Genomic DNA, 138,450 nt, shown 5'->3' with positions numbered 1-138,450 from the left:
CACAGTTCAAAACCACTAATTCTTCAGTGCTCAGCCTTCTTTATGGTCCATGTCTCACATCCATACATGACTACTGGAAAAACCATACAGACCTATGTTGGCAAAGTAATGTCTCTGCTTCTTAATATGCTGTCTGGGTTTGTCGTAGCTTTTCTTCCCAGGAGCATCTTTTAATTTCATGGCTGCAGTCACCATCTGCAGTGATTTTGGAGCCCAAGAAAATAAACTCTGTCACTGATTCCATTGTTTCCCCATCTATTTGCCATGAAGTGGTAGGACCAGACACCATGATCTTAGGTTTTTGAATGTTGAGTTTTAAGCCAGCTTTTTCACTCCTCTTTCACTTTCATCAAAGAAGGCTCTTTAGTTCCTCTTCACTTTCTTCCTTAAGGGTGGTGTCATCTGCCTACCTGAGGTTATTGGTAAAACCCTTAAGGCTCCCAATAGCTTATGCAGTGAAACCAAACACCTTGTCTGAGGTACAGGGGTCCTTCTTACTCTGGCCTTATTTCTGCATGCCCCCATCCTCTTCCCTCATGACAGTAGGCAACTATTTCACCTTCGCATCTTTGATTATACAGTTGAACTGGTTTGGAATATCTTCCATTTAGATTCATGGATCCAAAAGTACTGTTTGTCTTTAACAGTTCGGTTCATGTGTCATGTATAGAATACTCTCATGAACTCTCCTCTAATCCTCACAGGAACTGGCTACTCTATCCTTTTGGGATTCCCAAGTGACCTCAACTATTTATGGATCTGTCTTCTCCACGCAATTATAAAAGCCCTCTGAGGGAGGGAATTGCATCCTAGGCAGCGTGTCCCCATGATTAAGCAGTTCGGCCTTGAACATCCTCAACAGGCCATGTCTTTAGAGCATGTTCTTAACCTCTGTGCTGTTAAGGGCAGGCCTGCCAGGGAGGCCGGCTTGTTTAGCACCCTTGAAGTTGTATCACGAATAAGCTCCCAGGCGAAGTGAGCGGAGGGAGTCCAGGAGGACCCGAGTAGAGGCCGAGACAGAGCAGAGGAGGAGCGAGGTGTCCTTTCCAGGGACCCAACTTCTCACCTGCCTTTCACTCCTGCCGTGTTTCCTCACTTGCTCTAAACCAAAACTAGAACATAAGACATATGAGCTGTCCTACCTTATTTTACATTTGGCTTTGTAGGGTCCTACTTAGTTGGATTTGAGGGTTCAAGAGGTCTTGAATGCAAGTTAACCAGACACTTGAGAAGGCAGACCCTTAGGGCCCTGGAACCTGGGAATCACAAGGAGCCGCAGGGCGGGGAAAGCGCACGTGGACTCCAGGTAAGCTCCCAGCTGTGTGGGAAGGAAGAGACCCTCCGGACAGCCTGTGTGCTGCCCTGGCTCCAAACCTACTCTAAAACCAGCAACAACAAAACAACATGGACACAAATGGTAACATTTTATTATAGAAAAAGCATCCCAAATGTAAGGACTTGGTAAACACTGGTAGGTGAACAAGTGGAACTTTAAAGGTAAATACAAAGTAAAGAGGCAAAACCTACAAGCCTTTTGCCTTAAAGAGGAAATGTCATGTTCTCCTGCAGATGGTATCCCGCCAGAGCACGAACGGCTCCATCTCCCACAAAGGCCTCAGGTCTGCTTTCTGAACTATGCCCAGTTTAACAGTTTCAAAAATGATGGCAAGAAGTGGCACTGAGTGAATCACCAAGACTGACTCTTAACCTTCTATTGACTATTACTCAGTTAAGGCTCCCAGCACACTCTGGCTGTGTTTCCTCCGAGGAGGACCAGCTGGAACACTATCCATCCTTCCTGGGCTTATTCCACAGTGTTTCCACAGACCTGCATATGTTAGGTTACCACACGGAATTTAGTTCACAACAGCATTGGCTATTGCATATTGTGCAATAAATTAAGCTACTTTCTAGCGTCCTTACCCTTTTTTCTATCATTCTTTTAATTCCTTTTCTCCACTTTGGAGAAACCATTAAGTCATCTCAGACACATTTTAACACTGTCTCCATGCCTGCATCCAGTTCCTTAATGGCAACTGTTTCCTCATCAGCTATCTATGACCTGATGCATACACAGACTCAGATCCTAAACCTCAATTCAGGTTTATCTGCTTGCCGACACAGATACCTCTGAATAAGACAGTCTGGGCAAAACCATTTTCTTATGAAAATGTTTCTGTACAAACAGCCTGGCTTTCTTATTTAGGCACTTAGGAAAAAAACACCAAACCTGAGTGCTACTTTTTTCATGAGAAACACCTCTTGCCCAGCTGGCCAGTAGCTGACTCCTGATGGGAGTGACTGTAACCCAGCTCTTGGCCCTGCGAGAACTGTGGAATGTCCTGGCCCTGGGGACAGCAGCTGTGGCTGAGAGGAGCCACCAAATTAGAGCGATGCTTCACTCCAGGCCAGAGGGGAGGGGCCGCCAGACACGCCTCTCCACCAGAGGGAGCCTGCAGGCCCTGCTCGCCCCCCAGCCCCCAGCGCCCGGTGACACCTCCACGCATTTCCAGCACGCTCAAACCCGAGCGCTGGGTCCAAAAGCACGTCAGCCCAATTCTGGGGGGAAAAAAGACCTAGTTTGTGAAAGCCTGAGGAAGTTAAATTATTTACACAGAACAGAGTACAAGCCATACTTTCATACCTAGCTTTGTACCTAAGCAAGGACTAATTGTGTTAGCTAAGACACATTTACCCCTAAATGTTAATATATAAGCTATAAAACAGAAATTATACATACTTACTACAGACTACACAAAAGTTTGACTCCAGTTTCCTTTGTGATGGCATGGAAGTCAACTGAAAAGTGTAAAGGAAGCACCGTTAAACAATCTGGGCTGGTCAACTACTCACGGGTGTAAATGTAGTAGCAGTAAGGTCAAAGCCAAACCTGACCTCAAATATGAGCCCGTTCTTTTCACAGAATTAAAACTACCCTCTGGGCTACAAAATAACACTAACCCTCAACGGCAACCCTGGCCATCAGCCATACAAATGGATGCCAGTGTTCATCAGAGTAACTCTGTAGCTGGGGGTTGGCTCAGTTTAACCCCTTGCTACTAATTTTTCTGAATAAGAACAGAGCATTGACATGCCTTGGGACACTGGTCCTGGTCACATGTGCAGAACACACGCCTTAAGAACACTCTTGTTCATCAAGCCTGGAAAGTAGCTGTCAGCACGCTCCTGACTTTCCCTCTGGAGGCCTGTGACTAGGGCAGTCATAAAACGGCACGGAGTAGCTTCCCTATAGTATCTTATGGAAATATGGGACACGGTATCATATGGAATTTAAGAAAACCAGGCCTCTTCTTAAAGAACTTGAAGGAAACTGTGTCCCTTCTTAAATGCTCAGGCTCGGTGACTGGAAGGCCAACCTCTACCACAAAATGGGAGAAAGTCTCAAGACGCATCTAGCTATAAGCTCTGAAGTGAGCTCCGCTGTTCACAGCCACAGGGACATCAGTATAGACAGGAGTGACCCCACGGCGATGCAATCACTAAGCTGGATCCCTTCTGCCCTTTCTTCTTTTGGGGTTGATCTTAGTACAGTTTTCTTACCTAGTGTGTGAGCAACTGATAGGTTATTTAAAAATCAAAATACCCTGATACCTAAAGTATTCCATAGTATGAAATGAACCTACAACGAAAAATCCTACACTGGGACAAAGCCTAACCACTGACGCTTCCCCACTCAGATCCACCCCCCGTCCTTCTTCCCGAGCTCTTACTGGTCTTTCTACTGAGAAACTGAGCACTTTTGGAAACTTACTGCTCACATCTTAAAAGCCTGTTACACCACATCTGAGGTCTCCCAGACACACCCAGACAACATGCTAGCCTAGGGTGAAGACTACAGCTTCACGCCAGATTCCGAGCCAGGAGAATCAGTGGCCTGATCTGGAGAGCTTCTTCAACTTGGGTGTGAATTTCATTCCAAAGGAATAATAATCTGTTTAGGCTCAAAAACCTTGCAGCTAAAAAGGTTTCATAAACACTGTTAGGCATTATCCTTCCTGTCAAAGAATCCGTGAGGTTTTAGATTGTTCACTGCAATAATGAAAAACAAAACTGAACTGAAGCTCTTAAAATTTCCTTTTGGACATTTTGAATAAGAGCCTATTTCTTCCCAGAGGCAGCCTGGGCACAGATGCCACCAGGATGGTACCTTCACTAACCTCTAATGAGCATCCCACCACTGTTTGCTTGTAGAAGGTATAGATTGTCTCCTTTTAAGTTTGGTCCCTTTGCTGCTAAGTAATGTGCCTGGTGTAAAACAAAATCAACAACAACCAAGAACAGAGTGCGAAGGATGAGAACTGCTTTGCCGAATATGAGGCAACAGGAGTCCTGACTTCCTTCTCTGCTTCCACAGTTACGCAGACCTGGTGAACAGCACCAGACCCCAAATTTTCAAGTTTCCAGGGCTGCTGCAAAGCTGGTAGTTTAATTACCAGCGAGTGCTTTTTCATCCCCTGCTGGAAGCACAGGCTTCCTGAAAAGGATACAGATTAATTATGGGAGAAGAGGAAAGGACGGGGGAGAAGCATGTCTCCTGCTCAGTGAGACAAACCAGGGGAGGACTGGCTGGGCATCCCACACAGAGACAAGGCCTGCAGAGGGACAGACCCACAGCCGGCCCTAATCCTGAAAGTCATTAGAAGCCATCTGAGAAAGTGGGGCATTCAGCCGGTCAAGTTCATCCACCTGGGGTGGATGGTGCATTAATACTTCTTGGTCCTCCAAGACATCTTCTCCAGCAGCGACTAGGTTTGTGAGGGACTTGCTTCTGACACACTGGAAATCCACATGGCGACTCTTCCCTTCTTCTTTTTCCCAGGACATCTGGATAAAGGGGCGCTGCACGTAATTATAGATTACTTCTGACCGGCCGCCAGGTCTCCTCTTAATTTTTTCTTTACAGGTAGGGTAACCTGAAACGGGTTAAAAAGGCCATCATAACCCCAGAAAATCGATCACTCGGGTTCCCATACTTCCTTCTTTATAACCGCATCAGTTTCCTCCCAAATCGCCAAGACTGTGTGAAACCACAGGGAGGAGACCATGTTCTCCAGCCCCCGCTGCCCACGGCCTGCTGCCCTCCTGCCCAGGTTAGTAGGTCATGTCCCTGAAAGGGAAATAACAAAAAAGTGTATTCCTTCTAATGGAAGGGGGAGAAGCCTCTTACTAATTTCACAGGTCTGTCTTTTACTGGCTTCAGCACTACAGGACACAAATCCTACTGTGGCCCTCTAATTCTGTTGCCTACAGGGCATCCTGTATGAATAGGTAAGGAAATGTGAAATGTTTAAGCCTAAAGGAAAAACTGGGATGCTGCCTACAGTATCTAAAAGGCTGTCACACGGAAATGGGAGAAATCTTATTCACCTTCGCAGACTAGAACTGGAACGAAGACGGAAGAGGGAGGAGGTCATCTACCAACTGCGGAAGAATGTTCTCATGGTAGGACAGTCTGATGGGCTACTCTGTGAAATGGAGTGACCCCTCTCCCTCTGTCCCTATGGTTATCAAAGAGATAAAGGAGGACATAATAGAGGTTTAATAGATGATCTCAAAAATCTCTTCCAAGTTTAAGTTCCAACCTAAGTCAGACACAGTAACAGGTTCTGTGGGCAACACCGAGACAGCTACAGCAGCAAAACGCAGGTGTCAAAAGGCCTGCGGAGGGGAGACCAGGATGGCTTCCGCACTCTCCCGACAGTCAGTCTCCAGTACGCTTCCATGGAGATCACAGGTTGGGAGCCCCTGCTCAAATCATTTAAAGCAGTTCTGTCAATACACCCAGACATTCCTCAGAGATATGCAGGGAATAAAACGAGTCTCCAAGGTAGTTGTCAGAAGGACCCTTCCAGATCCCAGAAAGGTCCTCACCAGGACAGCTGACTAAACAGATGGCCCTCCCACGTGGCGAGCCCACGAGCCCTGCATTTCCCTCCAGTGTCCTTCGCCCTGACTGCTCTGTATCCTGAGGCAGTTAACTGGAACTTATTCCTACAGCTGCTTTAAAGCATTTTCAACTGGAAATGAAAAGAAAACATACGGGCAAAACAAAAACTGGAATTTCAAACTTGGGTAGGAATGTAGCTTCCATGTGGGTCTCTATTCTCTAGGCCCTCAGCTACCAGGTTTTAAGGACATAAGATATGGCCACAGCTCCAACTATACCCACAGGCCATGCGAGCTGGATACTGACGGGTTGTTCTTTACCTTCAATCCCAATGCGAATGTTTTTCAGGCCCCGTTCCTTTAACACTGTTTTAGCAACATCCCGATTCTCAATGTATTTGAAAAATCTGTAGAGCTTAGAGCTATAAAGAACTGGAAAAGAAAAAATAAGTCTGGGGTTAGTCATGGAGTGAATACCTTTGTAAGAGAAAGGAGATGAGCTAACAGATTCAGACTAATGAATGACCTGAGCCCTGATGCCAAAAAATTGATATGGATCACAGAGTAAATGTTAAATAATAAATCAACCATAAGAAACCATGTTAAGAAATTTTCATAGTCTCAGAGTAGGGAAGGCTTTCTGGATATGACATAAAACCTAGACGTCATAAAGGAAAAACTAAAACATCTCTGCTTACCCAAAACCAAACAAAGCTAAGAAGACAAGGAACTGAGAAAAATACCTGCCACTCTTATTACAAAGGGCTAATTTCCTTGATATCTATGGAGAGTAGTCACAAAGAGAGCTTTTGCAAACCACTAAGTAAAAGACTAACGATCCAACTTTGTAATGGGCAAAGGCATGACTACAGTTAACAGAAAAGGAAATTAAAACGGCTTTTAAAAAGATGTTCAGTCTCATTCATGGAATAAGAAATGCAAATTAAAACTCCAGCAAGATGCCGTTTTTCACCTACCAGAGTGGCAAATATAAAATTTCAGTAAAACTGTGTCTGGGTGAAAAATGGGAAATAAACTCATCATATACTGTTTTGTGAGTTATAAACTGGCTCAACCTTTAGAGAAGATAATTTGGCAAATTTTATTAGAATCATAAAAGCACAAAGGTTTTGACACAGAAATTCCATTTCTAGGGATATTATTCTACAGAGATATACGTGTGTGAAAAGACTTTCTTTAAAAAGATAATTCACTGGAGCATCAGCCATAATTCATAGCTTAAATGGTAACCAAAAGGGCTGGTTAAATCAATTATGGCAGTCATGCAATGGAATACTATACAGGTATTAAAAAGATGAAGGAAGCTTTTAATGTTAAGACATGATATAGAACAGCCTCTACAATATGGTATCATTTGGGGAAAAAAACATGTACATAATTGCTTATGTATGTGCACTGAATAAATCTGGAAGAATATAAAAGAAACTGAAGAGGAAAACTAGGTAGATGAGGCAGGTGTGGGAAGAAAACTTTTCGATGTATATCCTTTTGTATTTTCTGAATTTTGAATTACTACCAATTCAAAAGGGTTTAAAAATGAAACAGATGGAGAAAGGAATGAAAGCACCTCTTAACGTGTGGCCGGTGCTGACCTAGCAGGGATGCCAGGGGCAGGCGTGGGAAGCAGGCACGCTCACGGTAGGCCCCAGCATGAAAGACCTGCATCACCAGACTGATCATCCAGGTGAGTGTGCTGCTCACCAGCTCACCAGCGACAGCCCACTGGTTCTAAGGTCTAGCTACGACTGGGCAGCACGTTTCTTGCTGAAAACATCTACATCATGCCGGGGCTCCTACTTTGAGAATACTCCTCTCCCATGGGTGGGGGGTGGTCTTCGTCCCAGTCCACAGAATCCTCATCCGTCAGCACGACAATGTGGCACTCTCTCTCCCCTTTCTTGGCACAGCCCACCATGATGGGCAGGATCAGCTCTTCGAGGTAGTGATCAAACTGCTTGTGAGCGCCGTCGTTGGACAGTTCATGCAGTAAAGCACCTGGGAGACAAATGCAAGAGAACACCCTCTGCTCAAACGCAGGCGCTACCGGAGTGAAAGGATGAGGTAAACGGCTGTCATCATTGGTAAGGTCCAGAAACGTGGCTCACTTCAGGGCAGAGAATGTTTCCTGCTCTGAGGTGATAATTAAGCTGAATTTGTTACATGCTTTACACATTCTACCAATCTCCTGTTTAATAAACCCCGAGCATTCTGATCAGTTGAGGTTTTTTCAACATGCAATATCAGAACACAAACATTAATTTATGTTAATGGTTAACCATTATTTGGGGATGACTCTTTATAGCACCTCTTCTGAAGATGCTCTGGACTGCAATTTAGAGTACCACAGGAGAGGAATAATCTGAGGTTTGGAGACACCAAGGGACTTTCTCTAAGTGGGTACTAGACTCAGTGGAGAAACCACACATCCAGAGAACGTCATGGAACATGAAAGAAAATGTATCATGAACTTTAAAGAATTTTAAAATCATTTCACAAAGCTTAGGTAATAAGAGCATGGAGTCTGTATTCAGAAATCAGTTATCCCAGCTTTAAAGTTTAGAGCTTTGAACAAGCCAATTTCTCCATCTTTTCATTTGTTAAGTGAGATTATCACCCATCTTTCAAGGGTTAATTGTGAAAATTAATGCAAGTTTCTATAAGGGCTTCCCTGGTGGCTCAGAGGTTAAAGCGTCTGCCTGGAATGAGGGAGACCTGGGTTCGAACCTTGGGTCGGGAAGATCCCCTGGAGAAGGCAATGTACTCTTGCCTGGAGAATCCCATGGAGGGAAGAGCCTGGTGGGCTACAGTCCATGGGGTCGCAAAGAGTCGGACACGACTGAGCGACTTCACTTTCACATCTATAAAGCACTTAACAAACACTAAGTTAATGATAAACTGTAAGAAGTACCCAGCCAATTTATGTCCTGTCACTATTACTGAACCTTACGTCGTATCTGAGGATCAGTATCCTTATCTGTTAAAGAGTTGAGATCCCGAGAGAGGAAGCAGTTAGCCTGGTGACTCATGGGGTCAAGCCAGCCTTAGAGCCCGCTCACGTTCCTGTGTTTACTCTACTTCCTCACAGAGTTTTGAAGCAAAAGAGGGAATGGTTAGTACCATGTCTCTTCTCTGCAGATGATCTTCAACCCACACTGAAAATGCTTTCTGTTTAGTAATAAAAATGTTAATTCTAAGCAAATTCAAAGTTTAGCTGCTCAAATGCAATTTGGCAGCTTCTCCTGTACTCACTCAGATCTTGACATCGGATAGTGTTGAAGTCAAAGTTAATGCAGAGATAATCACATGTATCTCTAAGGTCTGGTATAGAGATGCCATCAGGACAATTGATGATACCAGTTTTGTAATAATCCTATAAAGAGATTGAAAAGAGGAAATGTAGTCAAAGAACAAGATGAAAACATCCCTCTTCAACCTTGACTCATTCATTCCTGGTTCAGGTAAAGTGCTGGGTTACTAGAACTATCACCAAGTTGGTGATTCATTAGACAGCAAAGTGACTCCTGGCCATCTTGACATGTTTAATCACAACCTGATACCTGACTGAGCTCACACAAGCAAGAAGGACTTAAGAATTACAGGAAGAGAAAATAAAGCAGGAAAGGCAATAACTAGAAATGACAAACCCTGAAGTCAGAGCAGTCTGAGGAACTCTGAAGGCTTCTGACTATGCATGCCCCCAGGAAGAGGATGGAACATGAGGGCACTACGCACCAGCACCGTTCGGAACACAGTTGCACTGATCCCTTCTGCAATCTCATACTCGCCCTTCTCGTTGGGACGCGTGAAGTTGTACTCTCTTCCTGGTCCAAACATCCTGAAAGATACCCAGGCAACAGTGTTACCCTCTCCAGCAGGATTCTCCACAGATGAAACTTCTCTCCCTTCTTTACCTTATCCTGGAAGACTCCATTCCCCTCTTACAATATAATTTTAAACAGAGCACCAGGACTCAACCCCTATAAGACACACTTAAGTCTTAGGAAACTCCCTTCAGACAGAAAAAGGCGGCAGCCAATTGCTTCCAGTGTTTGAGTGCAACAAGGAACAAAGCAGCCTCCCCAGGTCACCGGCAGTGAGCTTCTGTGGCGCACAGCGGCACTTGCAAAGTCTCTGGAGCACTGGCATCCTGGGTGACAGTGTCTCCCCCTGAGCCTTCCTGTTCCTCCCCCTCACCCATCAGCATGTACCCATCCAGCACGCCATCCTCGATGTTTCTGAGTTTTGCTTTTCAACATCTGATAGACAAATCTGAACTAGTTCGTGCAGATGTTAGTGCTTTCCCTTTCCTGGTACATTTTACAGCCGAGCTCTGGAAAAAATGCCCTTCTTCAATTCAGGGAGTAACTAATGATGGGAATTTCAGGTCAAGCCAAAAAAGAGAGGAAGAACTAGATCATCAACAGTTTGACATATTTCAGAGAGGCAGGCCTGCTCTGGGCTGACTTCAGAGGTCATGAAAGCACAGGGAGGAAACCTTGTTTTTATACTCATCCATTCCCATCCCTCCTCCCTCTCTCAGATCCCTTCCAGAAAAACTGGCCCCATGACTCCTACTACCCCTGCTGCATGTCTGTGCAGGAGCTGTGGAAGGAGAAGCCAGCACGAAGGATAGGGCAGGCGGTATCGTCAGTCAGCCCGACGGGGACTCACTGCCTTTTCCTTTCTTAACCTGTTGGGAAGCCCTGCTGTCCAGCTGTTCAAAACTGTTATGCTCCACCCTGAACTGGCTGCTTTCCAAGGTCTGAAAAAAAGTCACATGCTCTCCAAATCTGCACTGTACATAAAAAATCCATCTGATAAAAGTAGTCTTCAAAGAATGCTGACTTTTTTCTGGAATGTTTTGGGTGAAGTGTAGCTTACTAGCAATGAATCAAAATAGTGAACAACAGGCCATAAACATAACCCCACCTCAGAGCCATTCATCCAGGAGTGGCGTGGATCTGCACTAATCATTCTGTTTCTCAGCTTGTCCTCTGTGACTAGTGGCCCACATCTGTATGCTCAGTGGCCAGGGATATGAATACTTTATGTAGCCACAGGACAGAACAAACCCAAGAAACTCTCAGAATTCATGACCTCGGCTGACTCACTGATGAACCACCTAGATAAAGGGATCTATTACCCAGAAAACGCTTGCCTTTCTTTTCTTGAGCACTACTTTCAGAGACAGCTTACTTCAGACAGATAGCCTATCCTAAGAAGCACCTTCTTTGGGGGACCTGGGGAAAAGTGGTGGTGAAGATACCAAGACTGAAGACATGAAGTCAAGTCTAAAACAGGACCAATTTAGAAAATGTTTTAATGTTCTAGCTTAATCTTAAGTCATATGTTTAAGAAATATATAGGTTTGGCTTCAGTTAAAACTGGCTGGTTCATCAGCCAGTTCATCATTTGTATATATGTAAGTAGACACATATTTGAATAGCTTAGATTTCACTTAGCCTAAAATTCAGCAAATGGTGTGGTCCATTCTGTTTTCTAATTCAGTTAAAATCAGTTCAAAGTCTGGAGAGAGGTTAAATCTTTAGATAAGATCCACTCTTAAGTACTAGATGAAAAGCCAAATGTTTGTGTGTGTATACACTCAAATTATTTTACTCTTATCCCAGTCTGCTCTACACATTAAGGTGTGTACAGCTGGCTAGAAGGAGAGCTCCTCACTCCCAGCCCAGGCTCTAAGAATACTTCTGGGACGGTAATCCTCCTCAACAGATGCTTTCCTTTTCCTAAACTTGAGTCATAAAAAGCTGGAGGCAGGAGATGCTGAGGGGAGAATAAGACTATATTCTGAATGAAGCAGCACAGAGAATGGAACATGAAGAACAGAGAGAGCCATCATCATACAAAACAGCCAGCTACAAAGATCTAGTTTCAGAAAGCTTGATTAGTGATGGAGGTCTTAGAAATTGATGCCACCTGGACCTTTTGCACTCCCCTTTGTGGGGGCTCAAAAGTACCTACCCCCCAAAATCACCAACACATGTAAGGTTTTTATGCTGCTTCACAAAAGTATCAAGGTAGAAAAGTAAGCAATTCAATGTTTTCATTCTCACATCTAATGCAAGGCAAACAGCAGGTATTTCTATTCATAGAGAAGAGAGTTAATTTGGAAGGAAATTATCATCAATTACCTGCCCAACATGGTATCCGGATGAGCAGTGAAAATCTGTGGGTTGACAACAAAACGTGTACCGTCCACAAGAAGTGTCACTTTCTCTGGCGCCTGAGAGTGAACATTACAGCCAAAGCCCACAGCGCTGTTTCCAAATCGCTCTGGAGCAATGAAAGGTTCATGACTCCGTTTATTCCCACTCGGGAAGCAAGAGCCTTTGACATCTTCAGGAAGTGACATCATGTGAGGGAACGGAAGATTTGCTGGCTGAGAGGCAGAGTCAAGTGGAAGGTCTAAAAGATCATACGATACAAACAAACCAAAATAACTTGACGGCAAAAAGCCTCGGGAGAAAAATAAACCTTGTCCTTTTAAAAAAACAAGAACAAAAAACATTAAACAAGAAAATGCCCAAGCTTTAGGTATCCAAAGGCAAAAACTCTTGTCCAGAGCACATAAAGAAAAAACAAACTAGAGACCCATACTGGATGCCCAGGAGCTTTTCCTTCTGCGTTGTGTATGTTTTTGTGTGCTGGGAGAGGGCAATGAAGGCAGTAATGCCCGCATTCTAAAAATATAACTATCAGGGAATTTCCTGGAGGTCCAGTGGTTAGGAATCACTGCTTCCACTGCTGGGGGCCCAAGTTTGATCCCCATTCAGGGAAGGAAGTCTCACAAGCCATGGGGCATGGCCAAAAAATAAAATGATTGAACACTGGAGAAGAATTTCTATGGAAAACAAGCAACTCTCTGCCATATTTTCAAACCTCCCCTAGTCTTGTTTCACAGGCACTTTATTTTCATTTTCACTTCTATCTCTAAATACTGACCAAATTTCCTGCATTTTATTTAAGAAACTTGATAAATTCATTAGTCAACACTATTCGTTTTCCACATTCTTAAAAAACATTTCTAAATTTTATTTTCCAAAAAGGATAGTGATAGTCTCTTAATTGCCCCACTTTTCCTAGAAATTCATTGAAAAATGCATTTTCATTACGCACAGGGGAATCCTAACATTACCAACACCATTTTCTGAACAGACAGGTCTTGCTCTCAACGGAAAAGTTCCAATGCAAATGGTCTTGGATTAGAATTCATTCATGGAATCAAAATTTTTGTTTTAGTATCACCAAAGAGCCATTTCCTTAAAGAATCTGACTTTTCTAAACCTGATTCATTATCTGTAAAGTGAAAATAACGTTCACTCCACCTACCTCACAGGATTGGTTTAACTATCAACTGAAATAACAGTTAAAACAGCACTTAAAAATGTATAATACCACCTCATGTAAATAGGCTGAAAACCAGATATCTGAAATCTGGCTGTATACAGAAGATGATACGGAAAAAATATTTTCAAAAGGATTACCAGAAGATTGTTTTTAAAATTTTTTTGGCCACACCATGCAGCATTGGGATCTTAGTTTCCTGACCAGGTATCAAACCCGCATCCCCTGCAGTGGGGGTGTGGATGGCTTGGGAAGTCCCAGAAGATTCTTTTAATTAGGGACCTCTCCTAGTATATTTTATGTTAATGCAAAAGAATGTGTTTTTTTTAATGAAAAATTTCAAATATATCAAAGCCTAGAGTTAATACAGTATGTGTACATCACCTGGATTTGGTTAACATTTTCCTAAATTTTCTTCACACTTTTTTAGAAAGAAATGAAATAGGTACAATTTAATGTCTCACTCCCACCCTTCATGTCTCTCCCACTCTTCACGTCTTTTAAATTCGTTTACAATAATTCATGAACAGGATTACTGTCCATGACCTCTGAGAAATTAGTTTTATTTCAGGCACTTAAGATAATCAAATAAACTGTTAGCTAGAGTATACTTGATTTTTCCCCATTTGCTTCTGCTGCTGCTGCTGCTGCTAAGTCACTTCAGTCATGTCCGACTCTGTGCGACCCCAAAGACGGCAGCCCACTAGGCTCCACCATCCCTGGGATTCTCCAGGCAAGAACACTGGAGTGGGTTGCCATTTCCTTCTCCAATGCATGCATGCATGCTAAGTCGCTTCAGTCGTGTCTGACTCTGTGTGACCCTATGGACACCAGGCTCCTCTGTCCACGGGATTCTCTAGGTAAGAATACTGGAATGGGTTGCCATTTCCTTCTCTACATTTGCTTCTAGAGGAAAGGAAACCAAAATTTAGACCAAAAACCTGTTTAGGGTTCACATCCTATAGCCTCTGGTAAATTTTCAATGTGGCTCTCTGTTTGGATACCAAGAGCTAAGTTTCTACAAATCCTTGGGCAAGCTTGTAGCAAGAAAAACTTTAATCACCAAGCCAGGCTTTCAACACTGTAAGTGCTATTTTTAAAAATGAAACTAGGTACCTAATTTATTACCTCAGTTCTGCAGATACTTGAATTTTCCCCCAGCAAAGAGGCAATTAAATTGGGCTGATTCCTGAAGGACGCCTCAGGTTCTATCCTACTTAAATGGGTGAGCAGGACGAGATTTGCTGCATAAATTCTCTGTAATGGGCACTCTAGGGTGGCAGGTACACTCTGCTTTTCTGTCAGCAAAGGCTGGCCAGAAAGACACAGGTTTAAATCCCAGTCCCCCACCTCTTAGCAGTGTGAACCTGAGCAAGTTACTAATAACCTTTGAAGCCTCAGCTTCCCCATCTGTAAAAAGATTAATCTAAGCAGGGATCAGCAAACTTTCTGTGAAGAGCTAAAAAGTAATTATGTTTGGCTTTGTGGGTCATAGTCTCTGTCACAGTGCAGGAAAGTAGCCATAGACAGTATGTAAATCAATGGGCATGATGGCTGTGTTTCAAGTTTTTATTTATAAAAACAGGTAGTGGTTCAGAGTTGATCAGTCTGCCACCCTTGATTTAAAAAAAATAAACTTTTAGCACAGTGAGTGCTCAATAAATGGTAACTGCTATTATTTTTGTTGCTACTGTTTTTATTAAAAGTTAAAAAGAACCTAACAATTTATCAAGAGCCTTGACATCCATTAACTCAGTATCTTCCAGCCTTGTGAGGTAAGGAGAATATTAACATCCTTGCTGTCTAGATTAAGCAAGCAGGGCTCAGAAAGAGTAAGGCGCTCATTCATGGTTACAGCTAGAATGTGAATCTCCAAACCCAAGACTATTTTTCTTATACTATTATCACCAAGTTAGATGTACCAAACTGATTAAGTAAATGGAGATTTTAAAGCAACTGTACTGTGAGAATTGGACTGTAAAGAAGGCTGAGTGCCGAAGAATTGATGCTTTTGAACTGTGGTGTTGGAGAAGACTCTTGAGAGTCCCTTGGACTGCAAGGAGATCCAACCAGTCCATTCTGAAGGAGATCAGCCCTGGGATTTCTTTGGAAGGAGTGATGCTAAAGCCGAAACTCCAGTACTTTGGCCACCTGATGCAAAGAGTTGACTCATTGGAAAAGACTCTGATGCTGGGAGGGATTGGGGGCAGGAGGAGAAGGGGACGACAGAGGATGAGATGTCTGGATGGCATCACTGACTCGATGGACATGAGTCTGAGTGAACTCCGGGAGTTGGTGATGGACAGGGAGGCCTGGCGTGCTGCGATTCATGGGGTCGCAAAGAGTCGGACACGACTGAGCGACTGATCTGATCTGATACTCTAATTTAAAAAAGGACTTCTCTAACTGTCCAGGGGTTACGACTCCATGCTTCCAATCCAGGGGTCACAGGTTCCATCCCTGGTTAGGAAACTAAGATTCCATGTGCCACATGGGGCACAGCCAAAAAAATAATTTTTTTTTAAAGTGGAGATTTTTTGGTAATAGCTTTATATAATTGTGATATGTAAGCTAAGCCAATTAACTGGATATATTATTTAGAGTAAGAACATTTATGCCTTCTGGGAGAATAGGTGCTCAGGTGTCAGAAAGCCCTCCAGACTAAAGCAAGAGCTAATCATCATACCATCATTCCTGGGACCTAGAGGATAAGTAAGATTTTGAAGACCAGAAGAAGCTGGACTGTTTGCTTCTTTTTCTTGAGCTGCAGCTGAAGCTTCATCCATCAGGCAGCTGGCCTCCTGCTGCAGTAGCCTGTCGCTCTCAGTGCCGCGGCGAACACTCATCCTTGGACTGTGTGTCCTGAACTGTCTGCTTGATCACAGGGAAATCCTGGAAGACAGCAATATGCACGATTTAGAACTAACTAGAGAACTCTCAGAGAGTTCTTATTCTTGTTTTGAGAAGAAATGACATCGTAAACATTTCTGTGATTTTATACTGAGAGGAATTGGGCTGACTTGAGTTGTATTTACCAAATCACAAAGAACACTGATAAACTTGTTACTAGGGAATAATTTCAAACTTTATTTATAAACAGACATCAAATCCACTGACTTCGCCCATATTCACATTCAATTCTGCATATTAACTGGTGGTAAAATAACTTGGTGGTGTTTATACCACAGATTCACATAAGGGACAGAGAGTTCAAATTGTCAATTAAAGAAAACCAGCCCATATGTCTCAAAAACTTGAGAGATACATTCCCGCAACAGTTGAGCACTAGGAAATGAGAATCACAACTACAGTGCGAGCGTGACAGTTGAAACCGGAAGTCATGGGCACTAAAAATAATTTTTTTTAAATAATAAATTTACGTATGGTGCTCAAGTTCTCCTTTATAAGTTCTCTCTTTCACTTTCTGTACCTTTTGCTTGACCCCTATCTCAAAATTACAGCAAGATGTCACTGGTTATAAGCCTAACTCTCTCCAGCAGCGCACAGCCGTGGTGAACACCACCTCCCAAGGGATGCCGTGTGCCGCGCAGCCGCTGCTTGGGCAGAATGGCCGCCTCGCACCTCTCTTCTGGGTGACCACCCTGCCCCGCAGCCTTTCCACCCTCTGGGGCTGCCCAGCTGCCGCAAACATCTCTGAAAGTCATCCTACTCAGCACGTTCCCAGTTATACTCTACTAGGTTCCACTAGGTGTTCTGATAGAAGAGGCATATTACTAGCAATGTTTATGCCTAAGGATTGCATGAAAACAATACAGGAGGAAGAAGTTATGCTTTAGGAAGAAGTTTCATCACTAAGATCAGGAACATGTTTTAATAATAACTCTGAATTTCCTGACATGCAAGCACGTAGAGGTGCCAATAAACACTTAAACTGCATTCGATTTTGAATAACTTCATAATCTATATTAGTACATTTTTGAGCATAACGATTGATCATTTAGTCCTGTTTTAACTTGCACGAAATATCAATATAATAATGAGCCCTTTTTAAGAAAGGAGCCAGTACAGATGCCTGAAAGCAAATAATTTTAAAGAGACACTTTCACAGTTGATGAAATCTTAAATTCTCAGATAATAGCTCTTACAACGTAAGGCACACTGAGGAGATAAAGTGAACGTTCTGTTGGAAAACCTGACATATGGCTACAGCTTTTTCCAGATTACCCTTTCTTAAAGAAAAACGTATTTATGTATTTACACAAAACATGTGGCCCCTTAAAATTGATCCCTAGCAACTGGTAAAGTCAAATAGAATCACCACTGCCTTCAAGTTTGACTCAGAAGATGTCAAAATGAAAATCAAGACTAGAGAATAAGATAAAGAAGATCCATGAAACTGGACAAAGCATTACTAACACGGAAGGACCAAAAGGCGGTCTGCTTCTGTCAGCTTAACTGGGTTTGAACCACGTTCCACTCTGTGTACTTGCGCTGCTTAACTCTTCACTAGCTGCGCTCCAGAACCAAGTTCAAACTTCTTTTTGTTGCTCTCCAAAATATCTCTTGGAACAAAACAACTTTGAATAAACAGATTTCTTGAGAATCCGCACAGACGAGACCATTATATAAGTTACTTCATTTATTCCCTACAATGTGTGAAAAAGTTTCATTATAATAGACTATAATGAAAACATTTTCTTCCTAGTCTATGAATAATACCAGGGCTCAAAATTCAGTTTAACTTACAACAATGAATTAATAAACAGAAAGACATGCTTGAAAATTAGCAGGGGCAGGTATCTCCAATGAAGAAAAAGAAAGTAATCTGCTGAGCACTTGACAAGCATTTTATTTGTATTTAGTTAATTTTTATTATAAATAAAACATGAAAATTCTCCCTCTCAGGAGCCTGGTAGGCTGCAGTCCATGGTATCGCAAAGAGTCAGACATGACTAAGCAACTTCACTTTCACTTTTCACTTTCATGCACTGGAGAAGGAAATGGCAACCCACTCCAGTGTTCTTGCCTGGAGAATCCCAGGGACGGTGGAGCCTGGTGGGCTGCCATCTATGGGGTCACACAGAGTCGGACACGACTGAAGCGACTTAGCAGCAGCAGCAAAAGAATTCAAGCGTTATACAGGTATACTATAAAAGCATATCATTTGTAAAAAAACATACAAACTATACATTCTCACTCGGTAATATGCTTTTTTTGAAATTAACATTCTAAAACCACCCATGTTAGAAGACACATCTATCTAGTTCACTCATTTTTAACTGCTGTGTAATATTCTATGATTCTGCTTTCCTATCTATGAATTAAGTTGTTTCTAACTATTACAATGTTTCAATAAATAGGATCAAAGTGTACCATGAAATTCCAAGACAGGACCCAATTTGCAGTTTCTCCAAAAGAATTTGGCCTCAAAACATTTTTTTTCCCTAAGAAACCATCTCAGGATTAATGCTTAGTGGCACACACTTTAAGAAACCACCATCATTTCTCAAAGTCCCCTATAAACTAATTCTTCTATAATCCTAGAATGATAGAAGAAAACCCTCTTGATCTATGAAACCTAAGAAGCAAACTGACAGACACTGAATTCTTCAACAAATAACAAAGCAATGAGTTTCAACATTATGGTAAGGGTCTGCTCCCCTTCCAGGATGGATGTTTCATTCAACTTTGAATGTATATTTTTATTGCCTACCATGGCTCATTTCTGTAACCATCCCCCAAATGCATCTTGGTCCTCAGAATAGATCTAAGAAAAAAAGAAAAGAAAGAAAGAAATAAGCAAAGCACTTGAATATAGTTCTCCATTGCTACAAAACTGTCTGTGGCCAACACAGACCTAAGTCATAGCAGTATACAACGACAAGCACCAAAGGATCATGTACACCCCTGGTACACCTAACAGTAACTGAAGAGACTGCTTCAGAAAAGAACTAGGAATTACAGACACATAAATAATGGAACTCTGACTGTAGAGCTGTGAAACAAAACAAACATCCAGCAAGCCAGCTCAAGCATCACTTCCACACAGAATGTGAAACCATGTTTTAAACACTCTAAAGAGCTACACAAATACATATATCTATTATCTATTATTTATCTATTCTATATTATTTATCTATTTCATAGGCCTCCTGTGAAGGCCCCTATTTTGTTAAAGAGTTGCTCTAGCTGACCCGGAACGGCAAAACCTTTACTATAATCTCCCCACCTTGGAAAATTTGTGTATAATCTTTGATAGTGGAATTTGCTCCATATAGTCTTTGCACCTAAAAAAAATGACATGTTGGTTTCTCCCTAGAACATAGTCCCTCTCAAGTATTAATCCATAATGAGTCTATGTATTTTCTTCTTTTTACTTACAATTCCCTCTAATCATTTATGAAGAAAACAAGATTATGGAAACGTGATTTGTGTAACTGAGTTCAGATCTTGCAACTGAACTATTCAGATTTTGAAAATGTAGTTGGGGGACTTCCCCTGCTGGTCCAGTGGTTAACACTTCACCTTCCAATGCAGAGGGTGCAGGTTCGATCCCTGGTCTGGGAGCTAAGATCCCATATGCCCTATGGCCAAGAAACCAGGACATAAACAACATAAGCAATATTGTAACAAATTCAATAAAGAATTAAAAAAAAAAAAGAAAATGTAGTTGGAATGCCTATGGGGCCAAACTTCACATGGACAGATCTCAAACGCATAATGCTTTCAGACTGCTAATGATACGAGGAGTTATAGTCATAATCCAAGAATCCTGTGATAGAATAATTGTATTTTTCCATATATAAAATAGCATCAGTGTTTTACTGCTTATAAAAGCAATCTATGCTCAATAAAAAAAGTCAATATAGAAAGATATAAATACTTCAAAAATCAAAGCTGTGGTAAAATACATGCACATGTATCTTTGGGCACATATTCCATTATATCCTTGGAATAAACGCCTAGAGATACAATCACTATAGAAAAACGTAAATAAGTTTTGATGTATACTGCCAGACTGTCCTTTATAAACATAGCAATTTATACTCCTTCTGGCAGCACAGAACATCCATTCTCCAGAACTCTGGCTAACAGCATATCAACCTTCCTCATCTTTGCTAGTGAGATAGTGTGAAATATGACAGCTCATAGTGTGGTCATTGAAAAGTCATTCACTCTTTTTAAAATTTTTAATTGGAAGATAATTGCTTTACAATATTGTGCTGGCTTCTGCCATACGTCAACATAAATCAGCCAGAGGTACACATATATCCCCTCCCTCTTGGACTTTCTTCCCTCCCACCTCCCACCCCATCCCACCCCTCTAGGTTGTCACAAAGCAAAAAGTCATTCATTTTCATCAACACTTGGAAAATTTCACCTTTAAGAGCCTTAAAAGATTTCAGTAGGCAGGGAAAAAAAATCCCATGCTGGGTAAACATTGGGTAATAGCAGTGATATTCACGTCAAGTTTGTCGGGCTTGACGAGAATCACTGGATGTTTCCATGGCTTGCTCTCATCTCCCTAGAAGTATAAATGACAAGGTATGATGACAAGACCCCCCACTGCTGCTGCTAAGTCGATTCAGTCGTGTCTGACTCCGTGCGACCCCAGAGACGGCAGCCCACCAGGCTCTGCTGTCCCTGGGATTCTCCAGGCAAGAATACTGGAGTGGGTTGCCATTTCCTTCTCCAATGCATGAAAGTGAAAGTGAAGTCGCTCAGTCGTGTCCGACTCTTCGCGACCCCATGGACTGCAGCCTAGCAGGCTCCTCCGTCCATGGGATTTTCCAGGCAAGAGTACTGGAGTGGGGGCCATTGCCTTCTCCGAAGACCAGCCACTAGACTGAGGCAAAGCAGTTTCTGGCTTTGGCGTTGTTACTATTGATAATTAAGCCTCACCACCAAGAAAACGTTCTTTAAGCATCAGTGTTTTCATCCATAAAAATAGGATGATATCAGCCACTACAAAGCTAGATAGTCCTTTCTCAATTAAGATGTATGGGAAAAAAAGCATGAAGTGCTATACAAAAGCAAGAGACACATCTGTTATATGAATCTCCCTTATACAACTGCTTAGTTACCATTTATTGGGCTCTTGAAGCGCGTCATCCTCCACTTTTGAATATACTTTCTATGTTCTATTGTATGGTTCTACTGATTTCAGCTACATTTCTTTCTGATTTCAGCAAAATGACACATGGTACTGCCTTTAGGGCTTCCCCAGGGGCTCTGGAGAAAGAATTCACCTGCAACACAGGAGATGTGGGCTTGATCCCCAGGTTGGGAAGATCCCCAAGGGAAGAAAATAGCAACCCATTCTAGTATTCTTGCCTGGGAAATCCCATGGACAGAGGAGGAGCCTGGCAGTCTATAGCCCATGGAGTCGCAAGAGTTGGACAGGACAGAGGTTAAACAACTACTACTTTTAGAATTCTCTGAATTATTTTTTGCCTCAGTTGCCTAACTTGCCCTTTGAACCTGACCTTTTATGTCTTTCCACTTTTCCCTCAGGAATTTGTTATTGTTTAGTTGCTAAGTCCTGTCCAACTCTTTGTGACCCCATGGACTGTAGCCCACCAGGCTCCTCTGTCCATGGGATTTCCCAAGCAAGAATACTGGAGTGGGTTGCCATTTCCTTCTCCAGGGGATCTCCTCGACCCAGGGATCGAACTGTTGTCTCCCACCACTGGCAGGCTGAGCCAGCAGGGAAGCCCAGTTAGCACAGATCTAACAAAATCCAAATGGCTAACCAACTAACTGCCTTAATATATTCTCAAGAGTCTGTTTTTTCCCCACACTGATTTGAGATGGCACTTTAATCAAACACTAACATAATTTATGCTTGGTCTGGTTTTTAAACTCTGTTCCACTGATTAATCTTATTTGTCAATACAATTGTCCAATTTAACAATCTTGACATCATTTTTCTGTCATTTATCTAGAACTTCTAGAATGGTTTTTAAGTTGTCAACAGGGAAATTTTTTCTTTTAATCTTTAAAATTATATCTTAACCACTCACTTTTTTTCTGCAGTGATTGCTAGTTTAGAATTATTAAGTTTCATAAAGCATTAAATTTAATGGAGATGGCAGCTGCACGCATACCAGTTTATTACTCAGAATGTAGCTTTGTTTGCTCTCTTACTATATGGAAGTAAAAATTTGCTTTACCCAAAAATATTACTGCCATAATTCATTCCAATGAAATATTTTTTAAATGTGTGGATAATTAGATGTATTAATACTAGAGCATTTTTACTATTTATAAGAGTATTTAGTCAAGTTTTAAATTCAAAGTAAAAATGTTTATTTCAGCTATTTTAATACACATAAATACATTATTTACAAGTTAGGTTACTATTGCAGCTATACTAGAATACTTTTCTGTGCAAGATTTTGCTTTTCTTGAATACTGGTCAAGGTTCATACACCTGCCTTTTTTATATACTCTTCCTGTGGGTCTAAGCAACTATATAATTAATCCCTGGTAAAGATCAATTCCCTTCCCCTAACTCTTTTTTTTTTTTCTTTTCAAAGAACTAATGCTATGAAATGTTCTCCCATTTCCCATACCATTTCCTCATTAAGTCTCAAATTAAGGGAATTGACAAAGCAATCTATGGCATGTGTAAACACTAAAAAAAAAAAAAAAAGTTAGCTATTATTACTTTTTATATACTCAAAACCAGCTTCAAGCCTATAAAAATCTTCAAAGACCTTATTTTTTAAATCTAATTGTTTCTTCTTTCCTGCATTAACACCTAACCTCAACTTTCATTCATTATCTCAATTTCAATACCAAAACCTCTCAATTATCCGATTAAAAAAAATCATCTTAGCATTAAAAAAAAAAGGTACACATTTCAAGTTATAAGATAAATAAGTGCTGGAGATGTACAACATGATACAGATAATTAACACTGCTTTCTTTACCTCACCTATGAAGGTTGCTAAGGGAGTAAATCCTAAGAGTTCTTATCACAAGGGAAAAAGGAATCTTTTTTTCTATTTGTCATGTTTCTATATGAGATTTACGTTCCCTAAACCTACTGTCATATCATTATGTAAGTAAGTCAAATTATGTTGTACATCTTAGACATATACAGTGCCACGTGTCAATCACATCAATAAGTGTAGAAGGGAGAAAACTGTATCTCTGGGTATCTGTGTTTTCATAGAGATCAAGTACTAGAGTCCTTATATATCCATTTGCAGAGGCAATAAAACTCAACTATGATAACACTGTTAACTCTTAATTCCAAACATTTGCTGGTAACAAACATGTTATTTCTATAAACCAAACCTGTAGTTTTAGAACTAAAAACTACACATCTTTCTAATGGACCTTTTGTACTGACTAAGTGCTTTTATCAGCTAGGTTTCTTTTTTTTTTAATCTCTCAAAACCATGGAGAAGTTTCTGGTAGTCTCTTCAGATTATCAACAAATTAGTCCCAACATATATATTATAGCCAGCACTTATTTACCAAACCCCTACTGTGTGGAAGGCACACTGTGTGCCAGCACGGAGCAACACAAAGGACTGAGCAATGCTCTCAAAGGTTGGCCCCAAGCTCCCACTGAGGAGGTGGGGCTATATGAAAAAGACAAGCAACTTTAGGTAATAGAACAGGTGGTTCAAACCAGCGGTTCCAGATTCTCGGGCCTATTCTTACAATGAGTCTGGAATTTGTGATTAAAAATTAAACAGTCAGCTTCTTAGGCAGCTCTTATGTGGCACTCAGGTTCGGGGATTATAAAATAAACACCGAAGTTGGAGCGAAAATCACCTCTAGACAGTGTGGTTGGGAAAGGAAGTCTTCATATGAGATAAGATCTGAGCTGGGCTCGGAAGCAAAGATTTTCTCCTCAACATTATTTTTTTGAAACTTTTCAAATCTACAGAAAATTGAAAAAGTTATTATAACCAGTAAAATCTTATATATCCTTCAGATTTACCAATGATCATCTGCTCCCCCACCACACAAGTTTTTCTGAATCACTTAAAAGTTAACATTACAACACTTCACCCAAGTTGCTTCAGCAAGCACATTCTAAGCATGAGAGCATTCTCTTAAAAACACGCAGCAGCACTGCTCTCATGTCTAAGAAAAGGAACATCTGCATAATCTAACATATAACCAATAAGCAAATTTACTCAACTGGCCTAGTATTTTCTTGCATCATCTTTTTTGGGATCCATAAGTCAATCAAGGCTCATCCCTTACATTTGGCTGTTCTGAATCTTTCATATTCTGCATCCTCTGTCCCTACCACCGCAATTTGGGGGACAGCTGTTTTACATGAAATTGACTTTTTAAAAAAAGTCTAGGTCAGAGAAGGAACCCTCCTACACTGTTGGTGGGAATATAAATTAGCGCAGCCAACTACAAAAAACAGTATGGAGTTTCCTTAAACTAAAAATAGAGGCATCATATGATCTAGCAATCCCACTCCTGAGCACATATCCAGAAAAGACAAAAACACTAGTTCAAAAACATACACGTACCCCAGTGTTCACAGCAGCACTATGTACAACAGCAAAGACATGAAAACAACCCAAGGGACCATCAACAGATGACTGGCTTAAGAAAATGTGATATATAGATACAGATGCGTGTGCGCGTGTATGCATGCGCATACACACACACACACACACACAGGAATACTCCTCAGCCATAAAAAAGAATGAAATATTGCCATCTGCAGCAACATGGAGGATGGACCTAAAGAATTTCATACTAAGTCAGAGAAAGACAATTATGATACCACTTACATGTGAAATCTGAAAAATAATACAAATGAATCTATATACAAAACAGACAGACTGCCAGACATGGAAAACAAACTTTGGTTATCGAAGCAGAAAGAGGAGGGGTGACAAATTAGGAGAACAGGATTAACAAATACAAACTACTACATATAAAATAGATACACAACAAGGATTCACCATCTAACACATAACTACATTCAGTAGCTGATAATAATTACAGTGGAAAATAATCTGAAAAAATATATAACTGAATCACTTTGCTGTGCTAATAAAATATTATAAATCTATTATACTTCAATAAAAATTATTTTAAATTAAAAAGTGTAGGTCAGTTCTAACATCCATCTCATTGTTTCCATGTGATGTGATACAAATTAAATTTTTTTTAAACAAGAATACAGTTGTACCCTTCAAACTGCCATCACATCAGAGTCACGTAATGCCAGGCTGCCCCACTACAGGGAATGTCTGATTATGTGGATGAAGTGGTGGCAACAGCTCTTTCTGTTGTAAAGAGATCTGATATACTATCTCCCAGTAACTTTTCACCCAGGGGTTTCAGCATCTATTGATGATTCTTGCCCAAACCAATTATTAATACATTTACGTTTGGGACTACAAAATGATGACTTTCTAATTTTATCATTCTTCCTACATTTACTGTCTAGCATTCTTCTGTGAAGTAGAACTACTACTTCACTCTCCCTGTATCTTCCTTTTAAAATTTAATTATGAACTCAAAGATCTGTTTTAATATAATGCATTAAAATGATCCATTACCATCTTTTTTTTAAACTTCTCCAGTTATTGGTTCAAATTGTCCCAGGTATGGCTAGTGGGATTCCCTTCAAGCCTTCATCTGTCATTTAAACACAATTCTATTGGTTTTTGGAGAAGGCGATGGCACCCCACTCCAGTACTCTTGCCTGGAAAATCCCATGGACGGAGGAGCCTGGTAGGCTGCAGTCCATGGGGTCGCTAAGCGTCAGACAAGACTGAGCAACTTCACTCTCACTTTTCGCTTTCATGCATTGGAGAAGGCAATGGCAACCCACTCCAGTGTTCTTGCCTGGAGAATCCCAGGGACGGGGGAGCCTGGTGGGCTGCTGTCTATGGGGTCGCAGAGAGTCGGACACGACTGAAGCGACTTAGCAGCAGCAGCAGCTATTGGTTTTTTGAGGCTACTTCCTATATAAGTTTTCTAAGCTCACCTTTCACCATCTCTGACCCTGACTTACAGTCAGCCAATTCTCCAGAAGACTTTCTTCTTTTTAATGGACAAAAGCATTTATAAATCAAGATGTGAACACCAGGTGTCTTATCTATTGGGGTGTCACAGTCTACTGAAATGGTTTAGAAGCAAACCTGGAGATTTTTTAAAACACAAACAGAGTTTATACTGATATTTTCACCTCAAATTTGACATTATGGTTTTTCTTTACTTATTTTATATTAGTACTATATCTTTTCTCTCACAATGAAAATCTTGGTTCATAATTCAGTTTTAAAACTATAACATTAATGTTACTAACATTTAAACCCACTAAGTTTAATTGTCTTTTGGGGGCTAATTCTTTTTGTCCTTGAATTACATTTCACTAGGGATGTATCGTCAGCATGCTATGTTTATTTTATTTTTAGTTATATTATTTTATTCTGTATGTCCTGTAATTTAGGTTCATTTTTGTTTTTTAATCACTCAATTATAGCTTATTTTTCATTATTTTTTGATTATGTAAAACATTTATACGGTTCAAAAGTTAGTGTTACAAAAAAGGAATGCTCAGAGATATCTCTCCCATCCCCTCCAGTATTTTCCTATCTATTCCCTGCACATAACTAGTTTTATTAATTTGTTTATCCTTCATGTTTCTCTTTATAGATAATATGTGTATATACATATAAATTCTTAATTCTTCTGTTTCTCATGCAAAAGATGGAATACCATATCCAGTTCTGTACTTTGCTATTTTTCTTAACACCGTATCTCAAAATTCACCCCGCAGGAGTGACTGGAAATCTTCCTCATTCTTTTAATGGCTGTTTAATACTCCACTCTTAGATGTGGAGAACTTTGGTTCTTAGATGTATAACTTTGGTTCTACCTATTAAAGAAAAGAAAGGGCATAAAACAGGGTTAATGATGTATAACAGGTAGAAAAGTAAGAGTGAAAAGGTGCTTTATTATTATAAGAAAGGAGTGGAGGGGTAGACCAGCCAGGTCAGAGTGAAGGATTAATACAAAAGGGTGGCAGAAAACAGAGTAACCATCATACCATACAACTTCAGGGAACCCCACGCACACCACCATTTAAGGAGCTACACAACACACGACTTAGATGGCTGTACAGAACAGCCCTAGGAGAACACAGGTTGAAAAATAAGTTGCAGCTAGTTTACAGAGGCCTTGAATTATAAAGTAAAATAGAGTTAAGGACTTTGTCTTGTAGGTGAAGTTTTTATATAGAGAAGTTTCATATTCAACATGTTGCTTTAAAATAAATATAACCACAGATGGACAAGGAGAGTAAGAGGTTACTGGAACTGTCTAGACGAGACAGGATCTCAGTGGGGTGACAGAAAGAAGGGTAGCAGCTGGGAGATGCAGGGGAGAAAGGCAGCGTGCCCGCCGGCCTTCATTTCCGCGTATGAGCTGCTGGCAGAGGCCAGGCTAGCAGATAAAAGCACAAGGACGGCAGTGGTGAGATTGTAACTGCTTGGATACACTTCCCTGTCTCCTTTACTTGACGCTCCTAACTTACTGCTCTGATAGCCTTTCTGCCAATAAACTTAGGTCCAAAAACAGCTTTTGTGCCAGAAGACTGTATTACAGTTACCTGAATTTAAGACTTAAAGACCTTACATTCAATTAGTAATTGTCTAAAGGCCTTTAAACAATTTCCTTTACAACTTTATCAAATCACCTAATTAAAAGAACTATTAAACAAAAGGATTTAGAGAATAACTTTTTTACTCACTAATAAGACAAAAAAGAGACAAATACAGTTGAATCCCCAGTATCCTAAGTTTGATATTTCATTTTTAATGATACTTATAATCTTTTAGGGAGAAGGCAATGGCACCCCACTCCAGTACTGTTTCCCGGAAAATCCCATGGATGGAGGAGCCTGGTGGGCTGCAGTCCATGGGGTCGCTAAGAGTCACACACGACTGAGCGACTTCACTTTCACTTTCCACTTTCATGCATTGGAGAAGGAAATGGCAACCCACTCCAGTGTTATTGCCTGGAGAATCCCAGGGATGGGGGAGCCTGTTGGGCTGCCGTTTATGGGGTCGCACAGAATCGGACACGACTGAAGCGACTTAGCAGCATAATCTTTTAACATGCTCTTTTTGCGTTTTAGTACTTCAACTGCCTATCAAGCCAGTCTTAAAGTACTCAAAAAACCTTCAGTAAATCCTTAAACTTAGATTCATTAATTTATCTGAAGAAGTTTTTAAATACTGCAACCCCTTTCAAGATGCAAAGTTTTCTTACATCCTTAAATGACCAAATCTAAACCCAATTACTCAAGAACACATTCTACATTAGAATCACTAATTAATCAGTTGAGATTCAATATGCCAAATTACCACAAACAGTCCATCTTAAGTCTAGATGGACTAACCTTTGTTGATTTTAACATATATCATTTGCTACATGTTATTCTAAGTACTTTATAAATGTTATTTAACTTAATACTAACAAAAACAACAAAAAACCTTTATGAAGTAGCTGCTATTATTATCCTCATTTACAGATGAGGAAACTGAGTAATAAAGAAGTTAAGAAAAGTTCTCACAGTCGCACAGCTAATAAATAGTACAGCCAGGCTTCAAACATAGGCTTCTGGCTTCAGAGTCAAACGCATGGTACCCTTAAGTTGTGCTATCTCTGCCTATTGGAGATTTACTTCTGATTTACTTCATGAAGTCTATGTTAAGTTTCCCAAGTTTGGAGATATGATCTCAAGCCAAAGATCTGGAGCCAAGACATATGACCTTTCCGTGCCAGTAATGAACACCCCTAGCACCTTTTCTGTTTAAATAGTTGCTTTGAAACAACCTCTAAATCAATTAACTCCAGATAGCAGATGATTTTACAATCTTGAGTTCCGAGTTCAATTTAAGACCTTACTTAATTCTGCTATAACTCTCAACTTTATTACCTAAAAACAGAGTAGATCAAATTCTGTAATTTCCACACAGGGTGCTTCTATCTTTTAATGGATTCAACTAGTTATGCTCATTCTAATGACAACTTTAAGCTAGGAACAATCCAAGGTATATAACAGGAAGAGACACTGAAGTTAAGATTACTTAATGGCAAATTTCCAGGAAATTTCCAAGATCTATACTATTAGCAATAATGTCTTAAATAGTACAAGGGTGTACAATTTTTTAAATTTTAAATGTATTATTCAATATAGTAGGCCATTTGATAAGAAAGGCTGAGTTCTTGTATGGCAAGATCTGAAGGTCTTAGGGGACAGATCTATGAAGCAGTACTGTAGCAATAGAACAAATGTTGAAAATTCTGGAGACAATCTACAGTCACTGTGTCAGAAGATGATTCAAGGACCAGTATTAATCAGTGTCAGAAGTTTTCACTGACATAGCAAAAATGAGGGCAACGGAGATAATGTAATGCATGCATACAAACATAATTATTATCCCAATTCTAAGACAACTGACATTGACTAAGACATCAATCTAAGAACAGTGTTTCAAGAAAGTGCTATCATATTACATACATGATTTTAAGACACAGCCTGATTTAAAAAATATTAAAATGTGAACTAAAGAATTGTGGCAGATGTTAGTTTAATGCTTTCTTGGTACCTAAACTAAGTTTTACTTCATTTTTTTATATTAAATGTCTTTTCTTTTATAAAATAATGGTGACAGAAAATGATAGGTGTTTTTTTTTTTTTTAAATGCTGGTCACCTGATGATGATGGGCTCCCAATTTTACCCCCACAATCATAAATCTCAAAAAGATCTGGGGTCCAAATCACCTTCCATCTAGGACTACAAAAACACCATTAGTTCAGCCCGGTCTAACTAAAAATATTCCAAAATAAAGAATCTCTTGCTTATTATTAGCTCATCCTATTGTTGGCCACTAACGCTTGGGGGGGGGATTTTTTTTTCCTTTGTGCCAAGTTGAAGTCTGCCTTCCTCCCTGCTCCCACCATGACTTCCATGCATTGGTAAGTCCTATCCCCTAGAATAATGCATCCATCAGAATGGGATGGGTGAAACCAAAAAAGAAAACAAAAACAAAAAAAACCCACATCTGTTTGAAGGCATCAGACAACTAGCAAGAGAGCCAAGACTGTGGAGGAGCTGTGATGGTCAGTTTTAGATGTCAGCCCAGGAGCTACAGTCCCAGTTATTCAATCAAATGCTAATCTAGGTGTTACTATAAAGTTTTTTGGTAGATGTGATTAAAGTATTTAATCATTTTAGGTTAAATAAGGAAGATTATCCTAGATAATGTGCGTGAGCCTGATCCAACCAATTCCAAGGCTTTAAGAGCAGAACTGAGGTTCTCTGAGGAAGAAAAAATTTGTCCTAGTCCAATCTCCACATGGTATACACTAACACCCTTCAACAAATAACTTAATATATATGTGCCTGTATTTATATACAAATAGATGATATATATTATTTTGATGGTATATAAATAGTACATAGAACCATAATCCACAATTAAAACCATCCTTTAGAGAAAATTCCAGGACCAAGTGGCTTGACTAGCAAATTCTTCCACATCTTTAAAGGAAGAAATTGTATCAATCTTATCAATATAAACTCTTCCAGAGAACAGGAAAACAGGGCATACATCCCAATTCATTTTCTGAGGCCTGCATATAACACTGACTCAAAACTTCACTAGGACATTACCAAAAAGCATTATGGATGACTTTTTCTCATAAGCACAAAAATCCTATACCAATTATTAAAAAAAAAAAAACCCAGATACATAAAAAAGGATAATACAAAGGTTGGCTTAACATTCTAAAAATTAATATAATTCATCACATGAAAAGACTAAAAATGTTTTATAATAACTAAAATAGCATGAAATAGTACTGATACACTAGATTTTAAAAAGGCAAGTTGAAACAATCTAGTCATAGAAAAAGATTAAAAATATTAATATTCTACCTTAACTACAGGCTTATCATATGTGATTTTTAAAAAACTGTTTTATTGACTATGCCAAAGTCTCTAAAATGAATGTGTTAACTACTTTTAAAATGAGAAAAATAAAAGGAAAATGTACCTCTAAAAACAGGGAACTCTTTGAGAAAATGATGGAAGTTTTTAAAAAATCTTAGACTACTTTAAATTTTTTAAAGTTTAAGAGGAAAATGACATATCACTACTTAAGAGATCTTGACATTTTTTCCATCTAGATTCAAGAAGAAATATTAGGAATACCAGACAAATTAGGAATTTAGGTTAAATACATGAAATAGTTTCTCAAGCAGATTACTCAATAGGATGACAGAATAATCTTGATAGCTTTAAATCCAACACAAGGACTTAAGGTGGAGGTGTGATGCGCTTCTTAGGGGACTCAACAGCAAGCTCTAAGGAACAGGTGGAAGGCAGGACATGTGGGCAGGCACAGGATAAAGCATGATCCTCAAGTCCCAAGGTGGAGAACGTTCAGACTGTATTAGTTGCTCAGCCGTATCCAACTCTTTGTGACCCCATAGACTGCAGCCCACCAGCTTCCTCTGGAATTCGCCACGGAATTCTCCAGGCAAGAATACTGGAGTGCGTTGCCATTCGCTTCTCCAGGGGATCTCCCCCACCCAGGGATCAAACCCAGGTCTCCTGCACTGCAGGCAGATTCTTTACTGACTGAGCCACCAGGGACAGATTACCTGGCATTTAATTCCCTAAACAGACTGCTATGAGCTAAATTAAATTGTGTTTCCTTCAAAATTCATATGTTGAAGTCTGTTACCCTAAATCCTCAGAATGTGGCCTTTAAAGAGGTGGTGGCTCTTTAAAAGAGTGGACATGACTGAGTGACTTAACACTCACTTTTCAAGATTAAATGAAGTCATTAGTGGGCCCTAATCCAATACAACTGGTGTCCTTTTAAGCAGAGATGAGGACAAGAGAGGCACAGAGGGAAGACCGACCATGTGAAGACACGGAGAAAGCAGCCACCCACAGGCAAAGGAGCAAGTCCTAAGAAGAAACCAACCCCAGCAACACTTTGAACTTGGGCTTCCAGCCTCCGGAAACTCTACTGTTTAAACCACACAGTTTGTGGTACTTTGTTATGGCAGTCCCAGCAAACAAATACATAGATATAACTGCAAAAATTAAAATTTTATCCTTTCCCACCAAAAGAGTTTTAAGGCCAATACACTGAAGGAATCTAACATGGTTTTAAGGTATATACTGTGGCCCTCCTATAGAAGTATAGAGCATTAGTTGTTTTATTCTAAGAAAGGTGAACTTTCTCTAGTAACCTTAACCAAATCATGTCACAGATCTTTGTACTACACCCCAGTGCTTTCCAAAATTTTAGTAAGCCCTGCCTCCCCCATGTTACAGTAAGAAAGAAAGTTTAATTTATATCTACACTATAAAAGCCTTAACATTTCAACACTTGAAAGGACAATCTAAATCTAAAGAAAATATCAACAGTATCGTATATTATTTTTAAAAAACCAATTAACAATCAGCATCTCCTGAGAACTCACAATAGTCAGGTGTAGATCAAAGCATTTTACATGAATTAACTCAATCCCAATAACCCTCTGATGTAGCTACTATTACAACCTCTATTTCAGAGAAAGAAACTGATGAATGTCCAAGCTAGTAAATGAAAGAGCTAGGATTTAAACCCAGGAAAAACTGGCTCCAAAGCCCACATTCTTAACCACTGCCCAGTGAAGAATAAGGAGTGCACTATTGAGCATAAGTATTAATTGATGGAGTCGGTCTAAGCTTGAACGCTGGCTCAGCCACTGACAGGTGTATGACTTTGGGCAAACTTAAGCTCTTTATGTCTTAGATTCGTTGGCTATAAAATGGAGGAAATTAAATGAGAAATGTAGACACATTGAGTGAAGAGTCTGGTACAAAACAATGTCTACTAATCAGTCTGGTACATAATAATGTCTACTAATTAATAAGTCCTTATTATTTCTTTTTTCGGCCACACCCTGGTGCAAGCTGAACCTTAAGTTTCCCCACCACGGATGAAACCCTCACTCCCTGCTGGGGAAGTGAAGAGTCTTAACCACTGGACCGCCAGGAAAGTTCCAAATCCTTACTATTTCTAATTCTACCTTCCTGAATATACAAGAACAATCCAAAAACATCTACTGTGGGGACTCTAAGAAAAATAGCATGGGGTTCTCTTCTTTCATCTGTACTTCTTTCTTTCCTACTATTCCAGAAATGCATATACTATTCCAAAAATCTCATTTCTCATAAGAGGTATATGGAATCAGATTAGCAGTTAGATCAGTCTTACTTTCTGTCTCCAACAGAGATACCTAATAATTTGGGTAAGAACAACAGTATAGTTACATGGCAAGTTCAAAAAATTCTGGACTTTGCTCAAACATCCAACATTTAATAAAAATTCAATGTACTTAACCTTTACTGAATTAAAAAAAATACCAACTTCATAACATTTCTTGGGATTACAAGAGAACTATTTGCTCATTATTTCAAGGTTCAGAATTCCTTATTTTAGTATTCCTACTCTTCCTGGTTTATGTGGTTAGAACACACTCTCCTTCCATCTCCATTTTTCCAAATATCGCTTTTGTATTCATGTGAAAGTCTCAGTTTTCTTCATCTACTTATAACTGAATTTCTCTAAACCGTTTCCATTTTTGAAGCATTTTTCTTGAGATGATTTAGTGGGAAGAACACTGGGCTAGGAGCCAGGGGTCCTCACTCTGCCATCTCATCTCTTAGATTCCTCATCTTAAAAGGCAAGAGGCGGGGGGGAAAAAAGCAAGAGGACTGCACCGTATAAATTTGTAATAGGTTCCCTTATATCTCTAAGCCTCACAGTTCCATGACTCTGGGTCTTCCAACTAGAAATCATTCAGCATTCCAACAATTTCCCTACACTTTTTACTCCAGTTAGCCAAGGAGGAGTAGGCATGTACAGATTCAGGGGCAGCTGCTGCTGCTGCTAAGTCGCTTCAGTCGTGTCCGACTCTGTGCGACCCATAGATGGCAGCCCAACAGCCTCCCCCATCCCTGAGGAAGACGCCATAATCAAGAAGCCCAGGTTATAGAAGGAAAGACAACAGTATTTTGTGAATCAACAGAAATAGGTTAGGAACAAAAGTGAGACACTAAGAAGAAACCAAAGACAAAAAAAAAAAAAAAAAAAAAGTCAGAAAACACATAGCCTAACTCTAAGCTCATCCCTACACATCTATTAATATTTGAAGGACTAAGAAACAGAAAAAGCTTTCGGCAGCAGAGGTTATCCAGCCTTCATATTTGCCTCAAGGGAGCAATGCAACCCTGTGACATCTTTGTAATGTTGTTGCTAAAATGGCCTACTACAAAATAGGCATTACTGGGGTATCTGATGACTGAATTAATGTTCAGATAAACTGAAAGCCCTTGTAAATGCTACTGGTACTGCTACATAACAGGAAATCTGAGTTCAAGGCCAGATGAGAATTACACAGCATTAGCTGTCCTGGTTCTAAAGGGAAGAAAACTGAAATTAGTTGGGAGGGGGGAGATTTAGCCTAATGGCATTTCTAATGAGCTGATGATACTGGAAGCAGGCCCCTGAAAGATAAAAGGACAGATTAACAGGCACAGACTATCTCCAAGGCAGGCTTCCAATGTGGGGCTAGTGGTAAAGAACCTACCTGCCAATGCAAGACACGTCACAGAGGCAGGTTCGATCCCTGGGTTGGGAAGATACCCTGGAGGGCAAAGCAACCCATTCCAGTATTCTTGCCTGGAGAATCCCATGAACAAGAGGAGCCTGGCGGGTTACAGCCCGTCGGGTCACAAAGAGTTGGACATGACTGAAGCAACTTAGTACACAGTAATCTCTAAGGCATTAGAATATGTATTTCCTACCCCAATATCCTGGTAGCTCAAACGGTAAAAAAAAAACTGCCTGAAATTCGGGAGAACTGGGTGTGATCCCTGGGTTGGAAAGATCCCCTGGAGAAGGGAACAGCTTCCCACTCCAGTATTCTGGCCTGGAGAATTTCATGGACTGTATAGTCCATGGGGTCTCAAAGAGTCAGACGACTGAGTGACTTTCACTCACTCACCCTGATGGCAGAGTCCAAGAAAGCACTCTTTAGTTTCCTTCTAAAGATTCAGACCTTCTTGGCTTATGATTGGCTAGGGGACAAAGGAGAATAAAAATCAACAAAAGGATAAGGAAGTTGGCCAGTTCTAAAAATTCTCAGGCCAGTCTATTTTGCTGTTTCTCTAAGTGTGGTCCCTGGATCACCAATAACAGACCCAGAAAGGGGGTGCTTGCTTAACATGCAGACTCAGGACCCATCACTGATTTCCAGAATCAAATTTCTGAGAGTAGTACAAATAAAAACCACATGAGTTATCACCGCACACTTCTCAGAACGGCTGGCATCAAAAAGAACACAAATGTTGGCAAGGATGTGGAGAAAAGAGAATCATCTTACACTATTGGTCAGAATGTAAATTTGTGCACTCACTATGGAAAACAGTACGGAAGTTTTTCAAAAACTAAAATGAGATCTATGTGACCCAGCAATTCCACTCCTGGTGATACATCTGAAAAACAACAAAAGCACTAATTGGAAAAGATACACGTACCCTAATGTTCATAGCAGCATTATTTACAATTGCTAAGATACGGAAGGAACCTAAATGTCAATCAACAGATGTATGGATAAAGAGGTAATAAATATATGCCATGGACTAATACTCAACTAAAAATGAAAAACAAAATTTGCCCATCTGCAACAACATGGATGGACTCGGACGGCAGTATGCTAAGTGAAAAGTCTGACAGAGAAAGATAAATGCTGTATGGTATCACTGATACGTGGAATGTAAAAAAAAATACAACCAATATGTAACAAAAAAGAAGCCAATTCACAGATATAGAGGAAAAACTAGTGATCACAGGGTGGCAGCGGGGTAACAAAGGGGTGGGGAGTGGGAAGCGAGAACTACCAGGTATAAGACGGGTTCAAGGATGTTATTGTACAACACAGGGAATATAGCCAATATTTTGTAATAACTGCAAGTGGAAAGTAATCTTTAAAATTATATAAACAATTTTAATATATACAAAAAATTGGGAGACGGGTATTTACATTTTGGGGGGGGGTATTTACATTTTCAAGGCGCAAATTCATGTTTAAGAACTGTCCCAGATGTGCAGGGAGGGTGAGAATAAGTTGAGAATGAAGTTCTTTTGACTGGATTAATCAAATTCAGCTATGATAACAGCACTGTTTGGGGACCATTAAAAACTCTTAATTTCTCAGGTAACAGCTGCTCCTAGTTGTTTAACAGCTAAGAGGGGGACAATTAAAGGGCCTGAAAAATGCATTTTCATAACCGGGTTTAACAGTTCCTTGCCGCCTGTTATCTTGCTAGTTTATTCACTGGTTTCTCCTTTAAAAATAAATCGGATCAATCCCGGAATTTTCAGAAAGAATCACAAACTCCAAAAGAGAAGAGATTTTTTGAATAGTGCAGAACTGAAGACACTCAACGCTATAAAAAGTAAGGTTTTATTTAAAAGAAAATTACCAGTTCAGTCTCCCCCAGCTCTTCAGCACCGATGAAAGCTGGTAATTTGTGGGTGGCAGAGAAGGAAGATTTTGAAGAAGGGGTGCAAAGAGCGAGAAGTCCGACCCAACTACCTAATTTTTAGTGAATTCAATGAATTGCCAGAAAACAAAAACAAAAACACGCAGGCAAGTGTTTTATCTATAAACACTCCCGAGCTCTCACTATTTCTCCTCCTTTAGGATAAAAACACCAAAGGCCTGCAGGAAAGTCAAGTTATACTTCAGCTGTCCCCCGAATGTGTAGACCTATGTCCACGCAAAGCGATCCCCTCTTCTTCCCCGGATTACCAGGCTTTACCCTCAGCACGAAAACCGGCGCCTGGAACCCGTTTGCCAACGTTTTTCCTCGAGATGATAGCACCGCCGCGGCCTTTCGATGGGGGTACGACCCGGAGGGCTGCCGCCCGAGCGCCGTCCTGAGGAGCGGGTCCCCTTACCCCCCGACACAAAGGCATTTCCCGGGGCCAGGCCCGCCGCCGCACTCACCCTGCCGGCTCTTCGCGTCGGACCACTTACCTGACGCTCCCGCCGCGCTCCGGAGCCCGGGGCCCGAATCCGCCTGGGAGGCGCGCGCGCTCACGGCGCCGCCAGCAGCCGCCGCGGGGACCGGCCGTGCCGCAGCGGCGCGCGCCCCGAACCTCCCTGCCCCAGCTCGCGCGGCCACGCGGCTGAGTCACCCGGCGCTTCACGTTAAGAGTCCCCCTCGCCGCGCGGGGCACGCCGGGAAGGCCGGGATCAGGCCCGCCCCCTGGGCCGCAGGCCACGGAGTGTCCCCTTTCCTTCCCGACACGCCCCACGGCGCCGGGGAGGGCGCTCCCCATCTTGCACAGCCGCGAGAGGTCAATTTCTGAGCTGCGGATGCCCTGTTTCAATTATTGAAAGTCTGAAACGGAAAAGTTAGTAGTTATATCTGAATGGCGAAATAAGCGCGCGCAGCCCCGGGACAGCCAATGTGTGAGTGACTGTGAAAGTCGCGCGGTCGTGTCCGACTCTTTGTGACCCCTCGGACTATACTGTCCCTGGGATTCTCCGGACCTGAATACTGGAGTGGGCAGCCGGTTCCTTCCCCAGGGGACCTTCCCAACCCGGGGATCGAACCCAGGACAGCCAACACTTTTAGAAAATTGTGAAGCCCGGATCTTTACATAATATCTGGAAGGAGAAGTTTATAAGAATAATAGAGTTCTTTAAACACGTTTTGCTTGGAAATCCCTATACTGGATATGCATTCTGACCGAAAGGAGGGTGAAAAGCTCCACGTTTTTCTCAAATCTTGAGTTTAATGATGGCAAACAAAGCTGAATTTTCAACAAATTTTTATTCACCCTAAAGCAAATTATTGGAAAATTGTGTTATGAGTAAAATACTTCAACACTCAAAAAAATCTATGTATACTCCATGACCTATAAAGCATATAAAAGGACAGAAATAGCCAGTCCTTTCTGTCGTGCCTTCTACTGAGTGCATGCTGTGTGCTGAGTCGCTTAAGTCATGTCCGACTCTGTGACGCCATGGACTGTAGCCCGCCAGGCTCCTCTGACCATGGGATTCTGCAGGCAAGAATACTGTAGTGGGTTCCCATGCTCTACACTTTTAAAAGTTAATAAAAGTTATACTGATTATGCAAAGTATTATTTTAAAATTGTCAGAAACCAATTAAGTTAATAATAGTACAATTTCTTAAATTTTGAGTGCACTTTTTTGTTACTTAAGAGTCTAAGAACTAGTTTTAGGGCTGCTGGTTAGGATTAGAGTTGCAATGGAAGGAATAAGAGAAAATATCTTATTCTAGTAGCTTGCAGTGGTAGCTGGATACTTATATAGCAAAACTGCCTCATTAAGGGCAACAACTTAAAAAAATTGAAGCTATAGTTTGTTCATTATAATTTTATCTTAGAGTGTAGAGAGGATCATTACTGAATTCTGTTCTTTCACTTCACTTATAATGACGGTAAAGCATCCAGCGTTGTGTTTGACATTCAAAAAACTAAGATCATGGCATCCAGTTCCATCACTTCATGGCAAATAGAAGGGGGAAACGTAGAAGCAGTGACAGATTTTATTTTCTTGGGCTTCAAAATCACTGCGGAGGGTGAGTGTAGCCGTGAAATTAAAAGATGTTTGCTCCTTAGAAGGAAAGCTAGACAAACCTAGAGACTATACTTTGCTGACAAAGGTCCATCTAGTCAAAGCTATGGTTTTTCCAGTAGTCATATACAGATGTGAGAGTTGGACCATAAAGAAGGCTGAGCACCATAGAACTGATGCTTTTGAATTGTGGTGTTGCTTGAGAATCGCTTGGACAACAAGGAGACCAAACCAGTCAATCCTAAAGGAAATCAACCCTGAAAATTCACTGGAAGGACTGATGCTGAAGCTGAAGCTCCAATACTTTGGCCACCTGATGCGAAGAGCCAACTCATTGGAAAAGACCTTGATGCTGGGAGTGATTGAAGGCAAAAGGAGAAGAGGGTGGCAGAGAATGAGGTGGTTAGATAGTATCACCAACTCGGTGGACATGAATTTGAGCAAACTCCGGGAGATAGTGAAGGACAGAGGAGCCTGGCATGCTGCAGTCCCCTGGCATGGGGTCGCAAAGAGTTGGGCACGACTTAGCAACTGAACAACACCTGTGTTTGAATCAGGATGGGCTAGGTTATATATAGTACTGCACTAGTCACCTGTAGGTCAGGTGACTCTCCAGGGCAGCTCACCTCCACGTGGTGACTCAGCATTTCCAGCTGCTTCCGTCTCTGGCTCTGCCGACCCAATGTGAGGTTCCACATCAGAGACGGCAGAAGAGCTACACTGGAGGATTCTGCAAAGGCTTTTCTTTGCCTCCTCCGGTTATGGACCTTTCATTTCTGCTGACCTTTCATTGGCCTGAGCTAGTCACATGGCCAAACCTGACTGACTCCCAGAAGGCTGGGAGGTACAACTTCCTGTGTGCTGGGGAAAAGGAACAAGAAAAAAAGATTTGGTAAACACAGCATTGTCTCTCTCACAGTGTTCAATAGTAAAGATAAATATAAACCAATCTGAAAGTGTTACAGGATCCAAGCTTTACAACCAGAGTTAACATAGAGAACTGTTCAAACTAAAGCCTTTATTTCCATTTCTATATAGTACAGTGTTATGTCTGTTGACTTAAAAAAAAAAATTCACAACCTAAAAGTTGAGAGTTATGTTTTATTTGGTGGGAAGTTTTAGGACTTCAAACCCAGGAGACAGCAAGCATCTCAAGTAACCCTGAGATGTTAGGGTTACTGCTGAGCGAGGAGGTGAGGGAGAGGAGCCAGGTTATACCATTTTGCAACAAAGGGCAGGCAGTCTGAACATCAAATGATTATTGTTAAAGAAAACCAAATATTCCAAGTTAAGGAATTTAGCGCTTTTCTCTGTATGGAAAGATGCAAGAGTCTGGGCTCACTGAAATCATTCCTTTCATACGCACCTCAGCATCTGGAGCCAGTATCCAAGGTCTACACGTCTTGAGCTTCCTTTCCTCAGGGCTCATTGTGGGAAGTGGCCATTGTCTGATGGCGGCTAGATAGCACGTATTCTTCTCCTTCCTGAGGGTCCTCAAAGCTCACTGGCTTACACTGGAGGGCTGCAATTGCTGATAACTGTGACATCCTTATTTACTGATATGGCAGGAAATATTTCACTTCTCTTGTCCTTTGAGTGAAAATAAAGAAAAAACTTTTCTGATGTTCACGTAAGGCAGTTCCTGAAACAAATTCTCACTTTATGGAAAGGTTTCTTTCAGCAAATTTGTAATATATTACAAAACTCTGGACCCAACATTGGAGAATTAGGCTAACTATTGTGTCTTTTAATTAGGAGTTAAGAGTAAATTATTCTATTTTTGCTTCTAATTTCATAAACTGTTAATGAGCGTCCATGGGGTCACGAAGAGTCGGACACGACTGAGCGAGTAAACAACAAAAACAAATTTCATATAATGAATAGCGTATCAGATCTGATATTTTGGGGGTAGACATTAAGGAGATGGATTATGAAAACTGTATGGTCATAGAAAGCTGATTTTTATCAATTTATTTCTAATTTAATGAATCTCCGAAACCTGAATCTCTCAGATGTGTTTGTATCTGGAGTTGAAACGTTTTTAATGTCAAATTGGCAGACCAGAAATTTTCGATTGTCACAATGGCCAGTTCAAAAGGCAATATAGTTCATTTGATTGTGTTATTTAAGTTCCTTAAATATAACATCTGCTGCTGCTGCTGCTAAGTCCCTTCAGTCAGTGGCTGACTCTGTGCAACCCCATAGACAGCAGCCCACCAGGCTTATCCGTCCCTGGGATTCTCCAGGCAAGAACACTGGAGTGGGTTGCCATTTCCTTCTCCAATGCAGGAAAGTGAAAAGTGAAAGTGAAGTTGCTCAGTCGTGTCCGACTCTTCACGACCCCATGGACTGCAGCCTACCAGGCTCCTCCGTCCATGGGATTTTCCAGGCAAGGTTACTGGAGTGAGTTGCCTTTGCCTTCTCCAAAATATAACATGTACTACCAGTAAATATTACAAAGCACTTTCCACAGTATTTCTCATGACAACTTCTCAAAAGCCTTGTGTGAAAGAAAAAATGAAGCTGGTATTGCTAAGACAGCTCTCTAAAATGGAGCCAGGAGGCCACTGAGGAAATGTGACTTATGCATGCTCAGTCTGGATGGAATCTGACCTTTTGATCTGATGAAGTAATCCAGAACATTTGCCAGAGACTGCTGACAGTCTATCTACCTATTGGACTCTCACCCTAAAAAACTCATGATTCCTTAAAGACAAGTATTTTTCTGACTTGCATTGGAGTTAATCACCATTTTTTGCCAGACAACTTTTAACAACCTCATGGCTTTTTGTGTTTATAAGCCTCTGACGCTGGGAGGGATTGGGGGCAGGAGGAGAAGGGGACGACAGAGGGTGAGATGGCTGGATGGCATCGCTGACTCGATGGATGTGAATCTCAGTGAACTCCGGGAGTTGGTGATGGACAGGGAGGCCTGGTGTGCTGCGATTCATGGGGTCGAAAAGAGTCGGACATGACTGAGCGACTGATCTGATCTGATGTGATCTGATTCTTTTTCTTACCAGGAACCCTCCTTCAGGGTTACCCAAATCTATGTGTCCCCAGTTAGAGTTCTAAGTAAACTTTTCTTATTTGTAGCCTCCTGCGTAATTTTTTGGTTGACACCTGGGAGATAGATTTTACTACTCAAATTCACAAACAAGAAAAACAAGACATAAACAAGTAAAGTATCTAAGGTCATTTAACTACTCAGTGGTTCTGGTGGGCTGAAAACTCAGACCAGCTGACCCCAAAGTTCTTGCTTGACATTCCTTGAGTGAATGGCAGCTCGACCTGCTTCCAGGTGAACTCCTGAGCACTTCTAGACAGCACCCTAAATGCCTTCAACTGTTAAAACCAAGTAAATTATGGTTGACTCAATCTTAGAATGAAAATATTTTAAAGTAATAGCTATTATCAATCATATAAGAAACTAATTATCCTTTCTACATACTACATTGTATGTAGTAAATATAAAAACAAACCCCCAAATGCCAAGATTTTTTAACTCACTCAAAAGAATTACATTTGCAAAAACAATTTCTTTAAATGCTTTAGGTTGTATAATCTCTAGACCTGCAGACATATCAAATGAAACTTTATCAAAGAATAATCACTTATGTTTGGGAGTCCAAAATTGGGCTCAAATATAGATGCAAATGACTATTTCTGACTTTTTAGCAGGGGCCAGAACTCTGCATATTGACCCAAAGTAGATTCACAAGAATCTTTTGTACTTCACTTTCATCTGTTCACCTTCAGTAGCAATCTCTTCATGAAAGTCACAAAGGCTTATGACCAGCAGGAAACAGACTGGACCTTAAGTACATAATCAACCAGAGAAGCAAGAATTTTAAGTTCCTAGTGACTAGAATTTGCTACTAAATCGTTATTAATGTACATATGCTTTACATACAACTTCAGTATGCCATTTAGTCTCATTTATAGGACTGTTTCATCTGCAAAATCAATAAACATACAACCATAGTCCAAAGGTGTAGGACCCCAAGAGAATTACAAAGATGATAACCACAGGGTCTTTCCTCTAAGGGAACTTTAAAAAGTTAAGTTTGGTTATTTTGGTAACCAAATAGGAGATAAAGGGAAGTGAATCCACATCAGAATATTCCACTATGAAGTAAAAAAAGAAATGATAGAATATCCTAATTTTGCTGTCCCCTGTGAATTAATAGATACAGGTATTATGCATCAATAGGTCCTAAGATTATAAAAAGAGAGAATTCGATATTACATGCCTCCCGAGGGAAGACCACCGCACCACCTAAAATGCTGCTAGACGGATGGAACCTAAAGTGGGTCTAGACTTGAGATATAGTTGCCAATTTAAAGGAAACAGAGAACAGAGGGACATGTTGAACTGCACCGTGAATCACACAATCTGTGAAGTCCTGACCACAGAGGACTACAGGTCAAAAGGCCTCATTTCTTCAAGAGAAAACTTGTAAAGTTAAAAAAAAAAAGACAAGTTCAATTTTTTCAAACGTGCATGTATGTGTGTAGGGGGAAACCTATACTGTCTAGGGGAGAACACTTGTGTGGTCAAACCATTTTTAAAAAGGAAGTGAAAGTGGTTACTATAATGGTTACTTGTTTGTTGTTGGTGAAACGGTTGTGATTGGGAAGCAATAGACAGAAGGGACTCCTAATAGGTATTGAAGTTCTGTTTCTTAACTCAATGGTGATTACAAAAGTATTTGCCTTCCAGTTCCAGTTCAGTCGCTCAGTCGTGTCTGACTCTTTGCGACCCCAAGAACCACAGCATACCAGGCCTCCCTGTCCATCACCAACTCCCGGAGTTCACCCAAACCTATGTCCATTAAGTCAGTGATGCCATCCAACCATCTCATCCTCTGTTGTCCTCTTCTCCTCCTGCCCTCCATCTTTCCCAGCCTCAGGGTCTTTTCAAATGAGTCAGCTCTTCGCATCAGGTGGCCAAAGTATTGCAGTTTCAGCTTCAGCATCAGTCCTTCCAATGAATATTCAGGACTAATTTGCTTTAGGATGGACTGGTTGGATCTCCTTGCAGTCCAAGGGACTCTCAAGAGTCTTCTCCAACACCACAGTTCAAAAGCATCAATTCTTCAGTGCTCAGCTTTCTTTATAGTCCAACTCTCACATCCATACATGACCACTGGAAAAACCATAGCCTTGATGAGATGGACCTTTGTTGACAAAGTAATGTCTCTGCTTTTCAATACGCTGTCTAGGTTGGTCATAACTTTCCTTCCAAGAAGTAAGCGTCTTTTGATTTCATGGCTGCAATCACCATCTGCAGTGGTTTTGGAGCCCAGAAAAATAAAGTCAGCCACTGTTTCCACTGTTTCCCCATCTATTTCCCATGAAGTGATGGAACCAGATGCCATGATCTTTGTTTTCTGAATGTTGAGCTTTAAGCCAACTTTTTCACTCTCCTCTTTCACTTTTGTCAAGAGGCTCTTTATTTCTTCTTCACTTTCTGCCATAACGGTGGTGTCATCTGCATATCTGAGGTTATTGATATTTCTCCCCACAATCTTGATTCCAGCCTGTGCTTCCTCCAGCCCAGAGTTTCTCATGATGTACTCTGCATATAAATTAAATAAGCAGAGTGACAATATACAGCCTTGATGTACTCCTTTTCCTATTTGGAACCAGTCTTGTTCCATGTCCAGTTCTAACTGTTGCTTCCTGACCTGCATACAGGTTTCTCAAGAGGCAGGTCAAGTGATCTGGTATTCCCATCTCTTTCAGAATTTTCCACAGTTTATTGTGATCCACACAGTCAAAGGCTTTGGCATAGTCAATAAAGCAGAAATAGATGTTTTTCTGGAACTCTCTTGCTTTTTCCATGATCCAGCAGATGTTGGCAATTTGATCTCTGGTTCCTCTGCCTTTTCTAAAACCAGCTTGAACATCAGGAAGTTCACGGTTCACATATTGCTGAAGCCTGGCTTGGAGAATTTTAAGTATTACTTTACTAGCGTGTGAGATGAGTGCAATTGTGTGGTAGTTTGAGCATTCTTTGGCACTGCCTTTCTTTGGGAATGGAATGAAAACTGACCTTTTCCAGTCCTGTGGCCACTTCTGAGTTTTCCAAATTTGCTGGCATATTGAGTACAGCACTTTCACAGCATCATCTTTCAGGATTTGAAATAGTGTTTGCCTTAGAATTACTGATTAAGGTGAACATTTTCTTTGTCTTGTCTTTGGTTTCTGTGTTTTATTTTATAATAAAAAAATTTTTTAAAAGAAAAGCTTTGGAACTAGAGGCTAGTCCTACCCAAGAGCAGAAATAATATTTTCTTCACAATGAGCCATTTGCAAATGTATCCACTTGGTTTCCTGGGAAAATATTAAGGTTCAGTTCAGTTCAGTTCAGTTCAGTCACTCAGTCGTGTCCGACTCTTTGCGACCCCATGAATCGCAGCAGGCCAGGCCTCCCTGTCCATCACCAACCCCGGGAGTTCACTCAGACTCAAGAGGCAGGTCAAGTGGTCTGGTATTCCCATCTCTTTCAGAATTTTCCACAGTTTATTGTGATCCACACAGTCAAAGGCTTTGGCATAGTCAATAAAGCAGAAATAGATGTTTTTCTGGAACTCTCTTGCTTTTTCCATGATCCAGCGGATGTTGGCAATTTGATCTCTGGTTCCTCTGCCTTTTCTAAAACCAGCTTGAACATCAGGAAGTTCACGGTTCACATATTGCTGAAGCCTGGCTTGGAGGATTTTGAGCATTACTTTACTAACGTGTGAGATGAGTGCAATTGTGGGGTAGTTTGAGCATTCTTTGGCATTGTCTTTCTTTGGGATTGGAATGAAAACTGACCTTTAAGGTTAAATTACTTTAAAAAGAAAAATAAATGCTTTTTAGAAAACTTTTGAAAGATATTCCATGTTGAATTACAATTTGGGAATTTTATTTAGATACTGTCCATTTTTAAAGATAATGGACAAGTAGGTAGGAGTGTATTTTGAGGGTTAAAGGGGTAAAATGAGAAAACATAAGGAGACTAGAACAATTTCTTGATGCTTAATGGTTAAATTCCAATAAAGGTCAGGGGAGTAATCTATTAACACTTCCCACTGAGATTTTGTTGAGGGCAAGAATTCCCTCCCTTTCCTATCCTACATGGGAAGATAATTTCATCTCAGAATTCTATGACTTTTTAAAAGTACAGAGAATAGAATGCTCAGCTTGAGAGTCAAGAATCAAACAATCCTCTTAAACAGAAGTTCTGTGGGGAGTCAGACTGGAGAGTCAAAAAATGTAGATACACGTTAGCCCAGGCTTCAGCAGAGGCTGTGTGTAAACCACTGATATGTTTATCTCTCATTACCCTTTTTACCAGTTTACAGACTCAGACCTTCCAATCCCACCCACCAGCTCTGACCACTGCCCCTGTTTACCAACAAACAAGTCTCATTCTTGAGCTCAATACTGAAGATGCTGGGAAGTTTTTTTTTTTAACCTTATATGGGTTTTAAATAAACTGCATTTTGAAAAGAAAACAAAAAGGCAAGTCCCCAAATACACATTCTTCAGCTAGGATTTGAACCAGTGACATTTAGGCTCACAGAATAGATTCCAGCCACCCACTGAGCCACCACATAAAACCTTGAGGTTCTTTTACTTTGCTCAGATCACATTTTCTCCTTTTCCCCAAACATTCAGTAAATGAAAAAAGGACAAAATTTGTTTACCAAAGCATGCGTCCTGGTCCCTTTGCTCTCTGAGAAACTTTACAATGAAAAACAAACAGATAACTATTTAGTATGTTTAGCTAAGAGGGAGAAATCCCAAGGGAATAGAAGGGGAGCAGAAAGAAGGAAAGGTGGAGGCAATATCAAACTAAAAAGGAAAAAGAGAAAGAAGAAAGAAGAGGAGAGAAATATAGGAAGAAAAAGAGTTGGGGAGAAGGAAAAGAGAGAATGACAAAGAGGTAGGGAAGGAGAAGGAGGAATCAGAGAGGCAGAGAGGCTGGGAGTGGAGAGGAAGGAAGCTCGTCTCAGAAGGGAAGGAAAGACTAAGAACAAAGAATTGCAGCAGAAGCCAGGAGAGCTGAGTTGAGTTCCTTTTTTCATTCTACAAATATTTATTGCCCATTCACTGTGTGCAAGGCACTCTGATATAGTCATTTCTTGGGAGAAACAAATATGAATTACTCTATTGCACAGAGTTCATTATTTCATTTCTTTAGTACTCCCCCCCCCACCCCGCCCCCACCGAGAATGAATGTAATTTATGCTTCTTCAGAAGATTTGGATGATAAAGCTCTAATTTTTTTCCTCTGGGAGAAAGGCAGGGTAAAAAGAGAGTCTAATTCTAGCCTGTTGACATTTTGCTGCCTTTTGTGTTGCATTCTTTCTGATGTTTAGTCTGAAGGGCAGCAGTTCCCCAGGGAAAACTCTTCCGTGGGGATGGCAAAGGTGCAAAAGGACAAGCAGAAACACACCAGGCCTCTTCAGGCCTAGGAACTAACCCACTGTCAGTCCTGCCTCTGTCTCATGAAGTCATGGCAGAGATGTAGGATGCAGGGTAAAGAAACAAGACCAATAATTACATACATTTAATTTTATATCATATAAAAGGTATAACTCTCTAAGTACAGCAAATTTAAATTTATACAAGTTATACAGTCAGCTCTCCTCCACAAGCGTTTTTGTTTTTGTTGTTGCTGTTGTTTGGCTGCACCATGCAGCTTGCAGGATCTTAGTTCTCTGACCAGGGATCGAACTTGTGCCCTCTACAGTGGAAGTGCAGAGTCCTAACCACTGGACCACCAGGGAATTCTCTAGAACACTTTTTTTTTTTTCATATTCAGATAATACTTTATTATTCTGGCTTTGAAATAATTATGACACTACTCAGCAAAGTCCCAGGAAGTTCAAGTTACAAGGCTACCTTCCCAAAGTCCCTAAATAAATCACTCACATAGAACATCCATGCTTTTTCCAGTACAAAATAAAAGCCTGTGTAATTGTTAGGCTCTGAAAAATGCTTTAAAAAGCCTCTAATTCATAATTCATTTCAATCCAATAACCATTCATTGAGCCCCTAAACACCATATGCTAAATGACGATTGTGACAGTGTCTCTATTCTGGAGGAAGCTGCACACACAAAAATGTGCTGCTAAACATGAACATCTCAGGAGATGTTAAAGATGATTCTATCCTAGAGTCAGATAAGTTAGTGTAATGTAGTATAATTTCCATTTTCAGACCCCAAATTTTATTTGGCATATTAAAGGCCAAAGTAAGTCCCATAACAAAGAAGCCTGGCTTTTCACACCCTTAACTAGCAATTAATAAGCAAAACTACCTTCCAATGAACACCTAAGCCCCTTCCTCATCTCTTGCTTCTCTAATTACTTTGACCTCCACAAAGAATGCATTTGACTGTATCAGAATAGTTTTTATAGCAGGGTTTTTTTTTTTTCCTTTTTAAAACCAGGATCCAAAGTTCACACACAGCATCTAGTTGTTTTCCTTCTTTAGCATCTTCTAATCTAGGGCGATGCTCCCCATCTGCCCACCATTTTATCTCCCATAATACCACTTTTTAAAAAGAGATCAGCCAGTTAGCTTGCAGAATGTTCTCATGACTCTTTCAGACTTGTAACAATTTCCAAGGCCATTCTACTTTGAGGATTTCTTTGTCTCTTTCAGTACATAATTTTTTACTGAATTTTAATTATTTAAGGTATTTGTAATTTCCAGCTGCTGTTAGATTATTTCTTCTTCTAGCATCCTGTTCTTGTTTCATGGATGTAATGCTTTTCTTATGATATACTATGATTTTTTTTTGGAAGTATTTTTATGCTCCTCGATTTGTCTCTGTTTCTTGCAATTCTTTTCTCCCCTGATTCTTACGTATTGGAGATTTTAAATTATCTTATGTTGAAGTTAACCTTCAATATAAATCCAGTATTTACAGACTTCCCTGTAGCTCAAAAGGTAAAGAATCTGTGGATACAGGAGACTAGGGTTCGATCCCTGGGTTGGGAAGTTCCTCTGGAGAAGGAATGGCAACCCACTCGAGTATTCTTGCCATGGAGAATTCCATGGACAGAGAAGCCTGGCGGGCTACAGTTGTCCCTGCTGGAGGGATTGTTGTCCACTTATATTTTAAGAGAAAAGGCCCCAAAGCTGATCAGGGGCCACAAGTGTGTGTTTGAGTCTTGTCAGTTGAAGGGATTCACTGTAGGCTGTTCCTATGGGTCCCTTAAATGTCAGTATCTGTGGTTCTTTTTTCTGGCATGGTTATTTTTTCCTGAGACGCACCCTTTATTTTCTGCTAGAGATAAGAACGTGGCTGTGATGTTCTTTATGAGAATAAGAAGAGATCTGGTATCTCATATTCAAATTCAGACTCAGCTCCTCTCTTTTCATTAAGATGTCTCACTCCCACTCTAATCTATGCCTGGTGTTGCCATATTAGAACTCCTTTGGTTTACTTGTTCCAGAGGTGACATTTCTTGTTTCACATGATGGTAAAAGCAGTAGTCTGATTATATCAGGTGGAGTCAGGACCTGGGGATCTGATCACTTTTTAAACATATTTTCAAACAAATCTCTCTTTCCAGTGCTACAGTCTTTTCATCTCCACTCCTCTAACTTCCTTCTGTGTTTTACCTGCTTCCAATTCTGGAGTCTTTTCAGGGTTCCTCCTGGTGACATGCCTTGTTTCTCCGTGGTTTCTCCTTCTTCACCACTGAGATTTGACCTTCCTTGGGTCTTCTAAGTCCTTTGCCACCCTCCATCAGTTTTCCATTTTCATGTGCCGTAGGTTAGGGTGATTATCAAGTCTAAATAAAGATGAAATTTGTGGGTTTTTTTTTTTCTCTCTCCTTTTTATTTTTGAGAGAAGTGGTATGGGGAAGGTCTCACTACCTTGAATTGAAAACTCTTCACTTATTTTTAGTTCTTCAAATGGCTTGAATTCTTTACCGCTGCTGGGCTTTTACATTTGGTATTCCAGCTCTCTGAGATATTCTTTTTCTCTCCCTCATCTTCTCTCCTGGCCAATTCCAAGTCATCTTTTAGGTCCCAGGTAAACATCATTCATAGATGAATCCTGCCCAGCCATCCAGACTAGGTTAAGTACACTCCCTATAGTAGATTTACATAACACCTGCCATGACTCTAATTAATGTACATGCCTAACTCCTCTGCTAACCTCCACAAGGGAAGGGAACATTTCTATCTTGTTGACTGCTAATGTCTAGTGTAATGCTTAGCATTCAGTAGGGGATCAGTATGTTTTTCTTACCGTTGATAACATATATTGCTCATTATAAAGATTTGTAGCTTAATTTACAGTTGCTGCTACCAATAAGTAGTTATTTTTAATTCAACAATCCTCATTATTATAATTGTCTAGCTATTAATATGAAAACACCATAATATGGACTCTTGGGTTTATTGTACAATGAACACTTTTTAAATTATCATGTGGGCTTCCCTGGTGGGTCAGATGGTAAAGAATCTGCCTGCAGTGTGGGATACCTGGGTTCGATCCTTGGGCTGGGAAGAGTCTCTGGAGAAGGGAATGGTGACCCACTCCAGTATTTTTGCCTGAAGAATTCCACAGACAGAGGAGCCTGGAGAGGGCGAGGCCAAGGCCAGGCTCCTCTGTCCATGGAATTCTTCAGGTAAAAATACATGTTTTGCCTGAAGAATACATTCCATGGGATTGAAAAGAGTCAGACACAACTGAGTGACTAACACAGACAAATCGTGTACTGGCAGTAATGAAATATGCCCGCAAGTCAGCACACTGTATAGGTTTTCTATTCCTACTGTTTCAAATGATCACAGATTGGATGGCCTAAAACAACACAAATTTATTATTTCATGGTTTTGGAGGTAGAAAATCTAAAATGGGTTGGCAAGGCTGCATTCCTTCTGGAGGCTCTAGGAGGGAATCAGTTTCCCCACCTTTTTCAGCTTCTAGAGGCTGCCTGCATTCCTTCGCATATCACTCTGACCTCTGCGTCCACTGTTACATCTCCTTCTCTGACTCTCTTGCCTCCTTACAAAAGACCCATATGATTAGTTCAGGTTCACATAACCCAGAATAATTTCTGCTTTTCAATAGCTTTAACCACATCTATAAAGTCCATTTTGCTGTAGAAAGGAAAATGTTCACTGGTTCTGGGAATTAAGATGTGGACATCTTCGAGGCCTACCACACAGAGACAACAAAATATGAACCCACAGATGAATTAGTTGCTGCAGGAAATGATAAAAACCTGACTCACATACATTTAAAACATTAAATTAGAACAACCTCCAAAATAGATAAATAATTTAAATGAAAAAATATCATTACTATGCCTCGAAATAAGATACCTAATATAAACCAATGATTATTAAATAGACAACATATATCAGCTCAACAATTACTTAGACTTCCATATACCTCCCATGACTATGCTTTTGAGAATCCTTGGATTTCCTCAAGGTTTCAGGTAGTCACAGCATTTTGTAAAGACAATTATACTAACAACCATGTTAGTATAGTTGTTACTAACAAGAGTTTAGTGTTTTTCTTAAATATATTTAAAAATAAATTTTAGATGAAAAATATAGCTGGTGCTCTGTAGTCACCAGTTCTGCATCCTTGGAGCTCAGTTGTAAAGAATCTGCTGTAATGCAGGAGACCTGGGTTCAGTTCTTGGGTCAGGAAGATTTCCTGGAGAAGGAAATGGCAACCCACTCCAGTATGCTTGCCTGGAGAATCCCATGGACAGAGGAGCCTGGCAGACTACAGTCCATGGGGTCACAAGAGTCGGACACAACTTAGCAACTAAACCACCACCACCACCAGATAGAAAATATTCAGAAAAGAAAATTCCAGAAAGTTTCAAAAAGAAAAAAACTTGGAATTTGTTGTGGGCCAGCAATTATTTACATAGTATTTACATTACATTTACAATTATTTACATGGCATTTACATTGTGTTAGGTATTATAAGTAGTCTAGAGATGGGGGCATAGCAACCCACTCCTGTATTCTTGCCTGAAGAATTCCAGGGACAGAGGAGCCTGGCGGGCTACACTCCATGGTGTTGCAAAGAGTCAGACACGACTGAGCAACTAACACTTCATTTCAGAGATAATTTAAAGTATATGGGAGGATGTGCATAGGTTATATGCAAATACTATGCCATGTTATATAAGGTACTTGAATATCTGTGGATGTAATATCCAAAGGGGATCCTAGAATCAATCCTCCATGGATACCAAAAGATGGCTGTATAATTAGCACTGATCATGTTTCAATAAATATCTCATAACATCCTGCAGAATTACTTGGGAATAATTATAATAAAAACCTATTTGGGGAAAATGAAGTCTAATATGCTCAATTATTTACTTTAACAGGCCATAATTAGATACTTTATTCTCAATTATCTAGCAATGTCATGTGAACAACCAGTACAAAATGACAGTTTCACAATGAGCTGGTGGGTAATGCTGTCAGCTGGCTCTTTCAGACAAGACTCTCACCCCAAAACTGTATCTTGATTGTCAATTTTGCTCATTTAGTAATTTAATAATTGTACCCAGGTCTGATCTAGCTCTGAGGCATTAGCTGGAGAGGATGTCCTTTTCCCAATGGAAAGTTAACTTGAGAAATCAAATAAAGGTTAGAAGATTGCCTGATGAGAACAGTTAAAATGTCAGGCATCCTAAGGCATCAAAAATGACCAGGCACACACTACACTTCATCCCACAGCTCCCACACCCCAAATCTGGCCCAAATTACAATAATCAAAATTTATAATAGCATCCTACACTGGAAAATGTCATACATTTGAATAATGATGAAATTAGAATTTTACCTAATGGCATTGTTGTATGGCAGAAACCAACACAACATTGTAAAGCAATTATCCTCTAATTTAAAAAAATGAGAATTTTACCTGATGATATCCCCCAACTTAGTTTTTCTAGCTGAGATTGCTGCTTACTGTCGTTCTCTCAAAGCCATTTCTTTTCAGTTCTTGCTTCTTCCTCTAAAGCTGCAATACAGCTTTATCATATTTATTGTCCAATACAGTAGCCACTGGCCAAATGTAGCTACTGAGCACCCAAAGTGGCTACATTTGAACTACATTTGTGGCTAATTTGGACTGAGATGCGCTGTAAAATATATACCAGGTTTTGAAGACTTACACTAATGAGAATATAAAATATTTCATTAATAAGTTTTATATTGACTACCTGTGGAAACGATAACACTGAAATTTATTTAGGGATACATTTGGTTAAATAAAACATATCATTAAAATTCATTTTACCTATTCCCTTTCACTTTTTAATGTATCTACTAGAAAACTTAATGTTACATATGTGTCTCACATATTTTTATTGGACAGTACTGATGCAATGCTTCAGAAGGCCTCCTCTGCTACCTTTCAGTTGTTTTTTATGGTTTGACCTCTCAGTCATTCTTTGATTTTTTATTAACTGCTTAGATTTAGAAGGTAAAATAGCAAGTCAAATTCTGTGGCCAACCTTTAAAATAAGATAAGTAAGTATACTGATAGACAATGAAAATCATCAATTCTTCAACTTACTCGATTGGTGCTTTACTGCTGCTGCTGCTGCTAAGTCGCTTCAGTCGTGTCCGACTCTGTGCAGCCCCATAGATGGCAGCCCACCAGGCTCCCCCGTCCCTAGGATTCTCCAGGCAAGAGTACTGGAGTGGGGTGCCATTGCCTTCTCCGATTGGTGCTTTAATATTGGAAGAAAAGGGAGCAGTGTGCACAGAATAGCCTTCATTGGCATCTGCAGAGATGGACTGTGTGTATATGGAGTATTAAAGAGGGAATACAGGAGCCATTCTGGGGAGGAAATACACACACCCACATCCACACACACACACCCTGCAGTAGGTTGAAGAATATATTCCATCTCCAGTCTTCCCCACCTGTCTAGGTTTTTTAAATCTATTTTTCTTTTGGCTATACTATTAATAATTTGTCTCTCTTCTATGTGTACTAATTTAACACTGTTCCCTGGATGGAATGTAACTATTATGATGAGAAACTGCTGGGAGATGAGGATACAGGGTGATGTATCAGATCTAAAGAGTAAACAACATAGATGTTTACTTCAGTTAAAAAAAGAACTTACAGATCACCCTGTTCCATCTTCCACCCAAATGCAAAATCTTTTAATATATGGTATAAAGGCTGTTTGTGTTAAAATATCAGTATTCATTTATCATACCAAATATATACTGAGAAATGGGAGAAATCCTCTGAAAATATTTTTAACAGGAAAAAAACATGAAGAAGAAAAAACACGATGCCATTGTTTATGAACCTAAAGAACTTCTGAATCCCTCTCCCAATGTAACAAATTGTTGCAAATCACTGTGGGTGAAATACAGTTTTCAGAGTGCTTACATGACCCAACTTGTCAGCTCCCAGCCAGTTTCAGCCATGTCAAGGAAACCAGGTAAGATATTATTTGTATTAAGCTAAGTTAAATATTCTATTTAGCTTGTATTTTTCCTGGTACTGAAGATATAAAATTGGGCACTGGAGTATTTAAACATTAAGAAGTAGTGTAAAAAAAAAGAAGTAGTGTAAACCTATTCATCGAAGTTCTTACATAGTAAAAATCTAAAACTGACTTTGCTTCATGGTATAAATCTCCTAGTTTCTATGAGCTCTGAATCACTGATGTGACAACTAATTAAGATGATCCCAAATTCACTAAAATAAATCAAATTCATCTTTTAATAAAAATATACCTTTAAACTTGACCTGAAAATATCTGCATTGTTAAGGTAGAGAAAATTCAGTGTAGGTTCCTTCTTGATATTGTCAATATAGGAAAGAACATGAGGGAAAGATAAACTTGAAATTTTGTTTTTAAAAAATGTATGATTCCTAAATGTCCCAAAATGTTGGAAAATTAAAGTGCTATGTTTGGAAAAGCATTAAAGAATGTTAGAGTTAAATGCATGCGGTTTTAGACTTTTAGATTAAAAACATGCTAGACACCTGAAAGGATTTAAATTAATCTCAAACTATTTTCCACTTTAAAAGAATTACGTGCCACTAAGAAAGCAGAAATTTCAAGCATCCTAATGAGACTCTTGGAGAAGGCAATGGCACCCCACTCCAGTACTCTTGCCTGGAAAATCCCATGGACGGAGGAGCCTGGTAGGCTGCAGTCCATGGGGTCGCTAGGAGTCCGACCCGACTGAGCGACTTCACTTTCACGCATTGGAGAGGGAAATGGTAACCCACTCCAGTGTTCTTGCCTGGAGAATCCCAGGGACGGGGGAGCCTGGTGGGCTGTCATCTCTGGGGTCGCACAGAGTCGGACATGACTGAAGCGACTTAGCAGCAGCAATGAGACTCTGGCCGCCACATCAAATATGGTATTCATTTTCTAAAAAGAACTCAGTTGACCAAAATTTTGAATTTTCATCTGGACAGGTGTCAACAATGGTATCTCCAAACCTGAGACTGTGTCACCTATTATTACCTTATAGAACATACATTTCATTTTTCTAAGTTGAGATGTAACTCGTACCATAAAGTTCACACTTCTAAAGCACAAAATTCAGAAGCTTTTAGTATATTTACAAAGCTGTGCACTATTCTAGAACTTGTATTTTACTGCAAACCTTTTCCAGTGTTTTCACACTCACTATGGGGTCGCAAAGAGTCGGACACGACTGAGCGACTGAACTGAACTGATATTACTTAATCCTCACCGATCCTTATGAAACTGAGGTGCACTGTGGGTGGTTGCCACATTTACCCCAAAAGCTTTCCTAATTAGTTTCACCTCAAAAAAAGCAGAAGGGTGAAGAATTACTAATGCTACTAACAGTGACAGCCAACAGCCTAATCTGCATTTTTTTTTTTTTTTTTGCATATAGTTCTCATTTTACTGCATGTGTAAAAATCTTTGTGTCTGGCAATTTTTGTCTGGTGCGCCAATAGTGCATGCCACGGCCGCGGGTTACCGCTCTGTCAGAGGCGGTAGCGGCCAGAAGCCGCGCCCCACCCCCACTCCCATTTCCTTCCCTCACAGGCTCAGCAAGAAGCATCGTGTTTCTCCCCTTTTATCGCTGAAGGAATGGGGATGCGCAGACTGAAGGGGGCAGTGTGAGGGACACTGAGTTATTTATGACGTCGAGAACGCTAAAGCCAGGGTCACTGGAGGGGCCTGGTGGTGTACCCCGGATACCTGTTCTCCCTCCCTCGCAATCGGATTTGAAGCAGGTAGCGAACAAGTTCGCCTGGAAAATCCCACGGACGGAGGAGCCTGGTAGGCTGCAGTCCATGGGGTCGCTAAGAGTCGGACACGACTGAGCGACTTCACTTTCACGCATTGGAGAAGGAAATGGCAACCCACTCCAGCGTTCTTGCCTGGAGAATCCCAGGGACGAGGGAGCCTGATGGGCTGCCGTCTATGGGGTCGCACAGAGTCGGACACGACTGACGTGACTTAGTAGTAGTAGCGAACAACGAGCGCCACCCCCTGCGCCAGAGACCGCCTCTGGGCACAGCGCGCCATGTGCACTTCCCATTGGTCACAGCCGCTCACGTGACCTCTACTGCCAGCCCCGCCCCAAGGGTTTTTCCGGCCTCCGACGGGGTCTGGGCAGCGCGTCTGAGGAGAACCCTGAACGCGCAGTCATCCAGGTCTGGTTGGTCGCGTGGAGGGAAGCTCTTCTGCTGGGAACTTGATTGGATGGATGGACGGATGACAGAGATAGATTAGATAGGTTAGATAAATTAGATACAGCGAACTGTTAATGAAGAAGCTGATTGAGAAGATCCCTTTCTCCTATTAGTGCTTTTGTCCCAGGTTGCAACACAGACTGAAAATGAAAATCACAAGCCATTGTTGGCTGGAAAATGACTGGTTGAAGCCCAAACTTATCTCTGTTACTTTGGGGCTATTCTCTTGATGAAAGTGGAAGAGGAGAGTGAAAAAGCTGGCTTAAAACTCAACATTCAGAAAACTAAGATCATCGCATCTGGTCCCATTACTTCCTGGCAAATAGATGGGGAAACAATGGAAACAGTGAGAAACTTTATTTGGGGGGGCTCCAAAATCACTGCAGATGGTGACTGCAGCTATGAAAGTAAAAGACGCTTGCTCCTTGGAAGAAAAGCTATGACCAACCTAGACAGCATATCAAAAAGCGGAGACATTATTTTTCTGACAAAGGTCTGTCTAGTCAAAGCTACGGTATGGATGTGAGAGTTGGACTATAAAGAAAGCTGAGCACCGAAGATTTGATGTTTTTGAACTGTGGTGTTGGGGAAGACTCTTGAGAGTCCCTTGGATTGCAAGGAGATCAAACCAGTCAATCCTAAAGGAAATCAGTCCTGAATAGTCATTGGAAGGACTGATGCTGCAACTCCAATACTTTGGCCACCTGATGCAAAGAACTGACTCCTTGGAAAAGACCCTGATGCTGGGAAAGATTGCAGGCAGGAGGAGAAGGGGACGAGAGAGGATGCGATGGTTGGATGGCAACATCAACTAGATGGACATGAGTTTGGGCAAGCTCCAGGAGTTGGTGATGGACAGGGAAGCCTGGCCATGCTGCAGTCCATGGGGTCGCAAAGAGCTAGACACGACTGAGCAGCTGAACTGAACACTAGCCATATGAACATATCTGTTTGGTGCTGGGGTCGGGGGGAACCCATAGTATTTGTATGGAGAATGTGTGTGTGTGTGTGCACACACACACCTGTGCTCAGTTGTGTCCAACTCTTTGCGACCCCGACTATAGCCCACCATGCTCCTCTGTCCATGGGGTTTTTCCAGGCAATAATACTGGAATAGGTAGGTTGCCATTTCCTCCTCTAGGGGATCTTCCCAGCCCAGGGATTGAACCTGAATCTCTTGGTTCTCCTGCATTGTCAGGATTCTTTATCACTAGCACCACCTAGGAAGCCCATGTAGAACTAAAAGACACTTAGAAAAGTTGAGGAGGTGGGTAGGATTTGGAGAAGTCCAGAGCAACCGTCCTGATACGTCGTTTAAGATAAATTAGACACTCTTGGGAAAACAAAAATGATTAAAAGTGGAAAGAAGCCCTGTCCACCTCTAAAAATGTAAAAAGTATTGCTAGGAAAAGTGTGTGTGCTCAGTCATGTCCAACTCTTTGTGACCTGTGGACTACAGCTGGCCGGGCTCCCCTGTCCATGGGATTTTCCAGGCAAGAATACTGGAGTGGGTTGCCATTTCCTTCTCTATTGATAGGAAAGGGCAGACATATATATACACACACACAGAAAAATTTCCTGGCATCTGGACTCTGCACTTCTGTACAGGACTCTGCACTTCCCAATGCAAGAAGCCTGGGTTCAATCCCTGGTCGGAGAACTGAGATCTCACAAGGTGTGGGGTGTAGCCGAAAAAGAATCTGTCAGCAATGAAAGAGACCCAGGTTCAACCCCTGGGTCAGGAAGATTCTCCAGAGAAGGGAATGGCAACCCACTTCAGTATTCTTGCCTGGAGAATACCATGGACAGAAGAACCTGGCGATCTAAAGTCCATGGGGTTACAAAGAGTCGGACACAACTGAGCAACTAACACAGAGACACTCATAGATACATAGGTAGGTGTAAATGGGATATATTAATTGTAGAAGTCAGAAGAGGGTCCAGTTTTCAGCTTCTTTCTGCTTCTAAGATTGCTTGTATTACAGAAAGGGGGGCCCTCCAGGGTCCCCCTTCCTGCACCACTTGGGTGTTCATTATATATATATATATTTTTTTTACTCTCTAGTTGTGGTGCATGGGTTTCCGGTTGCAGTGCCTGCTTCTTGTTGCCAAGCATGGGCTCCAGGGCACAAGGGCTCAGTAGTTGTGGTGCATGGGTTTAGTTGCTCCATGGCATGTCAGATCTTCGTTCCCAGAGTAGGGATCAACCCTCGACCCCTGCACTGGCAGACATATTCTTAACCACTGGACCACCAGGAAAGTCCCTTGGATGCTCATTTTTGCTTTTTTTTTTTTTTTGGTGCTCCTAAGGCTCACCATCTGTCTCTTTCCTCCTCTAGATGGACACATTGACTTTTTTTATTCATTAAAAAAAAATACTATTTTAGGCACTGTATTACATACTCAGCTGACAATGGTGAACAAAAACAGCAACAGCCCCTTCCTTCCTGGCACTGATGGTCAGGTAAAGAAGGCAGACAGCAGTCAATCACATGTACCAATGTTAAATGTAATGTGATAGGGTGCTAAGAGGTCCAGATGCTATAATGGGGCTTCGACCTAGGAGGGAGGTTAGAGAAGGCTTCCCTGGAGATGTAACCCTGGACTGAGACCTGAGCGGGTTAAGGAGGGTGCAAGTTGCAGGCAGAGGGAATGGCTTGGGCAAGGGAGAGCTAGTAGCCTCTCCCCTTCTGATGACTGCTCATCTCACCCATTTCCACTAAACATACACTGATCTTGCCTCTAAGTTCTCAGAAAATACTCTTTTCTTTTAATTCTAAGTTCTTAGGGAGTAACGGTAACCCATAATTACTGATATAGACAATGTGTATCCAATAGGTAAGTATGCTGATACACACATCTAATACGCAGTATCATCTCTGTTATTTCAGGCTTCCCAGATGGCACTAGTGGTAAAGAACACACCTGCCAATGCAGGAGACTCAAGAGACGTGGGTTTGATCCCTGGGTCAGGAAGATCCCCTGGAGGAGGAAATGGCAACCCACTCCAGTATCCACACCTGGAAAATCCAATGGACAGAGGAGCCTAGCAGGTTACAGTCCATGGGGTCAAAAAGAGTTGGACATGACTGAGCACACACGCATTTGCCATGCTGCAAGTGTTTCACCAGTAATTGTTCAGACATGCACGAAATACAAATAGTTGTTATGTTGAGTTCCAGAATACAAAACACACTTCTTGCTTTGAGCACAATCTTCTGTTGTGTACTATCTCTAGGTCCTTCCTTCTCTGCCCCTTTGTCTACCCAGCTGAAATACCCAAGGCTTATTAGCATTCTTTTCTTTTTCTTTTTTTTTAAGTTGCTCAGTCGTGTCCAACTCTGCGACCCCATGGACCGTAGCCTATCAGGGTCCTCCGTCCATGGGATTTTTCAGGCAAGAGTGCTGGAGTGGATTGCCATTTCCTTCTCCATTTATTAGCATTCTTATAGCTCCATGTCTCCCAATGTCCATTACTGGAACTTACCCAACTTGTATTCCATCTTCATACTGCAGATACTGGATTTTGTACTTCCCAGGTGACAGTCAGTTAAAATGATAGTTGCAAATCATCATGCTTTTGATTGGCACAGGTAGGGCTGGCCCTAAACCCATTTTTAAGTTGATGATACTCATTTTGAAGGTCTCCCCACTCAGTTGCCCTTTCTCCTCTCCACATGTTATGTTACAAAGGTAAAAGGTTATGCAAATACCCTTCACATTCTCTTAAGGCTCTGGGATTCAGGAGTGGTCACTACCACCAATCAAGTTCGTAGGTACTGAAGTGATTTTCCCTGAGAATAAACATCTCCAAGTAATGAAATAGTGGATTAAAGCTGTGATTGCTTAAATCAGGCTGAGTGCCATCAAAAAAAGTTGATCAGTTGGTCTAAGAAAGAAATGGAAATTTTATTTTGAGCCAAATTGAAGATTATAACCCCGGAATAGCCTCTCAGAAAACTCTGAGAACTGTTCTGTCCATTAAAGGTCAAAGCACAGTTACATATGTTTTTGAGACATTATGCTGTACATTAAATGATGGATTGTTGACAGTTTACATAATCCAGATCTGCAAGTAGTGGGTCATGAAAGTGAAAGTTGCTCAGTCGAATCCAACTCTTTTCGACCCTATTCCTTTCCAGCGGATCTTCCTGACCCAGGAATCTAACTGGGGTCTCCTGCATTGCGATGGCACCCCACTCCAGTACTCTGGCCTGGCAAATCCCATGGATGGAGGAGCCTAGTAGGCTGCAGTCCATGGGGTCGCTGAGAGTCGGACATGACTGAGCGACTTCCCTTTCACTTTTCACTTTCATGCATTGGAGAAGGAAATGGCAACCCACTCCAGTGTTCTTGCCTGGAGAATCCCAGAGACAGGGGAGTCTGGTGCGCTGCCATCTATGGGGTCACACAGAATCGGACACGACTGAAGTGACTTAGCAGCAGCAGCAGCATTGCAGGCAGATTCTTTACCAACTGAGCTATCAGGAAAGCTTAAAGCCTTAAAGGAAAGCTTTAAACTTAAGCCACATCTTAATTGGCTTCTTATTTATACCATAAACTTTCTGTATTACCTTTGTTTTCTGGACTTTCTCACTGCCTCTCCTCCACTGCTCACACAATTTGTAATTATGATATCTTCAAGTTTCCCAAATTTTCAATCATGCTATGTTTTCAATCAAATCTCCCTTTCCTTGGGGACTTCCCTTCTAGAGTTGTTCTCTTGTTCCAATCTCATCACTATCTGGGCCTGTCATCCTGGGACTTCCCTTCCCAGCGTTGGATCCACCTTTTGCTGATTTTTTTTCCCCCTTGATTTAGTCATACTTTGTTTCACTGGAAAACCTCCTCAAGAGGCTTCCTAAGAAATTGTTTATGGGAGAACAACTTCCTGAGTCCTTGCATGTCTGCAAATGTCTTTATTCACCTCTCACAAATTATCGAGAATTAGGTAGGCAGAAACTTCTAGGTTGAAAAGAATTTTTAATAAAATCCTCGAGGGTGGGAATTCCCTGGTGGTTGTGGTTAGGACTTGATGCTTTCACTGCCAAGGGCCAGGGTTCAACCTCTCTGGTCGGGGAACTAAGATCTTGCAAAGCATGTGGCATGACCAAAAAAAAAAATTCTTGAGGGTATTAATTCTACTATATTCTAGAATCCATTACTGATGGGAAGTCAGTCATCAAACTAACCCATGTTTCTCTTTGGAGATCTTTAGCATCTTTAGCCAAAATGACATCTTTTGAAATGTCAGTATGGTCCAGAGGTGAGGATTTTATTTCCCCTTTTGTTGTCCTGAGAATTTGGTGGGGCTTTTTTCTTGGTGAGATGTTCTAATCTGAAGTTTGTACTGGGAAGCTGTCATATGCTGTTTAACAATTTTCCTCCTCTGTTTCTGTGACTCTTACTAATCCGGTGCTGGTCTTTCCAGATTGGTTCTGTATATCACCTATCTTATCTCGCCTATTTAAAAATTCTGATTTTTTTTTCTGAGTGATTTTCTTTTCTCAGACGGTCAATTGTATTTTTAATTTTAGCAATCATATTTTTAAAAACTGAAAGATTTTGTTGTAGGTTTAATCTTTTTTCACAGCATTTTCTTTTGTTTCCTAAATGTAATATTTTCTTTCTTTTTTTTAATAAAGATTTTTGTTGATGTGGACCATTTTTTTTAAAGTCTTTATTGAATTTGTTACAATATTGCTTCTGTTTTTATGTTTTGTTTTTTTGGCCACAGGCCTGTGGGATCCTAGTTCCCTGACCAGGGATCAAACCCACAACCCCTGGGGAAGGTGAATCCTAATCACTGGATCGCCAGGGAAGTCGCTAAATGTAATATTTTCTTAAATCACTCTAAAGATATACATTAGAACTTGCAAACATTCTCTTCTGTTTCCTGAATTACACCTGTTTTCTTCAGGATCACTATTTTGTTTGTTTATCTGGTATTTCTCTTTCAATTATTGTTCTTCTCAGTTGCCTGGTGATCTTCTGTTATTAAAAAAAAATACTGACCGGTTAACTCGTGTGGGTTTTTTCTGCTGTTATGTGAGGACTGTTTTCCCAGTTGGTGGCAGTAGCTAACACTTACATAGTATTTGGGCTTCTCTGATAGCTCAGCTGGTAAAGAATCTGCCTGCAATGCCAGAGACCCCTGTTCTATTCCTTGGTTGGGAAGATCCGCTGGAGAAGGGATAAGCTACCTACTCCAGTATTCTTGGGCTTCCCTGGTGGCTCAGCTGGTAAAGAATCCGCCTGTAATGCGGGAGACCTGGGTTCAATCTCTGGGTTGGGAAGATCCCCCCTGGAGAAGGGAAAGGCTACCCACTCCAGTATTCTGGCCTGGAGAATTCCATGGACAGAGGAGCCTGTCGGGCTACAGTTCATGGGGTCTGTATTGGACATGACTGAGCAACTTTCACTCACTCATATAGCATTTATCCATGTTCCAGGTGTGGTCCTGCACAGGTTAAATGTATTAATTCACTTAATCATTTCAACAACCCCTCTACAAGGTAGTTACTATAGTATCTTATTAAGTTTGTGCTGTGTGCTCAGTCGTATCTGACTCTGCAACCCTATGGACCGTATCCCACCAGGCTCCTCTGTCCATGGAATTCTCCAGGCAGGAATGCTGGAGTGGGTTGCCATTTCCTTCTCCGCTCATTAAGTTTAATATTCCATCAATTGTAAAATGTACTACAATTTTGTTTCCTACTAAGAAAATAAACAATCTGTTGGAATATGACATGCCATAGACTATAAAACACATTCTCTTTTGGAGGCATTATAAAATCTTAGAATTGATAAAATAATATATCACCATTCCCATTTTACAATTGAAGAAACGAAGGCATAGAGAGATTAAATAACTTTCCCAGGTTACACAGTTTTTTCTATAAATTTTACATTTGAACCCAAATGATTTGGCTTCGGAATCTTAGCACGATGCCTCACTGCTTCCCAGGGCTCCTCACTGAATGGGGACTCAAATAGGGGGTCTGAACTGGGAGAGTTTTAGGGCGGTGAGTTAGGGGAGCTGACGTTTTGGCCCCAGATCCCTCAAATGCCAGAACAAGGAGACCTTTGACCTGAGGCACCAATATTCATAAAGAAGTTTTAGCTCTCTCCACAAGATTTGTTCTCGTGTTAGGGAAGACTGGTCTGGATTTTTCACCTGAAATCTGATGGGTCCAGTGGGCTGGGGTTGCCAAGGGTACCAAGTGGGACAGTAGATCCTCCTCAGAATTCTAGTCAACGGCATGTTCCCCTTTCCCAGCTTCCGGGTCCTGGTGAGTGAAGGGGCTTCCTATCATGGGTTCTTGGCACTTTCTGGCTCACTTGTCTATATCTTGTCTTCTCTTTCTGCCTTCTAGAAACATGTATAGATCTCTCATCTGCTGTTGACTCTGCTTCCCATTCTTTTCACTGTGGCAGTTTTACTCTTTTTTATACTTTCATTTTGGTGAGGTCTTGGGAGGGACTAGGAGAAACGGAAAGGTCAATGCTTGTGCTCAGTCTTAAATCAGAAGGCCTTAGATATCTCTTTTTTATCAAATAAAATCAAGATTATAAAAAGATGATCACCGTCTGAGACAATAAAATATTCACATTATAGCTGGCAGTGGAAAAGCACTTACAAAACCTTAAAGTCCTATTCGTTTAAAAGTTTTCCTAAGTGCAATGGAAAGAACCTTTTGTATGTTGATACATTTTTTTAAAGTCCCAATACATTGAGGCTTGTTATTTGCTTTATGAAGGAGTTATTCTTTTGAAAAGATTAACAATGAGATTTTTCCAAATTCCCCACTAGGTCATTTAGATGACAGTTTTATTTTTAGAATTCTATGTGGATATGTATATATCCACACAATTTTCAGCATAAAGTGAGATAATTTTTCCTTTTCGATATTAAAAATTCAGTATTGGAATATAATAGAGCACTTGAAATGTGGCCAGTGCAATCAAGGAACTGAATTTTAAGTTTTATTTAATTTTAATTAAGTTTTAAAAACTGATACTTGACTTAGTTGTTGGAAAAGTTTTAGGTATGTGTGGAACAACTTGGATATATATAAATTTACTTTTTAATTGTAAACTTCATGAAATCTAAATACAAATCAACACTTCATGAAATAAAATACAAGGTTTTCCAATGAAATTAGTTAATATCTGGATTGAGATGTGTTGTAAGTATAAAATAAACACTGGAGTTTGAAAGCTTAAATAAAAAAGTGCAAAACATACCACTAATAATTTTATATTGATTATATGTTATGATACTTTGGATGTGAGAGTTGGACTATAAAGAAAGCTGAGCACTGAAGAATTGATGCTTTTGAACTGTGGTGTTGGAGAAAACTCTTGAGAGTCCCTTGGACTGCAAGGAGATCCAACCAGTCCATCCTAAAGGAGATCAGTCCTGGGTGTTCATTGGAAGGACTGATGTTGAAGCTGCAACTCCAATACTTTGGCCACCTGATGCGAAGAGCTGACTCATTTGAAGAGACCCTGATGCTGGGAAAGATTGAGGGCAGGAGGAGAAGGGGACGACAGAGGATGAGATGGTTGGATGGCATCACCGACTCAATGGACATGGGTTTGGGTGGACTCCAGGAGTTGGTGATGGAGGGGGAGGCCTGGTGTGTTGCAGTTCATGGGATTGCAAAGAGTCAGACATGACTGAGCGACTGACCTGAACTGAACTTTGGATATACTGTCTTAAGTAAAATACATTACTAAAATTATTTTTTACTTGATTTTACCACTAGAAAAATTAAAATTTATATATAGCTTGAATTATATTTCTACTGGACAGAGCTATTTATTCCAGTGCAAGGCTTTGCTTTCAATAATCACTATGATGATGGGATTTCATTCCTCTCGTTGTCTAAGCCAGTTTTAAGTGACTAGTGGTGAGTGATAGTTAATGCAATTATCTCTTTGAACTCTTTTCTATCAATGTAGATTACAATCCACCTTCTCAGCCCAAGGAGGATAGTATTGGCCAGAACCATCACCAGGAGGAAATACGTCACAAGTTGGCCGTGCGCCTGAGAAACATTGGGGACAGCACTGAGCAGAGAATGGTGCAAGAGGTGAGACTTAAATTTCCCCAGCAAAGGCCTACCTGGAAAGAGCAAACAGAACAATGGCTGCCAAGTAGCTGGAATGCCCAGGAATTAGCAGAACACATGGGTTAATAATGTCCAGATTACCAAGCATTAGATCTGAAAATTGAGAACCTGAGCCAATGCCAGTATTTGATCTCACATTTGCCTCACGAAAAACTGGTCCACGGACCAGCGGCATCCGCATTATTTGGCAGCTGACCAGATGTGCAAAATCTCGAACCCCAGCCCACAGCTCTGGCATCAGAATTTACCATTTTGCACACACCCTTGGGGATCTGAGTTATAAATGTGAGAAACTTTGCTTCACACTCTCAAACTAGGATGCATGTGAGGATCACCTGTCGAGTTTTAAGAACTATAGATGCTGGGCCCTACCTTGAGAGATGAGTCCAAGTGAATGTAATGCTCCATCGTGGAGGAGAACCTTTGACTTAGATTGTGGTTATCCTCCTTGAACCAACCCAGGTTCTGCTCTAAGCCCAGCTCTCCCTGATTTCTTTGTTTCTCCTGATTATTATAAGAAGTAATAAGGGAAAACATAAAGATTACTCTTTTAAATTCTGTGAAAGTGTTAGTCGCTCAGTCATGTCCGACTCTTTGTGATCCCATGGACTGTAGTCAGCCAGGTTCCTCTGTCCATGGAATTCTCCAGGTAAGAATACTGGAGTGGGTAGCTGTTCCCTTCTCGAGGGGATCTCCCTGACCCAGGGATCAAACCCCAGTCTCCTGCACTGCAGGAAGATTCTTTACCAGCTGGGTCACCAGGGAAGCCCAAATCTTAGGCACGATGAAATCCACAGCCAACTTAGTTTTCCTCCAGAACAACCTGTAACTGGCAGCAGCAGGAGAATAACCATGTGGGGCTCTGTGCTAGGACAGGTGGCTGACCCTTAGAGCCCAACTTCTTGCCCTTAAATTCATCACAGGACAAGTACCTGCAGCGATTTCTTGTTTATCCCTGCTGCTGCCATCATGCTGACCTCAGGGAGTGCCAGGCCCCTTTCTATGCTCTGGTTCAAATGTGGCAGTACTCAGCCATCCCCCTCAAATAAGACATTCCTGGAGACAAAACAAGAACAGAAGGTCCCAACAATAACGTTACTAAAAGTGAGAAGGAAACAATCACATAAAATACTGATAGACCGATTATGCAAATATTTATTGAGTACCTACTATGTGCCAGTCCCAGGTATTGACAGACCAAGTTCACTCAAACAAGTATTTATTGAGTGCTTCCCATATGCCAGACTCAGTTCCAGGCAGAGAGCAGGGCGGAAGATGAGCCTACTCTCATAGGGCTCATAGGAGCGGGACAAACTGAAGTCATGACTAGACTGCTGGGGGTACTGAGTGATGGAGATGACCCTGCATGGGCCGTCAGGAAAGGCTTCTCTGAGGAGGTGATGTTTGAGCAGAGACTGGAAGTGAGCCAGGGGAATACCTGGGGAGAGAGTGTTCCAGACAGAGGGAACCGGGAGTGCCAAGCCCTTGGCATAGAAGCAGGCGTAAGGAACAGCAGGGAGGCCAGAATGGCTGAGCGCGTGGGTGTGAGGTCCAGGGGCTGGCCTCTGTCTTAGGAGTGGTGGTAAAAGGTTTTTGGGTTTCACCCTAAGTGTTTATAAGAGAAACTTCTTCAGAGGGAGAGTAGAAGAGTGCCATGTTCTGATTTATATTTAGAATGAAGCCAGTAGACTGTTCTGAACACTGAGTGAGATAATTTGATGGAAAATGATCAGTACATGTTATCAAAGCCAACAACTTACTTTGTTTTTGGCCTTATTTGGGTTGAACACTTCTTGGCCGCGTATCATGTATTACAGAGTGCTCTTCCTCCGATGCTTCAGTTCCCTCTGCAGTTTTCACTGATGACTGTGCTTTATGAATTACAGGCAAGTCCTTAGTTCAACTTTCCTGCTTCTTTATCAGCTAGCACTCTGAATACTCCTGCTTCCTTCTAATGTTTTCTCTGGAGAGAGCAGAGTAGGAAAAATCACAACCACCTATTTTCTACATTTATCTCAACCCAATCAGGGAGTCACTTCTCTATGTCACCTCCACTTCCATTTTCCTTTTCTTCCTTTCCCTTACCTTTTTTTTTTTTTTGGTAATGATTTTTTCCCCTTACCTTTTAAGCTGTAATTTACTTATGTCTTAAATTTACCTCTGCAACTTAATAAATTAACCTTTTTTTCTTTAAAAAAAACTTTATTGAGAAAATTCACATCATACAATTCATCCATTTAAACAGTATAAGTGGCTTTATGTTTATTCACAGAGTTGTACAGCCATCATCACAATCAATTTTAGAACAGTTTCATCACCCCAGTAAGACACTCCAAACCCAATAGTAGTCCCTTCTTATCTCCTCCCATTTTCCTTCCAGCCCCACCAATCTACGTTCTGTTTCTCTGGATTTGCCTATTCTGAAATTTCATATAAGGGGACTAATATAGTATGTGGTCTTTATGTCTGACTTCTTTCACGTCAGTTCAGTTCAGTCACTCATTCATGTCCGACTCTTTGCGACCATGGACTGCAGCAGGCCAGGCCACAACTCCCGGAGCTTGCTCAAACTCACATCCATTGAGGCAGTGATGCCATCCAATCATCTCATCCTCTGTCGTCCCCTTCTCACTTAACACAATGTTTTTTTCAAGGTTCATCCATGTTGTAGCATGAATCAATGCTTCATTTTATTGATGAATAATATTCCATTGTATGTATATATATCACTTTGTTTATTCATCAGCTGATGAACGTTGGGGTTGTTTCCACTTTTTGACTGTTATAAATAATGATGCTACGGACATCTGTGTGGGGGTCTTTGTGTAGATGAGTGTTTTCAGTTTTTTTGAGAACATGCATAGGAGTGGAATTGCTGAGTCATATGACAACTTTAACTTTTTGAGAAACTTCCAGACTGTTTTCCAAAGTGGCTGTACTATTTTACATTGTGGCCCACCAGCAAGGTATCAGGGATCCTGTTTTTCCACATTCTTGTCAAAAATGAGTTAACTATCTCTTTGATTATAGCCAGCCCAGCGGGTGTGAAGAAGAGTCATATTGTGAGTTTGATTTGCACTTCCCTGAAACTTAATGTCATCCGCATATCTGAGGTTACTGATATTTCTCCCTGCAATCTTGATTCCAGTTTGTGTTTCTTCTAGTCCAGCGTTTCTCATGATGTACTCTGCATAGAAGTTAAATAAACATGGTGACAATATACAGCCTTGATGAACTCCTTTTCCTATTTGGAACCAGTCTGTTGTTCCATGTCCAGTACTAACTGTTGCTTCCTGACCTGCGTACAAATTTCTCAAGAGGCAGATCAGGTGGTCTGGTATTCCCATGGCAGAAAGTGAAGAGGAACTCAAAAGCCTCTTGATGAAAGTGAAAGTGGAGAGTGAAAAAGTTGGCTTAAAGCTCAACATTCAGAAAACGAAGATCATGGCATCCCGTCCCACCACTTCATGGGAAGTAGATGGGGAAACAGTGGAAACAGTGTCAGACTTTATTTTTCTGGGCTCCAAAATCACTATAGATGGTGATTGCAGCCATGAAATTAAAAGACGCTTACTCCTTGGAAGGAAAGTTATGACCAACCTAGATAGCATATTCAAAAGCAGAGACATTACTTTGCCAACAAAGGTCCATCTAGTCAAGGCTATGGTTTTTCCTGTGGTCATGTATGGATGTGAGAGTTGGACTGTGAAGAAGGCTAAGCGCTGAAGAATTGCTGCTTTTGAACTGTGGTGTTGGAGAAGACTCTTGAGAGTCCCTTGGACTGCAAGGAGATCCAACCAGTCCATTGTGAAGGAGATCAGCCCTGGGATTTCTTTGGAAGGAATGATGCTGAAGCTGAAACTTTGGCCATCTCACGTGAAGAGTTGACTCATTGGAAAAGACTCTGATGGTGGGAGGGATTGGGGGCAGGAGGAGAAGGGGACAACAGAGGATGAGATGGCTGGATGGCATCATTGACTCGATGGACGTGAGTCTCAGTGAACTCCGGGAGTTGGTGATGGACAGGGAGGCCTGGCGTGCTGCGATTCATGGGGTCGAAAAGAGTCGGACACGACTGAGTGATCTGATCTGATCTGATAGTTAATGTTGTGCATCTTTTCAGGTGCTTATTGGTTATTTGTATAAATCTCTGGAGAAATGTCTATTCAGGTTCTTCATTTTAAAATTCGGTTGTCTTTTAATTACTGAGTTGCAGGAGCTCTTTATATGGGCCTACCAAGTGGCACTAATGGTAAAGAACCCACTTGCCAACGCAGGAGACGTCAGAGATGTGGGTTTGATCTCTGGGTCAGGAAGATGCCCTGGAGGAGGTCATGGCAACCCACTCCAGTGTTCTTGCTGAGAATCCCATGGACAGAGGGGCCTGGAGTCCTATGGCCCATAGGGTCACAGAGGCTTCAGTCGTGACTGAAGCGACTTAGCACAGCGCAGCAGCACAGTTCTCTATATATGCTGAATATAAGTCCCTTATCAGATATGTTATTTGCAAATATTTTCTCCCATTCTGAAGGTTGTCTTTCATCTTGACAGTGTTCTTTGAAGTGCAAAAGTTTTAAATTTGATGAATTTCAGCTTACCTATTTTTCTTTTGTTGCTAGTGCTTTTGGGTCATATCTAAGAAATCATCATGAAGATTTATGCCTATGTTTTCTTTCAAGAGCTTTAGACTTTTAGCTCTTAAATTTAGGTCTTTGACTCATTTGGAGCTAATTTTTATATATGGTATGAGTTATAAGTTCATCTTCATTCTTTTGCATATGGGTATTAAGTTGTCATAGCACATCTGTTGAACAGAGTACTCTTTTCCTACTGAATTGCCTTGGCACCCTTGTCCAAAATCAACTGACTATAAATTTGGGGTTTATTTCTGAACTCTCAATTCTATTCCATTGATCTATGTCTATACTTATACCTGCCCTAGCTTTTCTTGCAGTGTTTTACAAAGCTGGCTTTGACCTACACTTTTAAAGTAGTCTTTCTTGTATTGCAAAATTGTCTTTTAGAGCACTTCAAATAGACCATAGACTATTTTTTAAATTTTTAAAATTCCTCTTCAGTTTGACTCTAAAATGCTAAAAGGCTTTACTCTGCTGCTTCCAGGCTTAACTCAAGTAACTTCAACAAAATTTTGAATCTGGCATGGTATATTTCTTTCATATGCAATCATTTATTCACATTTTGTACTTTGTTTAATCAAGTGGTCTCATTGATTCTCCAGATGCCTTCCTGCTTTTGATGTATTTAAAGAAACTTTGATTCTTGCTCTTGGAACTCCCTGGCAAGGAGCTCACCAAGGTGCATTTTTATCTGCTGAATTGATTGTCCTCAAGCTATCACATAGCTTGACTTCTTATTATTTTCACTTAAGCAAGTGTTTGGTGTTTTCAAATAGGCCTTGATTCTCAACCTATTTTGCCATCTAGTTTTGAGGGGTTTTGTTTCAAGGACCTGTTTTTTTCTAATCTGGGGCATGTAATTTTCCTAGCTATAAAGTATGTATTAAAACAGTCTTTCTATGCTTTTAGGATCTTAAAGTGCCTTTGAAATTTTTCTCCATAGACTCTATCCTGGGTCCTAGAAGCTGCCCCCTCCCTGTCCCTACAGGCTGAGGAGTGGCAATGCCTCTGCTGTTACACCACCCTTATGCCTCCTCCCCCTACTTTTGTAAAGTGTCTTCATCCGACCCTGTATTATCCTAATTTGAGTGTTATCTGTTTTCTCTGGGACCCTGACAGTAATGTATAAGAAATTTCTTAAGATTGTTAGAAGGACAGGTGGGAAATGAACATTTACTAAACATTTTCTTTCAGGCACTCTGAGATACTCTTATTTGTTTCATTTAATTTTCCAAATAACTCTATGAATTAGTGGAATCGGTATTTCAGGAGAAGCATTTGGGGTTCAGCAAGATTAGATAACCTATCCAAGGTTACTCAGCAATTAAGTGGCAAAACTGGAATTTAAATATATGCGCATCTGACTCAGTGCTCTATACATTTTCTTGTCTGCTTTGCTGGAAAGAAATTCAATTTTTCTTTTTTTAATTAAAATTTTTAAAATTTTTTGGCCATGCCACGTGGCATGTGGGATCTTAGTTCCCTGAGTAGGGATTGAACCTGCCCCCCCTGCAGTGGAAGCACAGAGTCTTAATCACTGAACCACTGGACCACTGTCAAAGTCGCTCAAATTTTTAAATTGATATCAATTATAAAAGGGAAAAACAAGTTCTTTCATGGTTTCCAGTTACAGTGGTATTTACTTATGGGCTTCCCTGGTGGCTCAGCAGTAAAGAATCTGCCTGCAACGTAGGAAATGCAGGAGATGCAGGTTTGATCCCTAGGTCAGGAAGATCCCCTGGAGGAGGGGATATGGCAACCCACTCCAGTATTCTTGTCAGGAAAATCCCACAGACAGAGGAGCCAGTGGGCTACAGTCCACGGGGCTGCAAGAGTCAGACACAACTGAAGTGACTGAGCACGCACCAGAAACCTGCTGAGGTCTTTGCTTCCAACCGTGCTCACACGCACCCCCTCTTCACCATCTAAAGTCCATTCTTCAACCCCAAAGCAGACTCCCTTGGTTCTTTGGGAGAACTAAGAAAGTGCTCTGGGAAGCCAGCTAAGCTAAGCTAAGTCACTTTAGTCGTGTCCGACTCTTAGCGACCCCATGGACTGCAGCCTACCAGGCTCCTCCATCCATGGGATTTTCCAGGCAAGAGTACTGGAGTGGGGTGCCATTGCCTTCTCCGTGGGAAGCCAGAGGAACAGGTTAATCAACCTGGAAAAGAGTGCCCAATTTGCTGATGGTGAAGATGGAAAAAATGTCCAGAGGAAAACTTCCCCAGGTTGTGTGGATGGCACGGACATCACGAACAGACCAAGATATTCTCCCACTCAGACACTTCACGGAGCAGCCCGAGAAGCGAGTCTGTAGCACTGACTGAATTAATACTAATACTGAATTTCTAACTTTGGATTATTTTATCGCCTTTTTAGAAAACTCACCCTCCCTTTCTTGCTCTCTTTTTAAACAGAACTTTCAGCAAGAAGGCAGAGCTATCCTGGCTCACTACGTCTTCGTTTTCTTTGGAGGAGTTCACATGCTGCTGCGCTTTCTCTGGAACAACCATTTGATGTAGAAGGAACGTAAGCGGCAGGCTCTGCTTTCCTTCTACCCTCTGAGAAAACATGAATCCCACCGGGGCAGATGCAAAGAAGACCCTTCTACTCCTCCTCTCCTTGTTACCCATCGCGGTTGCTTTTGTCTGGTTTGTTGAAGAACTGCGGACCCACTGGCCATTTGTCTGTTTATTGGTCAGCCAGCGATGAGACGTCTGTGACGGCCTCATGGTGGAGCCCAAGGAACTTAGAAGCCCAGGAGGCCTCACTGCTTAGGAAACACCAGCACTGTGGATAGCCCCAGTGCTCCTTATAAGGAAGCCTTGGAAGGGAACCTCCCATGAGTGCCACTGAACCTCATTCCCAAACCAGAGGTCACAGAAATGGGTGCTTCCTCACTCTTGTTGCCCGTGTCCAGATCTGCAGCGACCCCTGCTTCCTTTTACCGCTCTGTCTACCTCATATTCCCTCCCTCCGCCCTCTGAGAAGCATGGCGAGTGTTAAGCAAGTTTGTTGTTATAAACTGCAAGTTCTGTTTGAGTTCTTTGTAGGAAAAGTGTTATTTTAGAAAGTTAGTAATTAAAAATGAAATAAATATGGTTATTTTATTGAGCATGAAACACCTGTGCATATTTCTTTTGTGAAAGAGGGATTCCCCTTGTTCCTGCTCATACGAGTTCATAATTTTGTAGTTTGATCATACACAGTGTCGTCTTTGTCCTTCCAAAGGGAAATGTTCCCATCTTTTTAAGTGTTTCAGGCAATGCCTATCATCACCTATGTTTTGGCTTCCCTAAAATATCTTCTTTATTTTTTAACTCTTTTGAGTATGTATTTATTCACTTATATGTTTAAAAAATCAAAACCATATAAGAACATTTACAATGAAAACACTTGCTCTTATTTACTTTCCTGAATTCTAGTTATAAGTTTGTTACATACCCTTCCAGAGTTTCTTTGTACAAATACCTGCCTGGAAGAAAAGCTATAACAAACCTAGGTCCGTACAGTCAAAGCTTTGGTTTTTTCCAGTAGTCATGTACAGATGTGAGAGTTGGACCATAAAGTAGGCTGAGCACTGAAGAACTGATGCTTTTCGAACTGTGGTGTTGGAAAAGACTCTTTAGAGTCCCTTGGACAGCAAGGAGATCAAATCAGTCAATCCTAGAGGAAATCAACCCTGAATATTCATTGGAAAGTCTGATGCTGAAGCTCTAATACTTTAGCCACCTGATGAGAAGAGATGACTCATTGGAAAAGACCCTAATTTGGGAAAGATTGAGGGCATGAGAAGGGGATGACAGAGGATGAGGTGGTTGGATGGCATCATTGACTCAATGGACATGAGTTTGACCAAACTCCGGGAGATAGTGGACAGGAAAGGCTGGTGTGCTGCAGTCCGTGGGGTCTCAAAGAGTTGGACACGACTGAACGACTGAACAACAACAATATATATTCACACACAAAAGGTAGCATGTAATTCTCTGGTGGCTTAGATGGTAAAGAGTCTGCCTGAAATGTGGGAGACCTGGGTTTCATCCCTGGGTCAAGAAGATTCCCTGGAGAAGGACATGGCAACCCACTCCAGTATTCTTGCCTGGGAAATCCCATGGATGGAGGAGCCTGGCAGACTACAGTCCGTGGGGTTGCAAAGAGTTGGACATGACTGAGCGACTTCACATAATTAACAGACACTATTCTGTACCTTGATAGCATGGTGGTCAGGTACTCCTGGTCTTACAAATGTTAACTTATTTACTGTTCATAATAACATTAGAGGATAGGTATTATTATTATTAGCTCTATGGTAAGTCCCCTACATCCAAAATGAGTTCCATTTGGAGAGTGTGTTCCTAGGTCCAATTTGTTCGTAGTCCAGCAAAGTTAGCCTAGGTACTCAACTAACATGACTGGCCATCAGTTCAGTTCAGTCACTCAGTTGTGTGGGATTCTTTGTGACCCCATGGACTGCAGCACTCCAGGCTTCCCTGTCCATCACCAATTCCCCAAGCTTGCTCAAACCCATGTCCATCGAGTCGGTGAGGCCATCCAACCATCTCATCCTCTGCCGTCCCCTTCTCCTGCTGCTTTCAATCGTTGCCCGAGTCAGGGTCTTTTCCAGTGAGTCAGCTCTTCGTATCAGGTGGCCAAAGCATTGGAGCTTCCGCTTCAGCATCAGTTCTAATGAATATTCAGGGCTGCTTCCCTTGTGGTTCAGCTCGTAAAGAATTCACCTGCAATGCAGGAGACCTGGGGTTGATCCCTGGGTTGGGAAAATCCCCTGGAGAAGGGAAAGGCTACCCATTCCAGTATTCTGGCCTGGAGAATTCCTTGGACTGTATAGTCCATGGGGTCGCAAAGAGTTGGACACAACTGAGCGACTTTCACTTTTCCTTTAGAACTACCAGTTGGATCTCCTTGCAGTCCAAGGGACTCTCAAGAGTCTTCTCCAACACCACAGTTCAAAAGCATCAATTCTTTGGCACTTAGCTTTCTTTATAGTCCAACTCTCATATCCATACATGACTACTGGAAAAATTATAGCTTTGACTAGAGGGACCTTCGTCAGCAAAGTAATGTCTCTGCTTTTTAATACACTGTCTAGGTTCGTCATAGCTTTTCTTCCAAGGAGCAAGCATCTTTTAATTTCATGGCTGCAGTCACCATCTCCAGTGATTTTGAAGCCCCCCCAAATAAAGTCTCTAACTGTTTCCACTGTTTCCCCATCTATTTGCCATGAAGTGATGGGACTGGATGCCATGATCTTAGTTTTTTGAATGTTGAGTTTTAAGCCAACTCGTTCACTTTCATCAAGAGGCTCTTAAGTGCTTTTTTGCTTTCGGCCATATGATTGGTTATATAGTACTGTAATAGGTTTATAACATTTTTCACACAAATAATGCATGAAAACAAATACAAAAATAAAACATTTAAAATCTTACAAAACAGTACTTTGAAAAGTATGGGGACTTCCCTGATGGAGGAACAGCTAGATCCCATATGCCGCCAATTAAAAAGATCTCATATACTTCAATTAAAGATCCTGTGTGCTTCAACTAAGACCCAACACAGCCAAATAAATAAATATATTTTTTAAAAAGTCCAGTAGTACAGTACAACAGCTAGCATACAGGGCCTGTCATCGAGGGACTAGGCAACAAGAGTTACTGACTGGAGGAAGGAGGGAACATGGTAGATGGTAGAGCTGAAGGATGGTCAGCCATAAGAGATGGACAGCAAACTGCACTTTCACTCACACCTGACGCTGATGGCACAAGTTCTAGTTCCTTGCTGGAATAAGATGCACATTCGCATCTTTGAAAGTTCATATGTAAGGGACACACTATATTTTTACTATTAAGGAAACAAAGGCAGTATTTTGCAGAGAGAGGCAGTACAGAAGGTAACTAAATTGCTCAAGGGCACATAGCCAGTAAGTGACATAGTTGGGTTTCCAAGCCAGCGGTTATCCTCAGAGTCCAGGGACTTACCCACTCTGCTGTACTGACTCTAGGAGAGCTGGCCACGGTCCACTGAGAGCCTGTCGGATGACGCACAGGATTCTGTTAAATGGATGCAGCATCATTTATTTCATCAGCCCTCTCTTTATGGATGCCTGAGTTGTTTCTAATCACTCGGTACTGTAAGCCGTGCTGAAATAAATAACCATGTACCTTTTGTATACAGAGAAGGCAATGGCACCCCACTCCAGTACTCTTGCCTGGAAAATCCCATGGACGGAGGAGCCTAGAAGGCTGCAGTCCACGGGGTCGCTGAAGGTCGGACACAACTGAGCGACTTAGCTTTCACTTTTCAGTTTCATGCATTGGAGAAGGAAATGGCAACCCACTCCAGTGTGCTTGCCTGGGAAATCCCATGGACAGAGGAGCCTGGCAGGCTACAGTCCGTGGGGTGGCAAAAGAGTCCGACACGACTAAGTATCTATTGAATACACTTCCAGCTGGGATTGCTAGGTGAAGGCTATACATTTGCAGCTTTGCTGATCCTGCCATCCTGCCTTCCGCGGGGCTGCACCACCTTACATGTCCTCAGTTCTCTGTTCCCCTCAGCCTCTCCAGCAGATTGTTATGAAACTTTTAAGTTTTTTTCCAAATTAGCAGGTTAAAAATGATTATCTCAGAATAATGTTAATTTGTACATCTTTTACAATGGGAGAATCTGGGCATCTTCTATGTTCAGAAGCTATTTGGCATTTTGTTTAAATGTGGATGGTCTACACATGTCCTTTGCTCATTCTTCTATTGGGTCTCTGGTCTTGTTCTTACTGGTTTCTAGGTGCTTATGATTTATCAACGCTAAGCCAATAGCATCTACACCTTGGCTTTTTTTTTTTTAAAGGATTTTCTTTTTTAAAAAATTTATGTATTTGGCTTCAAGGCATGTGGGATCTTAGTTCCTCAAACAAGGATCAAACCTGCACCCCTTGCATTGGAAGTGCGGAATCTTAACCGCTGGACTGCCACGGAAGTCCCACCTTTGGCTTTTGGGCAGGTTATTAAGGCTTCTTGCCTCCTTTTCTTCCACGTGCATTGGTTTGCTCTAGTGGTTACAATCTCCCTCGGCTTCCCCTCAAGGGAGAGGGAGCTGAAGCAGGTACACATGGGTGATGGGCAGGTGGGCACCACACCTGGAGCAGCCAGGGGCTGTGAAAAGGTGGCAGCTGGGATCCACTAAGTACCTGAGTCTAGGTCAGAAGAGCATCACAGCCTCTCTAATGGTGGCATTAGGGCCAAAGGGGAGGCCGTGGTGGGGTCGGAGGTGTAAAGGCCACTCACCCTTAAGGGGAGAAGCGCCTGGTCTGGATGGACAGCACGGGAGGGCCCCCCACCAGCACCCCCCGCCCCGCATCTGCAGAGATGAACATGAAGTTGGTGTGTTGCTGCTGCGAGACCAGGACCAGGGATTCCCTTGGCTCTGCAGGTCTCGCAGAATACAACCTCTGCCCCCACAAGGAGTGCTGCCCATCTGCGAAAGAGGTGCGAGCAAGACCTGTGCCTCCCAGCCAGTGAGCTCTCGGGCACTCTGGGACTCTGCTCCCACAAGGGCCAGCCCCCTGCCTCCCCGAAGCCGACATTGTGGGGAGTGGAAGCCGGATCCGCTCTTTCATTTCCCAGGAGGATACCAATTACCAGAGTGCCCCGTGCACCTGCTCAGCTGGAACCCCAGCACACACCACCTGGCTCTATTTGAGATTCCATCCCATCAGGCTTTCCAGTTTGGAGGTCAAGTTTGGGGTTTGGGGAAGGAGGGCCTAGGAGTGCTGGCTAGGGCCCAGCAGCCGCAGCCCCTGGAGCTTCATGAGGGACAACCAGCAGCTCCCTCACCGCGTGCAGTGCAGGTGAGAGCCTGATGGCTGAACCACGCGGCAGCACACAGGGCCGCCCGCCCTCCGCCCCTTCCCCACCTCAGGGCTTGATGCAGATTCTGCTGGCTGACCTCGTGCTTAGAACCTGGGCCATTCCTGGGGCACAAGTCCTGTAGGAAAAACCTTTTCACCTAATATTCTTCGAACACGTGAGGAACAGAAAAGTCCCTTTAAAATTCTTTTTGTTCTTGATTTACAATGTCGTGTTTAATGTCTGCTGTATACAAAGTGACTCAGTTATACATATATATATTCTTTGATATTCTTTTCCATTATAGCTTATCGCAGGATATTGAATACAGTTATCAGTGCTGTAGAGCAGGACTTTGTTGTTTATCCATCTATATATAATAGTTTGCATCTATTGCTAATCTCAACCTCCTAATCCTTCCCTCCTCAAAATCCCCTCCCTCTCGGCAAGCACAAGTCTGTTCTCTGTGTCTCTGTTTCTGTTTTGTAGGTAGGCTCATTCGTGTCATATTTTACATTCCACACATACGTGATATCATATGGTATTTGTCTTTCTCACTGCACTTAGTATGATAATCTCTAGGTTCATCCATGTTGCTGCAAATGGTATTATTTCATACTTTTTAACGGCTGAGGAACATTTAACATTCAGTTTATATATATACATACCTGTTGCTTCCGTGTCTTGGCTGTTGTAAATAATGCTCCTGTGAACATAGCGGTGCACACATCTTTTTGAATTAGAGTTTTGTCTGGGTATGTGCCCAAGAGTGGGATTGCTGGATCATATGGCAATTCTATTTTTAGTTTTTTGAGGAACCTCCATACTGTTTTCCACAGTGGCTTTGCCAGTTACATTCTCACCAACAGTGTAGGATGGTTCCCTTTTCTCCACGCCCTCTCCAGCACTTATTATTTGTAGACTGAAAAAAGTCCCTTTTACTTATCACTGGACTGGAGGTGCTGACTGCAAGAGAATGAAAAGTGAGGGTAGGAGTCAGCATGTGGAAATGAAATAAAAAACAAATTACATTCCAGGAAGATGACAGGCTTCAAAGTTTCAGGTGCTACTGGGGGTTGTGTGTGACCTTAGGTCCTTCAGAGACCGCAAGGGAAATTCCTGCCCGTCTCTCTGGACCTGGGAGGACCCCATCTGTGGTTGATAATGTCTGAAAAATTCAGGGGTTTCCCTCTCAGCATAGTTTTCGTGTTTTCATGGAGGCAGAACAGCCAGAAAGGAGTGGAATTCTTTCCCACCCTCCAGCCAAACACAGGAAAACAGACCCCTCTGACTCAGGTATCATAGTTTTGAATTTGTGGGCTGTAGGTCTCAAATATCACAGAATAGAGAAGCACATTCAAAATGCAATTGGCAGTTGGTCCCTAGAGTTCCTGGAAGTCCTGGCTGCCTGTGCAGGCCTGCCCCAACACCTGCATGACACCGGCACACAGCCTCTGAGCTGTACACCATACAGCTTTTAAAAAATTAATTATTTTATTTTTTGGCTGTGGTGGGTCTTCATTGCCACACACAGGCTTTCTCTGGTTGTGGTGAGCGGGGGCTGCTCTTGGTTGCAGTGCACACACTTCCTGTTGCAATGGCTTCTCTTGTGGCAAAGCATGCACTCCAGGGCTCATGGGCTCAGTAGTTGCTGCTCTTGGGCTCAAGAGCATTGGCTTAGTAGTTGTGGAGCATGGGCTTAGTGGCTCCATGGCATGTGGGGTCTTCCCAGACCAGGGATCAAACCTGTGTCCCTTGCACTGCAAGGCAGATTCTTAACCACTGGACCATCAGGGAAGCCCCAGCAGGTAACTTTTTGTGTCTCCCTTCTGCATTATCAGAGATCTCCCTTGGAGACTCTAAAGTCCTACTGCTATTCTCCACACAGCCTTTTCCTTGCATTCATGCTAGGTATAGGTGTTATCATTAAAATGACATCTCACTCTGCTCTCTGCCTGTCCCTGGCTACTGAGGCATCCTGCCACATGTTTTTTAGTGGATCTGCTCTACTGCAGAGCTTCTCAACTGAGTAGTTTTTCTCTCCCTCCCCAGGGACATGTGGCAATGTCTGCAGACATTTTTGGTTATCACAACTCGTGAGTTGGGGAGGGGTGAGGCTGGCATCTAGTGGGTAGGCACTGGGGATGCTGCTATGTATCTTATAAAGCGCCCACAGCAAGGGGCTGTCAGACCCGAAGTGTCTACAGTGCCGAGGCTGATAAACCCGGCTGCGCTGAGGACTGCTGGGAAGGTTCTTCGTCTTAAAAAAAAATCAATTTAGAGATGCTCTTGACCTGTCACAGGCATTTTATTTTTAAAAATAATTTATTTGTCCGTGCTGGGCCTTCTCTCTAGTTGCGGCACATGGGCTTCTCATTGCAGTGGCTTCTCTTGCTGCAGAGTCCGGGCTCTAGGGAGCACAGGTTCCAGTGGTCGTGGCACGTGCGCTCAGTAGCTGCGGGCCCCCCGCTCCAGAGCACAAGCTCAGTAGCTGTGGCACATGGGCCTAGTTGCCCCGCGGCATGCGGGATCTTCCCAGGAATCGGGGATCAAACCCGTGTCTCCCTGGGTTGGCAGGCAGACTCTTTACCACTGAGCCACCCAGGGAAGCCTGCAGGCATTTCATCTGCCATCTGCATTGCAACAGGGAATTTTGGAATTCCCCCAAATCCATCCTCTTTTCATTTTGTTTATGGTATCTTTTGACACATAAAAATTAATGCAGCCAAATATGTGCTTCACTTTTTATTACAGTCTCTGAGTTTCCTGTCCCGGCTGAGTCTCTGCTACCCTTGTTCAGTGCATATGGTTTTCTATTTCCACTTCTGTTAGGGTTGCTATTTATTGTTCAGTTCATTAGGCCTTAATCCATCTGGAACTGATTTTTGTGATGGGTGGGAGGTGAGGGTCCAAATACAGATTTTTCCAGACAGAGAGCCAGTTGTGGTTTTATCTTACCTCAAATTGGCTAACCTTTCCCACTAAATTAATGTCACACACACACATAGGGCTCCCTCTTCTTTTCCAGGGATACTTGTCAATCTTTGGTTAGTACCATCAGATCCTGATTATGTGGTTTTGTCCACAAAGGCCAACTCTCACTTCTATTCCTTTTTTTTCCCCTTAAAAAATTTTTGGGTCAATTCAGACATTTCTTCTTCTTTCTTAGGTCTCCAAATAAAGAACGGATGCCTCTTCTTCCTCCCATGCTGGGTTTTGTCGCTCCGCCTTCTGTTTGTAGCACAGCGCACTTTTCGTCTGTGTTGCTGGTCGGGACTGTCACGAGACAGTCATTGGTTCCTGGGGTCCCTCCTGCCAGCTTCACTCTGTGCCCTGTCCCAAGCAGCAGCATGGTGCCTGGCACGTGGCTGGAGCTGGAATAAATGAAGGAATGCATGATGCATATCTCTTTTTTCCCAAACACGAAAACTAGTTCTCTCTTTTGTGTTGTTTTGGGACCTGGTGGTCAGAGGCTGGCTTAGTCCTTGTCATTGTCAAGGGGTGGCCTCAGACAGTCGTTTCTCTCCTCTGCTTCGGTTTTCTTACCCGTCAGGCTGGACCTGATGAGCCCTGAGCACCTTCCACTCTCACGCAGCTGGGGGCAGGAAGTGATGAAGAGCTCTGGAGAGAAGCATCGCAGGCACAGTGCGAGGGCCTCCATACTCTTAGGGGCCCATGAAAATCGCACAATTTCTTTTAAAAATCGGAAGAAACGAAGTCATACCTTTTAAGTCATATGATCTGGCTTTAAATCAGTCATACACCCTTAAGTCACATGACCTGGCTTTAGGTCAGATCAACCTAGAAAGGGGCGGGGGGAGGGAAGAGGGAAGAGGAAGAGGCTCAGATGGGAAGGGAAGAAGAAAGTCTGGGGAGAACTCTTGAGAGAAAGGGCACAGCGCCCACCAGACGCCCACCAGAATACTACCGCTTTTGCCTGCTCCATGTTCACGACCACAGCCGCGTTTTCCAGATGTCAACACGCATGCAGGCCTATAGCTTAGAAACTGCAAGCCCAGGAGTCAAGCCCAGCATTTCTGGGCCGAGCCCCGCCTCTGGGGAAACAAAGGGCAGTCACACCGCAGACTTCCTCTCAGGCTGTCCAACCACTGCGCCAGCCGACCAAGCTGGAAGTGTCCGCGTCGGGTGCTCACGGTAGACCTCTGGGCCCTCTGTGAGGCGAGGCAGTTTGGGCCGGGGTAGAAGCTCCGGGTACCCAACCCCTCCTCTCTGGGCACGTCCCTGGGATTCCACCAGCCCGGGCTCCAGCTCCTTTCCCAGCCTGGAGGGCCAGCCCGAGAGCTGCGGGTTGGCTCTGCCGGTGCTCTGGCGCCCTCCAGTGGCCATCTGCTCTAAGGCCCGCTCTCAGCCCTTCCCCCTCCCTCCCTCCTCAGCCCTGGGCGAACTGCTGCCTGATTGCTTCCTCCTCTCCCTCCAAGCACAAAGAAGTGACCTGCAGTGGGGGGTATTTCTCTCTCAAAGCCTCCCAGGTCACTTGCCCCTCCCTAGCCCACCCCACTACTTTAAGTCAGTGAGTCAGCTTTAAATCAATCAGCATCCCCTGAAATCACATAAGCTGGCTTTAAATCAGTCAGTCACTATGGAGAAGAGAATGGAGATGCCCCAAAAACTAAAAATAGAGTTGCCATGGGATCCGGCAGTGATACTCCTGGGCATATATCCAGGGAAAACTGTCATTCGAAAAGATACGTGTACCCCAGTGTTCATACCAGCACTAGTTACAATGGCCAGGACATGAAAGTAACCTAAATATCCGTCGACAGATGAATGGATAAAGAAGATATGGTATATAACTAATATGGAATATTACTCAGCCATGAAAAAAGAACAAAATAACGCCATTTGCACCAATGGGTGGACCTAGAGTTTATCATACTAAGTGAAGTAAATCAGAGAAAGACAAACGCCATATGGTATGACTTACATATAGAATCTAAAATATGACACAACAAACTTATTTAAATAAAAAGAAATAAACTCATAGACATAGAGAACAAACTTAAGGTGAGCCAAGGGGAAAGGAGGGAGGGATAAATTAGGAGTTTGGGATTAGGAGATACGAATTATTATACATAATAAATAAACATAAGGTACTACTGTAGGAAAAAACAGGAGGAAGCCCCCTCCCCCCAGTGTGTGTGCACACACTCTCATATTCATATCCTCTCTCTGACACACACATACACACACACTCACACCAGCCCAGGCACTGACTCTGAGGTCACAATGAGAACAGGATGCAGAAAGCAATTACACTGCCAGGTATTTTGATAATACAATTTTTGAAACCGCTAGCTGAAAACAGTTAATGGAGTAACTAAGATAACTTGACCTAAAAGCTTTGATTTAAAATTAACCTGGCATGTGTATACTGTCTAATTATTCTCTCCTATGATCTACCCTCTCATTAAAGTCAAATTTCTTTGCGAGAAATTCTGCATTTTGCCCCGTGATTGGGAAGAAGCCACACTCTCACCTGCTGATGGCAGTGGAGGGCTATCAGAGGAGCTGAAGGGGACCGGCGTGTCCTGCCTTCTCAGGTGCAGGGAGATCCATCTCTGCAACAAACCACACCCTCCTTCCCACCTTTCCCTTAGGGAAGGACCGACAGAAATCTAACCAGCATCAGCTGAGGACCCCAAACGACTAGGTGCCTAAGTGGGAGGGAGGTGCCCATGGGGCTGGAAGAGGCACCTCAAACTCAGAGAAAACTCAATAAGCTGGCATCCAATTCACTTCTGCACCGGTGAGAAAGCCCAGGCCAACGAGGGAGGGGCCTGCTGGAGACCAAACACCAAGCCGGTGGCAGAGGTGGGAACAGAAACTGTTTTCACTGCAAAGCTTCTCTTGCTGCGCCCGCCATCACCTCTCCTTCTAACTCACGGTTTGCTGGCACATTCCCACCTAGCAGAGCTCCAGGCGTGGTGTATGGCTCCTGGCATGGAGATGCTGTTGGCTGGACCAGGCTTCTGAGGCCACGCTCCAGGGTGGCCCCTGGCTGTTGGGCGGTTTTCTCTTGTCTGCATCTCTAGCCAGCTGCCTGCTAGGCCCTTGACCAATCTAGGATTCTGCGACGGGGTTGGGCACCTGATGAGGCTCACCTGTGGGAGGAGGGTCGTGGCCAAGCCTTCTGTTGGCAAGCTCTCGGCCAGTGTCTGAACAAACGGCATCCTTTCTGTGTATGGAAACCCTCGGAGGTACCGCGATACTGTTTTTTAAACATAAGCCCCACTTGGCATATTTAGGAGATAAAGAAATTCCCCCATTAAAGTTCTGGAATGACATGCATTTAGAATGAGCAGGAAGACACAGTATGCTCGCAGATGATCTATTATTGGGGGACTTTAAAATTCTCACCAGAAATCATTCACCCTCTTCACCCTCTTGGGCATCAGCACAGGCAAGGCTTGGCTGCACTCTGCCTTTATCCCTGTGATTTCTCTTGAGTCTTTCCTTCCAGGAGAAATCTCTGGCCTCTGCAGGGACTGTGAGTGGTGACAGGTAACTCTGAGGCTGAAATGCTGGAAGAAGACAGACAAGGTCTGCAAACATTTGGATAGCTGGAGCAAAGGAGATTTCTCCATGGAGACATGTAAACACAAGTACAAAGGCCCGGGCTAGGGCTGGCATGAAAGGTGGCCTGACTGAGGATCAGAGGCCAACTCAGGAGATGCCCTGAGGGGCCTTCTGCCGAGGGGGAGGGCAGTGGCTGCAGTTCCCGCTGGGGGGGTGGGGAACACATGGGGTCAGGCCTTTTCTGACTGATCCTGGGAAGCGGGTCAGCTCTGGGCTGATAAGCCCAAGGCGGGTCTGGGACTGTGTGGCCTAGTCAGGAAAGGGTGGATCCTGGCAGTCCAATGGTTGGACTCACTTTCACTTGGGTTCAGTCCCTGGGCGGGGAACTAAGACCCCACATTCTGTGTGGGGTGAGGGTGGGGTGTGCAAAAAGCAAAAAAGGAAGGGGATATCCTGAGTTCCAGCAGAATCGTTGTGGGGAAGGTTCTTCACAGGAAGCCATTTCTCAGACACAGAGGGTGGGGAGATTTCTAGATCTTCAGGTCACCTTCAACATTGCTGAGAGGCAACGGGCTGTGGAGGGGACAGGAAGGGCAGACGCCCAGACCCTGGGCTGTGACAGGTTGGAAGGAAACACAAATGCATCTCAAGGGTCAGAGAGGCAGGGCTGCTGCTGGCTGATCGGGAAACGCAGGCTGCGACCTCCCAGTTAAGTGGAGTCCGTGCTCCCAGTTGGCAAGCCTGCAGAAGCCATTACATTTGGAAAATCAAGCTGAAATGGAGCCAAATAACCCATGACTTCTCCAAAAAATAGCTATAGAATAATTAATTGGAAACCACATGCAATCAAAAGACTGTAGACACAAACTTTACAATTTACACCAAAACTCACTAGAAATTGTTCACAAACACATTTAAAAAGCAAAAGGATAAAAACTGTTAGATGAAAACACAGAAGGAAATCTACATAAACTTGGGCTTGGTGAATTTTAACACAAAACCTCAACAGCCTATTCACAAAAGAAATAAAGTTTTGAATACAGACTTTAAAAATTTAAAACTTTATGAAATATTCATAAACCGAAAGACAAGTCATAAATTGGGAGAAAAAAATATTTGCAAAATGCATATCTGATAAAGAATTGGTACAACTATAAAGCAAACACCTTCATTACAAATGAGTAAAGATTTGAACAGACACCTGGCCAAAGAAGATATACAGACAATAAATAAGTGGACAAAATATGATCAGCATTGTATATACCGTTAGAGAATGACAAATTAAAACAAGAAGACAGGGGCTTCCCTGGTGGCTCAGTGGTAAAGAATCTGCCTGCCAATGCTGGGGATATGGGTTCAAGCCCTGGTCTGGGACGATCGCACAGGCTGTAGAGCAACTAAGTCTGTGCCCCACAACTACTGAGCCTGTGCTCCACGAGAGGAGCCGCTGCGATGAGAAGCCCACACACCACAGCTAGAGAGTAGCCCCTGCTGCTGCTGCTAAGCCGCTTCAGTCGTGTCTGACTCTGTGCGACCCCATAGATACCCCTGCTTGCTGCAAATAGAGAAAAGCCCACGTAGCCACGAAGACCCAGCACAGCAAAAAAAGACACAACAAAAATCTTAAAAACAACAAAACAGCCCACCCCTCCTAGGGCTGCTAACCTCCTCCCAAAATGGCAACACCGCTAACCGGAGAAGGAGGAACAGCAGCAGCCCTCCTTCACTGCGGATGGGACTCGCATCCGGCCTCCTGAGACACGGGCGGCAGTATCTTCCAAAGACAAACAGGTCTCACACCTTGAGAGCCACCCTTCGTGCGTCCAGTAATCGTACAACTGCTTGGAAAAGCTGTATCCAAACAAAAACAAGGATGCTATTACGCACAGAACCTCTTCTCATGTCTGAACCTTACAGCAATCAGGATGTCTTCAGGAGATAGTGCATAAGCAAATTGGGGTTCCTCCATGTGAAGGAGAGCAGAATACGACACCTGAAATACGGGATTTCAAGAGAACCTAAAGAGAGCTAAACCATTTTTTAAAAAGAAAATCCATGTTGGAGGTTCACACTTACCAACATCTGATGTTAGCACACAGAAATACTGAACAAGACACTGTGATACTGGCATGAAGATACACATATAGATGAACGGAATGGGATAGAGGTCCCAGCGATAAACCCATTTGTCTTCGATGAATGGATGTCAGACTACAGTCAACAGCAATAAAGATGGGGGGAAGTGGGGGACTTCCCTGGCTGTCCAGTGGTGAAAACTCTGCACTTCCACTGTAGGGGCATGAGTCTGACCCCTGGTCAGGGAACTAAGATCCTGCATGCCACACAGCCAAAAAAAAAGAAAAAGAAAAAAAATGGGGGAAATGGTGTTTTCCACAAATGGTCCCAAGTGATTGGCTATCCACAAGCAGAGGAATGAAACTGGACTCTTACTTCATACCACACACAAAAAGTATCTCAAAACACACAGAAGCCTTAAACGTAAAAAGTAAAATTTCACTTAGTCCCTTGTATCCACGGGTTCCACGTCAATGGAGTCAACTAATGCCAGATCAAAAAATATTTTAAAAAAAAATCAAAAAAGTTTCAAAAAGAAAAAGTTAAATTTATCACATGCCAGCAACTATTTCATAGCATTTACTTGTTTTACAACATTTGTATAGCATTTATATTGCATTAGTTCTTAAACATAATCTAGGAATGTTCAAAGTATACAGGAAGACGTGCCTAGGTTATTTGCAAAACTCGATTATTTTATATAAGAGATTTGAGCATCTATAGATTTTGGTATCTGCAGGGTGTCCTGGAACCAATCCCTCATGGATGCTGAAGGAAAACTGTGTAAAATCTCCAATAAGACATGGGGATAAATCTTCAGAATCTTGGATTTAGCAATGGTTTCTTCAATCTGACAGCAAAGCACCAGCAACCAAAGGAAAACAGCTTTCCTCAAAATCAAAAACCTTTTTTGCATCAAAAAATGCAATTTAGAAACTGGAATGACAGCTCACAGAATGGAGGAAAATAATTCCACATTATATATCTGATGAGTCTTTATCCAGTGTGTATCAAGGACTTTTACAACTCATCAGCAAAGACAGCCCAGTTTTAAAAATGGACAAAGGACTTAAATAGACTCTTCTCCACACAAGACATGCAAATGGTCAACAAGCAGATGAAAAGATATGATGGAATGCAACTTATAATCACAATGCAATAACTCCTTCACCCACGTTAAAGTGAGTATAATCAAGAAAATTAAAAATAACATATGTTGACAACAATGCAGAGACACTGGAACTTTTAAACCTTATTGTGGAAATTGGAAAACGATGCAACCTGTGTTTACCCTATGAATATGCAACTGCCATATGGCCCAACAACTCCACCCCTGGATACAGAACCCAAAGAATTGAAAACAGATGTACACATCTATTGAAAGCCGCAGTGTTCGCAATAGCCAAGAGAGATCAACAACACTAATGTCCACCAATGGGTAAATGGATAAGCGATACGACGGCTGAGCCATATTATTCTGCCAGAAAAAGAATCAAGGGAAATGACACCACCTCAGTCGAAAATAGTACGGCAGTTCCTCAAAAACTTCAACATAGAATTAACATATGATCCATCAACTAACTCCACATGAGGGTATATACCTAAAAGATTGAAAGTAGGAAATGATATGGTACCCCCATCTTCATAGCAATATTAATTACAATAGCAAAAGATGGAAGTGATCCAAGTGTCCATCAATCAATAAATGTGGTATACACAAAAAGCACTGAAAATTCAGCCTTAAAAACAAAGGAAATTCAGACACAAGCTACAACATATATGAAAAATGGTATGATTCCACTTAAACAAGGTATCCAGAGAAGTCAAATTCAAAGACAGAAAGTAGAATGCAGTTGCCAGGGGCTGAGGGGAATTCGTATCTAATGGCTACAGAGTTTCATTGGTGAAAATGCAAAAGATCTGAACATGGATGGTGAGGAAATTTGTACAACAGTGTGAATGTGGTTAATGCCAGGGAAGTGTGTACATAAAGTGGTTTAAATGGTAAATGTTAGTACATTTAATCACAATAAAAAATGAAGTACTAATACATGTTACAATACAGAAAAGGCCACCCAGATCTTACTAATAATCCATCAAGGTTGCGATAATGAGGAAAAGTATCCTCATGGTTCCAGAAGAACAAACAGGATCAGAATGAAGAGAGGCATTTCCCGAGAGCCAGGGCAGCTGGTGAAAGTTGGAGTGGGCCTGCGGATTGGATGACAATGTGGAAACCACAATGATTTCCTTATGTGAAGGTCTCGTGCTCGTTCCCTGGAAGACTGTCATCATTCTGGGCAAGGCACATTGGCGTGTTTTGTGAGCAGCGGCGAGAGTCAGTACTTTGTACCACCACTGAAGAGTTCCTGTACATTTGAAATTACTGGTAAATAAGTTACTTTTCAAAACACTCGTGTCAATAAAAGGACAGAAAACAACAAGCTTTGCTATAGAGGCCAAGGCCCGCCCAGATCCTGCTCACCCAAAATGATGACGCAATTCACCTTTATATGACTTCACGTATTTTAAAAGGGCGCTGTGGGAAGATTATATTAGTAGTCACTGTGTCTTGGGTGTTGTGGATGACCGGGATGTGGCAGAAACAGTGGGATTTCTAATTCCAGCTTTCCGCATCAAATCACCAAAAGCATCTGTTAGGACCAATATATGAGTTCAGTGTAGCTGCAGGAGACGACATCAGTATACAGAAACCACTTGTAGTGTTTCTACACACTAACGATGAGCTATCCGAGACAGAAATCCAGAAAACAATCCCATTTACAAAAACATCAAAAGAACCAACTGCCTAGGAATAAATTTAACCCAAGATGTGAAAGAGGGGCACATTGAAAACCTTAAGACATCGATGAAGAAATTTGAAGACGCAAATAAATGGAAAGATATTCTGAGCTCATGAATGGGAAGAATTAGTAATGCTAAAATGTCCATTCTACCCAAAACAGTATGCACATTCAATACAATTCCCATCAAAATTCCAAGGGATTTTTTGCCAGAAGCTGCGTAAAACAATCCTGACATTTGCACGGAACCATAAAGGACCCCAAACAGCCAAGAGGATCTTGGGAAAGGAGAACAGCAGCTGGAGGAAACTCACGCATTGACTTGAAACCACATTGCGACGTTATAGAAACCACACCCTAGAAACGGCACAAAGAGAAACACACGGGCCAGAGGAACAGAGATCCCGGGAGAGGATCGCTGTGTTGGTGTCTTGGGGACATCTGGAGGAGTTTCTGACAGTGGGGACGCAATCTGTCCATCTTTTCCCTCCTTGGTAGAAATCGCCATGTGACATGAGCCTCTCTAAGAATCCTCCCTGAATTGGCACCTGAGGGAATCAGAGCTGAGATTCAAGTTGTCCTCACAGACAATAACACAAGTGTCACTTCAACAAGATAAAATTTAAATGCTATCATCGGGAATTCCCTGGCAGTCCAGTGGTTAGGACACTGCTTTCACTGCCAGGGGTGTGGGTTCAGTCCCGGGTCAGGGAACTAAGATCTCATAAGCCCCTTGGCACGGCTAAAAGAGAAAACAGGCTATTATTGCCCTCTATTCCAAACACGAAGAGGGGGAATGTCAGCAGGGCAGGGGCCTAGTGTTTGGAGCTGTCTGATTTGACTGGGCCTGTTCATTTGCCCTCAACTGGCCTCACACCCACTTGAGTTACTGGCGATGACCAAGCTGAATCCAGACTTGCCAGTAGGAAGGACGCTGATGGAAACTTTCCTATTGCCTGTCTTTTGGTTTCTCTGCATTTGCTGGTCAGTAGGCTGTGTCACTCCCTATGGTGCCAGATTTTTAATATAGTTATCACCAATTATGAGGAGGAACAGAAATAAGCTATCCCATGAAATCTCTCTGAAACTGGAGTCACTTTGTTTTCCTAGTTTAACAAGTCAGTTAGTTGCTACTCATTACTAACTAGCCCTGTTTTACCATCACACCAGGCAGTCAACTGAGATCTACCCATGTTTATATTTATACTGGTTCTACTTCAAAGAGCCTCCTGGATCAATCAAACATGTGAGCAGTGTCACCTCAATGTGGAAATACTGGAAAGGCAGAATAAATTCAGTTTAATGGAATTTATATAAATTATTTCTTACAGGGTAAAGGTCTTCATGGTAAAGGCCAATAGTTGTCACCTGCTGCTGCTAAGTTGCTTCAGTCGTGTCCGACTCTGTGCGACCCCATAGACGGCAGCCCACCAGGCTCCCCCATCCCTGGGATTCTCTAGGCAAGAACACTGGAGTGGGTTGCCATTTCCTTCTCCAATGCATGAAAGTGAAAAGTGAAAGTGAAGTTGCTCAGTCGTGTCCGACTCTATCGACCCCATGGACTGCAGCCTACCAGGCTCCTCCGTCCATGGGATTTTCCAGGCAAGAGTACTGGAGTGGGGTGCCATTGCCTTCTCCGTAGATGTCACCTAGTTAAAATAAATATATAACACCAATCTGATCTCATCTGATCTCAAAATTGTGCTTGCTATATACACACATACCAACACACACACACTGGCGTGGACACATACATGTGCACATGGTCAGACAGACCCTCGCTAAAGTTATCAATAGCTCAAGTTACCAAGGGCTTCCCTTGTGGCTCAGCTGGTAAAGAATCTGCCTGCAGTGCAGGAGACCTGGGCTCGATCCCTGGGTTGGGAAGAGCCCCTGGAGAAGGGAAAGGCTGCCCACTCCAGTATTCTGGCCTGGAGAACTCCTGGACTATACAGTCTATGGGGTCCCAAAGAATTGGACATGACTGAGTGACTTTCACTTTCACTTTGAAGCCAGTGAACCCCACAATTATGAGCTAACAGTGTGGAAGGAGCTGCATCTGGGTTCAAATCCTGCCTCTGGCTGTGTGACAGGGCACTTCACCTCCCTTCACGGCTTTCCTCTGCTACTGAACAGCGCCCACGACAGAAGGGTTAATGTGAGGATCAGATGGAACAGTGCCCGCTAAACTGGTGCTTCTCACACTCCAGAGTACACACGAGTCACCAGACTTCCTGGGGATCATGTTACAAGGCTGGTGCCGATTCAGGTTCTCAAGTGGGGCTTGACATTCTAAGTTCCTGGGTTATGCTGCTGGTCCACGGAACCAGACTTTGCATTGCAAGGCACAAACTGAAACTTCACAAAAGGGAAACCAAAACCACGATCCAGTGGTCCTGCCAGTCAAGGAGGAGAAGCAAACTGAGCAAGGATTGTTTTTGGTGCTCAGTGTGAGTTTGGCATGAACTCAGTTCCTCTCGATGCAGAGATGATAACACGTAGGCTTCATTCTGCCCCCTCCTTAGCCTTAGCATGACTCAATTTCCCTTCTTCCACCCAGGGTCATCCAGGGGCCATGGGAACGCACAGAGATGGGGAGTCTCATACCTGGCAGAGTCCTGGCAAATCTCCCCCGCAGCCACCAAGGCCTTCAGGTACTCGCTGGGCTGCTAGTGGTGGATGTAGTGTGGAGAACAACTGTTCCTGGGGTCTCCGTTCAACGCAGGAGACTCTATAGCTACCTGGAAGGAAAGACAGGCAAATGAGTGGACTTAAACTGAATGCATCTTACAGGAATTACAATCAGCTCTGAGAGACACACACAGCCTGATGGGAGGAAAAGCAGCACTTGACACACCTGCCGATAATAAACGGAGTTAGAGAAGAAATTCATTATACCTTTAAAAACTAGTTACTAGACCACACATTGTAAAGCAATTTTCCTCCAATTAAAAAAAAAAAAGTTACTAGGGAATTCTCTGACAGTCCAGTGGTTAGGACTCAGTGCTTTGACTGCTGTAAGTTACTAGGGAATTCTCTGACAGTCCAGTGGTTAGGACTCAGTGCTTTGACTGCCATGGGCCTGGGTTCAATCCCTAGTCAGGGAACTAAGATCCTGCAAGCCATGCTGCTGCTGCTAAGCCGCTTCAGTCGTGTCCGACTCTGTGCGACCCCATAGACCGCAGCCCAACAGGCTTCCCGTCCCTGGGATTCTCCAGGCAAGAACACTGGAGTGGGTTGCCATTTCCTTCTCCAGTGCATGAAAGTGAAAAGTGAAAGTGAAGTCGCTCAGTGGTGTCCGACTATTAGCGACCCCATGGACTGCAGCCTACCAGGCTCCTCTGCCCATGGGATTTTCCAGGCAAGAGTACTGGAGTGGGGTGCCATCGCCTTCTCCGGCAAGCCGTGAGGCCTGGCCAAAAAACCAAAAACGAACACAACCAGTTACTAATTTAGTTACTCATCTGCTTGAGGTCACCTCTGTCATCTGCAATCTCCCTCTCCCCCCACGCCCACTCATCTCTGTGTCCAAAATGGAACTTGAGGTTGATGTTCAGGTCAGAAAGCCCAGCTGCTGGTGATCAACAGCATCATCAGGCAGCAGAGCTAAGGGCAGAATATTGTAATTCACTAAGTCTTCTGTGCTCTCCAGGCAGGATGATTCCATCGCTGAGGCCTAGATAAAAACCCCCTTAAAACTCAATTCTGTGTTAAAGATGTGGTCTGTATAACAAAGCCATTGTTACTCTCACGAGTGGCCACTTGCAGAGAGAGATGGTGAAGTGGTTATAAAATTTCTGCCAGAAGTAGCTCTGAGAAAGGCTCCATTTATGTAAAAACTCATGCCCATGCTGGAGAAGACACCTGAATGCTACGGCATTGTCTGTGACAAGTGTAGAAGAGAAACCTCTGGCCACCAAGTTGTCATTATCCTTTAATTTCTTAAATTTTTTTATGACCCCCAATATTATCATCATCTAAATAAAAGTTGACTCACTGGACACTTCTTAACAACAACAAAATGCCCAAGCCTTGGGGAGTGTTGCTAAAACAGAAAGGCATGTCTCTTCTGATTTTTAACATCATCACCATTTCAATAAAAGTTATCCCAGCAAACACAGCTCCAAAGAAAAGCTTACATTTGGGGGTGGCAAGTGGGGAGAGAAGGGTGAGGTCTGGAGGTGCAGTGGGGAGGGGGGCCTTCTGGTCCGAGGGGTCAGGGACAATGTGGGGTGCAGGGCAGGCTGCAGAGGCCCATCCCTGGCAAAGGGGTCCCTGAAGCTCGTGCTGGGGTCAGCCTGGCTCACTCAGGGAAGCAGATCAGGACTGGGACTGAGACCCTGAGAAGGTGAGGACAGAGGCCTTAGGGAGAGGGTGGTCTCTTTCTCACTGGTTCTGGGTCTGACAAATGAGGAACGCAGGGGGAAACTCCCAAGAGCAAAATCTGCACATAACCTATTTCATGCGGTAAGTGATGCTCTGAGAATACAGACTTTCCTGAGAGGTGCAGTCCCAGGTCCTGTGCTGGGGGCTCCCCTGCACCCCATCACAGGATCCTGTCTGGCCTCTGACAGCCAGATCCAGGCTTGGGGTGACCTGCTGATTAAACCTGTGCTCTTTCCTCAGGAATGAGTGAAACCAGAAGGAGAAATGGTGAGAAGCGCAGCCGGCCCAAGATGGGGGCTCGTTCTCTGTGGTTCACCACCCAGAGCAGAGCCCGGGGCCGGAGCTGGGGCCTGTTTCAGGTTTTTAGGAGGGGATGAGCAGGATGAGGCTTGCCTCAGGTGGGGCTGCACCGACCCACTGCGCTCTCAGATGTTTCACTTTTGCTCACCTTAAATGAACTCTCTGTGGTAAGGCAAGGCACGAAGCTCATCATAGCTCCTCCCACCTACAGCAGAGGCCTTTGACTGATAATAAATGATACAGTAAGATAACAGATATGCACTTTGGTAGACAAAATCTGTCAGAATCTGATACCCATGGAGCAAAAATATAGAGGGATTTTTTTTTGTTTGTTTTTTATGAGGGGGATGGGGTTTTATGGGTGGTTTCGTGGAGGCTCATGCAGAACTGAATTGGGGAATTTTACTTCTAGGCAGAGATAATTCAGGGTCACTCCCAAACACAAAGATGGGCAGAATGAACAAATAAGCCTCCTCCTCACCTCCCCAACACCCCATCTCCATGCCGCCGCCCCCACTCCCACTTCCCCCAAGTAGCTTCCCAGTTTGTCATCCCAGGAATCTGGAATAAAGTTTGGGAAAGAGGTGGTCCCTTCAAATCCAGGCATGTGCTCAGAACTCCTGAGTCCTGTTAATAAGTCCTCCCTGTAACAGTGACCTCTCTGATACATGCCAGTGCCTGGCCCAGTGCTAACCTTTCCGAGCTCTCACTGTGGTTCTGAAATGGTTGGAAACTCGCTTCACTGTTTAGGATTCCAGGGACACTCAGGCTGCAGGCTTCTCTCCCTGGAAGGGCCTGCAGTTTAAACCCTTGTCCACCAGGTGGCGCAAAGCCTCTTGTGTTGGTGTTTGGGTCACTAATCTGCAGAGTGTCTGTTCTGAGACAGAAGGCCTGCCTTCTCCTACCAAGATGTATGTAACTCTCCAACTCAGGCATGCTCTGTAAGGAGACATCCAGCCCCTGCTTGAACACTTCCAGTGATGAGGCGCTCACTACCTCTCGGGGCAGAGTTAGTAGCAGGAGGGAGGGTGGAACTGCAGGCACCAAAAAGCTACTTGTTCAAGGATTTCACTTCTCCTTTCCCAACCAGCCCGGCAATGGTTTTTGCAATTCCTAGCTTCCCAGGCTCTTTCTTGGGAATAACTTAACTCCTTTTCTTATCACCTTATCTCTGAGTAGGTCACCAACTTGCTGAGCAGAGGCCCAGATGAGTCCTCTCTGGGGCACAAGCCTCCCTACCTTCTACCCACACCCTCAGCCACTGATTAGGAATCGAAAGGACTGAGCTCCCTCAGTTCCCTGGTGACTTTAGTGAAGTCAAGCATCTGAGCCTAAGTTTCCATATCTGTAGAATAAGTAACAGCATTGTCTGCTCTACTGGCCGCATTTTGTTGAGACCTTCAAATGAAATCATTTATTTACTTAACAACTGTTTACTAAGCACCCATGATATACTACCCCTTCATGGATCATAGCCTTTTACCAGTGAAGGGGCTTCATAACTCAGTGAAGCTCTGAGCGATGCAGTGCAGGTCCACCCAAGACAGATGGGTCACAGTGAAGAGTTCTGACAAAACGTGGTCCACTGGAGAAGGGAGTGGCAAACCACTCCAGTATTCTTGCCGCTGGAACCCCATGAACAGCATGAAAAGGCAAAAAGATATGACACGCCCAGGGGAGATGAGCCCCCCCAAGGTCGGAAAGTGTCCAGTATACTGCTGGGGAAGAGCGGAGGGCAATTACTAACAGCTCCAGAAAGAATGAAGCAGTCGGGACAAAGCAGGAACGACACCCAGTTGTGGATGTGTCTGGTGGTGAAAGCAAAATCCGATGCTGTAAAGAACAATATTGCGTAGGACCCTGGAATGTTAGGTCCATGAATCAAGGTAAATTGGACATGATCAAGCAGGAGATGGCAAGATTGAATATCGACATCATAGGAATCAGTGAACTAAGTGAAGTGAAGTCGCTCAGTCGTGTCCAACTCTTTGCAACCCCGTGGACTGTAGCCCACCAGGCTCCTCCATCCATGGGATTCTCCAGGCAAGAATACTGGAGTGGGTTGCCATTTCCTTCTCCAGAGGATCTTCCCAATCCAGGGATCGAACCCAGGTCTCCCGCATTGCGGGCAGATGCTTTAACCTCTGAGCCACCATGGATAAGAGTGGGCGAACTTGATTCAGCCAACCATTATATCTACCACTGTGGGCAAGAATCCCTTAGAAGACATGGAGTAGCCCTCAGAGTCAACAAGAGTCTGAAATGCAGTACTTGGGCGCAAGCTCAAAAATGATGGAATGATCCTGGTTCATTTCCAAGGCCAAACCATTCAACATCACAGTAACCCAAGTCTATGCCCCAATCACTGATGCTGAAGAAGCTGAAGCTGATTGGTTCTATGAAGACCCACAACATCTTCTAGAACTAACACCAAAAAAAAAAAAAGATGTCCCTTTCATCGTAGGGGATTAGAATGCAAAAGTAGGAAGTCATGGGATACCTAAAATAACAGGCAAATTTGGCCTTGGAGTACAAAAGGAAGCAGGGCAAAGGCTAATAATTTTGTCAAGAGAACATGCTGGTCACAGAAAACACCCTTTTCCAACAACCCAAGAGACAACTCTACAAGTGAACGTCACCAGATGGTCAACACCAAAATCAGATTGATTATATTCTTTGCAGCCAAAGATGGAAACACTCTATACAGTCAGCAAAAACAAGACCTGGAACTGATTGTGGCTTACATCATGAGCTCTTTATGGCAAAATTCAGGCTTAAATTGAAGAAAGTAGGGAAAACCCCTAGGCCATTCAGGTATGACCTAAATCAAACCCCTTATGATTATACAATGGAATTGATAAATAGATTCAAGGGACTAGATCTGATAGACAGAGGGCCTGAAGAACTATGGACGGAAGTTCAAAACATTGTACAGGAGGCAGTGACCAAAATCATCCGAAAGAAAAAGAAATGCAAGGAAGCAAAGTGGTTGTCTGAGGAGAATAGCTGAGAAAAGAAGAAGAATGAAAGGCAAAGGAGAAAGGGAAAGATATACCCAACTGAATACAGAATTCCTGAGAATAGTGAGGAGAGACAAGAAGGCCCTCTTAACTGAGCAATGCAAAGAAATAGAGGAAAACAACAGAATACAAACACCAAAGATTTCTTCAAGAAAATTGGAGATATCAAGGGACTATTTCAAGCAAGGATGGGCATGAGAAAGGACAGAAATGGTGTGGACCTAACAGAGGCAGAAGAGATTAAGAAGAGGTGGCGAGAATACACAGAAGAAGTATACAAAAAAGTTAATGACCTGGATAACCATGATGATGTGGTCACTCACCTAGAGGTGGACATCCTGGAATGTGAAGTCAAGTGGGCTTTTGGAAGAATTTCTATGAACAAAGCTAGTGGAGGTGACAGAATTCCAGCTAAGCTATTTAAAATCCTAAAAGATTTGCTAAAATTTCTTGTAAGATTTGTAAAGTAAATTTTCTAAATTTGTTGTAAAATCCTAAAAGATTTGTAAAGATTTGTTGATGTTAAAATTCTGCACTCAATATGTCAGCAAATTTGGAAAACTCAGCAGTGGCCACAGGACTGAAAGAGGTCAGTTTTCATTCCAATCTCAAAGAAGGGCAATGTCAAAGAATGTTTAAACTACCGTACAATTGTGCTCATTTCACATGCTAGCAAGTTTATAGTCAAAATCCTTCAAGCTGGGCTTCAGCAGTACTTGAACCAAGAAATTCCAGATGTACAAGCTGGGTTTCAAAGAGGCAGAGGAACCAGATATCAAATTGCCAACATTCACTGGATCATGGAGAAAGCAAGGGAGTTCCAGAAAAACATGTACTTCTGCTTCATTAACTATGCTTAAGGCTTTGTCTGTGTGGATCACAACAAGCTGTGGAAAATTCTTAAAGAGACAGAAGTACCACACACCTTACCTGTCTCCTGAGAAACTGGTATGTGTGTCAAGAAGCAAGAGTTAAAACTGGACATGGAACAACTGACTGGTTCAAAACTGGGAAAGGAGTATTATGAGGCTGTATACTGTCACCCTGATTATTTAATTTATATGCAGAGTACATCACGTGAAATGCCAGACTAGATAAATCACAAGCTGGAATCAAATTGCCAGGAGAAATATTAACAACCTCAGATATGAAGACGATACCACTCTAATGGCATAAAGTGAAGAGGAGCTAAAGAATCTCTTGATAAGGGTGAAAGAGGAGAGTGAAAAAGCTGGCTTACAACTCAACATTTAAAAAACTAAGATCATGGCATCTGGTCCCATCACTTCATAGTAAATAGGAAGGGAAAAAGTGGAAGCAGTAACAAATTTTATTTTCTTGGGCTTCAAAATCATGGCAGATGGTCACTTACACTTGCTCCTTGGAAGGAAAGCTATGAGAAACCTAGACAGCTATTAAAAAGCAGAGACATCACTTTGCTGACAAAAGTGCATATAGTCAAAGCTCTGGCTTTTCCAGTAGCCGTGTACGATGGACCAGAAAGAATTGGATCATAAAGAAGGCTGAGCGCTGAAAAACTGATGCTTTCTAATTGTGGGGTTGGAGAAGGCTCTTGAGAGTCCCTTGGCTGCAAGGAGATCAAACTGGTCAATCCTAAAGGAAATCAACCATGAATCTTCATTGGAAGGACTGTTGCTGAAGCTCCAATACTTTGACACCTTGATGCGTAGAGCTGACTTATTAGAAAAAACCTTGATGCTGGGAAAGATTAAAGGCAAAAGAAGAAGGGAGCGGCAGAGGATGAGATGGTTGGATGGCATCACCGACTCAACGGACATGAATTGGAGCAAACTCCAGGAGGTAGTAGAGGACAGAGGAGCCTGGTGTGCTGCAGTCCACAGGGACGCAGAGAGTCGGACACAACTTAGCACTGAACAACAATAACGACACACTAGGCATTAGTTTAGAGACCAAGGAGTACAGTGGCAGCCAAGACAGACAGGCAAGTGGTAAACACAGCATATGATGTCAGATGGTGATAAGCGACATGAAGGCAAACAGAGTCAAGTGAGAGTCAGTTTATAAAACTGAGCTGCTAGAGGTATGAAACGCTTGTGAAAGTAGAAGCAAGTCATCACCCCCTGCATCAACTTTCCCCCATAGACTACCTGTCCCCTTCTATCTGACCTGCGGTTCCCACCCATGAAAGTCATGTCTGAGGTAGACAGTGTTGTTAGTCTCTGTTATGTGCAACCAAATGCGATCCTAATGGATATGAATTATGCAGACAGGAAACCAGGAGATGATCAACACGGCACAGAGCTATCCTTTTCTATCTCCCTCCTCTGCCCATGGCGGAGCCGTAAGATAAGACCAAGTTCAATTCAGTCGCTCCATTGTGTCCAACTCTTTGTGACCCCATGAATCAGAGCATGCCAGGCCTCCTTGTCCATCACCAACCCCCGGAGTTCACTCAGACTCACGTTCATCGAGTCAGTGATGCCATCCAGCCATCTCATCCTCTGTCGTCCCCTTCTCCTCCTGCCCCCAATCCCTCCCAGCATCAGAGTCTTTTCCAATGAGTCAACTCTTCGCATCAGGTGGCCAAAGTAGTGGAGTTTCAGCTTTAGCATCATTCCTTCCAAAGAAATCCCAGGGCTGATCTCCTTTAGAATGGACTGGTTGGATCTCCTTGCAGTCCAAGGGACTCTCAAGAGTCTTCTCCAACACCACAGTTCAAAAGCATCAATTCTTTGGCGCTCAGCTTTCTTCACAGTCCAACTCTCACATCCATATATGACCACAGGAAAAACCATAGCCTGGACTAGACGGACCTTTGTTGGCAAAGTAATGTCTCTGCTTTTCAATATGCTATCTAGGTTGGTTATAACTTTTCTTCCAAGGAGTAAGTGTCTTCTAATTTCATGGCTGCAGTCAGCATCTGCAGTGATTTTGGAGCCCAGAAAAATAAAGTCTGACACTGTTTCCACTGTTTCCCAATCTATTTCCCATGAAGTGATGGGACCAGATGCCATGATCTTCGTTTTCTGAATGTTGAGCTTTAAGCCAACTTTTTCACTCTCCTCTTTCACCTTCATCAAGAGGCTTTTTAGTTCCTCTTCACTTTCTGCCATAAGGGTGGTGTCATCTGCATATCTGAAGTTATTGATATTTCTCCCTGCAATCTTGATTCCAGCTTGTGCTTCTTCCAGCCCAGCATTTCTCATGATGTACTCTGCATAGAAGTTAAATTAGCAGGGTGACAATATACAGCCTTGATGTACTCCTTTTCCTATTTGGAACCAGTCTGTTGTTCCATGTCCAGTTCTAACTGTTGCTTCCTGACCTGCATACATATTTCTCAAGAGGCAGGTCAGGTGGTCTGGTATTCCCATCTCTTTCAGAATTTTCCAGAGTTTATTGTGATCCACACAGTCAAAGGCTTTGGCATAGTCAATAAAGCAGAAATAGATGTTTTTCTGGAACTCTCTTGCTTTTTTGATGATCCAGCAGATGTGGGCAATTTGGTCTCTGGTTCCTCTGCCTTTTCTAAAACCAGCTTGAACATCAGGAACTTCACGGTTCATGTATTGCTGAAGCCTGGCTTGGAGAATTTTGAGCATTACTTTACTAGCATGTGAGATGAGTGCAATTGTGCAGCAGTTTGAGCATTCTTTGGCATTGCCTTTCTTTGGGATTGGAATGAAAATGGACCTTTTCCAGTCCTGTGGCCACTGCTGAGTTTTCCAAATTTGCTGGTATATTGAGTACAGCACTTTCACAGCATCATCTTTCAGGATTTGGAATAGCTCAACTGGAATTCCATCACCTTCACTAGCTTTGTTCTTAGTGATGCTTTCTAAGGCCCACTTGACTTCACATTCCAGGATGTCTGGCTCTCGGTCAGTGATCACACCATCGTGATTATCTGGGTCGTGAAGATCTTTTTTGTACAGTTTTTCTGTACAAAATACACAGTTCTTCTGTGTATTCTTGCCACCTCTTCTTAATATCTTCTTCTGTTAGGTCCATACCATTTCTGCCCTTTATCGAGCCCATCTTTGCTTGAAATGTTCCCTTGGTATCTCTAATTTTCTTGAAGAGATCTCTAGTCTTTCCCATTCTGTTGTTTTCCTCTATTTCTTTGCATTGATTGCTGAGGAAGGCTTTCTTGTCTCTTCTTGCTATTCTTTGGAACTCTGCATTCAGATGCTTATAACTTTCCTTTTCTCCTTTGCTTTTTGCTTCTCTTCTTTTCACAACTATTTGTAAGGCCTCCCCAGACAGCCATTTTGCTTTTTTGCATTTCTTTTCCATGAGGATGATCTTGATTCCTGTCTCCTGTACAATGTCACGAACCTCATTCCATAGTTCATCAGGCACTCTATCTATCAGATCTAGTCCCTTAAATCTATTTCTCACTTCCACTGTATAATCATAAGGGATTTGATTTAGGTCATACCTGAATGGTCTAGTGGTTTTCCCTACTTTCTTCAATTTAAGTCTGAATTTGGCAATAAGGAGTTCATGATGTGAGCCACAGTCAGCTCCTGGTCTTGTTTTTGTTGACTGTATAGAGCTTCTCCATCTTTGGCTGATTTCGGTGTTGATCTTCTGGTGATGTCCATGTGTAGAGTCTTCTCTTGTGTTGTTGGAAGAGGGTGTTTGCTATGACCAGTGCATTTTCTTGGCAAAACTCAATTAGTCTTTGCCCTGCTTCATTCCGTATTCCAAGGCCAAATTTGCCTGTTACTTCAGGTGTTTCTTGACTTCCTACTTTTGCATTCCAGTCTCTATAATGAAAAGTACATCTTTTTTGGGTGTTAGTTCTAAAAGGTCTTGTAGGTCTTCATAGAACCGTTCAACTTCAGCTTCTTCAGCGTTACTGGTTGGGGCATAGACTTGGATTACTGTGATATTGAATGGTTTGCCTTGGAAACGAATAGAGATCATTCTGTCGTTTTTGAGATTGCATCCAAGTACTGCATTTCAAACTCTTGTTGACCACGATGGCTACTCTATTTCTTCTGAGGGATTCCTGTCCACAGTAGTAGATATAATGGTTAAATTCACCCATTCCAGTCCATTTTAGTTCGCTGATTCCTAGAATGTCAACGTTCACTCTTGCCATCTTTTGTTTGACCACTTCCAATTTGCCTTGATTCATGTGGTCCACTGGAGAAGGGAATGGCAAACCACTTCAGTATTCTTGCCTTGGGAACCCCATGAACAGTATGAAAAGGCAAAATGATAGGATACTGAAAGAGGAATTCCCCAGGTCAGTAGGTGCCCAATATGCTGCTGGAGATCAGTGGAGAAATAACTCCAGAAAGAATGAAGGGATGGAGCCAAAGCAAAAAGAATACCCAGTTGTGGATGTGACTGGTGATAGAGCAAGGTCCAATGCTGTAAAGAGCAATATTGCATAGGAACCTGGAGTGTCAGGTCCATGAATCAAGATAAGACCAAAGAGATCATCAAATCTACTGAACAGACCTCAACACTCCAGGTTAGGCCCAGCTAAGCATGCCAGCTCAAGGAAGTCCTGTGTATTATCCACAGTGATCTGGTTGGAAAGCCCCAGAGTTCTAAACATAGCCCTTGAAATCCCAGCAATTCTGATCAGGAAGGGATTTCCCCTCTGTCAGATGATCATTCACTTCAGCCAGTGACAGGCTCAGGTTCTGAACCCATGGCATGGGATGAAGGTGTACAAATCAGATTCCTGGGAAGCGAGCAGGCACAGGGAGGGAATCTCCAAGAGATTCTGAAGCACCCGACAAGGCACTTTTCTTCCCACCAGCCCTCAGGAGCATCAGAGTCTGGCCCAGTTTAGGGATGGGGAAACTGAAATCCAAGATGTGGGGGGAGCTTGAAGGTCTGGGATCTGGATTTCCTCCAGAACCGCCCCCCCCTCCAAGCTTTGGAATACACCGTGTCAACTCGATCTCTCCACAGACTCTAAGGTGTTTTGCAATATTTCAAAAGTTATGTTTCCCTGGCTGAACAGTGAATAATTCACCAACTCAGGTCTCGATCAGTATCAGAAAGAGAAAAGGGACTTTGACAAAGCAGATCTGAACTAACAGTGCAAGGCCCTCAAAGAAATCACAGAAACAGAAGCTTGGTGGTTCAACCACATCTGATTTTGAGCAAAATAAAGTGCTTTTCTGATAATACAAATTATTTCATTGGACTCCATAGTGAGGAAGACATGTCCAGATGAAAACCCAGCTCCCCTTCAAGGGAAGCCAGTCCTGACGATTCTGCTCCCACTGTTTTAGCTACTGTATCAGTTACACCTGTAGAACATGAACTGAAATCTCAGTGGCTTAGCATGGTAAACATTTGGTTCTGTTTTTGACTACCTTTAGTTTTATTGAGATGTAACGGACATACAACACTATATAAGTCGAAGGTATACAGGACAATGGTCTGACTGAAATGATTATCACAATTAAGTTTAGTGAACATCTGTCATCTCATACAGATACAAAATTAAAGAAACAGAAAAAAACCTTTTGCCCTTGTGATGAGACTCAGCATTTACTCTCAACAGTTTTACATATAACACACAGCAGTGTTCATTATAGTTACCGTGTTGTACATTAACATCCCTAGTACTTATTTATCTTTTAACTGCAAGTTAGCACGTTTTTACTACCTTCTTCCGATTCTTCCCCCACCCCACTGTGCCTCTGGTAACCAAAAATCTGATCTCTTTGTCTGCGGCTTTGTTTGTCTGTTTCTGAAGCACAGTTGACCTACAACTCTCTGTTAGCACAACATAGCGATTTGGTATTTCTGTACCTTTCGAAATGAGCATCAAGATAAGCCTATTTACCTTCTGTCGCCATACAAAGATATTGTGTAACGACTGACTATATTCCATGACTCATTTATTTTGTAACTGGAAGTCTGTACCTCTTAAATCTCCCTCACCTATTTCTCTCTTCCTCCTATCTCCCTCCCCCCCGGCAACCACCTGCTTGTTCTCGGTTATCTATGACTCTTAGTTTCTGCTTAGTTATGTTTGCATTTGTTTTGTTGTTTAGGTTCCATGTAAAAGTGAAATCATACAGTGTTTGTCTTTTTCTGCTTGATTTGACTCACTTTAGCATAACAGCCTCTAGGTCCGTCCATACTGTCACAAATGGCAAGGCTTCATTCTTCTTTATGGCTGAGTGTGGGGGTATCACATCTTCTTCATGCATTCATCTATTGATGGGCGCTGTGGTTGCATCCTTATCATGGTTATTGTAAATAATGAATATCTTTTGCCATCCCCTTTCAGTCTGTGTGTCTTTTAGATCTGAAGTGAGTCTATTACAGGCAACATATTTATGAGTCTTTTTTTGTTTCCATTCACCCACTCTATGTCTTTTGATTGGAACATGTAGTCCATTTACATAAAGTAACTATTGCTAGGAACATATTTATTGTCATTTTAAAAACTGTATTGGGTTGTTTTTGTAGTTCTTTTTTGTTCCTCTCTTCTTTTGTTCTCTTCCCTTGTGATCTGATGACTATCTTTAGTGTTATGTTTGGATTCCTTTCTCTTTTTGTGTTTGTATCTATTACAGATTTTTGGTTTTTATAAATCTATAATATATTCATTTATAATAAATTGTTTTTATAAATCTATTTTTGGTTCTATAAATCTATTACAGATTTTACCATGAGGTTTATATAACTATATACATAATTTTATGTATACACAGACACGTTATTCAGTCACTAAATCATGTCTGACTCTTTGTGACTCCATGGACTGCAGCACACCAGGCTCCTCTGTTCTACACTATCTCTTGTAGTTTGCTTAAATTCATGTCCACTGAGTCAGTGACGCTATCTAACTATCTCATCCTCTGCTACCTCTGGGAGTATTAGACCACCTTACCTGTCTCCTGAGAAACCTGTATGTGTGTCAAGAAGCAGCAGTTAGAGCTGGACATGGAACAACTGACTGGTTCAAAATTGGGAAAGGAGTATGACAAGGCTGTATACTGTCACCCTGCTTATTTAACTTATATGCAGAGTACATCATGCGAAATGGGCTGGGTGAATCACAAGCTGGAATCAAGATTGTTGGGAGAAATATCAACAACCTCAGATATGAAGATGATATACCACTCTAATGACAGAAAGTGAAGAGGAACTAAAGAACCTCTTGATGAGCGTGAAAGAGGAGAATGAAAAAGCTGACTTGAAATTCAACGTTCAAAAAACTAAGATCATGGCATCTGTCCAACAGCAGACAGAAGTGGGAAAAATGGAAGCAGTGACAGATTTTATTTTCTTGGGCTCCAAAATCACTGTGGACAGTGACTGCAGCCATGAAACTGAAAGACACTTGCTCCTTGGAAGAAAAGCTATGACAAACCTAGAGAACATATTAAAAAGCAGAGATATCACTTTGCTGACAAAGGTCCATATAGTCAACAGCTATGGTTTTTCCAGTAGTCATGTACAGATGTGAGAGTTGGACCATCAAGAAGGTTGACCACCAAAGAACTGATGCTTTCAAATTGTGGTGCTGGAGAAGACTCTTGAGAGTCCCTTGGCCTGCAAGGAGATCAAACCAGTCAATCCTAAAGGAAATCAACTCTGAGTATTTATTGGAAGGACTGATGCTGAAGTTCCAATACTTTGGCAGTATTGGAGGAGCTGACTAATTGGAAAAGACTTTGGTGCCAGGAAAAATTGAAGGCCAAAGGAGAAGGGGGCAGCAGAAGATCATATACACACATGCACACAACCCTGAATGATCCATAGCCTGCCATATACCTTCTAACTTCCTCTTATAGATTGAATTCCCCCAAATTCCTGTTTTGAAGCCCTAACCTTCAGTACTTCAGAATATGACTATGTTTGGAGAGAGTGTCTTTAAAGAGGCAATTAGGTTAAAGGCCCTAATTACAGTGGGCCCTAATTCAATCTGACTGGTGTCTTATAAACAGTGGAGATTAGGACAGTCAGAGAGACACCAGGGATACGTACACACACGGAGTAAAAACCATGGTAGGGAACAGTGAGAAGCCAGCCGTCAGGAATCAAGGAGGGAAGCCTCAGAACAAACCAGCCCTGCCCACACCTGCATCTTGGACTTCCAGCCTCCAGAACTGTGATAAAGTAAATATCTGTTTAAGCTACCCAGTCTGTGATACTCTGTTACGGCAGCCCTAGCAGACTAGTACCTGTTCTGTCCTTTAAGACTTCTCTGTGTTATGGTTCAGTACCTTGATAAATTAACCTGTGATAACGTTTCAATGGAGGTGATGTATGCACTCAGCTGCTCAGTCATGTCCAACTCTTTGTGATCTCCTGGACTGCAGCCCACAAGGCTCCTCTGTCCATAGAATTTTCCAGGCAAGAATACTGGAGTGGGCTGCCATTTCCTACTCCAGGGGACTTTCCCAACCCAGGCAATGAACTCGTGTCTTCTCTGTCTCCCGCACTGGCAGGCAGATTCTTTACCACTGCAGCACCTGGGAAGCCCCATGGAGGTGGTGGAGCCCCTCAAATTTCCCTCAATAATGTATCTAAACTTAAACATGAATCTTTAATGCATAACCCCTAAAAGAGACCGGCAGTGAGGTAATGTAGGTATTAGTTCAGCACACCTCTTGCCATCTTCCTGCTAATAATTGATTTTGCCTCTGGGAGCAGCTCCTCTTCTATTCCTTCATAGTCTCTTGATCCTGGCAATGGGGAGAGCTCTGTAACCTAGGCAGGTTCACTGAGAGAAGTTCCCTGACCACAGTGACTGTTCCAGAGATTGCACATGACCCAGGACAGGCCAATCAGAGACCTTCCCTAGGATTTTTCTAATTGCAGTGGCAAGGAAGTTATCCCCAAGCTGGTGGTGGCCATATCCTCTGCCATGAGGGGATGCCAGGGAAGTAGGAAAGGTGATGTGGGTGCCAGCACAGACTGGTCTCTCACATCCAATTGGCAGGATTTCTGAGCTGTCCTAATCCCTGTGGATCTCCCTTCAATTCTTTTACAAACTTAATAGCTTTCTAATAAGTCTCTCATTTAAAATGGTTTGAGCTGGTTCTGTCTTAGGTAAAGAAGAAGCATATGACTATATTTTGAGGTATAGTCAAATGATTACTTGGAACCTTTCAAGTTCACACCCAAGCCTGCTACTGTCCTCTTTCCTAGGAGGTGAGTTCCCCATCACTAGAGGTTTTCAAGCAGAGAAGGGATGTTCTTTGTCTAGGATGAATCAGAGGGAATTATTGCACTGGAGTTCAAAAGATTTAACTGGGTGGCAAGAATATTCCCAGTAAAATCATTGATCCTGCAGTGTACAGAGTCCTCCTCTTTTCTCTTGGAAAAAAAAAAACACAAAGTTGGAGGATCCACATTTCCTGATTTCAAAACTTACCACAAAGCTACAGTCATCAAAACAGTGTGGTCCCAGCATATGGATAGACATGTAGACCAATCAAATAGAATTGAGGGTCCTGGAAAAAAAAAAAAAAAGAATAAAGGGTCCTGAAAGAAACCCACACATTTTCAATAAGGGTGTCAAGAGTATTCAACAGGGAAAGAATCATCTCTTCAACAAATGATACTGAGAGAACTGGATATCCACATGTAAAAGAATGAAGTTGTACCTTTTCCTCACATCATATATAAAAGTTAACTGAAAATGTATCAAAGACATAAATTTAAGAGCTAAAACCATAAAAGTCTTAGAAGAAAATTGGGAGCAAATTTTCATAACCATGGATTAAGCAATAGTTTCTTAAATATGACACTAAAAGCATAAGCAACAGAAAAAATTAGATAAATTAAACTTCATCAAAATTTAAAACTTTTGTGCTTCGAACAATACTATCAAGAAACTAAAAAGAGGCAGATACGTTCGTGGGGTTACTCCTTTCTGCCCGTGGACGCCGCCGAGAAAGCATCGTTGAAGTCTTCCCCGCCTCCACTGCCGTCATGTCTAAATCAGAGTCTCCCAAAGAGCCCGAACAGCTGCGGAAGCTCTTCATCGGAGGATTGAGCTTTGAAACAACCGATGAGAGTCTGAGGAGCCATTTTGAGCAATGGGGAACGCTCACAGACTGTGTGGTAATGAGGGATCCAAACACCAAGCGCTCCAGAGGCTTCGGGTTTGTCACATACGCCACGGTGGAGGAGGTGGATGCGGCCATGAATGCAAGGCCACACAAGGTGGACGGAAGAGTTGCGGAACCAAAGAGGGCCGTCTCAAGAGAAGATTCTCAAAGACCTGGTGCCCACTTAACTGTGAAAAAGATTTTTGTTGGTGGCATTAAAGAAGACACTGAAGAACATCACCTGAGAGATTATTTTGAACAGTATGGGAAAATTAAAGTAATTGAAATCATGACTGACCGAGGCAGTGGCAAAAAGAGAGGCTTTGCTTTTGTAACCTTTGATGACCATGACTCCGTAGACAAGATTGTCATTCAGAAATACCACACTGTGAATGGCCACAACTGTGAAGTGAGAAAAGCCCTGTCTAAGCAAGAGATGGCTAGTGCTTCATCCAGCCAGAGAGGTCGAAGTGGTTCTGGAAACTTTGGTGGCGGTGGTGGAGGGTTTTTGGTGGGAATGACAACTTTGGTCGTGGAGGAAACTTCAGTGGTCGAGGTGGCTTTGGTGTCAGCCATGGTGGTGGCGGATATGGTGGCAGTGGGGATGGATATAATGGATTTGGTAATGACGGAAGCAATTTTGGAGGTGGAAGAAGCTACAATGATTTTGGCAATTACAACAGTCAATCTTCAAATTTTGGACCCATGAAAGGAGGAAACTTTGGAGGCAGAAGTTCTGGCCCCTGTGGTGGTGGAGGCCAATACTTTGCCAAACCACGAAACCAAGGTGGCTATGGTGGCTCCAGCAGCATCAGTAGTTATGGCAGTGGGAGAAGGTTTTAATTACTGCCAGGAAACAAAGCTTAGCAGGAGAGGAGAGCCAGAGAAGTGACAGGGAAGCTACAGGTTACAACAGATTTGTGAACTCAGCCAAGCACAGTGGTGGCAGGGCCTAGCTGCTACAAAGAAGACATGTTTTAGACAATACTCACGTGTATGGGCAAAAAACTCAAGGACTGTACTTGTGACTAATTGTATAACAGGTTATTTTAGTTTCTGTTCTGTGGAAAGTGTAAAGCATTCCAACAAAGGGTTTTAATGTAGATTTTTTTTTTGTACCCATGCTGTTGATTGCTAAATGTAATAGTCTGATCATGACGCTGAATAAATGTCTTTTTATTTTTTTAATGTGCTGTGTAAAGTTAGTCTTCCTGAAGCCATTTTGGTAAACTACCCCAACAGTGTGAAGTTAGAATTCCTTCAGGGTGATGCCAGGTTCCATTTGAAATTTATTTACAACCTGCTTGGTGGAGAAGCTGTTGTCTTCAGAACCTTGGTGTAGTTGAACTGACAGTTACTGTGTTGTGACCTGGAGTTCACCATTAAAAGGGTCACCATGCAAAGTCATGGAGTTTTTTAATTTTTTTGGTTATTAATGATTATTGGTACATCCTATGCAATATATCTAAATTGAATTATGGTACCAGATAAAGTTATAGATGGGAATGAAGCTTGTGTATCATCCATTATCATGTGTAATCAATAAAAGATTTAATACCCTCTTGAAAAAAAAAAAAGAAACTAAAAAGATAACACAAAAATTGAAGAAAATATCTCCAAACTGTATACCTGACAAGGGACTTATATCCAGGATACAGGAAGGATTCTTACAACCCCCCCCCCCCCCAAAAAAAGACAAATAACCCAATTAAAAATTGGGCAAAAGACTTGAATAGATGCTTCTCCAAAGAAGATATACAAATATCAATAGCACATGAAAAGATTCTCAAAATCACTAATCATTAGGGGAATGTGATCAAACCACAATGAGATACTACTTCATATGTACTAAGATGGCTGTAATAAAAAAGATGAACAGTAACAAGTGTCAGAGAGGATCAGAGAAACTGAAATCCTCATATATTGCTGATATGTAGCTGCTATGAAAAACAGTTTGGCATTTTCTTAAGCTAAAGCAGATTTATGATATGCTCCAGCAATATTATTCCTGAGCACATAACCAAGAGAACTGAAAATTTATGAATATGTATATTTATACACAAATATTCACATGAGAAATGCTGGGCTGGAAGAAGCACAAGCTGGAATCAAGATTGCAGGGAGAAATATCAATAACCTCAGATATGCAGATGACACCACCCTTATGGCAGAAAGTGAAGAGGAACTAAAAAGCCTCTTGATGAAAGTGAAAGAGGAGAGTGAAAAAGTTGGGTTAAACCTCAACATTCAGAAGACGAAGATCATGGGATCTGGTCCCATCACTTCATGGGAAATAGATTGGGAAACAGTGGAAACAGTGTCAGACTTTATTTTTTGGGGCTCCAAAATCACTGCAGATGCTGACTGCAGCCATGAAATTAGAAGACACTTACTCCTTGGAAGGAAAGTTATGACCAACCTAGACAGCATATTCAAAAGCAGAGACATTACTTTGCCAACAAAGGTCCATCTAGTCAAGGCTATGGTTTTTCCAGTGGTCATGTATGGATGTGAGAGTTGGATTGTGAAGAAAGCTGAGCGCCGAAGAATTGATGGTTTTGAACTGTGGTGTTGGAGAAGACTCTTGAGAGTCCCTTGGACTGCAAGGAGATCCAACCAGTCCATTCTGAAGGAGATCAGGCCTGGGATTTCTTTGGAGGGAATGACGCTAAAGCTGAAACTCCAGTACTTCGGCCACCTCATGCGAAGAGTTGACTCATTGGAAAAGACTCTGATGCTGGGAGGGATTGGGGGCAGGAGGAGAAGGGGACGACAGAGGATGAGATGGCTGGATGGCATCACTGACTGGATGGCCCTGAGTCTGAGTGAACTCCGGGAGTTGGTGATGGACAGGGAAGCCTGGCGTGCTGCAATTCATGGGGTCGCAAAGAGTCGGACATGACTGAGCGACTGAACTGAACTGAACTGAATTGATTCACAGCAGCATTATTTGTAAAGCAAAAAAAAAAAAACCAAAAAACCCAACCCAAAGAAACAAATAATGGAAGAATGGATAAACAAACATGGCATATCCATTCAGTGGAATGCTATTTGGCCATAAAAAGGAAGAAAGTTCTGATACACGCTATAACGTGGATGAAGGTGGAAAACATTATGCCAAGTAAGAGAAGTCAAATACAAAGGTTACCTATTGTATGATTCCTTTTACATGAAATGTCCAGAACTGGCAGATCCATAGAAATAGAGGGCAGATTGGTGGCCGCCAGAGGCTGGAGGGAAGAGGGAATGGGGAGCGACGATTAATGGCTATGGGACTTCTTTTCAGGGTGATGAGGACCTGAATGTCTTCTTCTCATGAATATTTGATTCTAATGGAATCAGATGGTATTTCTTTGCAACTTTTCTGTCATTTTCAAATTTCTTTCAGGGATGAGCTATCTGATTAAAGTGCTCTTAGGAAAGTCATAATAAGCATGATTCATGGCTGCACTGCCCTTTGCCTACCCTTTTCTTTCTTGTATCTCACATGGGCCTGTCAAGTATAATATTTGTGAGTTTTATCAGTCTGGCTTTAGTTGGAGGAAAACAGAAAGTCCATCAGCTAATTTTAGCAGAAAAGGAAGCAGGGGTTTACAAAGTCATTGAAAGGGCTGGAGGAGTAGGTTCCAGGTGGGACCTCCAGGAATGTTCCAGAACACCACCACCAGACAGCAACATGCTGGAATCTTGCTGCTACAAAGAACACAGGTTCTCTTTAACCCTGCTTTGTTCCAGCAGCATCTTCATCCACAGAAATTTGCCCTTATCTAACTTGCTACTTCCAAATCATGGGCCAGGGCATGTGAACTGTCAGATCTGAACTCAAACCGGAAACTCTTAACTGTAAGTCTGGGAAATGTACTCTTCAGTTTTCCAGCCTATGAGGTAGAGGAAGAGACCTTGGAGGAGGTTGGGATACATGTGAATGGGGTCAATCCATCAGGACAATCAAGATCTTAACATTTAGGGCCTTCCCTGGTGGTCCAGTGGTTAAAAATCTGCCACAGGGCACATGGGTTTGATCCCTGGTTGGGGAACTAAGATCCCAAATGTCACGGGGTAACTAAGCCCAGGAACCACAACGACAAAACTCATGAGCCACAAACTAGAGAGAAGCCCACAGGCTGCAACTGAAGAGTCTACAGGCCGCAATGAATGCCGCGATTAGGACCTGACGCAGCTAAATAAATATTTTTTAAAAGGCCTTCAAATTTACTAAAATTTAAATAAATTTAACATTTAATACATTAAATTATATTTAACAAGGTTCAGTATTTACTTGAGCTAAATAACGGATGATCCTTTTTGTGTGTGTCTGTAAAATTTGCATTTGTTTTGTGAAATGACTTTTTCCCATCTGTGGAATCTAGAGATTGACCCCTGAAGCAGGTCCTTGGAATCTGGAGAAGTGGTTTCCTTTGAGAAGTGCTCATATCTGACTCTGAGTGCTTTGCATGGCTGACACTGAAGTGAATAACTGCTTTCTCTACAGGAAGTGAGACACTCCTGTGCATAATATATGGGAAGCAAGAGCTTCCTTGTATTCTCTTGAGCATAATGAGCACTTCCTGGAGGAAACAATACAACTTGACAAATTGAATATTTTTTTCAATTAAAGAACCAGCTGCTCATGAATAAACTCAAAAGCCTAGAAGTATTTGAGAAGATGCTTAACTTCATTAATAATTGAATAGTTCAAATGAGAGTGGCTTATGGATCGACAGCAATGAACAGGCTCAGGGGTGTCAGGAGTGGGAAGAAGCAGCCATTCACAAACCACAGCTGGAGGTGTGAAGAAGTGCAAAGTTTTGGAAGAGAATTTGGTAGTCTACCAAAGTTTTAAACGTGTCTTCCTTGTAACTCAGCCATTCTATTTCTAAGGATATACCTTTCAGAAATATTCTCACATAGTACAAACATATATTCAAAGAGATATTCTCTGAAGCACTGTGTTATTGTCACAAAAGCTTGGGAAAAATCCAAATGACCAGCAATGGGGTTTGGATAAATAAATACAATGAAATACCACGCAGCTAATGTAAAGACGCTGGGCTGGATGAAGCACAAGCTGGAATCAAGATTGCTGGGAGAAATATCAATAACCTCAGATATGCAGATGACACCACCCTTTATGGCAGAAAGTGAAGAGGAACTAAAAAGCCTCTTGATGAAAGTGAAAGTGGAGAGTGAAAAAGTTGGCTTAAAGCTCAACATTCAGAAAACGAAGATCATGGCATCCGGTCCCATCACTTCATGGCAAGTAGATGGGGAAACAGTGGAAACAGTGTCAAACTTTATTTTTTTGGGCTCCAAAATCACTGCAGATGGTGATTGCAGCCATGAAATTAAGAGACGCTTGCTCCTTGGAAGGAAGGTTGTGACCAACCTGGATAGCATGTTAACAAGCAGAGACATTGCTTTGCCAACAAAGGTCCGTCTAGTCAAGGCTATGGTTTTTCCAGTAGTCATGTATGGATGTGACAGTTGGACTGTGAAGAAAGCTGAGCACTGAAGAATTGATGCCTTTGAACTGTGGTGTTGGAGAAGACTCTTGAGAGTCCCTTGGACTGCAAGGAGATCCAACCAGTCCATTCTGAAGGAGATCAGCCCTGGGTGTTCTTTGGAAGGACTGATGCTAAAGCTGAAACTCCAATACTTTGGCCACCTCATGTGAAGAGTTGACTCATTGGAAAAGACTCTGATGCTGGGAGGGATTGGGGGCAGGAGGAGAAGGGGACGACAGAGGATGAGATGGCTGGATGGCATCACCGACTCCATGGAGTAAACTCTGGGAGTTGGTGATGGACAGGGAGGCCTGGCGTGCTGCGATTCATGGGATCGCAGAGTCGGACATGACTGAGCGACTTAACGGAACTGAATATAAAGAAAAGTAGATTCATAAGCAGTGACGTGAATGGATATGTGGATACTTCTGCAGGCACAGGGCTGGGGGGCTTGGTCTTTTTGTCAAATGGTGATGCTATCCTGGTCTATGAATATTTGGAACTGGTGAAACCCTGATTCAGAAAACATGGGACAGCAAGGCTTGGGTTGATTTTGTTATATAAGATAGTTTGTAAAAACTGTATCAAGGAATTAAACTGAAAGCATGGGATATTCACTAGTCTTTATGTCTTCCACTAAGTCATGAGAATTTTACTTACCTCTCAGAATCTCAAGTGAGAAAGGAAATGTTCAACTTGGATCTCCTTATTGTCAACCATCTTGGGTTAAAAGCAGAGGGAGTGTTACCTTTGGAAGGGAGGGAGGGACCCAGCTGTGGATAAGCTGATGTAAGCCCACCTCTTGGTCTCCTCCCCTCTCCCCTGCCTGCCTAAGTTGAGCTGGGAGTTCCAATTTTTGAAAGTTTCAAGGAGAAAAGTCATCCATAGAAGGCCGAGGAGCCAGTGTGGATAAAATGCAATTTTCTTCATGTCACCTTGCGCGGGAAATACAGGGACACTGCTGAACACCCCTCCTGAGTACTGACTGCTTCTTGGAGTTCTGAACATTTTCACACACTAAGTTTAAAAAAAAGATCATCTGGGGTTTAGAAGGCAGAAAGGAGTCTTCTTTTCTCTTGGGCCAAAAACTCCTTTAAGATAGTTTATTTGTCTTTGTGTTTATTGTGGAACGACCACAAGAACATCTTAAAAAAAAAAAGCAACTTGTGGAACAGTATATGATGAATGTTCCCATCTGTGACAATAAAAACAACAACAATGAATCATAGAAAACAGCATATACTTTTTGCTATTAAAAGTACCCCATTCTGGAGAAGAAAATGGCAACCCTCTCCAGTAGTTGTGTCTGGAAAATCTCATGGACAGAGGCGCCTGGTGGGCTACAGTCCATGAGGTTGCAAAAAAGTTGGACACAACTTAGCAACTAAACAACAAAATAATAAAAATTGGTTCATTAATTGTAACAAATTAGTATTGTGTCATATTAATGTGATATGTTAATAGAGGAGACTGAGTGTGAGGTATATGGGAACTCTGTACTATCTTCCCAACTTCTCTGTAAACCTAAAACTTCTAAAAAAATTAACTCTAGAAAAATTGAAAAAAAAGTCCCAGAAGAATATATTCAAAACAGTGACTCTCTCCCACATGTGGGGGTGTTATGGGGTCCTGGTATTTTAGGTCATACACAGATAAGTATTACACAGTGCAACGGCTCTGCTCCCAGCAGTTGGCCCAACAGGCCTGCCTGTCAGTATGGCTTTTGTTTTGGTAAGACCTTCAAATTCTGTTCTGGATAGCTTCCTGGTGAGTGGAGTGACCTTCCTTATCAACGGAGAGTGCAGTCACCTGCTAATACTAAGGTCCGCCTATTCCTTGAAACATAGCTCCTTCTTGGTTGGACCCTGGTACCTGAAATCCCACCATCTGATAACTTTCCCAGGGGAATTTCAGAACCGTCAGGAAGAGGCTGGCTCTCAAGTTTCACCTTGTGGGCAACCTCTGCAGGTGGAAACCTGCTCCTACCCCAGACTTCTATAGAAAGTCAGTGCTAAGAACAAAAGTCACTAAGGACAGAAAAGCCTGTGAGTAATGCTTTCAGTTCAGTTCAGTTCAGTCGCTCAGTCGTGTCCGACTCTCTGCAGAGAGAGAGTAACGCTTTGGGGATCAACCTTAGCTTCACTGTTTTCGATGTTGGTTTTGCATTTTTTATTTCAAGATGAACTATTTTCTCTTTTATTTCATTTTATTTGCTCATTTTTTAGAGTCCATGATGGGAACACTTTGAAAGTAACAGGATGGTACTATCATCTGCCTGGCATGCACTCCTTCTACTGGACAGTCAGGCTAATAAAGTCAGTGCTCCTGAGGGCTTCCTTGAGGAGGAGGGGGAATCTCAGTGGGTTTGTGACTCAGAGAAGACAGACAGCTGAGTCGTGAACCTGGACTTGAGTTAGCTGGGTAGGGGTGCCCAGAGCTGGAGACCTAGATTGCTGAATGACTGTGTGTGAAAGTCTGTATTAGTTCCCTGTAGCTACCATAACAAATTGCTACAAATCTAGGGGCTTAAAATAACAGAAATTTATTCTTGCACAGGAGATCAGAGGTCCAAAATCAAGTTATCAACAGGGCTGGTTCCCTTTGGAGGTTCTGAGGGAGAACCCATTCCATGCCTTTCTCCTAGATTCCAATGGCAATCTTTGGCATCCCTTGGTTTATAGATGCTTCACGCCCATCTCAACGTCCATCTTTACATGGCTGTCTTCCCTCTATGTGTCTCAAATAGCCTTTTGCTTTTCTCTTATAAGGAGATCTGTCATTGGGTTTAGGGCCCACTCTCAATCCAGGATAATCTCATCTTGAGGTCCTTAACTACACCCCAAGACTTTTTCCAATAATGTCACATTGCATAGACTCCAGGGGTTTAGACTTGGACACAGCCTTTTGGGGGTCATCACTCAGCCCACTAAAGAGAGGGACACATCGGGATGGAAGATAGTTGCTGCTCTCAATGCCCTTCAAGCTACTGCAATTATTCATGGCATGTTGCAAAACTCTCTTTGCCTAGTAATTTGCATAACCTCCTATCTGTAAAAGAGGTCCCAGCTCCCAGGGACTAAATTGCATTGTTTCAGCCAGTTCAGACCTGGCAGGAACATGGGTGTAATGAAGCCCATTTGCAGAGGAAGAAGGGATGCTGAATAGGAGAAATAGACAGGCATTTGCGGGTAGGCGGCCAGCTCCTGAGGAATAGGGCCTTCTTGAAACCCCTCTCCTCCCTTCTGCTTGTTGTCAGTCCCAGGCCCTTCTGCTGGTGGGGATCTCTCTCCTCACCAACCTCCCAAATGCGAAGCTTTGATTTGGGTTTGTTCAGTGGCCAGAAAGCCAGAGCCACTGCTTGGCATTCTTTTTGGGAGGGAGGTAGTGACAGAGAGGGCCTGGCCCACAGCCAGAATTTCTCTGTGAAACTGAAGCCCTGGGTGACATGTTTGAGGTGCCAAGTGAACAGGAAGGAAGGTTTCTGTGAGACACAGCAAACTGGAAGCTGTCATTGGCGGAGATACTCCAGGAATCCTCCCTTTGAACCCCCATTGATAAGGGCGCAGGCCATTTTCTCATTATTGCTGGTTTTTGTTTTTATGTCAACATTCCTTTATCGAACCATGTATACTACTGAAATATAAAGAAATCACAAGAGTTTACAGGAAGATTACCAAGACTAATGTCATTAATTCAACACAAGGCTTCATGTACTGAAACAATTCACCTTCATTATCAGCACAGAAATGTAAAACTTTGAAAAGCTAAATAAAACAGTCTCAGTTCAGTTCAGTCGCTCAGTCGTGTCCGACTCTTTGCGACCCCATGAACTGCAGCACGCCAGGCCTCCCTGTCCACCACCAACTCCTGGAGTTCACTCAGACTCCCATCCATTGAGTCGGTGATGTCATCCAGCCATCTCATCCTCTGTCGTCCCCTTCTCCTCCTGCCCCCAATCCCTCCCAGCATCAGAGTCTTTTCCAATGAGTCAACTCTTCACATGAGGTGGCCAAAGTACTGGAGTTTCAGCTTTAGCATCATTCCTTCCAAAGAAATCCCAGGGCTAATCTCCTTCAGAATGGACTGGTTGGATCTCTTTGCAGTCCAAGGGACTCTCAAGAGTCTTCTCCAACTCCACAGTTCAAAAGCATCAAAACAGCCTACTTAACTTCAAATCCTGTTCCATGAACATCTTTAACAATTATTTGACATAATTTTAGGTGCTATATGAATAACAAATAATTTAACAATAACTTTAACAAAACGATTTAACTAAAATAAAAGTATAAAATTCTGGTCAGTCATACTTTTTTTTTTAAAGTCAGATGGTAAAAGCTATAAATTATTGAGTTCCCTGCCCCCTAAACATCTGGAGTAACCCTGTATACAATGAAAAAATGTAAGTATAAAATATTATTGTTAAACTATTAATTGCATAAGGAAAAAATGTAGACTTCACCATAGCAAAGATGACTACTAGCTTTGGTTACTATTAGATTCAACCACCATTCAGTCACTGAGTTTTCTGAGTACCCACAACAAGCCTGGCACTATTCTAGGCACTGGGAGACAATGAACAACAAAAATTAATAGTTTTTAATCATCATGGGACTTTTATTCTGCTGTGGGAAATAGACAAAAACAAACACAAAATAATAAGAATCGTAAGTGTGGTAAATTCTAGTAAGGAGACAAACAAGACTTTGCCAAAACCTTGAAAGCTGAACTGTGGAATTCTAAAACCTAAAAATAAAAAATTCATGAAGAGTTACATCAAGATGACATAGATTTTGGACCTTTGCTAAAATATTAGAAAACTATAGATACCGGGGTCCAGCCCCGGTGGAGTCAGGGGTTTTGAAGGTGAGACGGCTTTGGCGATCAGGATACGGTAGAATTAAAGATATAGTGATCAAATAAGGATAGCTCAGTGAGAAAATTCAGTGGAGAAAAGAGGCTGAATAACTTTGTTTACGTGGAAAGCTAATAAAATTCCAAGATAAGGAATTTACGTCACCTACGTAGGCCGCAGGCATCCTCCCGTTCTCCCAAAGGAGAGGAGACACTAAGGCCTCCCCAGTCAGATCTTAGAAGCCCAGGCATAGTTAGTAGGCTTGACAAGCCTCCACGTTCCAGATGGGAATTCAGCCAGAAGGTGAGAGAAAGAACGACATGGGGACACCAAGTTTCGGTGAACAAGGCCCGCACTTTATTTTCCAAAGTAGTTTTTATACCTTAAGTTGTGCATAGAGGATAATGGGGGAAGGGGGTAGAGTCAACAGTAAGCCAGGCTTTCTTCCTGCAAACTTATCATATGCAAAAGTTTAGGTGAATTACATCATCTTCTGGCCAAGAGGCCTGTTAACATTTTAAGATCCTTTCTTCAGAAAACTTATTTTTCTCTAAAGGTGATTATTCTAAAGTCAGGCACCACCCTCCAAAAGCATTAGATAAAGTTACATCCCTATAGGGCAAAGGTGTGGTGGGCTATAACAAGAAAAGAATTAACTCAAGGGTCCAAGGTTACAAACATTACAGCTACTACTTACATTCCTATACACCAATTATATTAATCAATACACTGCCAGGGACACAGTAGGTAAGGGCTATGGAAACTTAGCAGCAAACATTGGCCCAACAAGTGAAAAACCCTTCACTAATACAATTTCTAGTCAATCTTTTAACTGCTCAAAGGAATCTGTATAAGACAGTTTAGAACATCTCATGCCTTTCATGGTTGGGAGGCTGTGAACAATCACATATGGCCGGAAGAACCTATTCAGGCAGGCTAGAGGACTTCCAAAGGAGTTTGTAGGTTGAAACACTCTTGTCACACCCAGGAACTTTATTAACTGGAGCTGTAAGTTAACCCTTTTTCAGAGAGAGGTGGTGGGGGACAGCCCCCCATAAAGTCAGAGGTATAGGTGAGAGCACAAAGTAGTAAAGTAGGCAGACTCTGGTTTTGGGGGTAGATGCTCGAGAATTGCCAGGGGGACTCTTGAGGCTCATCTGCGCGTATGCCGAGCCTCCTTCCTCATGACCTTTGTCACGGGTGGAGTTCCTCACGCTGGCTCCCAGCATATAGACACTGCCAGTGGAGAGAGCGATCAATCTTTCACTGTCAAAGCTATGAATGGCATTACTCAGCAATATAGTAGCCTCTTAAGATAATTAACCTCACAGTTCCACAGAGTTAAAAAGTTTGTAAACACAATTTAAAAAAAAAATAAAATTAACAGGTGCCTAAGGAGATAGGACAACCAAGTGTAACGTGGCATCCTAAATGGAGGGACTTCCTTGGTCGTCCAGTGGTTAAGACTCCACGCTCCTAGTGCAGGAGGCCCAGGTTCCATCCCTGGTTAGGAAACTATATCCCACAAGCCACAACTAGAGACCACGAATACCACAGCTAAGACCTTGTGCAGCCAAATAAATAAATTTTTTTAAAAAGAAGAGTAAAAAATATCCTGAATGGAATACTGAAACAGGAAAAAAAAAAAAGAAGGAAATCTGAATAGGCTACAGACTTTAGTTAATAATGTATCAAGATTGGTTCATTCATTGTAACAACTGTACCATACCAATGTAAGATGTTAATCACGGGGGATACTGGGTGGGGGTATCTGCATGATCTTAATTTTTTTGTAAATCTAAAACTGTTTTAAACAAAACCAAGTATACTTTTAAAAAACATATATAAGATGGCTTCAGGAATTATGGTGGAAGGAAGGGAAGTTAGTAAAAGACTTAAATTAAATGATAAGCCATAAAACTCTGCAATGTGAATTAAAATATAACTCAAAAGGGACTTCCCTGGTGGGTCCACTGGCTAAGACTCTGGACTCCCAATGGAGGGGGCCCCAGTTTGACCCCTGGTCAGGAGACTAGATCCCACATGCCACAACCGAGAGTTCGCACGCCACAACTGAAGATCCTGCATGCGACAATGAAAATGGAAGGTCCCTTGTGCAGCAACTAAGACCCAGCACAGCCAATAAATAAATACTAAAATACAACTCAAGAAATTCAAAGGAGATGCACAGATACTTATGACCTCTATTCATCCTAAAATCTTTCTAGGACAGAGATCAATGGATTTTTCATACAAACTAAATAGCTCTGCATCAAAACAGGCAATAAGTGCACAGTATTTTAGATCCCTATTTAATGACTAATAGACTATATTTTACGTATGGCACTGTCCTGAAATTGTCATAAAATGCCTGGACAAGGATCAACCTCATAGGTCTAACTACATTATTTCCTTCAAGAAACAAGTTTACTTGTTGTGTGTTTTCCAGGTCTCCTGTAAATTTATCACACTTTGATAATAAAAAAAAAAAATTAAAAACAGAATGAAACAAGTTTATATTTACTTCAGGAAAAAAAAGCAGAGGACACCTAGTAAGGGGGCAGGGAGAAAAGATTATGTAAGAAAGGAGAAAAATTATTTCCCAGGTCTAACTGGAAGGAATTACATAAGGCAGTACATACTTAAATCTAATTGAGATAACTAGATGATGAATCTATTCCTTCTGTATTACTCCTAACCCCAAAAGAAATCCTACAAAACAAAGATGTCCCTTATTCTAAAGTCTTCTCTCACAGAAATCTTAAATATATAATTGGAAAATACTCAAGAAGAAATGGAATAATTAACACTTCCCCAGTAATTCTTGTTTGCACCACTCTGAGGAGAATCAGACACTGCTTCGTGTTGAGACGAGAAAAAGGAAAGGAAAGGTGTGAAAAATTCCAAGTAGGCCGACGAATTACACTGCATCACGACTTCCCCTGTGGTCAATGCAGCGAACCTGGTTTAATCCCTGGTCAGGGAACTAGATCCCACATCCCCTACCACAACTAAGACGCAGCGCAGCCAAGTAAGTAAAATAAAAATAAACATTTTTTAAAATTGCATCTGGCACAGATTAGGAAAAGCATCAACGTTGCCAAAAGAACTGTCAAGGATGCAAGTCAAGAGAAGGAAAGGAGGTTTTCCAACAGGCCACAGCCTAACCCAAGGGGTAAAAATCGCCACCGCCCCCACGGCTCCCTCACTCCCCAACCACACCATCCTCAAGTCGCCTCCAATCCAAATACACATCCTCCATGGTTGGTGGTTTTAGTCGCCAAGTCGTGTCCGACTCTGCATTGCAGGCAGATTCTTTACCGACTGAGCTACAAGGGAAGCCACATCCTCCATAACCCACACCAGCTCCCCATCCAGGGGGAAACAACCCAAGTAGCGCCCAGGACCTCCACTTCCCTCCTTCCACAAGATTCGCACTTCTGGGGGCCAAGGCTCTGGGGAAAGCAGAACCCAGACCGCACCCTCCCTGAAGGACGAAGAGGCCGGATCCGGAGCGGGGCTTCCCGGGTGGGCCTCATGGAGCTGACCAGCCGGGATAAGAGCCAGGAGCTGGCTGGGGTTCGAGCAGGGAGCGGGGGTGAGTGAGTCCAGTGCCCCGAAGGGACGCTCAGGCGGCGGGGGCTGGGCGGGGAGAGGGCCGGGTGGCGGGAAAGGAGCCGGCGGAGCCAGGGACGCGAGGTCGAAACCCGCCGGCGGTCGCGGCGATGAGAAACCGGCGGCCGAAAGGGGTGGGTGAACGCGGGCGGCGGCTGGGGGAGGAGCGGGCGCGGGAAGCCGCGCACTCACTGCTCTGCGCCCCCGCGAACGCCGGCTGGAATCTCCTCAGCGGCGTCCGGAAGTCTCCACCCGCGGGCGGGAGGGAGCCGGCGGGGCTGCCGCCGCCGCTCCCGCGCGCCGACGGAGAGGCTCGCGGAAGGGCGGGCGCCGAGCTCCCGCGGCCCCTGCAGGCCCGGCGGCGGGCGAGGCTGAGGGCAGGGCTCCTCTCTACCCAAGCTGGCAGCCCTCGGCGTCGTCCGGCACCGAGCGGGGCCTGCGGTTAGGAAAGGAAGAAGGGAGCGGCTGGAAGCAGCCAAGAGCGTGCTCGGGGTCCGGAGGCTGAAATCGCTGCCGCCTCAGCGTCTGGTCGCGAGACCGCGGTGTGGGCGGCGGGGCCTGAGCGCGGCCGCGTCTGGCGTCTCTTCCCGAGCGAAGCCTCGGCTGCGGCCGCCAAGTGCGCCCCGCGCAGCTAACGTCTGGTTATTATTTCTGTTCCTACAAAGTCTTTTATCCAAATTTATTTATCTACCTTTTTTTTTTAAGTTCTTTTGTTTGCTTTTTTAAGTGGAATTATTATATGTAATGCTTTAATGCGTCTGGAAAATATTTTAAACTACAGTGTAGATCCAAAACGATCCTCCTCTGATTTCCGGCCAGTTTCTCCAACATCATTTACTGCATCATCAATCCCCTCTTCTTTTTGGTTTGTGAGCTTTCTTTCTCAATAAATTTGTATGTTATTTTGTATGGCTTCAGAGCTTATTTTTTTCCTTGATTGATTTGCCCATTAATTCTTCTGGATGCATCCTGATTTACTTCTTTGTTTGTAATACACTTACTATCTAGCAGAGAAAACATGCCCTCCTCATCTTAATTATTTTTCTTTTCCAAAAATTTGTAAACTCACTTGCTAATTTTCTAGTGATATAGAGCTAGGGGAATTTTTGTCAGTTTTAAAATTCTGTGTCAATTTCTTTTGAATTTTAACTGGATCTTTGATGGATTATGAATTAACAGAGTTGACATTTTTTTCATGGATGTTTCTAAATTTTCTCATGTCTTTTATATCATTCATGGATCTCATGCATTTCTTCTTTAGGGTAACTAGAATATTTAAAAATTGCTGTCGTGGCTAGGATATTTTCTGCTATCATATCTTCTAATTGGTTATATAGAAATACAGTAAATAGAAAAGTAACAGTAAATAGAAAAACGACTTTTTTGTGTGTACATTTATTTGGCACACAGACTCTTTTGTGTTATTCTGAGTTTTTAGTAGGTTCCAATTTTCTGGCTGTATAATATTTTTACAAGTGATAACAATATTGCCTTCCTATATCTATATCTGTATCATCCATATCTAGAAAGGATTTCAATATAAAATGAATGAAAATATGAAATGGAGAATCTCACACATGTGCCCTCAGAATAACAACTTCAGAACAGAGAGACTGGGACTTCCCTGGTGGGCCAGTGGTTAAGAATCCACCTTGCATTGCAGAGGACTCAGGTTTGATCCTGGTTTGGGGAGCTAAGTTCTCACATGCTGTGGAGCAATTAAGCCCACATGGCAACTGCTGAGGCCACACTACAACTAGAGGGTCAATGTGCCCCAAGGAAAGATCCTGTCTGAACTTAAATGTTGTTTTAAAAAAGAAAAGAGAAATTTATTTCCATTAAAGGTCTGATTTACAGGAGACTGAGACATCTTACCAATGAACATTTGTCAAGAATCTCTCCCCGTTCTCAAGCCAATAAGCTTACTGTTTGGTCTCTGGTTGGACTTCCCTATCTTTGCACTCCTTGCCCATAAATAGACTCCTTCCCAAACCATCAATTAATCCTGTCTACAGCATGCATTTCCCAAATTGCAATTCCTCTGCTACTCTCAAATCTAAAATTTCTGGTAATTTGAGATTGCCTCAGTTTACCTCCTTATTTAGGTTGACATTGAATGGTGTCAGAAGTGGGATCCAAGGAAGAGCGCCTCAGGAGGGATAGTGACTCTCATCAGTGAGCAAGGTACCTGTGCTGAGCCCTTGTGATCAGTGCTTCTTAGAGTCGCCTCTTCCGGCTTGATGAGTCTGCTCTTGGATTTCAAGCTCCCTCCCTTAGGTCACACTCTCCAAATCTATTTAGGATTTGGATAAGGACAGATTGTCCTTCCAGTGAGTGATCTTTTAGTTTTTGAATTAGAATACACTTGGATTTTCCTGAGAGCAAACCAAAAAGTAAAATTGGCAGACACAGATTGAACCCCTAAATGCTGCCAGAGTGCTCGCCACTTGTGTATGAGAGACAACCATCCTCAAGGCACAAGGTTCCTGTGTAAGAATAAAGTGGTCACAAGTGAGCAGATTTCCCGATAGGCCACTTACCACTCACAAGAAAATTCCATGTAACAAGGGACACCAGGGCACAGGTTGGACAAAGAGGGCAAAGGCTGTCCGCCAGAAAAAAGAAGTATCCCATGAAAGTCACACTGTGAACAAAACTCAAGCCCCAGCCCTAAGCATATCCCTTTGGCTATCTAGGACTTTGTGTGCTTGCTCTTGGAGAAAAACTCCAAAAATGGGATCCTAGTCATCTAAAGGCTTTAAGGTTGGCTCCTCTTTAGGAACCCCAGCCAGTTTTATGTTTAAAAATTACAGTGTCTCCACATGTGAATGGACTAATCTTACTGATGACAACCTAGAATTATTCTGTCCATTATGAAGACTGTTCCAATTAGACAAGATCATTCATTTAAGAGATGTGCTTGAAGGCAAGTGTTCCCAAACCAAATAGGATGGATACATATTATAGTTGGTATGCAGACGCCTCCAAAAACTTCAAAATTCCAAAATTTGAAAACTTCACTGAAAACTTCATTGTGAAAGGCTAATAAAAATTAAAGATATAGGCTAATAAAAATTAAAGATATAAGTACCTATAACAAAAGACTATGAAGACTGATGTAACGCCTACTGCTGCCCTCTGTCCTCCTTGACTTGGGTACTCATTCTACCAATTCTCCTCTGAATTGCCTTTCCACTCTGAAGAGACTACAGGACTGTAAACAAAAATCCACAGAATTAGTTATCCTCATATCCACCCTCAAAGAATGGCCCCCACATGTGTCTGTCCCAGATTTGACAGGATTCTGAGGGGTTTTCTGGTAAACTGCTACCAATTATTCCCTTAAATAGCCAAGGGGAAACTAAATTTAAGAGTAATGGTTAAAACTCTGAGCATCCAATTCAAGGGGCATAAGTTCGGTCTCTGGTCGGGGAACTAAGAGCCCATATGCCATGTGGCATGGCCAAGAAAACAAACAAACAAAAGTAATGGAAAACCTTGCCAAATTTTGGTAAAGACCAGAATTACACTATATTTTAAACCCCACTCACTTTGGAGCCTACACACTGGATCCTAGGAAAACTGGCAGAGACCAAGTGAAGGGTCAGAATTCGTTTAGAGTCAACATTCCTGAATCTGTCTATCCTAAGAAAGAGAAGAAAATAGAATTTCATGTTGTCCCTTCCTTTTGGAATCCAGATACATTGGTTATTGAATTTTCTCTCCTGAGCTAGCTGTTACCTTCTTGTTTGTTTCATTTTGTGTCCTGAGAACTTGGCTTGGCATTCATCAGGTTGGGGATCCCCAAATATGGCCAGACAGAAATGTCTGTTGCACCCCATTTGTGGCTAGGTATGGCTAGATAGAGATGTGGATTCCACTGCATTTGCAGCTTGAATCCTTTTGCCAGCCCTCAAGAGAACTGTCTTTCATTTATGTGGTTATCTTTGGGGATGGCTCTGGATCCTGGGAAGACAATCCCTTCTGTACTCTCTTTGGGGATGCCTGTATGTGTTTATGCCATATATGTCTTTCTCCCCCTGAGGAATCCTGCTTACTGCTGAATGTGTATCTTTTTGCATGTGTTCTTACAAAACTGGCATTGTTGTCTTTCCAATTTGTATTTTTAATTTACATAATGTTATTTGGTACATCTCATTCTCTTTTTCTGGAGAAGGCAATGGCACCCTACTCCAGTACTCTTGCCTGGCAAATCCCATGGACGGAGGAGCCTGGAAGGCTGCAGTCCAGGCGGTCGCTAGGAGTCAGACACGACTGAGCGACTTCACTTTCACTTTTCACTTTCATGCATTGGAGAAGGAAATGGCAACCCACTCCAGTGTTCTTGCCTGGAGAATCCCAGGGACCGGGGAGCCTGGTGGGCTGCCGTCTATGGGGTCGCACAGAGTCGGACACGACTGAAGTGACTTAGCAGCATTCTCTTTTTCACTTTTTTCCCCCTGGTAAACACTGCATCTCTAGGATACTTCCACATTTCTGTTGGTTGCTTCTAATGTGTAAATAATTCTCCAGGGTGTCCATCCACTACCTCTTATCTGTCCTTCTCCCAGGATCTTTCAACTCCCTACTACCACAAATGGTGCTGCCATGGATATCCTTGTTTCAGTTCAGTTCAGTTCAGTTCAGTTCAATTCAGTCGCTCAGTCGTGTCTGACTCTTTGCGACCCCATGAACTGCAGCACGCCAGGCCTCCCTGTCCATCACCAATTCCTGGAGCATGCTCAAATTCATGTCCATTGACTCCGTGATGCCATCCAGTCATCTCATCCCCTGTCATCCCCTTTTCCTCCTGCCCTCAATCTTTCCCAGCATCAGGGTCTTTTCAAATGAGTCAGCTCTTCACATCAGGTGGCCAAAGTATTACAGTTTCAGCTTCAGCATTAGTCCTTCCAATGAACACCTAAGGACTGATCTCCTTTAGGATGGACTGGTTGGATCTCCTTGCTATCCAAGGGACTCTCAAGAGTCTTCTCCAACACCACAGTTCAAAAGCATCAATTCTTCAGCGCTTTATAGTCCAACTCTCACATCCATACGTGACCACTGGAAAAACCATAGCCTTGACTAGACGGACCTTTGTTGGCTCTGCTTTTTAATATGCAGTCTAGGTTGGTCATAACTTTCCTTCAAAGGAGTAAGCGTCTTATAATTTCATGGCTGCAATCACCATCTGCAGTGGTTTTGGAGCCCAGAAAAATAAAGTCTGACACTGTTTCCCCATCTATTTCCCATGAAGTGATGGGACCGGATGCCATGATCTTGGTTTTCTGAATGTTGAGCTTTAAGCTGACTTTTTCACTCTCCTCTTTCACTTTCATCAAGAGGCTCTTTAGTTCCTCTTCACTTTCTGCCATAAGGGTGGTGTCATCTGCATATCTGAGGTTATTGACATTTCTCCCGGCAATCTTGATTCCAGCTTGTGCTTCATCCAGCCTGGCATTTCTTATGACGTACTCTGCATATAAGTTAAATAAGCAGGGTGACAATATACAGCCTTGACGTACTCCTTTTCCTATTTGGAACCAGTCTGTTGTTCCATGTCCAGTTCTAATTGTTGCTTCCTGACCTGCATACAGGTTTCTCAAGAGGCAGATCAGGTGGTCTGGTATTCCCATCTCTTTCAGAATTTTCTACAGTTTATTGTGATCCACACAGTCAAAGGCTTTGGCATAGTCAATAAAGCAGAAATAGATGTTTTTCTGGAATTCTCTTGCTTTTTTGATGATCCAGTGGATGTTGGCAATTTGGTCTCTGGTTCCTCTGTCTTTTCTAAAACCAGCTGGAACAACTGGAAGTTCACGGTTCACATATTGCTGAAGCCTGGCTTGGAGAATTTTGAGCATTACTTTGGTAGCCTGTGAGATGAGTACAATTGTGTAGTAGTTTGAGCATTCTTTGGCATTGCCTTTCTTAGGGATTGGAATGAAAACTGACCTTTTCCAGTCCTGTGGCCACTGCTGAGTTTTCCAAATTTGCTGGCATATTGAGTGTAGCACTTTCACAGCATCATCTTTCAGGATTTGAAATAGCTCAACTGGAATTCCATCACCTCCACTAGCTTTGTTTGTAGTGATGCTTTCTAAGGCCCACTTGACTTTGCATTCCAGGGTGTCTGGCTCTAGGTGAGTGAGCCCACCATCGTGATTAACTGGGTCATGAAGATCTTTTTTGTACAGTTCTTCTGTGTATTCTTGCCACCTCTTCATAATATCTTCTGCTTCTGTCAGGTCCATACCATTTCCGTCCTTTATTGAGCCCATCTTTGCATGAAGTGTTCCCTCAGTATCTCTAATTTTCTTGCAGAAATCTCTAGTCTTTCCCATTCTGTTGTTTTCCTCTATTTATTTGCACTGATTGCTGAGGAAGGCTTTCTTATCTCTCCTTGCTATTCTTTGGAACTCTGCATTCAAATGGGTATATCTTTCCTTTTCTCCTTTGCTTTTCACTTCTCTTGTTTTCACAGCTTGTGTATGTGCCCTTAAACAGCTTTGTGAGAATGGCTAGGAGTGGAATTGCTAGTCCCTGGAAAGTAGACATCAGTTTTCACTAACACGGCCTGATTGTTGTCCAGAATGGCTGTACCAGTCCATATATTCCCTATCTGCCTGCAGAGTATGGAAGTTTTCTGAATGTTGAGCTTTAAGCCAACTTTTTCACTCTCCTCTTTCACTTTCATCAAGAGGCTCTTTAGTTCCTCTTCACTTTCTGCCATTAGGGTGGTATCATATGCTTATCTGAGGTTACTGATATTCCTCCCGGCAATCTTGAGTCCAGCTTGTGCTTCCTCAAGCCCAGCATTTCTCATGATGTACTCTGCATGTAAGTTAAATAAGCAGGGTGACAATATACAGCCTTGACGTACTCCTTTCTCAATTTGGAACCAGTCTATCATTCCATGTCTGGCTCTAACTGTTGCTTTTTGACCTGCATACAGATTTCTCAGGAGGCAGATAAGGTGGTCTGGTATTCCCATCTCTTTCAGAATTTTCCACAATTTGTTGTGATCCACACGGTCAAAAGCTTTGGCATAGTCAATAAAGCAAAAGTAGATGTTTTTCTGGAACTCTCTTGCTTTTTCTGGAGAAGGCAATGGCACCCCACTCCAGTATTCTTGCCTAGAGAATCCCAGGGATGGGGAAACCTGCTGGGCTGCCATCTATGGGGTCGCACAGAGTTGGACACGACTGAAGCGACTTAGCAGCAGCAGCAGCTTGCTTTTTCTATGATCCAATGGCTGTTGGAAATTTGATCTCTGGTTCCTCTGCCTTTTCTAAAACCAGCTTGAACATCTGGAAGTTCATGGTTCACATACTGTTGAAGCTTAGTTGGAGAATTTTGAGCATTACTTTGGTAGCGTGTGAGATGAGTACAATTGTGCGGTAGTTTGAACATTCTTTGGCATTGCCTTTCTTTGGGATTGGAATGAAAACTGACCTTTTCCAGTCCTGTGGCCACTGCTGAATTTTCTAAATTTGCTGGCATATTGAGTGCAGCACTTTCACAGCATCATCTTTTAGGATTTGAAATAGCTCAACTGTAATTCCATCACTTCCACTAACTTTGTTCATAGCAATGCTTCCTAAGGCCCACTTGACTTTGCATTCCAAGATGTCTGGCTCTAGGTGTGTGATCACACCATCGTGGTTATCTGGGTCATTAAGACCTTTTCTGTATAGTTCTTCTGTGTATTCTTGCCACCTCTTCTTAATATATTCTGCTTTTGTTAGGTCCATACCATTTCTGTCCTTTATTGTGCCCATCTTTGCATGAAATTTTCCTTTGGTATCTCTAATTTTCTTGCAGAAATCTCTAGTCTTTCCAATTCTATTGTTTTTCTCTATTTCTTTGCGCTGATCCCTGAGGAAAGCTTTCTTATCTCTCCTTGCTATTCTTTGGAGCTCTGTGTTCAGATGGACATATCTTTCCCTTTCTCCTTTGCCTTTTGCTTCTCTTCTTTTCTCAGCTATTTGTAAGGCCTCCTCAGACAACCATTCTGCCTTTTTGCATTTCTTTTTCTTGGGGATGGTTTTGATCACTGCCTCCTGTACAGTATTTCAAACTTCTGTCCATAGTTTTTCAGGCGCTCTATCAGATCTAATCCCTTGAATCTATTTGTCACTTCCACTGTATAATCATAAGGGATTGATTTAGGTCATACCTGAATGGTCTAGTGGTTTTCCCTACTTTTTTCAATTTGAGTCTAAATTTTGCAATTTGTGGTTCATGATCTGAGCCACAGTCAGTTCCTGGTCTTGTTTTTGATGACTGTATAGAGCTTCTCCATCTTAGGCTGCAAAGAATATAATCCATCTGATTTCGGTGTTGACCACCTGGTGATGTCCATGTGTAAAGTCGTCTCTTGTGTTGCTGGAAGAGGGTGTTTGCTATGATCAGTGTGTTCTCTTGGTAAAACTCTGTTAGCCTTTGCCCTGCTTCATTTTGTGCTCCAAGGCCAAACTTGCCTGTTACTCCAGGTATCTCTTGACTTCCTACTTTTGCATTCCAGTCCCCTATGATGAAAAGGACATCTCTTTTGGGGGTTAGTTCTAGAAGGTCTTGTAGGTCATCATAGAACTGTTCAACTTCAGCTTCTTTGGCATTAGTGTTTGGGGCATAGACTTGGATTACTGTGATAATGAATGGTTTCCCTTGGAAATGAACAGAGATCATTCTTTCATTTTTGAGATTGCACCCAAGTACTGCATTTTAGACTCGTTTGTTGACCTTGAGGGCTACTTAATTTCTTCTAAGGGATTCTTGCCCACAGTAGTAGATATAATGGTCATCTGAATTAAATTCGCTCATTCCGGTCCATTTTAGTTCACCGATTCCTAAAATGTTGATGTTCACTCTTGCCCTCTTCTGTTTGACCACTTCCAATTTACCCTGATTCAGGGACCTGACATTCCAGGTTCCTATGCAATATTGTTCTTTACAGCATTGGACTTTACTTCCATCATGTCACATCCACAACTGGGGGTTGTTTTCACTTTGGCTCCATCTCTTCATTCTTTCTGGAGTTATTTCTATTTCTCCAGTTTTTTTCTGGTGCATATTGGGCACCTACCAACCTGGGGAGTTCATCTTTCAGTGTCCTATCTTTTTGCCTTTTCATATTGTTCATGGGGTTCTCGAGGCAAGAATACTGAAGGGGTTTGCCATTCCCTTCTCCAGTGGACCGTGTTTTGTCAGAACTCTCACCATGACCTGTCTGTCTTGGGTGGCCCCACAGGGTATGGCTCATAGTTTCATTGAGTTAGACAAGGCTGTGGTCCATGTGATCAGATTGGTTAGTTTTTTGTGACTGTGGTTTTCATTCTCTCTTCCCTCTGATGGATAAGGATAAGAGGCTTGTGGAAGCTTCCTGATAGGAGAGACTAATTTTGGGGGGGATCTGGGTCTTGTTCTGATGGGCAGGCCCATGTTCAATAAATCTTTAATCCAATTTTCTGTTGATGGGCAAGGCTGTGTTCCCTCCCTGTTGTTAGGCCTGAGGCCAACTGTGGTAGGGGTAATGGCAACCTTCTTCAAAAGGATTTATGCCTGCCCACACTGTTGTATTCAGTACCCCTGACCCCACAGCAGGCCACTGTCAACCCACGCTGCTGCTGGAGACTCCTGTACACTCACAGGCAAATCTGGCTCACTCTCTTGTGAGGACACTGCTCCTTTCTCCTGGTTCCTGGTGCACACAAGGTTTTGTTTGTGCCCTCCAAGAGTCTGTTTCCCCCAGTCCTGTGAAAGTTCTGTAATCAAATCCCACTGGCCTCCAAAGTCAAATTCTCTGGGATCATCTTCTTATGCCCCACTTTTCCCTGCACCATTATTGCTCTGGGCTTCCCAGGTGGCGCTAGTGGTAAAAAACCCATCTGCCAATGAAAGAGCCACAGGAGCCGCAGATTTGATCCCTGGGTTGGGAAGATCCCCTGGAGGAAGAAATGACACCCCACTCCAGTATTCTTGCCTGGGTAGCCTCCTGGACAGAGGAGCCTGGCAGGCTACAGCCTATAGGGTTGCAAAGAGTTGGACAAGACTGAAGCAACTTAGCACATGTGCGTCATTGCTCTAAGTGATTCTGCTGCATCCCTGAGAGTAGCTTGGAAAACCCGAAGCATATGACCCTCAGTATTAACAGGGTCAGCAAACTATCATTTGTCACCTGTTTTTGTATGGCTTGAGAACCTTTGAGAGTAGTTGTTACATTTCTCAGATGGTTGAAAAAAGTGTTTTTAAGAACAGTATTTCACAAGATGCTCAACATCACTCATTATTAGAGAAATGCAAATCAAAACCACAGTGAGGTATCATCTCATGCCAGTTAGAATGGCTGTCATCAAAAAGTCTACAAACAATAAATCCTGGAGAAGTTGTGGAGAAAAGGGAACCCTCTTACACTGTTGGTGGGAATGCAAACTGGTACAGCCACTATGGAGAACAATGTGGAGATTCCTTGAAAAACTGGTAATAGAATTGCCGTATGACCCAGCAATCCCACTATTGGGCATACATCCCGAGGAAACCAGAATTGAAAGAGATACATGTACTGCAATGTTCATTGCAGCACCATTTACAATAGCTAGGACATGGAAGCAACCTAGATGTCCATCAGCAGATGAATGGATAAGGAAGTTGTGGTACATATATGCAATGGAATGTTACTCAGCTATAAAAAGAAATGCATTTGAGTCAGTTCTAATGAGGTGGATGAAACTGGAGCCTATTATACAGAGTGAAGTAAGTCAAAAAGAGAAACACAAATACTGGATATTAATAAATATATATGGAATTTAGAAAGACAGTAATGACAATACTACATGCAGGGCAGCAAAAGAGACACAGATGTAAAGAACAGACTTTGGACTCTGAGAAGGCGAGGGTGGGATGCTTTGAAAGAATAAGGTTGAAACATGTATATTACAATATATAAAATAGATGACCAGTGCAAGTTCAATGCATGAAGCAAGACACCCAAAGCCAGTGCTACAGGACAACCCAGAGGGATAGGGTGGGGAGGGAGGTGCATGGCAACCCGCTCCAGTACTCTTGCCTGGAGAATTCCATGGACAGAGTGGGCAGGCTATAGTCCATGGGGTCACAAAGAGCCAGACATGACTGAGTGACTAACACTTCCCCCAAATAGTTGGAGTAATCCTCCCGCTCATTAGCCTGTGAAATTACCCAGCCCATAAAATCTAACCACACCACATTTTGAGGCTGCACTCACCCTCTGTGATGGTCCACACTCCGGGGAGCGTATTTCTCTCTGAATAAATCCACTTCTACCTATCACTTTGTCTCTCACTGAATTCTTTCTGCAATGAGACATCAAGCACCTGAGTTTCATTAGGTCCTAAAGGTAGGTGTGTGATCTCAGTTGGAAGACCGTGGGTTTTGGCTGGGTGTGAGTCCTAGCCCTCTGGGTTAGAGTCTCAAACTGGGTTCTTGCTGGGTTCAAGCCCTGGCACATGGGGTCAAGTCCCTGTCTGAGGTTAAAGTGTTTTAGTTCCATCCAAGCAGAGACCTACAAAGTGAGAAGGAATTGGCCATGTGAAGATGGATAACGGCAGGTGGCAAGAAGAACATTCTGGGCAAAGAGAACAGCATGTCCATGGCCAGAGGGATCAGATCATGTTGTTGGAGGAAGAAGATGTTTGCATTGTCATTTGCATGATAGGCTTGTGCGTGCTAAGTCGCTTCAGTCCTGTCTGACTCTTTGCCTGCCAGGCTCCTCTGTGGGCTTCTCTAGATCTAACATTGCCTGTGCCCACGTGCCTGCTGTGTCCCCTGCGCTAGGTGCACACGTGAATTGCCTCCTCGAAGTTTCCCAGTGATTCTGAAAGGTCAGTATCACTTATTCCAGATGAAATAAATATTCATATTCTAAGGCAAGTCAAGGAAAATTTAAACACAAATACTTTTCTCTGCCCTTTGGCCACCTCTCTCCCCTCTACTGTGCATCGTGCATCAACCAAGCCTCCCCATTGGCAGAAATACCCGTGAAACAGGAGGGCAGGGGCAGGGCACAACCTTTAAAAGAATGACATAGCCAGAAAACACAACATAAACTGATCAGAACCAAGTAGGCCCAAGAAGGTGCACAAGTTGACTTCCACTGGGTCTTGAGCCTCAGTATACTCTCACTGTAATACATCAGCAAGCTAAGTAGCACGCCCACAGGCACCACGACAGTGCCAAGGACGACCATAAAGGTCAAAAAATGGGCAGTGGCCCAACTTCTGGAAATTCTCACCCCTTCCCCCATATAGTTGGAATACTGTGAAGTTACCCACCCCTATAAAAACTGACAACCCCATACTCTGATGCCATACCCCTTTCTAGAATGGTCCACACTCTGTCTGTGGAGTGTGTTTCTGTCTAAATAAATCCACTTTTACCTATCACTGTGTCTCACTGATGGAGAAGGCAATAGCACCCCACTCCAGTACTCTTGCCTGGAAAATCCCATGGATGGAGGAGCCTGGTGGGCTGCAGTACATGGGGTCGCTGAGGGTTGGATACGATGGAGCGACTTCACTTTCACTTTTCACTTTCATGCATTGGAGAAGGAAATGGCAGCCCACTCCAGTGTTCTTGCCTGGAGAATCCCAGGGATAGGGGAGCCTGGTGGGCTGCCGTCTATGGGGTCACACAGAGTCGGACACGACTGAAGTGACTTAGCAGCAGCTGTCTCACTGAATTCTTTCTGCCATGAGACATTGAGAACCCGAGTTTCATTAAGTCCTGACACCAAGTGTGTGATCTCAGTTAAAAGACCATAGGTTCAAGTCCCAATCTGAGTTACATGCTTTCACCTGCTCAACCATAAACAGCAACATTCTCCTAACACCAAGACAACTCCTTAAAAGATAACCTTCCTTTTTGATCTTATAAGGGGCCACCCTGACCCATGACCTACCACTTGTTTTGTGTCACCCATCAATAGTACATTATTAATGTACACCTGTGTTGGCTCAGATGGTAAAGAATCTGCTTATAATGCAGGAGACCTGGGTTCGATCCCTGGGTCAGGAAGATATCCCGGAGAAGGGAATAACTACCCACTCCAGCATTCTTGACTGGAGAATTCCATGGACAGAGGAGCTGGTGGGCTCCTGACTGGTGGGCTGTGGGGTCACAAAAGAGTCAGACATGATTGAGCAACTAACACTTTCCCTTTTCTGTCTCAAAAACGTATATAACTGTGCTTTGACCTCTAACGGGTGGAACAGTCCCCAGAGTTCTGCAAGAAGCTGTTCCCGGGTTATAATCCTCAGTTTGGTTTGAATAAAATTTTCCACTTCTTTCTTAGAGTGACTGATTAATTTTTTTGTTTAAATTCCCATTGTACAGCTGTGAAAATTGAGGTTCAGAAGAACAATGGAGTGCCATGGTTAATGGCATGTTCTGGAGACAGATTGATTTTAATCTGCCATTTAGCAGTGTCCCTTAAGCGTTTATCATTTTGAGCATTCACTTTGCATATCTGCAAAATAACACTATATACTTTATAAACGTTATTATGGAGTAAAAATAAATAATCCATGTAAAAGCTCTTATTACAGGGCCTGACAGATGGTGAACATTTCACAAATGGCTGTTGTTCTTACTATTCTCAATATGCCCTCTGGGGCTGAGAAGCTGGGCTGTAGTGCAAAGGTCAAAGCCAGGTCATCATCATGACCACCTGAGTCAGCTACTTGCTGTGGAGACCTAGAAACAGCTGAGGGAGGGGAGATTCTGGGAGCCACTGAAGGGAGAGAAAAAGTAACTGGGACAGGGAAGTGTAAATGGAGATTGAGATTCATTGAGCACTTCAGGTGCAAGACCGAAATTCAGTCATTTTGCACAGGAACCAAAAGAATATATATATATATATATATATATATATATATTTTTTTTTTTTTTGGTCATGCTGAGCAGCTTGCAGGATCTTAGTCCCCTGATCATGAATCGAACCCAGGCCAGGCTACCACAACAGGCAGCCAAGTCCTAATCACTGGACCGCCAGGAAATCCCCCAAAAGATTAAGACCTTCTGACTGCAGGACTTTGGTCCTTGGTCCTTACCTGGCTTGAGAAAGAGTGAGGTCACAGTCTCTCAGGGACCTCTCATCGAGGAGAAAGAAGACATCCCTCCAGGAAACTTGGAGCCCAAACACAGAGTGGGGGCTAGACTTTGCCCTGGTTGATTCCAGGCAGAGGGTGTGGCTCTGGGAAGGAAGGTGCATTCGCGGACTTGCTCTTTGCTCTTGGGAATCACCAAAGGCACACGCACAGTATTTCCATAATGCAAATTCTCTTGCCAGGTTGGGGGCAGATTTGTGGGAACTGAGTTTCCAAACATAGACAGGTGTGAGTGTCTCTTGTGAAAATTCTTCTTCTCAAATATGTTGCTTAGAGCTGCTCTCCTGATAGCTCCTGAGACTGGGGCCCTCAGTCCTATCCATCTCTCTTAGCATGTAATACCTGCATTTTCACTCAAGACGAAGTTTATCTTCTGTGTCTCCACGTTGCAAACCCAGGCCACACAAGAGGGTAAATAGACTTTCTAAATAAACAAATATTCAGACTCTCAGGGGGCAAAAATATCCATTTTGTGAATATATTACCATTTATTTATTTACTCATCTCATTGTTCTGGGGCATTTGGGTAGTTTCAAGTTTCTGAGTCTTTGGCTATAACAAATAGTGCTGATGTAAGGCAGTTTTACAAACGTTGTTTTGGGGTAGCACGTGCATTTCTGTCATGTATGTATCTAAGAGTGGACATCCCAGAGTCCCAGACTCTGTGCTCCCAATGCACGTTCCCTCCCAAAGGTCAGGGACCTAGATCCCAGGTACCACAACTAAGAGTTCACAAGCTGCCACTAAGAGCTGGTACAGCCAAAAAAGAAAGAAAAATATTTAAAAAGACAAAACAGTGGAGGTGCTGGGTCAGCTTTACTAGATATTAGTACTCATTGGACCCACTCCAGCGTTCTTGCCTGGAGAATCCCAGGGACGGGAGAGCCTGGTGGGCTGCCGTCTATGGGGTCACAAAGAGTCGGACACAACCAAAGCAACTTAGCAGCAGCAGCAGTACTCAGTTCTCCAAAGTAGCTGTGTCACTGTCCACTCCCACCAGCGCTGCATCTGATTGGCCCGCGTCCGCTCTGACTTGGTGTCACCAGTTGGAGAGTTTACAGCTGTAGCCACACACAGCAGCATGGCTGCACCTCAGAAACAGAAACACGGAATAGAGTGAAAAAAGCCAGACGTAACAGAACACACGCCATGTGACACAGGATAGTGGTACCCATGAGAAGCAGGAGGGGGCACTTCTGGGGTGCAGGTGATGTTCTGCTTCATCCAGGGGCTGCTTACACAAATTTACGCCCTGAAAATTCACCAAGCTGTGTAGTCAGGATTCATGCACTTTCCTGTCTGTTATACTTAAATAAAAATTTCTAAAGAAGTTCTCTCTCAACCTCCCCCTCTCTCTCCCTCTGTCATCTTTCCTCATAGTACTTGGTTGGGAACTGTCCCCACCAGTGGCCCCTTCTCAGCCATGCAACCTGTACAGTTGCACAGGTCCCACACTCAGAAGGGCCTGCAATTGGTTTCATGCTCTGCCATCTTTGTCTTGAAATTTTTGGTGCCCAAGGGGCCTTTTGTTTGCTTTTGGGACTGAGCCTCAGATGTCATGCAGCCACCCTGGCCACGGGCACCCTCAGAATCTACACAGGCCCCCTTCCCAGCTTGGTCTCTGAGGACAAGGTCAGGGTGCCCCTATTCCTGAATAGAGAACATGCCAAAGGCCCAGTTTGGCCCCAGGATGGTTCTCCCTCCTGCGGGAACATGGAATTGCACTTCCCTGTGGATGGAATTCCTGGGTCATAGGGTAGGTTTGGCTTCCCAGGTGGAACTAGTGGTAAAGAACACGCCTACCAATGCAGGAGTCGTAAGAGGCGCAGGTTCGATCCCTGGGTCGGGAAGATCCCCTGGAGGAGGGTATGGCAACCCACTCC

At 42.6% G+C, this 138,450-nt stretch overlaps 2 protein-coding genes, 3 long non-coding RNA genes and 1 pseudogene across 22 annotated transcripts; 3 read left to right on the top strand and 3 right to left on the bottom strand.

Moving 5' to 3' along the window:
- Positions 1-1,405: 1,405 nt before the first annotated feature.
- On the bottom strand, positions 1,406-39,805 carry KCTD20 (potassium channel tetramerization domain containing 20). 12 transcript variants are annotated; one of them, XM_086371404.1, is made up of 10 exons: positions 37,373-37,522; positions 18,968-19,021; positions 17,671-17,900; positions 15,980-16,185; positions 12,081-12,354; positions 9,661-9,763; positions 9,178-9,298; positions 7,726-7,923; positions 6,229-6,339; positions 1,406-4,934 (listed from the first exon to the last, which is right to left on the bottom strand). In XM_086371404.1, exons 4-10 carry the CDS (start codon positions 16,137-16,139, stop codon positions 4,642-4,644), a joined length of 1,260 nt encoding a protein of 419 aa, XP_086227530.1. In that variant the 5' UTR covers positions 16,140-16,185; positions 17,671-17,900; positions 18,968-19,021; positions 37,373-37,522; the 3' UTR covers positions 1,406-4,641. The 12 variants fall into 12 exon arrangements, with proteins under 12 accessions (XP_086227530.1, XP_086227528.1, XP_086227524.1 ...); XM_086371409.1 differs by lacking the exon at positions 1,406-4,934 and adding an exon at positions 5,372-5,519; XM_086371402.1 differs by lacking the exons at positions 17,671-17,900; positions 37,373-37,522 and adding an exon at positions 39,571-39,805.
- A 14,434-nt stretch (positions 39,806-54,239) lies between these two features.
- On the top strand, positions 54,240-73,559 carry PXT1 (peroxisomal testis enriched protein 1). Of its 4 annotated transcripts, none has more exons than XM_086371385.1 (3): positions 54,240-54,414; positions 65,631-65,761; positions 72,855-73,559. In XM_086371385.1, exons 1-3 carry the CDS (start codon positions 54,243-54,245, stop codon positions 72,957-72,959), a joined length of 408 nt encoding a protein of 135 aa, XP_086227511.1. In that variant the 5' UTR covers positions 54,240-54,242; the 3' UTR covers positions 72,960-73,559. The 4 variants fall into 4 exon arrangements, with proteins under 4 accessions (XP_086227511.1, XP_086227512.1, XP_086227510.1 ...); XM_086371386.1 differs by lacking the exon at positions 54,240-54,414 and adding an exon at positions 56,009-56,247; XM_086371384.1 differs by lacking the exon at positions 54,240-54,414 and adding an exon at positions 63,192-63,302.
- On the bottom strand, positions 64,641-67,749 carry LOC147346683 (uncharacterized). The gene is made up of 3 exons (XR_015153109.1): positions 67,561-67,749; positions 66,733-66,856; positions 64,641-65,180 (listed from the first exon to the last, which is right to left on the bottom strand). It is a non-coding gene; the product is annotated as an uncharacterized LOC147346683 (long non-coding RNA).
- Positions 73,560-76,010: 2,451 nt separating the features above from the next.
- On the bottom strand, positions 76,011-136,602 carry LOC147346679 (uncharacterized). 3 transcript variants are annotated; one of them, XR_015153106.1, is made up of 6 exons: positions 136,511-136,602; positions 107,774-107,852; positions 92,321-92,454; positions 84,675-84,838; positions 78,965-79,262; positions 76,011-76,592 (listed from the first exon to the last, which is right to left on the bottom strand). It is a non-coding gene; the product is annotated as an uncharacterized LOC147346679 (long non-coding RNA). The 3 variants fall into 3 exon arrangements; XR_015153107.1 differs by lacking the exons at positions 76,011-76,592; positions 78,965-79,262; positions 107,774-107,852; positions 136,511-136,602 and adding exons at positions 80,581-81,670; positions 84,222-84,418; positions 94,548-94,658; XR_015153108.1 differs by lacking the exons at positions 76,011-76,592; positions 78,965-79,262; positions 107,774-107,852; positions 136,511-136,602 and adding exons at positions 81,029-81,670; positions 94,548-94,658.
- On the top strand, positions 78,192-81,692 carry LOC147346681 (uncharacterized). The gene is made up of 2 exons (XR_015153110.1): positions 78,192-78,298; positions 81,466-81,692. It is a non-coding gene; the product is annotated as an uncharacterized LOC147346681 (long non-coding RNA).
- On the top strand, positions 108,266-110,128 carry LOC147346680 (heterogeneous nuclear ribonucleoprotein A1-like; annotated as a pseudogene). Its single transcript, XR_015153102.1, has one exon. The product of XR_015153102.1 is annotated as a heterogeneous nuclear ribonucleoprotein A1-like (transcript).
- Positions 136,603-138,450: the final 1,848 nt, after the last annotated feature.

The sequence above is a fragment of the Bos grunniens genome, chromosome 23 (genome assembly GCF_055505025.1).
Source record: "Bos grunniens cultivar Pamir isolate PY7600 chromosome 23, Bosgru_T2T1.0, whole genome shotgun sequence".
NCBI lineage: Eukaryota > Metazoa > Chordata > Mammalia > Artiodactyla > Bovidae > Bos > Bos grunniens.
The sequence above is the reverse complement of the archived record's forward strand: the minus strand, read 5'-3'. Positions and strand labels throughout refer to the sequence as shown.

Coding starts and splice junctions, on each gene's coding strand:
- KCTD20 (XM_086371402.1), bottom strand. CDS start 16,139: ATGAGTGTTCGCCGCGGCACTGAGAGCGACAGGCTACTGCAGCAGGAG. Junction 9,764..12,080: donor CCGGATACCATGTTGGGCAG/GTAATTGATGAT, acceptor GGTATCTTTCAG/GATGTTTGGACCAGGAAGAG. Junction 4,935..6,228: donor CATTCGCATTGGGATTGAAG/GTAAAGAACAAC, acceptor AACCCGTTTCAG/GTTACCCTACCTGTAAAGAA.
- PXT1 (XM_086371385.1), top strand. CDS start 54,243: ATGAAGAAGAAAAAACACGATGCCATTGTTTATGAACCTAAAGAACTT. Junction 54,415..65,630: donor AGCCATGTCAAGGAAACCAG/GTAAGATATTAT, acceptor CTATCAATGTAG/ATTACAATCCACCTTCTCAG. Junction 65,762..72,854: donor AGCAGAGAATGGTGCAAGAG/GTGAGACTTAAA, acceptor CTTTTTAAACAG/AACTTTCAGCAAGAAGGCAG.